Here is a 141,037-nt window from a genome sequence, read left to right on the forward strand (position 1 = left end):
GATCTATGCCTTTTAGAATGACGCGATTTCCTGCTGCCCATTGAATTTAAAATTTTAAGGAAAATCAGAGAACTGAATACAACATATTTGATGTTACAGCACACCTTTTCAAAGCATCTGAGGACTCATCGCTTGAATCGTTTGAACGGCCAGCAATCAAGTTATCCTTGTCAGAGTCCCTACTACCAACAGAAGAAGACCTGTGTGGTTTATGCTTGCTAGCGCCACTTCCATTTTTATACCAAGATCTTTCCCTTTTCTCCTCTCTTGTTTTATCGTGTCTTTTATCATCACTGCTTTCTTTAGAACTTTTCCTTTTGTCCCCTCTTGTGTCGGATTTTCCCTCCTTCCCCTCAGAAGGAGAAGGCCGTTTCCTTGCTTCAGGATCCTGTGCTCTTTCCCCGTTTCTACTTTTTTCCTTTCCTTTGTCTTTTGAACCATTATAATACTCCCTTTCCGTTCGTGCATGCCTCTCTTCATGCCTCCGGTGATTTTCATCTCCCTTCTTATCCACCGTTTCTTTGGCATATTCGGGCACCGTGCGGTCTTTTTCAACCAAGTTCCTTTTGTTTCCATGCATATCATTCTTTTCAGACCTATTACCAGATTTTTGGACTCTGGAACTGTCACTTGATTTTCTAGCATCTAAATTTCCATCTGGTCTTTCCACAGCCTTCTCGGTTATAGATTTGTTTGGCATGGAAATATCAGATCCATGATGCATCTCATCTTCACGAGATGCTTTCTTCGAGGACCGCAGGGTGTCACTAGAAGATAACTTCCTAACTGCCCTATCATCTTTCACACACATATCTGCAGCACTTACATTATCCATGGAAATCATTGGAGTCTCTCTGCCAGTGTTCTCCAATCCATGCTCTTCTATTTTTTTCCTGGAACGAGCATCTTCCAAAACCTCGTTCAGGGATGATTGCTGATTTGTGGAGCTTTCCTTTGAGTTCAGCTTGCCAGAAATCTGGATCTCATCATCATCCTCATCTGAGGCATAACTACCAAGACCTAGAACATCTCCAGCAGAGCCAGAGGAAGATTTTTCACTACCATCCTCAGAATTAATATTCATATTCTTGGCCGGAATTAGAACTTTTGCAAAGGCCGCGGATGTCGAAATAGTTGGTGTAGATGGTAACAAGCAATGATTTGACATATCTGAATTTTGTACAACTACAAAAAAAGGAGACAAAATAAGACAAGACTGTTGGCAACCCAAACACATACGAAAACAAAAGAAAAATACTGAGAACAAACAAAGGCAGTCACCTTCAACAGAGAGATCATCTTCATTAAGAACTTTGGTTGCGATTTCGTCAAAAAGTTCATCAGTGACCTGCCAGAGAATTATAGTCAAAACATCTAAACAAGTCTAGCAAGAAGTTTAGACATATTTGATCGGCTGCAACCTTCAAAAGAACTTCAGTTAAAACACGCTTTATTTCTTTGTTGATAGCTGCATTTCTGGCAGCTTCGACATCCTACAATGAGTGAACGCAGTCAGCACATAGTATGGAAAAATTGTCACCATGAGCCAGAAAAAGAAACAGAAAATAGAAAATACCAAAAGCAACTACAAAAGGAACAGGAAAAGATATAAATAATACACTAGACACAAGGCTCAGGGAAAAAAAATGAAAATCAAGAAATGTGGTTAAAATTGAATAACTGAACTCAACAAAACAAGAAAAGATATTTGACGACAAAATCGTACTCCGAAACCACAAAGTATACTCGAAGACAAACCCTTAAAATAGATTTAGGAGGAGAAAAAGAGTGAACTGAAAAAGCTAAATGAATGGTCTGGAATGTTAATTACTGAAAATGCTAAATGAATGGTCTGGAATGTTAAACTACAAAAAAAACGTCTCAAAATTTTCAGCTACAAGACGATAAAACATGTGATTCGGAAGAGATAATTATACAACTTTTAACGACTGCCGCATCAAAACAAGTGAACATTTCTCTTGACTATTAGTCCTTAAAAAATTACAAGAGCGAAAATGGATAATAACCTCATCCTCATCGTCATCTTCCGCTGACCGAGAAGAATCAATGCTTTTACTATCTGAATTGTCAATCTTCTGAGAAAACGTATCGCTCACATCTCCTTCAATGGATGGTAAATCCTCTTGAGGAAGCATTGGAACAGAACTTGTGATAACAGCTTTATTTTTTATTATTTCCTCCCTAAGCCAATTAGGTACAGAGGCCTGAAATTCAAAAAAATTTCATATGCATGCCTGGTAATGTCCAAATTCAAAGCCGTTAATAAGACAAAATTACCTTTTTAGGACGCTCAGAAATGCCAGGAACACCATAAGCATCTACCGAGAAAGATGTAGTAGGATGTGAGACAACACCAGAGCCAGCACCAAAAGATGCAGCAATCAATGAGGCGGGAGGCTGAAAACCATGCCCAGTAGGAAAAATTGGTGCAGAATGTCCAGAAGCTGGAGAAGGCATAGCTACTGGGTGATCAACCTAAAAACAATGAAGCGGGTCAAAGATGGAAACAAATGATATTGAACTACAAAAGATATGCACATATTGAATTCAAAACCTGTGCCCGTGGTGAGATTGTGGGAGGCATGGGAGGATGAACAATTCCAGATGATGACGAGGGAGTCCAAGCATAATTTGACGACATAGACACCATAGGATCCAGAACTCTGACTGGGCCGCCTGATGGATGAGTAGAATCGGGTTGCATATTTTGGTCCAAGTTGCGATTAAAATGATGTGAAAAGTTCAATGGCTGATCACTCATACCAATTACAGACTCATTTGGTTTGCTAGAAAGTAAGTGATGGTGCTCCTCTGCCCATCCAGTCCGACCGACTGCAGGTGGCAGTGGCTGAACATGATTATGTGGCACAGACGCAACATGCATAGATGAAGAGCTATTGAAATGTTCATATCTATCTCCAGCACCTTCGTTACCTGCAATAAAGAACATGGGTCATGAAAAGACTCACATGCCATAATATGCCGTAATTCTAACTTCATAATTTCTTGCATCAAAATTGTTGTCATGGTTTGACAACTTTACAGAAACAAAATTTGATTTAGTCTGAGAGAACTTCAGTTCCATTTGTAACACACACAAAACTTCAGCCTTATCAATTCTATGACCAAAATATAATCAATTTTGAAACCAAATTAGAGCGCTAATCTGCTTCACTAGATGCCCTCTTTGAAGCAAACTCTTCGACCAAACCAGATATTCAGGTGGGATGGGTTCCGCATAATCATGCAAAACGGAATATGTTGTTGAGTAAAAGATTCAAATTTAGTGTCAGTACACACAGAAAAGTTTTACCTGAGACAGAAGAATAACTAGAAGGTACCTCCTGCTGATAGGGCAATGAACTTAAAGATGAATTCTCTTGTGGATGGGTTGGTTCACATGAATTTCCCATCAGGTTTCCATCTCTTGCTGCATACGGGACATGCAAATCCACAGTATAAGATGATTGCCCTGAGGTGATATGCTGAGACTCCTGCAACTGACCCGGTCCTGTCCTATTTGAAGGTCCCACTCCAACTGGATATTGTTGATAGCTCGAGGCTTGCTCCATCGGCACATGTACACTTTGAAATTGAGGATTAATGGATTGTGGATATTGATCGTGGAAATAGTTCTGCTCTTCTGGTCTTCCAACAGGTACAGAATACTGATTGTCTGCTGCGGCTTTCGCAACTGCCCATGCTCTGGCTTTTTCTGCCCAGTCTTGTTCATTACTGTTCGCTGCAGGTCCAAAACCAATGCAAATCCAGAATAAATTCTTAAAAAAGAATATGAAGTGACAGCCTGACAGCTTCAAGCTAGTCATAATTAAACGCATTCAAGAGGAAAAGGAACTGTAAGTCTGTAACAATAACTTCTTTAAAAAATAAAATAAGTCAATCAAAACATTTTACGACCTCAAGATTAACAATGAGCTTCTGCAGCCAAGATACAAAACCACATACTCAGTTATAAGTGAGGTTGCAGAGATGCTTGAGAAAGGCGACTAAAGAACTTCTTTAGACGCCTTTGAAATAAGTCAAATTATGAGAAGAGTGAAAACCTATTCCACTAAATCAAATTCATCAAGCATCAAAGGAGGCTGTGAAGCAACAAATTATTTACCATAGTTGATATTAAACTCAATTAATATCCGAACAGATTTGCCTTATGTCCATATATTGCCAAATAATTTTTTTTTGAACTACATAGACAGAAAACCATGATGTATTATACAAAGAAATACTAATAAACTTAAAATAATAAAAAAAACAAGAATGACAATCTCCAAGAAAAAAGTAGAAATTTATACACTGATTCGAGTAGTCCCAACCCTGGTGATGACTCCAGCTGCCATTTCCCAAATCCTGCAGTAGTAAATTTATCAATCTTAAGTTACCAATCCAAAAATACTAACCCCAAGAGTCTCTACACAAGCTAAATTTAATTCATCAACAAAATTATTAACCATGACAGACTCCATAATAATTAAGATACAACAAATGCACATTATACATCAACCACAAGTCTGCATGAAAGACATAACCTTTACGATAGTTTCTATGTAAATGGCCTAAAAGGCCCCGAATAATGATTTGTATAACAAAAAATTTCAAATACAAACAACCAAAATAATTATAAGAAGTCAACTTTTCTCAAATATAAACAAAGTTGATGTCCAAAAGGTTAACTGAGGTTGATTCCAGGTTATAAAAAGTTCAGTTCAATAACAGGCTTCAAGCAATTACAGGTATACAAATCATGATAAAGATTTTTTAATGTTAAGCTAGTAATCAGCAAGTAGATCGATGGAAGCATTTTCTAAAACATTATTTAATGAAAAAAATCATGATCTTTTGCATTGAATGTGACACAAACTCGACTGCAGAAAATTAATCCACACATACCATCTTACTGTTTCCAGTTACATTATGCAATAGTCAGTCATATAGCGTTAATCTAATATTCTTTAGCTGCAGGGAACAATACCTTCAAAGCTTAAATGAAAAAATCAACTACACTAGCGAAACAATTTATTTGTAATTGACTCATTTCAAAAAAACTAGGTCAATTCACCATCCGTCCTCCTCCCTAGCAAGCTAAATCATTACAAAACCTAACAACACAATAATTTCAGGGTTTCCAGTGAACTGAAAACTCACGAATTACAAGAACAAATACCTGAGTGTAAGATTGGGGGGCATGAGGCGGTCTAGGCGGTAGAGGATGCGATTGAGGGTAATGAGAGTGCGAGGGATACGGGGGAGGCTGATGGCCAGAGTAAGGAGGTGGCGGAGGAGGAGGGTGAAGGTACTGCGCGTGATCGGAGGAGTGAGACTGCGGCGCCCCCCACTGTGTAGGTGGGGGAGAGGGGGAGTGCTGGACTTGGAATTGAAATTGAGGGGTGGAGTAGGGCCACGGGTGACCGTGCTGCGCCGGAGGGGGTGGAGGCGGCCTTTGATATGGATCCGCCGCGGACGGCGGCGTGTGATGTGGAGGCGGAGGCTGCATAATATAGCCGTGAGACTGCTGATGGTCCATGCCGATTTTGGTCGAAATCCGATTGGGTTTAGGGTTTATGGTCGGGCGAATCTCATGTTAATTCAGAGGACCTTCTCGAATGGAAATGGAAAATAAATAAATAAATTTTTTAAAATCTTAAGAATTAATATCACAAATAAATATTATGATGAAAAATAAATTTTATTTGAATTAATAAAATAAAATAATTTAGATATCATATTTTTAATTAATTTAACTCTGACGTAATAAATTTAATTTCTAAATTCTTTTTTTTATTTATGAAGGAGTTTAAATGTAGAGTAGGTTTATGAGACGGTCTCACTAATACGGGTCAATCATACCGATATTCATAACAAAAAGTAATACTCTTACCATAAAAAGTAATATTTTTTCATGGATGACCAAATAAGAGACTCGTCTCACAAAATACGACCCGTGAAACAGTCTCACACAAATTTTTGTCTTAAATATATCTTATTTAAGAGAGTTATTTAAAATTCAAGTTTAAAATTATTCCCAAGAATTAAAATTCATTCATCCAAATGCAGTGTCATATAAACTATATTCTGGATAAAATCTTTTCTGCACAATATTTTATATTTTATGCTTCGCCTAGGGAAATAAAAAATTAAAATAAAAAATAAAATAATAAGTGAATTAATAATTAATTGAGTAATTACACAAAATATCAATTTTTGACATATATGTATTGATTGTGACAATTTTAATCATGTATTTTTTTTATTGAATCAATTATAAATATATTCCGATGATCAACTTTAATTTTTCTCGTCGTATTTAGAAGACGAGTATCATGTTAAATTTTTATAATTTTGTGGTTAAAAAATCATTCTTAACCTGCAAATGTGTTTAACAACATAGTTATACGAATTTAACAATAAAATTACAATTTTCGTCATTAAAATGAGATATATTTTGTCGAATTTAATACTTTATCGCAAATCGGCATAACAAAATTGTGTAGCAGAAAATTCCATCGGCTTGGAACATTGTTTCAAATGTTTTGATTCAATTTATTAGAACCAAAATCAAATAATATTTTTTTTTTTTGTAATTTTTATTTATTTATTTGGCTATCATTTACAAACTGAATCGCGATTTCATGTAAATTTGTAAGAGATCGTGTTTCGATTCGGTTCATTAAGGACTTTGATTGAACTACTCTGCCAAAGATGTTGGGCTTTATTTATGGGCTATGATTGGTTAAACACCGCATTATCCAACTTCTCTAAAACTTGGCCCAATCCAAGCACAATGTTATGTTACAAAATGCTTGTACTACTTACTATAAGCAGCCCATTCCAACATAAGTATCAGAGCAAAGTCTTTGGGTAAAACTCAATCTGCTTGTTACTGATATTGATGATTTGTGAAGAGTTTTTTAAATAACTATCAATGAGAATAAACGATTGACACAATTAGTCGATTCTTGTAACAAGTCTTCTGCATCTATTAGAAAGATGAATGAAATGCAAATACTCAGTTTTGTCTGAATAAAGACAAGTCTAAAATGATACACGTTATTCGATCCAGCACAATACATGAACATGATCAACAAAAAGTCCAAACCAGTTAGATTGTATTTTATGAGAACAAGGTTACGCATATGAGTTAGCTATGTTAATGCATGAGAGTTCTAATTCTAGTCAGACATGGCTTAAGCACGGACAAGGCCTAGCTGATCATAGTTACCATACCAACTTGAGGTGGTCTTGCCGGACATTACTCCATGAAAAGGTAAACATATCTGATATTATACCTACAAAATTAGTTCAAAAGAGATATAGAATGAATAGTAAGGAAGAAATGCCTAAACAATATTTGATGAGACAGAAAATATAACACACAACTACACGTGATTTTGCACAATATCACATTCTTTTGGATACACACGGCTAGACCAATCAGGCATGAGTCTCGAAATGGTTAATCCTTTCAGTACTCAACTAGTTTTGGATATCAAATGTTTATTTCAATGACTACAAGTACAAAAGAAGAAATTAATTAAGAAATAATACTTAGTATCTAGATTTTCTTTTCGTTTTTTAGCAATGTCGCTTGCTCCGGAGCACACCCCTATTACTGGAAAACGTTCCAAGTTTGCCCCCTCCCTACCCCGCATTTCGTTCCAGAATCTCGCATTCCCACGTCATCAAAGCGTTCACCCAACCCACATTCTTCTTTAATTTGGCGTGCCTGACGTTAGTGAACCCAGGCTTAGACAAACAAGGTTTAACAGCTGTGAAGTTTATCTCATAGGACAACGCTCATTCCCTTAAATTTGAGTTGTTCTGAGTTTACTGATTTAACAGAAACTTCATTTGCTATAAACTTGTCCTCATTGCTATCATGTAGTTCAATAAATGTTATCACACGACTCTGGCAGACTGCCCCATTTTTTCGGAATTTGGATCTGATAAAATAATGCCCCAATCGTAGTTCCCAAGATTTACTTGTAGTTTGCCCCCATGTTTCACGCCATTTGCGTCATCCTAACATAATGCTATTTTTTTTCCCGTGTAGGTGGCTTCAAATTCAGAAGTATACTGGTTTTTAGTGACTGATGCACCCACTATATGTTTCAACGCATGGGACTGAAAGGACGGTTGATGATGAACCATGAGTTGCTTCAAATTCAAGAATGATGCAACAGGCTTCAGGTCAAATTTTAAAATGAGAACAAAGTCTTTGCATATTACAAAAGGTATGCTAATTATCATGTTGGTTTTGAAGTTAGAAAAAGACTTCATCGAAGAATAACAAAAGGGTTATTATGTATATTGTTCACATGTAGTCGAGAAGGTCGCAAATCTAGTAATAAAAGTACTACACTGAAGCCCCAAACAATTAGTCAAACGGGTTGTAAAGCTAGCTAGGCTGTCATCTTGTTCAAATGCTGCTAGAGTATGAAGAATAATTATCAGTGTCCATATCGAGTTCAATCACAAATCTAGTTCATCCAAATCCAGAGTATTTCTATGCTATCGTAAGTTGAATGCTCGTGTGAAGCGACAAATGGAGGCGAACGCTATTGCAGGTATATATTCTTCTTCATGAAAGCTATAGCTCAGTTTTGGTGGAATAAATGGATATGAGAAGATGACTTTAATTTATTGAAAAATAGTTTCATGAAATTATAATGACAAAGTCAGAAAATCAAGACTTGGACAGGGAGATGAGATGCAACTGCTATTCAAGCTTATCTATCCAAAATTCATTTACTTTGTCTTGGTTTTCCTTTAGCTTGGATTTGGATTATGCGTGCTGATTAAATAATGTATTTTGGGGATGTAATAAATTTTGATACAACATACTCGTACGACATCTCATTTTCTATTTTGTCTGTTTAAATCATCCTGTATACTCAACATGCACTACTTGGGTATGGTCTATTTGCTGACAAGGATTCAGAGACAATTTGTCTGGTTGTTTAGGATACGGATAGAGTGCAAAGATTTTCCGCAAAAATTTGTATGAGACGGTCTCACGGTCGTATTTGTGAGACGGATATCTTATTTGAGTCATCCATGGAAAAATATTACTTTTTATGCTAAGAGTATTACTTTTTATTGTGAATATCGATAGTGTTGACCGGTATCACGGATTAAGATCCGTGATATTGTCTCACGTGAGACTCACTCAAGAATTTCAGGAACCTCATGAGAGAGTTTTAAGCCAATTTTAAGCCATTCTCTCAGATTATCTCTATGAAGATGCAATTTCCAAGTGTTTATACAATTGTTATCACATACGCCATCTATTATATTCTATAATAATATATAGTAGAAAGATGAAATGATTGAAACACATAACTCTTGATTTTCAGTTTCCCTTGAAGGTATGAAAATAATATTTTTTGATTTTAAAATTTCCCAATATTTTAAGTAAAATTTCTTTCTATTTAAAAACGTTGAAAAGTCTCAATTTTGATTTATGACTATTTCGAAAAGAATCTTAGAGGAATATGATGATTCAATTATTAATTATCTGAATTTTGTAAGTTTATAATAATTTTTATAAATATATATGTTATGTAATTGTAATGGTTTGTAGGATCAATAAAACGAGAATAATCTGGGCTCTGGAAATGAGATTGAGATGATTCATGAACTTATCAAAAATTGATTTCAGTATCTACAATGACAATGAAAAACGTGAGATAAAAATCTTCTCAATTATGAGGTCAAACTAAACAAGAAGTAAAAGTTGTCCCAAAATTCTTGGTAAAATGATATAAAATTAGAAGACAAAGTAGACAATTCAATTATGTCAACTCTTGTTTATTGTACAAGTTCAGAACCCCATGGAAGACCTCAAAAGTGATGATGAAAATGAAATAAATGTTTGGGCATTTATGAACACTAAGAATAATATTTTATTTTTTGTTCTTTCCCTAATTTTGCATTTAAATAAATGTGTATTGTGATGTTTAGATATTCCTCATTATATAAACTAAACTTTTTTTTATTATATTTTTTCTCTTTATTCTCATTTTATTTCTTCACTTAAAAAATTTATCATGTTAATTACATATTCAAAGTTTTTCAGTTCCATCATGAGTAGCTAAAATTCTTAAAGTTGAGATAAAAATGTGAAGCTCTTGGTACGATAATAAAAAATATAACAATCTTTGCTTAATGTTATTTAATTTTTATTTGTTTATGTTATATTTATTTTTTGTTATTTAAGTGTAATTTTATCATATTTATATACGAGAGTTTTGATTTATTGTTGCTATATATGTTACGTCAAATTCTTGGTGATATTTAAATGTTAACCTGATATTACCAGCGGTTTAAATTGAAATTTGATTTATTATATATGAATTATATCATAATATTAAATTATCTATATCATTTAAATGTTTTACCGGCTCGCTTAAATGACAACATTGCTCTAGTGTTTATAATTATATAGTTCAATATATACGTGAGAATTTATAAGTTTTGATATATATATATATATATATATATATATATATATATATATATATATAACTAATAAAGAAATAATATATAACAAAACAAAAATAAATAAAGGTTAATTAATATTTTTGAATCATTTTATTAAGTAGATTCCAAATATATTCAATAATAATAGCTTTATCAAAATACCAAGAATAAATAACTGCTTATCCATCAATAATATATTCCTCGATTCTTGCTTCAAATTCTCTTGTGAACCCTGGAAAATTGGAAAAAAAAATATAACCCAAAGAAATAATATGCATATGATCGCTACTTGTAATCTATAAAGAAGGAGAACCCTTGAATTATGTGGTGTGTAACCACAAAAATTTGATCTTTTATTCAAATTTATTCTCAAAATCATCCTTATTTTTCTTTTCTTTTTTCCTCATCATCAACGTGACTCTGGACTGATTCCGAGAAAAGAAGAAGAAAGGGAGATTTTTACAAGAACTCGATTTCAAGATAATATATACATATAAAAAAAGAAAGAAAAATCAAGAAATATGTCTTCAAAGTTCAATTCTCTCTTTCTCTGCATGGCTTGTGTTCTTTTCCTGATCGCCGCCCAGAGTCCATCCACCGCCGCCCGCAGATTCATCGGCGTGAACCCCTGGTGCCGCACCGCCAGCCACAAGCGCCTCTGCACTCAGATGGCGAAGGGCGCCACCACTTGGCACGACGCCTCCGCCAACGCCATGAAAACAACTCTCGAGCTAGCCAAGCGAATCCAGTCCATGTCTCACCTCATCAAGCCGGCCATTTCCTTCCTGGAGCCGCAGAGTCGTGAGTCGATATTGGCTTCTTGCGCCGAGGATTTTGACATAACGATCTCGGACCTTGAGGAGAGCATAAAGGCCCTGGAAGTTAATGACATGGGGACGCTCAAGGTTCACCTCAGCGCTGCTTATAGCACCGACTGCTCCGACGCCCTGGCCGAGTTCGGAGTCGAGGACCCTCTCGCCAAAGTTTCAGGCCATTACTTGAAGATGGTGGACAATTGCTTGGCCGTTGTTCAGCAGATATGATTCATCGGCTCAAATGCTATATATAATACTAATATATATATTGAAAAATAATTATTTTTGAAAATAATATTTTACTAAGAACCCTATTTAATCATTTGTAAAATATTTAAAAATTTATAGAATAAACCTAATCTTTATTTTTTTTGCTTTTACCAATTCATAATTATATATGATATGGATACAATTAGTAATGCTTCTCCCCGAAAATTTGTATGGAAAATTTTCATTTATAGTCTTATTATTTATCACAATATATTCGTTTCCTAATTACCTTAACCTTTTGGAAAAATATATATTTTTGGTCTGATAATTTGGATATTTTTTTTAAAAAAATTTTGATTCTGTAATTTGCTTTTTTTTTTTCCTTCTAAATATTTGGTCATGATTAATTAGTCTTGTAACTTGCTTTTTTTTTAATAATTTTTCAACGAAGTGTTTTTATGATATTTGACATGTAAACAATGTCCAGTGTCATGTTAGTATTCGGATGAAAAATGACCAAAATCTGGAAAAAAAAAAAAAAGGAGAAGAAGAAGCGGGTTTCAAGACCGAAATCGTGAACTACTAGAGAATAAGATAAAAAAAAATGAAAAATGTGCAATTTATAAAAAAAATAATTTTCGCTAATATTGAATTGCTGAGGTATTGTTTGCGTTCTCTAAAAGAATGATTATGCCATTTTGTCAAGAAAAAATTCATAATAATTTTTTTAGAGAAAAAATGATACCCTTAAAACTTCATATTCTTATATTTTTCATTAATAAATATGATAGTATAAATAACATGAATTCTATAAATAAAAGAAAATTCACATTTCATACATATTCACTTGAATATTTCTTGCATCGCAGTTTTGGAAGCAAAAATATTTATTAAGTTTGCATAATCAATTTTCTCAACAACTTTTTTCATAATAGATAACATAACAAATCATTTAGTCTTTCTTGTAATATAGTTGATTGTAAATAAGTTTCGAGTAACTTCAACTTGAAAAACTCATTTCGACATATGAAACTTTGGATGGATCACAAAATTTTTGCAACCAAGTGTCGGAAAATCACATAAAAACGGATCAATAAACAGATAAATCGATCGATAACGAGCTTAATCATCCTGAAATAGTGGATGATTTGTTTTTTTTTTCTTTCAGAAAATCACGAGAGAGGTATTTCGCATGGATTTTTTTCTTGCTGAATGTTTATGAGTGAGATTAAAAGGTAACAGACAGTAAGACTTCAAATTTTGATCATGCGTCATTACCCATTAATCATTATTTATAAGTTAATGTTTGCCATTGAGAGAGATCTTAAACAAAAGATAATAAAAATCTAAGGACAACATCAGTGACCTCTCATCGTACTTTTGATTTTATTTTGTCGATTTTTTTGGGGCTAAATTAAAATTAAAATAGACCAAATTAATCTCAAGAAAATGAATTGGTCGACAAAGTTAAAAAGCAGAAGCCCATTAACTTGAAATTCCATTGGTCGTTATCAATCGAAAAGAGTCGAAAGACAAAAAACTCTACAACGACAACTTTGCAAATTTCAAATTCATCTTTCATATCGATCATTCTAGTAGCTTTTTCTTAGGTTCTGCAATAATTCCCTTTCATTTTCCAGCAAAATTATTTTAAATTTCAAATTTATTAGGATTTCTCTAGATTTTGAATGTACATAAATCAAGATAGGAATTTCTCAGAAATTTCCAGTGTCTCTTTCAACCTTTTCCTTCTTTTTTAGTTGAATATTTGCTTAGAAGATCATAACTTATAGTCATGTTTGATTCCCACTTCGTTTGAGTTCTTAGAAGTCGGATTTTTACTATTTTTCACTCAAGTTGCCACATTTGCATCCGACACAACTACACTCCACACATTTTTTTGCAAACAAAATTATTTACAAACTTTCCAATGTTATAATACTGTTAGTTGTCTCATATCGGTTGGATAAAATATTTGGATGTTGTATATATGATCTTGGACAATCATCTCCTCTTGAGCTAGCTTTTGGGGTTGAGTTAGGTCCAAGTTCCAATCTTAACAAATACCTTCTGTACTATTTTAATGGTTGAAAGATCTATTTACATCAACAACACAATGACATAGTCATCTGATCAAGCACTTCTCCAAAATTTCGAACGGTCGAATATATTGTTCGATCGAACTTAGCTTCTCATCGTTATCGATCTCGAAAGTTCTCATATACGCCTACACATCTAATAAAAATCAATTTTTATGTGCACATATCCTAACCATGATACACGCATTCCTGCTGATCACATGATATAAAACTATATATACATGGTCGATATCATTAAAATAAATTGAACGTGCATGCATGCCTGTGATGACAATGAAAAGTATGGCCATATATACTAAAATATAATATATGGTTAAGTTTTTCATGCTATTTAATGTCACAGAAATTAAATACAAATCGACCTACTTCCACTTCATCTGGAGAAAATTTTGTTCGTTGAAATTATAAAAATCCTATTTACATATTTTTTTTTTTCGTAAATTACTTTTTTGGTGATATGTTGGGTGCAATAATTGTCCATATTTGATAGAGAAATCGAACCGTGGTGATTGAGCTGTTGTGCGGTTTAAAAGATTTGAGTTGCACCATTACCAGTGGCTATAGTTTTTGGTAAAGCGGTAAGCGCTCGGTCCTACAATTGGTATAAGAGTCAATGTCACAGATTCGATTCGCATTGATTGCAAGGAGTGCAATTATTTGGAGGAAGATTGTTGGTGCAATAATTGTCCCTTCTTGGTAGAGCGATCGAACCGTGGTGCTTGAGTTGTTGTGCAGTTTAAAAGATTTGATTGCAACATTACCACTAGCTATAACTTTTGGTAAAACGGCAAGCGCTCAGTCTTACATGATAAATATAAATAGCATGACTTTTAATTTTTTGTTTTGTTTCGTTTTAAAGTAACTACCTAAATTTTTTGTTTGTTTTTAAATATGTCTAATTAGGTAGCCGTCACCGATATAGTATCCTTTCCGCCTACCTATGTATTTATACTATATATGATAAACAATAGGTATTTCGTAATACGGTTTCACAGATCTTTATTCATGAAACGGATCAATTATGTCTATATTTACAATAAAAATTAATATATTTGACATAAAAAATAATATTCTTTCTTGGATGACCCATATAAAATATCTGTTTTACAAGGTGTTTTTATGTATGGTAAAATAGTAATTATTAAATACAAATATATATTTTGTATCTCTGAATTTCGTGTGTGAGCACGTGAATCATAGAAATAATCTTATTTTTTTCAATATATAAATGAACAAGTTCACTTTTTTTTATTAATCTATTTTCCAATTTATTAAATTATTTGATTTTTCTTATTTTTTTAAAAAAAGTTGAACAACTTGATTGGATTAATATTTATTTTCGAGTTAGAAGAAAATAATATTATAATCGAATCTCAATTTTAAATCTGGATCTTCATCCAAATTTAAGATACGTCAAATGAGTTAGAAATAATCGACTTTATTAAATTAAAATATTAAACATCAAATTTTCTTTTAGGTCACACCTAAGTTGCATAGAAAGGCCCAACCTGTCCTAGGTAACGGCGCTTAACTATGTAGGTGATTTCTCCTTATTCTTAGCATCTATTTGGATTTACAATATTAAACTTTTTTTTTATTGTGCATTAATCAACTTTGAAACAATAATGATTTTAAATTTTAACCAGAATTTTTGTGAGACGATCTCATGAAGTTTTATCTGTGAAATGAGTCAATCCTACCAATATTCAAAATAAAAAGTAATACTTTTAACATAAAAAGTAATATTTTTTCATGGATGGCCCAAATAAGAGATATGTCTCACAAAATACGACTCGTGAAACCGTCTCAAAGGTCGTATTTGTGAGACAGATCTCTTATTTGGGTCATTCATGAAAAAATATTACTTTTTATGCTAAGAATATTACTTTTTATTGTGAATATCAGTAAGGTTGACCCGTCTCACAGATTAAGATCTGTGAGACGTTCTCACATGAGACTCACTTTACAAGTTTCAGTCTTAATTTTTTTATGAATCAATATTAATAATGTATTGAAAATTAAATACTAGACAATATCACAATTTTATATCCTAAAGTTCTGCTATATCTTATGAGATATATGTATTCATACCTTGTAAATTTGGAATCCTGATTTCGACGTGTTTCGGACAAAGAAACATCAAATTTCATCTAAACACTCAAGTGTCACAAATTTGTATAGTGCCAAAACTAAAGAAAATAGTAAGCTAAAGACGTGGAAACTGAGAAAAAAAATTTACTTTACTATGATTAAGAATCTTCGGACAAAGAGATTATTCTATACATAATTTATCGATATGGTATAATAATATTGGAATCTGACGAAAAATACTCTCGATATAACATAAATTAGCCGATATCGATATGATATAATAATATTGGAATCTGACAAAAAATACTCTCGATATAACATAAATTAATCGAATAAGAGGTGGGGGACTGTCGGGAGTTTATTTTGACCATCAATAATAGAATCTTCCAGCTTTGATACAGCGCATTTCTCTTCAAAGAGACGCCTAAAATCTTATCTATTTCATTAATACTCCTCGTTTTAGATTATTACACGATATATGCAAAACGAATCAATATAGTGTTCACCTCAAAAAAAAATTGTATTTTTTTTTGGATTCTTCACCGTAATACCAACGCATATCTCGTATTAGATCACGTGTCATGTTTCTTGGCGTATTTTTCTCCATTTTTTGGTCGGCACTGGGGACCCACGAAGCCTATACAGATGTAAAATATGTGGCAGCGTTTCCCCCTATGGACGAGTGGGAATCGATATAGCCAGCATTTTTCTTACTCTACAAAAGCCATGAATTTCACGGGGAGGATAATAATAATCAAATGAATTAGGCACTGTTACAATTTTATTTTTTTTTTGTTTTTTGTTGTGGTTGGTTCGGTGGATATGACTTTGTGCGTGAGTGAAAGAGGTGGGCAATGAGAAAATTGTGGCAAGATTCATTTTCAAAGTTTGAAAAGTTGATTTTTTTTTTTCAAGTCTTGCATGCCAAACATCATAAGGACCCTATTCATCATCATTTTACTCAATATTTGAGGAAAGGGTCCCCATTTTTCTTTTCCTTTTCCTTTTAGATTAATTACGCTTTAGTGCTTGAAGGAATTCTTGATTTCATGCTTGAAGGTTAGGTTTCGTTTCTTGTTTGATGATTAAGAGCCTTCTCTTGTTTTTCTTGAAGAAGGCTCGAGATCAACTTATTTCCTTCATCATTTGTGTACATATTATGTATATATAGAGGATACATATACATTCAGACAGACATCTGAACATTTTTTGGGGAGAAAAAAAAAAGAGAGGAAAATATGATCAGGTGGTGGATATCGACCCTTCAATGGACAGAGCTATTTGTGAGTTCTTTGGTGCATATGGTATATGGGTTTTACATATTTAGCACAGCCGTGGGTGGGGATCTCTCACAGGCATTGAGTGATTGGATTTTCAAGCCTAATGTGGCTAACGGATTGGGAGAGGAAGATTTAAAGAAGACAACTGGTGTAGATGATTTGCCTCCTATTGTGTTGGTTCATGGAATCTTTGGTTTTGGGAAAGGGGTGAGAGAATATACTTCTTTTAAATTGGTTATAATTTTGTGCTTCTTTTTTGTTCCATTTTACTTTTTAGGGGATTTGTTTACTTGCCAAACTCATTCAAGATCGTGTTTCTGTTGATGATTTACAGAGATTGGGAGGTTTATCCTATTTCGCTGGAGCTGAGTTGAAGGACGAAAGGGTCCTTGTGCCTGATTTAGGCTCATTAACAAGCATATATGACAGGTAGGTGTTCGCTTATGGGACACACAAATGACAAATATGCAACTCAGAAAGTATTTCAAGGGGGAAAAACTTGAACTCTGTTTAGAAAAAAATTATATGTATAATTTACCTTCATTATTTGGGGATAAGGGTGTGAGCGTGTGATTTAAGGTTTGTGTGCAACTTTTGGACGATTTGTATTGGTACAGGGCAAGAGAACTTTTTTATTACTTAAAAGGAGGGCAAGTGGATTATGGAGAAGAACATAGCAGGGCTTGTGGGCACACTCAGTTTGGTAGAAACTATGGAGAAGGTGAGGTATTTGATCTGTATTGGCATTGAATTTTCTTTGTTTGAAAAAATATAGCTTAGCTCTCTTTAACTAAAATACGCAGGGCATTATCCTGAATGGGATGAGGAACACCAGATTCATTTTGTGGGGCACTCAGCCGGAGCTCAAGTTGTCCGAGTCTTGCAGCAAATGCTTGCTGACAAGGCAAGTTTTGTGTGAATGAGTTATTCAGGCTATGTTACACTATGGAATGGTAAAAAAACAAGATTCTTGATTTTATTTCAGGCTTTCGAGGGGTACGATAATACATCACCGAATTGGGTGCTAAGTATCACTTCTTTGTCTGGTGCATTTAACGGCACAACAAGAACTTACTTAGATGGAATGCAGTAAGTTCTTGATCTCTGTTCTACAGTTTAATTCGTATCTGACTGATAACTTAATGCAATCTTTCAATGGTTTAGTTTTCGTCTCGACTAAGAAGTTCTAATTTTTGACAATAATATCACAGGCCAGAAGATGGGAAATCTTTGAAGCCCATTTCTCTGCTGCAGCTGTGCAGAGTTGGAGTGATTCTCTATGACTGGTTCGATGTTCTATGGCTAAAACGCTATTACAATTTTGGATTCGACCATTTCAATATGTCTAGAAGAAATATAGGCATTTGGGGACTTGTTAATTGCCTGATTGGGAGGAGTGGTCCATTTGCATCTGGAGATTGGATTCTTCCGGATCTTACCATCCAGGGTTCGATCAGATTGAACAGCCACGTGCATACGTTTCCAGAAACATACTACTTCAGCTACGCCACCAAGCGCACGAGGAATTTAATGGGATTCACTATTCCCTCTGGCATTTTCGGAATACACCCTTTGTTGTTTATTAGAGTCTTGCAGATGAGCCAATGGAGGCATCCTTCAGATGTCAACCCTCCTTATAAAAGTTACAGGTCCGTCCTGAATCATGCTTTGTTTGACATTAAAGTCTCTGGCAGTTTACCTAAAAAATATGTCTGAATATGCAAAACCAATGACAATCCAGTAATTTTAGAACTTCCATATTATAAAGTTATGAATGCATTTTTAGGGATGAAGATTGGTGGGATAATGATGGCGCCCTCAACACCATTTCGATGACACACCCTCGTTTTCCAGTCGAACACCCGAGCCGTTTTGTTGTGAAAGATTCAGAGTGCCAACCATTCCAGCCAGGAATCTGGTTTGTTCTAGTTTCATGCAATTCAAAAATTTCCATATTGCTACAATCTTGAATTTAAATAGCCATGAATTCTTGGTTTATTTTATAAACGAAAACGGAACGTTTGAGAGTCAATGTTATCAGATAAAAATTTGTATTGTTTTCATAGGAATTCTGCTTCTGATACAGGTACTATAAGATTGTGGAAGGTGATCACATTCTCTTCATTGTGAACAAAGAAAGAGCTGGGGTTCAGTTTGATTTGATATATGATGCCATTTTTGAGCGTTGTAGGAAACATGCATTCAGAAAGGCTCCTATATTGCCAAATGAATTGCACAATTAGTGCTCTCTTGATGTCTGTTTTCTTCACTTTTTTTCTATTTTTTGTTAGGTTTTTCTTAGAGAGAAATGTAGCATTGCCCTACATGTGAGAGACTTGAGGAAAATTGAATTTCTCCTCCTTTTATTCAGTAATTTAGGAGGTTGGAATTTTCCATTGTTCGTACCTGTTGCTTTTGTTCTCAAGGTGGATCAGTTTACAAAATAACTAAATATAACAGCAAAAGATTTCAAAATCGATGTATTCTTCACATATAATTGAATTTCAAATATCATATTTTATTTTATATTTTAAACTTATATTTTATATTTTAAACTTTGCTTTCATGATGAACTATAAGTTATCGACCAAAATCCATGGATTTAAAACTTGCATGTACAACTTAGCAAATTTGGTCAATGAACTGAATGTTCTTAGGAATCTTGATGATTCTTGATTCTATGGTTACAAACTTGAATCGAATTGAAATCAAACGCAGTAATCACTTAGCCTTTCACATTATAATGTTCCCAAGTAATGCCAACTGAGACGATTAATTTCTTGAAGCAAATACACCTTTATCAATAGGTATCGACATCTTCTCTACAAAATGAGTAAAAATTTGCAGTCCAATACTTGCATTAAATAAAAAGTAAGCAAACGCAGTAACTGTTACAAGCCCACATCCCGAAATTGCCAATGAATGGCTCCAGAGTTCACCACTTCAGACAAGGACACGTGATTTCCCACTAGTGAAAGATGAGCTTCACGAATTGTTTGAGATAACAAGCACGAAAATTTCAGGAAATCAACAATGTCAGAAACCGTGATCAAGTCATCAAATAAGTCTCAGCTCGTATTCACCAGCCATGGTAATGTATCTCACCCATGGAAGGGCCTGATAGCCGCTTTTCTCAATGATTTTCAAGTATCGAACCTACAAATCCATGTTCCAAATAAACACAAAGAAAAGCTAATAATGACCATGTAGCTGGAAAAAATACATGCATAAAGTTTAGTCTAGTCTACCAGAGCTTATCTTCAGTTTAAAATAAAACGAAAGAGAGAGAGATCAGACAAATCAATGCAAATCATTAACCTGTTACGAAAAACCCACGGTAAAAGTACCTATTCTCAACGTCCCAAGGATGCCACTACACCACGAATTTAGCCTCAAAATGAAGCAATAAAAGAGTTCCATGCATTCTATTTCTAGTCTATGTTATGGTCTTATGGATACATGGTATCGGCCTACTTATGCATTTTATTTCTTCTTTTGGGTTCCTCAACATCATTTACACTTGCAAAAATTTCATTAGTTCTCCAATAATATTTACTTCACGCTGATATAAAAATGTGAACATAAACACTAGTACGTTTGATAGTAATGCGAGTTTTGATAGCTCACTTGTTTGGACATCTGAATAAACTATAGACCCTCTAAACCCAAGCATTTCTGAAGGATGAGGTTGTTGCAATCTTGCACCTGTTCTCTTTCTTTTTCTAATAATAGTTTCATGGATTTTACCACTCCTTTATGACAGTCACAAACTTTACATTCTACCCATGGAATACCAAAAATATTTGAGTTTTTATGATATCAATTGGAATCCCAAAGAATCAGCGATTTTATCGTATCTAAGGCATAATATTGCAAATTGCAATGTACCAAAAATATAAGAACTTTTTTATTGGTGGCTCACCTGTATTCCTGAAACAGTAAAATAAGGTATTTCAAACTTCACTCTTATAGGAGCTTTTCTCTCGGGCACTGATTCCTCAGATGTTATGCTAGGAAGACTAAATTCTGCTCTTAACATGTATTCCTGAAAAATAAGCAAGTCAAGATAAGTATACCAACAGCTATAACTAAAGAGCAGGCCAACTCCTACCTTACCACCCGGGAAAGATTTAATTTTCCAAACTAGAGCATCATTTTCTGGTGCATAAGAAGCAGACCCCATTGATGTACGGACATTTGGATTAGTAGCATCAGGAGGCACAGGTAACTCAATTTCCACATTAGTTGCAGTGCTGAAATTCAAATCAGCTCAGAAATGAAAAGGACAATGCCAGCCAAATAAAGATAATATTATAAACCCTTCACAATGACAAAAAATGCCTTTATACCTACGCTCCTTGAACTGGCTTCTGGATTTTACCATAATTTCAATGCGACTTCTAGAATGTCTTTCAACCTGAGCTTCTACCCATATTAGAGGCTTTACCTGAAGATAACAATGACTACATGTTTTAAGACACTATCATTTTCCACACAGAGGAGCCCAATAGAGAAATCTAGAGAGCAACTGTTTTTCCCCTTACAAAAAACTGGTCAAATTTTCAATAATGGACGAACAATTTGAGACTTCATTATTCACAAGCTGTTTTTTGGTCCAAGCAACATTCTATGAAAATATAACCATCCCGTCTGTACGTTTGAATAAAAAACAAGATAAAATCTGATAGCATCAAGAAGAAAATGGGCCAAGTATGCAAGCACCAAACCTGAGTGCTGAGCCTGTAAGTCATGAGATCAAAAGATCCATCAGGAGGAATGAAAGATATTGTTCGATCATTTTCAAAACGGGCCAACCGCACGCACCTAAACCAATAAACAGAAGTTGAAACAAATAGCGTGAGTTAATCATCCAATCAGAAATATGTTTATATATACATAAAACTATAAAGAATTCTACACAAGCACAAACATCAGTATGCACTAAACTAATGCATGTCGCATACTTTATAAATATCAACAACAATCATGGATTGAAATTAATATGGCAAAAAATCACATACTGATGAAACTTGATATCATCCAGGTCAATGGCCTTTCCCTTAGTAGCTCGCCCTTGTGCCTCCAGCAAAACTCTATCATTTAGCCCAAGCTTACATTCAGGCATCCCACTGCAGTTGATAAAGTGTCATTAACCATCATTACAAACAATGGACGTGAAAAAGTGGAAAATTAGGTATCACAGATATAAAAATGCAGCCTAGCGATATTGCATGGTTAACTATCATACTTTTGTCAGCTAGCATTCGAGTTTACTGGCACTTTTTAATGGTAGAACAACATGAAAGGAACGCCCAATCACAGACAAAATCAAGGTTCCAATTTGAACAAAAACATTGATGTATTTCTGTGATGCATATCTATACCTTGACAAAATTAAAAATTCTAGGTCGAATAATGGCTTCCAGAGCTTTCCCTTGTTTCACAAGATATAGCTCAGGAAGTAGCAAAAGAAGTGTAGACAAACCTCAAGTATGTTCGCATCTTTAGCGCCCCAACAACGTCTGATCTAATTATTTGGCCATTACTATTGACTAGTATATTAACACTTTCAACAACATCAAGAAACACCTGAAAAAGCAGCACAAGCCCATAAAATCCAGTTACTAAGAAACACATCTAATGGTTGACCAAGAAAAGCTTACTTCATTCTTTTTGTAACGAATTCCTTCGCTGCGCCACGACACAGCATTTGTAACAGCCATTGGAGGCCTCTGAGATACTTCCATTCTGTAAGCATCAGTTTTTATGAACTCACTAAGAATCTTTGCTTCGGTGTATTGCGGGTAGCCAAAGTCCATAATTTCGTCAAGCAACTCATACTGAGAAAGTATTAGGCATCAGTTTACACACATAATTAGCAAAATGCATTCTACAAAATTTAAATAACAAATAGTCCAAAAAATTAGCCATACCACCACAACAAAATTATCTCTCAGTGATTCCTCTTCTAACACTTCAAAGTAATGTTTGAAGACCTGCCAGAAATTATTTTACGTGCAAAAAAATAAAGGAAATTTGCATTAATTACTAAGAGGAATATATCCTGATGTGCAATTCCTTGATTATCTATAGTGCTTACATCAACTACACGGTGTAGGAATAGAAGAAGGCTAGCAGCATTGCAGTTTTGCCGCGATGCAATCATGAGATAGACATTGTTGTGCTGTACAAACATGTATGTAACACCATTATCATGCACAACTGGATCTTGAGATTCTGGATCACCCTATATCATTTAAAACAAAATTTATAGAATGCACCAAGCTAAGATAGAAATTGAACACAATGAATAACCAGATCTTGTCAATTTCAGGCTACTCTGATTTTTATGTAGGATGTAATGCCCTATACAAAGTTTCTAGACAGATCTATTCTTTAGATCAGTATCATAAGAATGATAAAAGATCACACATATTTCCAATTATGAACTAGTGTAAAACAGGTCGAGGATCTAGAAAAAAGTAAGTAATTTTTCATAACAAGATCAATCCATACAAACCACAGATTGTTGGCGCTTTTATCCATATCTCGCATGTTCACATGCATCACATAAAAGCTACAAGATTTCAATATCTTATCTTCGAATTTACAATATTTTTATCCACACTGACAGTTTTTTTCTACTGAAGATTACAGATGCATGGACACAAAATATTACTTAAAATTCGCCTCAATCTATGCTTTCCCATAGTTATTAATAGCAAACGGGCACTAAAGGTTTAGTGTAACTAAGAGCCTATGCGACTTATCAAATGTGTTAAAGGCATGCCTGGAGCTCCAGGCTCTCAAGGTACAGGTCAGTGTGCCTCAGCTAAGGTGTAAGGCATGTTTTGTGTGGCATATTAATTTTTCAGTCTATTATATGTCATTTTTTTTGCAAATTATTTTGGTTCTAACAACTGAAATTTTGGTTTTGCGTGCAACAGTTCATCATTTACTTGTGAAAAGCATAATTTATCACTGATAATCTTAATTTGGTGGCTTCAGTACTAAATTCGGGATAGATAATTCATTGATTATGAGAATTTTTGAATCGATTGAATAGTCGATCATGGTTCAATTTTATTGAGAATTGTCTAATGTATTATCATTTTGCTTCTCAGTGTGCTCACCTTTGCCGCAAGCTCCTAGACTAGTGCTTTTGGTGCACCTTTCATCCTTAAACTACGACCTCAGTGAGACGATTGCGTACTAATATTTTAAAATTTACACGAATGAAGAAAATGGTATCATTACTCATTAATCATGTAAAATGAAATTTATAAGCTATTTTAACAACAAATATACACATATGATTTAGAGCATAAGTAAATATGGAAGACTATTACACTTGATTTAACTTAAAACATATGATACATTCATCTCAGGCACACATTTGATCTCCATTGCGTTTGCTTATTTACAAGGTGCGTGTCTGAGTAAAGAGCTGGATGTTGGCATGAAGTGCTCAACTAAACTTCTGAAATCACCGAAGCCACTTAATTTCCATTCCCAGCATAGAAGGTTGATCAATCAAAAGGATAAAGATCAGATCAAGCTAAAACTAATTTCACCCACCCAAATTTTCAAACTTTCTTAATAGGGAAAATAGAATGTTCAAGATTCTATGCATCTTCAACACACAAACTGCAGATCACCACTTCACTAAACAGTAATCCCCGAAAAAATCAAACCCAAAAACAGAAGAATCAATAAAACCGACAAACAGCGTGCACACAAATATAAAAAAAATGAAACCTCTTTCTCAATGAGTTTGGTGAAGAAACGCTCGGCTTGTACCGCGGTGACGTCTCCGCGATAGTCCCGCCATACCAGAACCCTACCCTTTATGTCCAATAGGAACAGCGCCGACGCTGCTCCCGCCATTCCTCCGCCTAATCGGACGATTTAATCTGATTTCAAGTGACTTGATTCAATTCGGGACAGCGATCACGGATCAAGAGTTCAAGGGGAAAATGGCGATGAGATCTAAGCGGAAAATGGGTGAAAAAACGAAAAATCTAACGTCAACTCTGCATCATTTTCAATGGGCAGCTACTGCACAACTTGCGTGTGAATCTTCCGATTATGTATGAAGGATTGACGAGGAATTGTAAGGAGAATAGCGCATTTTGATCGCTGGTTCTTCGTGGGGGTGTGAGGGGGAAACTGCGAGCTGGCACTTTTTGGGCTTTATTTTTTTGGGCACGTTTGTGTCTATTTATTGGGCTTCTATTTTTAGTTCAGTTTTCATGTGCTATTCATGTTTCTTTTATTTTATTTTATAGATCGAACCGGATAAAAAATCGAGTTTGTTTTTTAATGGAAAAATTATATTTTTGGTCATATAATTTACTTATTTTACATTGTTTATCTAATTAAAGGTGAATTTTCATTTTCAGTCTTGTAGATTATGTTTTTTTTTTTCATTTTTGTTCATGTTCACGGTGATTTGTATTTTTAGTTTGGTAACTTGCTTGTGTTTTTTTTTAAATTTATAATCTTGTTAATGATAATTTTGTATTTTTAGTTCCGTAACCTGTATTTTTTTATTTGGATTTTTTTGCTAAATTATCTCGTGTCAGTCATAAATTATTTATGTGGTGCACGTAGATACGGACATGAATTTTTGGAAAGTAACTTGTATATGTGTCATATTTTTTTTTAAAATATTATAAGGAAATGCAAGTTATAAAGAAAATACAAAAAGTGAAAGAAAAATTCAAATTAAAAGACTGAAATGTAAATTTGGAGTTAACTATTGGACCAAAAAATGAAAATTTATTTATAATATGATAAAAAAAATCAAAAATGTAATTTTTCTGTCTTTTAGTTAACAGCCTGTTAGGTGACTCATAAAAAACCCAAATAAATCGATAGAAATTTGTTGAAACCTATGATCCAATGGTTGAAGACATACTTATTATTGTTGTTGTTGTGGTGTGATAGCTCATTCTTTGCTTTGTGGAAAGAACAATTTTAACATATTCCTTTTAAGCGGGGTTTTTTTTTTCTTCCAATCGATTAATATTAGATGTGTGATGAGACACCACTCAAGTTTTAGTCGTCGTTGGATTGCTCATACTTTCTTGACTTGGATAATAATGTGTTTGTTGGACCGCCTCTTGTTCTTGTTGCTTGTCATAAAAAAATCAAGAACATAGTCATCAACATCGAATGAAAGAAAGTCGTGATCCTCAAACTTGGGCGTGATGCTATTTCCCCTGACCTTACCACTACGATTTGAACCAGTAATTTGTATAACAATAAAATTGAAATAATTTGAAAAATAAACGAATAAATGACAATGATCGACAATCGATATTTTGATAATAATGAAATAAAATTTGAATTGAAAATTAGAGATTGAGAATTAAGAGAGAATTGTATGAAAAAAGAAAGAGGTGGGTGGGAGCATTTATAGGGTTGGTGTCGGAAATATTTTTTTTTAAAAAATTCATAGTGAGCCCGTCGGCTTCGGTCGACCTGACAGGTCGATCATTGCTTAACGGTCACGTCATCATGGTCATACATTTTCAAAAATGATAATAATTAAATATTACCAACCCACTGGGCACGACCCGTCCGACCCAATGGGTCGACATGTTTTAGACCCCAAAATTGTGACTGGGCCACCTTTGGTCAGTTACAGTCACGGTTCTGAGTCAAACCCATGGACCTAGTTAACCGAATTTTTGACCACGAGACAAGACCTTGTCTGGTTCCAACTCGACATGTGGCTAGGTTTAAACCTCACTTTCTTGGGTTTGCTATGATTCTACCTCATTTTTCCTTTATGATATGTTATGGTTTGAATATTAATCAAAAGCTCTTGTTAGATCTTCGAAGTGTTGTATTTACTACCCCCAATAATGATATGCATGTTATAAACAAGAATGTAGCTGTTTGGACAAGTTCTGGACATTTTCTGATACTCCAACTGTCATATTCATGTTGTTTAACCACTTTTATAAACTCCAACAGGTTTGACTGTGCTGGTTGACATGCTTGGTTGATCGAGCTGTTTTGACTGACTGTTTTGATCCGGTTGTTCCAAGTCTGGTTGGTCGTCCAACTGGTCCAAGGCTAGCTGGTCGCCCAGCCGATCCAAATCGGGTTGGTCAACTTATTTAATTATAGCTCTTGATTTATTGATTTCTGAGTAATGTGATGAACATGAAAATTTTAGCCTGTTGTCTTTGATTTCCATAGAATCAATAATCACTTGATTTTGAGTTTGTATAAGAGAGGTATGCCAACAATACTGTCATATTACATGTTGGAACTTATTCTTCGTTTAGTACATAACCTGAAATTACATAATGGTTTTGCACCATTTTCACATCCGAACTAGTCTTCAGCTTTGGAATAAGATTTGTAGATTATTGCGTTAGGTTCGTAACACATATTGAATTGCTCAATTTTGATAATCTAGCTTGGATATATTACCAAAATTCAAGATCTGGTTATGTTAATCTGGTTGCAACTTCAATTACATCCAACTTTATCTTTCGTGGAGTTGGTTTGAAATATGACTTGAAGAATTTTGAGTTGACTGTTAAATCGCTTTAGTTTCTGATCGTTTGGATTATCGAGCTATAAGATATTATCGAAAACTTTGTCCTACAAGAAACTAAGTTGTGCTAGAATTATATTTTAGTAACTTATCATGTAGTATCCCGATGCCTAATTTGAGTTAATTATTGGATTAATTGTATTTCGGTGGGATCGGAAGGACCGAACCGGGTTCGGATCGTCCGAAGTTGGTTCGGATCGTCCGAAGTGGGTTCGGATCGTCCGTTCTGTTCGGAGTCAGGCGAGTCATGTCATGTCAGAGTTCGGATCGTCCGATCAGGGTTCGGATCGTCCGAAGACAGGTGGCTGGACACGTGGAAGACATGCAATGTTCGGATCGTCCGAAGTGGATCGGATCGTCCGAAGTATACCGGATCGGAGCGTCCGAAGTGGATCGGATCGTCCGATCGTTGTCTATAAATAGAAGCGCGAGGCTTCACTTTTCACTCGCCAATTCCGAGAGTTCCAGAGCGTTTTAGTCGTTTCTGATGGGTTTCTAGTCTTTTCCCGAGGTTCGGGCACTAGCGGGGAGCTACTGGTTTTGTAGCGGAGCTGTGCTCTAGTTGGGGGCTAGCGGCATCAGTGGGCTGACTACGGACGCAGGTATAGTTCTGGGTTCCCTTTGAGATTTGGGAGTATCTATTAGTCTAGTTAAGGCTTTTAGATGTGGTTTAGTGATATGGTATCACTTGGATTGTAGGCTTGATTCTAGGGCTGATTGCTATGATCTACTGGTTTGAGGTACGAAAGTACTATCCGAGATAGCAGGATTGAGTATGCTTTACTATGTGTTGCATGTTTATATGTTGCATTATTATCTGTCATATGATGCATGGTTTATTATGCGGCATTTGCATAATCATGTTGAGCCTGATTATCTTTGAGATAGCCTGTTGAGAGGGTGCTCAGCCCTCATTTGTTGTGGATGGTTGGACCCCGTTGGCCGACGGTGGTCAGGTCACCGGTATATCCACAGGTTCATTTGGTATGGGAGCCACCTCCTGGTGCGACGGCGCAGAGTGCTACATACCTTGACGTCATTTGTCTGAGCAGTATTTCGTTATACCCAGATCCTGGTATCCAGTACATTTTGCATACATGCATGTCATAGTCTTGTATACTCATGCTTTCGGTACTGAGCGTTTTATGCTCACGTCCTCGGTTTATCTCTGTTTTGGACACCCTATTCGATGGGGCAGGTCTCAGGTTAGACGGTCCAGGAGGGAGTGGACAGGGAGCTGGCAGAGGTTGACCTGTAGTTGTTGGTATTTGTTCTTAGAATTTAGTTCGATCTGGTTGTTTAAGTATTTTGTACTTAAAGATTCGATTGGGTTGTATTATTGTTTTTCCGCTGTTTACCTGATTCAGTTTTAAATGTTAAATTTGCATGCTTAAGTTCTGATTAGTAGGTGATTCTGGAACGGGTCACTACATATCACTTCCAAATTGACATTTAACTACACTCTTGAATAAATATGTTAGAAATATAATAACAATTTTTTTAAATCATCCAATCAAGATTGTTTGTGTTTTGAAACCCAACAGAATAAAAACACATCATGGTCGATCTAATTAAAACATGAATATATTCTTATAAAATAATAATTAGATTGCTTAGCTCTTCCAATGATCTTAAATTCACCAAGTGAAAAACTATCCCGGGTCATTCTCTATCATCAACTACTATACGACAAATTTTAAGAATTATACGTCTCAAGAATCCTTAAATAACCACAAATACAAAATATATGGTTTCTCCGCCCGAAATGCGAGTATTTTCGGCGGGCATCGATCTTTCTATGCTTTTAGTCTTGGTTTTCCTCAACTACTAGTTTAAGAAAATACCCACAATGGAAGTTCCATCTTAAAATCGACAAAACACTAATCGTGATTGCCTGTGAAGAAATAGATGCTAAAATTAGGAAAAAAAAAACTTTCAATTTGGAGAAATAAGGTGATGGCGGCAAGGACACTTGGAGAAGGTGAATTAGGATCTCCTTGAATAATCAAGGTGTTTGTTCGATCATACCCACATGGATAGTGCCTCAAACCATTGAGAAGTTGATACTTGTCAACTCCATACAATGAAGAGTTGACACTTGTCAATCAACTCCTCAATGGTTTTTAGGCACTACCCATGTGGATAGGGTCGAACAAAATTGGTTTTTTTACTGTTAAAATAATTAATAAGGGGTATTGCGAAATTATTTTATCTCGAATTCAATAGGCATACAAAAGTTTCACAAAAAACCTCTAATAGAAAATTTTCTGTTATTTTATGTTTCTTACATAACTACATTTATATTTCTTTCTAATCCAATAATTCTTACAAAACTTAGTTGATTATATTTATTTGATTCTTTAATGTTTGACTCAAATTCAACAAAATATTTATTGATTATCATTTCTAGCATAAGTCATTTATCATCATATTAGACGAACCGAATGATGTTTTATAATTCATTTTTCACTCTTATTTTGATCTATCTATTCCATTCATTTATACTAATCACTTGCAAATCCCACACTTGGAACAGTACTACAGGAATTGAAATCCTATGCAACTCCGATATAACTGTAGCTAATGTTATATTAGACATAAACAATTGTAAGTTACCAAGCAAATTAAATTACTCTTGCTTTTAGAACCTGTCGCATCTAAAACTAAACGGGGAATGAAAATATGATAAAAATAATTATATTTTCATGCATACAAAGAACGAGCAGGCAGTAGTAAAGAAATGGAGCTAAATTTTGTCATCTGCCAATGAAAACTCCACTGAAAATCTGACTGTTTCCTCCCAGTGATGCTTCCCATTCAATGGATGACATTCGGATCCGAGCTAGTGCGATGACAGCTTCGCGTATCTCCGGCCTGTCGAGTGGATCGTCGGCTAGACACCATTTTGCTACTTCTGCCATCTGCACAGTTTAGAAACTAGTCAGCAGCTTAGTGTCTAATAGAATTTCTTGAAACTAATTATACATGTCTGAGTCTACTACATAATGCAGATGGAATCGATGTAATTATCGACCTTGTATACGTCGTCGGGAGGGTAATTCCCTTTGAGATTTCCATCGATAATCAACTCCAGTGCGGATTCTGGATCTTTTTCTTGGAAGACCTTGTTTACCTGGCCAAATAATATCGAAGTGAGTTTGACATTTGATATTTTTTTCTCTGTTCATACATTTTCTGATCAGTGTTTTGATTAAAGGGATTTTTCGTCCATTTGCTTACGTCTGTGATGAGTGATTTCATTCTATTCGGCTCCTTGTTGTCACGTACTAGTGCACGTTGACCGGTTATTAGCTCGGAAAGAACTACTCCAAACGCAAAAACATCGGTCTTGGTAGTCACTTGTAGCTCTTTCAGAGCTCTGCAAATTTAGACCAGATGCATGTTAATCAATGATTTTTTTTTATTTTATTGAATGGGATAGTTTTGTGGTACTCGATAAAATTTTGTTCCAGGAGTTTAATGCTTACTCCGGAGGAAGATATCCCGGGGTTCCAACTAGTCTAGTTGCTATTAGCTCATCTTCATTTGTTCTACCAACAAGCTTTGCCAGGCCAAAATCTGCGACCTGTGGAAATGGGAACATGTCACATTTTCGTGGAATATTGTCATGTTTTGATGATGTTCACGACTCATCATCCTTGACTTAAACTATGAAATGCATGAGATTTGACAGTACCTTTGCTCTAAGGCCTTCATCAAGAAGAATATTCGCTGTTTTTATATCACGATGCACGTATTGTGCTTTTGTGTGGTCGTGGATGTATTCGATTCCCTTTGCAGCATCAAGTGCAACTTGCATTCTTGCAGTCCATGACAGGGGCTGGTGGCCTGTTTAATAAAAACTCTTATGCAAGAACTTTCTTCTGGTTTTTAGTTCAAATAAACCTTTTATGTTAATACCTTTCAGTAATGGATTGTGAAGATGATCGCTGAGAGAACCGTTCTGAATATACTCGTAAACCAAGTATAGGTGGTCATCTCCACTAGCATAACCCAACAGCTCCACCTATAACATGAATTCGAGCCATAAAAATCGATCCACTTCGACATTATAAAGGTAAAACTCGGTTCTTGTTAATGAAACATTGAGACCTCACCACATTAATATGATGTATCTTGCACAACACCTTGAGCTCAGCAAGAAATTCCTTGGACTTGTTAGATCTCATTTTCTTGATAGCAACTTCCTGATGTTACCACATGCTATAAGATTAATATCGTCGTCCATTGAATATCGACTAAGAAATTGATAAACAATGAAGGCTCTTCACCTTTTCCCCAATCACCCCATGATAGACATTTCCAAATCCTCCTCTCCCAATTATTCTACTTTCATCAAAGTCACTTGTAGCCTCTGCAATCTCCTCAATACTGTAACATGATGGCTTTTCCGACTCAAAAACTGTTATATCTGTGAAACCAACATGTTATTAAAAGGGGCTCTTCAAACATTTGACGACGATAATATATGAAGAAACACTACTGTTTTATGTTACCTTCCATTTTGTCTGTTTGCAGGTACTGTTTCTTCAATGATCCAGACTTGTGAGCACTTACAGTCTTGGAAAATGCCTCTGGATCTTCCTTGTTTTGTGCCTTGCTTTTCTTTCTCCGGAAAAGGATTATGGCCAACGTGCACATGGAAAGTAATGTCACAGCTGATAAAATGGCTATAATTATAGTCCCTCTGTGGAACTTTTCTGAAAAATGGAGAAAACAAAGTATAGGAAACTTAATACCTTGAACAAATTTAGTTGGGTAGTTTACAAATAAAGATATTTCAGAGGGGATCTTGCTAACCTTTCTTTGTAGCAGGAATTCCATACTTCTCCATAGGCACATATAAGATCCATCCAAGATCTATATATGATGGATTTGGCGCTAAATACGAGTTCAAGCTTTCCAATTGTCCATTTTGAGCAGAAAGTAGAACCGAAATAGAGTACACCGTATCCTGTTCCTGAACCGTATAAGTCACCACAACTTGAGAATCATCATCCACACAACCACAAAGAAGATGTATCGTTTCTTTCGTTCCACTCACGAAATCCCTATCTATTCCTCCATCCCACGCTTGCCCGCTAAATTTCTCATTCGAAACATTTAGAAGACTTGTATTGCTCTCTGGATTGTAAATTACATCATAGAAGTATGCATCTGTCCCCTCAACATTCTTGCAAGAACAGTTTACAGGAACCAAGTGGTCTTGTTTGTTACCATGTTTTATAGTCTTGATTTCCGCTAAATCGACAGAGTACAAGGAAGCAATCTCATCCTCCTGAAGTCCGTTTTTCTGGTACAGAAGAGCGTTACACGAATGTATCTTCGCAGAGCAAGCGAAAGGGAACTTATGTTGGTCAGAAGCCGAGATTTTCGTGATCCCAAACAATAGAACAAGAAGAAGGAAGAAAAAGAGACTTATTCTTTTGGAAGCCATAGAGATTCTCAGCATGTAACTAGCCTTGTGTAGGAGAGAAACAGGCAACAATAAAGGAATGAAGGACCTAAACATGGTGATATCCTTTTCCCTTTGTCATTACATGTTTGTTAGTTTATTCCCTATTAATCCTCCATTAGTTTATATGCTGGCAGTTAGGGGAAACTGTGAATAATTTATTCACAAAAGTTGATATTTTATTGGTGCTGACAAAGCCCTCCTTCCTATGGTTTAATACTCAAGATTTGACATATCAATCCCATGTCGATGTTCACAACACGCTGAGACGAGGCAGTTGTCTCTGTTGTGTATCAGCAATTTCCCTCGTTTTTGTGGCCGCCTCACCGGCCCCTACGTGGTATAACGACCCAAACATGGTGTTCGGGCTATTCTACGTTTCAAAAGATATAAAAATACATAGTTTTCGGTACTTAAACAGTTAATAATGCACTTCATGGGCTACACTCGGAGATGATCCAGACCGTCGCATGATGGATTCGGCACCCATCATAGGATAGGAGATGAATTCTATGCAGCTACTTGTGGAGATACTATAGACATCTAAAATTTTCTTGTTTCTTACATGGGAATAAATGAATCTACAAGCAAGTCTGTCGGCTGAACTGCAAACATTAGGAATATTTATGTTAACTACAAAACATCCAATCCTAGTTCTTACACTTGGAAGTTATTGAAAATACTTCGAAGACATGGCATCATCATTTGCTTGAGGTAAATATCCCCTGTTGCTTCTGTATAATATATTTGTATTTTTCAAATAAGTAGTTTCATTATGAAATTTTAGAAAATAAAAATTTCAAAATATTTTAGTTAAAAATGAGAAAAAAAAAAAGAAAAAAGAAAGTGATTTATCATGTATGTGGGAGTTAGTTGGAAAAAAAAGGAAAAAATTGGTTAGCGATGTTTGAATTTAGAACGAAATTTAACATGTCAGTACCAAAAATAGTTAACAGACTAATTCGTGAGCCCTGGGAATTAATGACATTGACAACTGAAGTCTAATACATCAACCGGCCGAGAAATATGGAATAATTGGAAACATTCAAGCGGCTCTATTTTTTTTTTTTTTTTTTTTTTTTTTTTTTTATCATAGCTCGCATCGCGATCACTTTTCCATTAATCCATCAATTAATCTTCCATTTTGTTTGTTTATTTAATTCTTGATGATGATTCGGGTGAGTGACGAAGTTTTTCTTTCGAAAAAAATTATATTTATGGTTTTTTAACTTCTAATTTTTTAATTTTTGATCTTGTTATAATCAAGTCCATTGACTTTTACTTTTTTCTTCTAATTTGTTATTTTCTTCCGGAGTGATAATGTGACATCGAATACGTTAGTGATGTTTGTCACCAGGTCAACAATTTTTTTATGAGACATCATCATTTCTCGGTGAAACACAATCATATTCGGGGGGAAAAAAAATAAGTGGACTAAAACTATAAATTGACCTATACCATAATGGAAAAAAATACATTCAAGTTATATGATTAAAAATTATAATTTTCCATTTTCCACTGGTGCTTGATTAAGTATAGATCATAAATGTTCAAGAAAAAATCATAGGAATATAAAATTCATCACTTAATTAGTTTATTACATGGAAAATTACAATTTTAATTATATATGTTTGTTACTTTATAATTTATAATTTTGGTCATCTATGTTATCAAATTTTAATTTTAGGCTCGTATCTTTTGATTTTTGGCGATTATAGTTTTTTTTTTAATCCGAAGTGCTTGTAGCACTATACACATCAGCGCAACATCATCAGTGTTATATTAAAAAAAAGACTAAAGTTTCCGAAAAATACAAAGAGAACATATCAAAAATGAAATTTGACAACATAAAATATAGATATTACAAAAATACAAATATAAAGGGAAAAAGGTTTATTATATATTAACCCATTAATTGTTTCATGTAGTGAGACAATCAACGTATATGATGAAGTAGCCCGCAAGAGCTTAGCTCAGTTGGTCAGCAGCAGTGAATCTTGGAGCAATGACCAGAGATCGAGTCTCGTAAGCGGCAGTGTGGGAGTTAAATTCCCTCCAATGAGAGGGGAGCTCCTAGTGCGCGGCGTAGCATAAGATCTAGCTGCTGCTGGTTGGTTGAGTCATCATGATTTATCTTCTCTCACAATCCTGTCGGGCCGAGGATGAGGAGCGTCTAAGGTGAGCGATTTCACCTTTTGGAGCATCGTATATGATGAAGTAACATCGTCGATGCTGCTATTGGAGATTTTCGGATCTTACAAATGGGCGGAGGCACCTTATGGCAGCTCGAATGGGTCTTTCTATTTTTAATTTTTTATATTGAGATTTTGATATTTATATTTAGGGTTGCACAAATAAAAAAAATAAAGACAGGAGGAAAAAAGTTAGTTTTTTTTGTATTTAACTAGGCAGTCCAAATAAAACAAAAAACAAAATATAGTAAAATTAAGATTTTAGCCCGAAAATTCTTTTGAAGTTAATTGCCATATGAGTAGTTCTCTTGTAAGACGGTCTCTCGAATCTTTATCTGTGAGACGGGTCAACCTTACGATATTAACAATAAAAAGTAATACTCTTAGCATAAAAAATAATATTTTTTCATGGATCACCCAAATAAGAGACTCGTCTCACAAAATATGAGGTCGTCTCACATAAGTTTTTGCCTTGACATATATTATTTTGTATTTTGTAATTAAAAATATTAGTCCGACTAGTATTGGATTTCTGGCTCTGTCACTGCAGTTACAGTACAAAATCATGAAAATTTTGCTAACTAATCAATCCATGAAAAATGATTGAAAGAAAAAAAATTAAAGAATTCAGATTTTTTTTTGTCTTTTTTTGGTCAAAAGTCAATATCTCATCGAATATTGTTTATTTGACACTGATTTTCTCTTACGTAACTCTTGTAAAGAGAATAAACCCAATATTACACGTATCAAAATAAATCTAAACAATAAAAGAAAAAATAAAGCAAAATAACACCCGATATTTCAAATGAGAGGAAAAAACTTATTGTTTCTCTTTAGTTTTGCTTATATAGAGTTTAATGTGTTTTTCTTTGGTTATTCTTGCTATATGAGTAATGTAGAAGACCATCGATTTCATACAAATAATATTCGATAGATTTAGTGATTTCATGCGACAAAAGCACCAAAACCAACAAAAAAAATCTAAGTTATTGGATGAAAACTAAACATTTACGGGTTATAAGACTAAAACTCAAAACATATCAATAGATTAAAATTTTAATTTTTCTAGTTTTAAAGATTTAGTCGATAATATAGGTTACTTTTATGAAGGAATCATTGTGAATTAAATTTATTTCATTTGTCATTATTTAGATTGAAGTTATTGTAAATTCTTTTTTTTCCTACTTTACTAATATATTAAAAATCAATAGATAACGTGTTCTTCCGTTCGGAACGGACCTTTGCCAAAATCAAGAAAATACTTCATATTGTAAATAGTTTTGTAGATTTGAAGGTAGCTTAAATTATATTTTTTTATATCATTTTCCTATTAGTTAATTAACTCTTGATGACTAGGAAGAGCATGAGGGTTTTTTTGGCTCGAGATCAAATATAGATAAAAAAAAAATTGTTTAAGAATAAAAGCTTTGGAATTTAAATAACATTTTAGCCACGGGTTGATTTGTATGATGAGATAAAGATATTGGCAATAGAATAATGTATGATATAACTAGGGGTGATATATCGTATCATACCGAATATAACTAGTATACCGATTATACTGAAATTATACGATATATCAAGATTTCGGTACGGTATCGGTATATACTATTTTATACTCATAAAAACTTTACATTTTTATATTTTATAAATTTATTGTTTTAAAATATTATATATTTTAAAAAATTATATATTTTTTGGTGTTTCAGTATTCCGGTATATACCGAAATTTTCAAATTTTATATCGTTATCGTATTGAAAAATTCGGTATCGTTATCATACCATACCGAAATCTTCGGTATAACGAATATTCGATAAATTAGGTATTTTATCGGTACGAAAATCGCGACATACCGAAAATTCGATACTTTTTCCCACTCCTATATAACCTCAATTATTATTATAAAATTTAAGTCAATTAGTGAATGAAACAACAATGCGAAAACAATATATTATCATGTGCACCGTTATACCGACTACATTTCCATCTTGCTTAGAAAATACGGTGATGTATTAACATTGACGTTAATTATTATTTAAACATATCATATATAATATATTTATACAAGAGAGTAGGTCTCTTGTTAGACGATCTCATATATTTTTATCTGTGAGACGAGTCAATCCTACCGATACTCACATTAAAAAGTAATATTCTTAGCATAAAAAGTAATAATTTTTCATGAATGACCCAAATAAGATATCTGTCTCACGAAATACGACCTCTGTGAGACCGTTTCACACAAATTTTTGCCTACACAAAAACATAATGGTTTCCATACCAAATTTTTTATTCTATAAATCTCACCTAATTTACATTTATGTTGCTACAGTTATATCCTTGGTCAACTATTTGAGGACTTCATTTTCTTAAATAAATATTGACCAATATTAAAAAAAAAACAGAATATCCCGTTTAGTTTCTAAATTCTACATAATAATTAATTTCCCGACTTAGCTTCTCACAAATCAATGAGGTGTGTGCCATTACAATTACAACTAATTTACAGAAGCCTTTTTGGAGATATTAGAAGACACGTCATTATTTTGGTGAGACGTCAACTCTCCGATAAAAAAAGGTACTAAAATCGAAAATCAAAGTGTAGATTAGTGTAATAAACTCGTAAATTGACCGATAATATGACAAAAAAACGAAAAACATATTAATTACGTTGTCAACACAGTACTACACTCCCCGAATCTGGTTCAGCAACATACCTATAGGCAACTATTTGAGATTTCGATCAGCCCACATGGGCTTAGCTCAGTTGGTCAGCAACAGTGAATCTTGGAGAAATGACCAGGGATCGAGTCTCGTAAGCGGCAGTGTGAGAGTTAAATTCTCTCCAATGAGAGGAAGCTCCTTGTGCGCGGCGTAGCATAAGGTCTAGCTGCTGTTGATTGGCTGAGTCACCATGATTTACCTTCTCTCACATTTCTGTCATATAAGGTGAGCGATTTCACCTTTTGGAGAAACTATTTGAGATTTCAAACATTTGTTTGCCACCCATTTTTGGTGCCTAAAATGGCTCCCAACCTCCCGACCCATTAGTTATATCATTATTTCATACAAAGACTACACGTTACACGATAAGGGAACACCGTCGATGGGATTAGAGATTTTTGGATCTGGCAACATGAAATCATTTGATCAAATTTGATAACCAATGGATCCACGAAAAATGGTCAGGTCTAAAATATATCAAAAAAAATTCATTCACTAATATTTCTTCCTATATAGAACCCCATCTCAAATGCCAAAAGACCATGCTAATGTCTCGTAATGCTGAATTGCATGGCGGCAGGAATGGCAGCAAGAGGAAGGATTATCGCCGCAGCATTCATTTCCTGCGCATTAATCCTCCCTCTGCTGGCCTCTGCATTCGAACCAAGCGAATCGGGACTACGTTTCCCGTTTCTTGATTTCATCAACTCTCCATCAAACAATATTGAACAAGGTATTCAAACGAACGATCCCCCGAAGGAAGAGGAACCCGAAAATCAGATGTCCTATAAAAGTCCTCCGAAAGACGAGAAGCCGAAAATCGAGCAGCTCAGGGAACAAAATGGGGTTGAAGACCAACCAGAAGCCGAGCCTGCTGAAAATGAAGATCATGGAGATGAAAGTGAAGCCAAGCCTGTGGAGGGTAATGGTGAAGCCGAGCCCGTTGAAAATGCGAAAGGGGGTTTGATCGAAGGGTTCTATGAGAAAGATTGCCCGCAAGCGGAGCAGATTGTGAATGAGGTGTTGATGAAGAATCTCCAGAAAGATGCTACTCTTGCTCCAGCCATTGTTCGCCTCTTCTCGCATGATTGTTTAGTCAAGGTAACTTGTTATACATCCTTAGAGATTAATATTGCATGCATTTTTGTTACCATGAAACCAGTCTGCATAACTCGATTTTGTTTTAGGTTTTAGTCGTGCAAACACTCAAAGTTTGGCTTTTGCCTAATATTTATTAATTTTCATCTATTTTTTGTTAGATTGCATACGTGGCGTTCGACAAGTCGCAATATTCAACGTCTCATCAACACTTTTTTAGTTGTAACATTATTAGAAACTTTTTGTGCTACATCAGATCACCTGATGGAAAATGACTAAAGACAAACTTATCATATTAAGATCAATCTTTCAATATTTGTAGGGACTAAAACAAAAACCAAACATACCAAATAATATCATATGTTTGCAATTTTTCCTAATATATTCATATTCTGATGCCTCTCCCTCTAGTATGAAGAAGATCAATGTGTGTGTGTCTGTATATAATGGAAAATGCACGTTTGGATGATATTTTTTTTATTCAATGGAATATGGTATGGATTATATCTCCATAGGATTTTCAAACTTAATTATTAATTTATCCTATCTAATATCATGTTAGAAATATTTATTAGAAATAATTTTATTTCAAAACTCGATGTAATATAAAGATTTCTATTATAATATTTTTAGGTTATGGATGAACATTCCATTTTCTTCATTGTGTATGCCAATTTCTTGGTGTCATTTTATGACCTGCTTGCAGGGGTGTGATGCTTCAATCCTTCTAGACGAAACACCCTCAGGCGAGGATGTGGAGAAGAAAGCAGGCCCAAATGGCCCGTTCGTCCGCGGCTTTGAAGTAATCGACGAAGCAAAAGAGCGACTCGAGGCTGAATGCCCCGGCGTCGTCTCCTGCGCCGACATAATCGCGTTCGCCAACCGGGACTCCCTCGTCAACACCGGCCTCCCCACCTACAAAGTAGCCGCAGGTCGCCGAGACGGCCTATCTTCCCTAGCAGAAAACGTCAAAAACAACTTGCCAGTCCCCGACACGCCCCTCCAAGAAATGATCGACATGTTCAAGAGAAAAGGGCTGACCCTGGAAGACCTGGTCGTGCTAGTCGGCGCACACTCCATCGGCACGGCGCACTGCGGCATCGTCAAATCCAGACTATTCGACAAGCGCAAAAGCATGGAAATGGACCAGAATTACGTCGAACAGATGCGATTCATGTGCACGAGGGATGACAACACGCTGCCGTTCGACGCAGTCACGCAGAACAAAATGGATTCGCAGATATACAATGAATTCTTGGCCAAGAGAGCGTTGCTCGAATCGGATCACGTTCTGGCGAAAGACCCGCATGGGAACGATATCATGAAGAAAATGGCGGGTGATCAGGCGGCCTGGTTCGCGAAATTCATCGGAGCTGTTGTTAAAATGGGAGGGATTGAAGTGCTGACAGGGAATCAGGGAGAAATCAGGAGACAGTGTAGGGCTGTTAATTGAAAAGGATCAATCCAGCTTTCATTTGGATAAGATTCTTGGCATTTTCGTGGATCGATGATATTCTTACATGATACACACAATTGTTTGATGGAAAATGAGTGGAATCAAGGATAAATTTATATGTTTACAAATTCTAGACAGTTTCCAATAAAAGAAGTCATTAATATTTGAGTAGGTCTTGTGAGACAGTCTCACGGATCTTTATCGGTGAGACATGTCAATCTTACCGATATTCATAATAAAAAGTAATAGTTTTTCATGAATGACCCAGATAAGAGATACGTCTCACAAAATACGATCCATGAGACCGTCTCACACAAGTTTTTGTTTTAATATTTTTGGAAATTAATAAAAATGTGTTATACTTAAATACTAAAAATAACTCTATTGTATATTCCAACTCTCAATAGAATTATTTTGGAAGACATGTGGTAAGTATATCACTGGTTGATTTGGCTTTGGAAATATATTCCGAGTATGTGTAGACTGTGATCACATCTGGATTTACCTCGTGGTCAAATTAATTCGCGAAACTTGAACACATCATCGGTTATGAAAAAAAATTGAGATATATATAAAAATAAAGTGTAGAATAAATTCCTAAAAAGTTAATAATAAATAAAATTAAAAACTTTTAATTAACATCTATGAGGCATGAATTTTACATCTATGTCAACATAGATTTTCAATATTTCTCCTTGGTTGAAGACCATGAAATATAAACTCTTCAAATTATAGTCGATTAAAAAGGTCCAACTAAATTATTAAAGGAAAGCAATAATAAGTTTGTCCATTTTTTTAGTTACTCTATTTTACCAAAATAATAATAATAATATAACTCATGATGTGTAATGCTGAGTTCACGATTCGTGCTTCTCTCTGGAATTCTCGGGGAAGAATTTCATTTTAGGTTGGGAAAATTCTAAATGGTGGTGTTATTAAATTGATAAACAAAATATATCTAGAGAAATCAATTTCGGTATATCATATATATTTTTAGCAATTAATAAAGTCAATGATTTGTTGCAAAATAAAATGTATAGATCTCCATCCGCAAGCCCAAACTACATTTCAAGTAATTCCTCAAGAATATATATTATTACAGGATGAATACAATATGTCATTAGTAGAATTTTTGGTTTTTACTTCACCACTGATTACTTCGTCGATTATTAAATATAAAATAGCATATATCAATCAATTTCGGTAATAATACCGACGAAGTAAAACATTATTTTTTTATCACATAATTTAAAAAACACGAGCTTCAGTTCTAATTTTTTGTAACATTTTACTTCGACAGAGTAGTTTTGATGAAGTAAAAAGTTTAAAAAAAATTGAAATTTATATTTAGTGAAGTAAAACAATGAAGCACAATTGTAATTTATTTCCCTTACATTATCTCTTAATTTAATGATGAGGTCATAAAATACAAAATAACTCGTCATATTAATTACTTCACTACAATATGAAAGAATGAAGTCTTTTAAATCTACTATTAAACTAAATGATGATGTAATAAAATACAAAATAACTCGTCATATTAAAATTGTGTCGAAGTTAAAAAAAAAAAGATTACTTGACCACAACTCAATAATTGTGAAGTCGTTCTCTATTAATTACTTCAATACAATACAAAAATTTGAAGTCTTTTAAATTTACTACTTCGTCATTAAATATAAATTGTGAAGTAACTCGTCATATTAATTACTTCACTACAATACAAAAAATGAAGTTTTTTAAATATAAATCTACTGTTAAATTAAATGATGAAATAATAAAATATAAAATAATTCGTCATATTAAAATTGTGTCGAAATTTAAAAATATTTTACTTCACCGCAACTCAATGATTGTGAAGTCTTTCTCTATTAATTACTTCACCATAATAAAAAAATAAAGTTTTTTAAATCTACTATTTCGTCATTAAAGGTAAATTGTAAAGTAACAAAAGATCTTTTTGACGATTTTAAAAAATATACACATTAAATATTTGCAACATTTTCACAAAAGCCTAATTTAAAAATTGAAATCATTGCCAATTTTAGCGATGAATATATACAACATCGCTGATTAACGAGATTTTTAAACAAACCGTCGCTAATTACCATAAACTATCGCGCGCTAAGTAGCAACGGTTAAATACAGTCGGTCGCTAAACTAAATCGGCGACAGTTTTTAAAACCATCGCTATTAGCGACGAATAATATAAATTGTCGCTAATACAAATCGGCGATTGTCGCTAATAGCGACAGTTATTTAAAACCGTCACAAATTGCCTATAAAATGTCACACTTATACACATTTTCACCACTTCACATCTTCTGTCCATTTTTCTCCTCTGCGCAATTTTAGTTTCGCTTTACGGTAAATTTTTTAGCTTTTATTTTTAATTTATAATCATGAATTTTAATTTTTTTTCGTTTATTTTATCACAAAGTTAAATAGTTTTATAGATTATTTATAAATTAAAAAATGTGATATTTAGATGAGTTGAGAAGATTATTTATAAATATTTACACATAATTACAAAACTAAATATTTTTTATTAAATTATAAAATAAATATTTTTTTGTAATTATTTGTAAAAAAATAATAAAACTAGCGACGGTTTTGGCTAAACCGTCGCTAATTAGCGATAGTTTTAATTAATATCATCGCTAATTACTTAGCGACTATTTATCACAAAACTGTCGTTAATTAGTGACATTATATCTTTCTAAGTCGCGACAGTTTTTCAGTCCGTCACTAATTTAGTTCCATAATGCCCATTTCACATCAATTACTTCACAAAAATACAAAACATGTGAAGTTATACAACACGTTTACTTCGTCATTCAATGTAAATTATGTAGTTATATATAAGCTATTACTTATGCACTTTACGAAATCGATGACGTAGAAGACGTTGTTTTACTTCGGCGTCGGTCTAATTCCGGACCGGTTTTCCCTCATTGAACTGGCCAACGACTTCGCTAATTTCTTGGATACGACTTTGGTGATAATTCGAAGTAAAATGGTATCCTATTACTTCACGTGAGTCTACTTCGGCAATTATCTACCGATAACTTCATTAAATATGCGAGATAAATCAAGGAAATTCTACTAGTGATGTACTCATAGCATTTGATATGCATTGAACGTGGCTTATGTGATTTTATTTGCCTATACAAATTAATTGTACAAAGATACCAAATAAAAGGAAAATAAAATATATTTTACACACATTTTTTTTTCGTATAATTGTATCAATATATATATATATATATATATATATATATATATATATATATATATATATATATATATATTTTAAGAATTTACGTTGTAAAGACAATCATATGATTGATTATAAGTAATAAACGATTGTTGGTTTATATTTTAATACAAAACTTGTACATATGTATATATATATATATATATACAATTTTGATATCCTGCACACCTACCGTGCACACCTTTGTGAGCACCAATGAGGTATCACTCACCCATTGGATGCATAATTTTTCTATATTTCATCACATCCAATGGGTGAGTGACACATCATTGATGCTCACAAAGATGTGCACGGTAGGTGTGCAGGATAACAAAACTGTATATATATATATATATATATATATAATATATATATATTGGTAGCATTTACAACAGAAAATCAAATAACTTAAACAATCATACCGTAAATGAACTTCTTAGCCAAAACTATTACTGTTCATCTTCCTCGATCTGATCTTCGAGCTTATATGGGGAAGGAGAGTAAGGGATAAGTGATAATGTAGTAACTCAGCAAGTATGGGCCGTTTGAACACATACATAACAAATACACATGATTTTTGAATAAAAACATATAATGAAGAACATAATTCATATCATCAGCATAGACATGAGCTAATCTTGGGCTAGGAACTGAGATTTCTCTACTTTATATGGTTTACTGATATCAATCTCTAATTTTTATTCTTCTAAAGGGGCGATGTCATATAACAGTTACAATCACGCCCTGTAAGGGCTATAAAATATCTCATATTGGGATTCTCACCCAAATCTAGTTGAATCTTCATAGTGCCAAAACGTAGAACGTACGATAATCGTATCAAAAAAGGTAGAAGAAGAATTGCGCTCGACCATAACATTCGAATAACAAAATAATGAATAACGAAAATTATACTTTCAAAACAATTCCACTTACATTAGATCTTGAACGAAAACGTTTCTTGGCTAGGATTTTCGGATCCTCCTTGGATCTGGACAGCAGTAGAACTTCGATATTCGGTAGAACTTGAGGGCACTTTGCGATCAAATTCTCGAAATTATGACTGAATTTTGGGTGTGAAATTTCAAATGGTATAGAGTTGTATTAATAGGCGATGAAGTGAAAATCTTATAATAATTCAGTTGATATTTCTTCCAAAATTTTGAGATTATTATTCCATAATTCCGAATGCTTCTTCCATACATAATAATATCATACCATATTTGGAAAAACATGCGCACCAAATATCCTTAATTTTTAAATTTGATGTTGGACTAGATGGTTTAATATAGACTGATTTTTTGTACATGATTCATAATGAACCTCGATCGTAATTACATACAGTTAAGTAAATAATTGACAATTAATCAATAATACATCATCAATTTTCATATTACTAAGCTCGATTACAATATAAGCAAAATAAATCGAGCATTTTTTAACTTTATTTGTTGAGTCTGAGAACAACATAACTATAATTTATATGCGTCAATACAAAATATTTATATGTATATGCATAATAAGGGACTTCGTCTTCACATGGGGTACTAAGGGAAATATAAAGAATTAGGGCTTTTTTATTCTCCTCTGCAAGACTATTACGATCTCCGGTGGTGGCGTCGATCGGGCTAATTTGGGTTTGAATTTCCTGCTTAAATTCGATTAATTTATGTTATTGAGCACTAAATTTTCCAAAAAAAATGTCTTATTTTTATATTTTTTGACAGCGGCGTAAAGATGGAGAAAGAGAAGAGGGAGGAACTGAAGATCCAATTTCACCGGTTGTTGAATGAAACCCAGGGATTTGTTCAGAAAGTTCCGTCAACTCAGTTGTACGCTGCAATTGGAGCAATCTTACTCACATCTCTGTTTCTAGTAATCGGTAAGCCCGCCCCGGTCTCAATGCGCTAACGAAAACCTAACTTTTTTGTCGTGAAAATTTCGAGTTTTTAGGAAATTTTCGGGTACATTTCTGAAGATGCTTTGCATTTGGGTGGGGAGGGTGGTTGCTTGTTGCTTTGTCGGATTTTCTGTTTACGCTCTTTAGCCATTAATTGCAGTGTTCTTTCTCATTTGGGCTTTGCAGAGAGTACTCTGTTGTTTCAATATTAGCATACAGCTTGTTCTTTTTTTTCGTATTTTTCTTCCTTTTTTACTTCAAAAAAATAATATTAAGAAATATTCTTTCTGGAACTGCATCCTTACTTGAGGCATTTTTTACATCCTTATTATGCTAATGAAAATGATGATGCCATTTTTCAGCTTCAGTTGCTCCACCGCATGAGGTTTAATTTGATTTGCTTAACTATATATTTTTGATTTCTAGTTCGTCTGTTCAAGCGAAGATCATCTAACTCTATTGTACTAACTGGGCTTAGCGGAAGTGGCAAAACTATTCTGTTTTATCAGGTAACAGCATGAACTTTTGTTTCAGATCCCTACTCTCAAGTAATTTGAGTGAAGTCCTTTTGTGAAATTTATTGATTGTTTGATGTGTAATTTATTGCTTCCAACAGCTCCAAGATGGATCCTCTCATCAAGGTACTGTGACTTCAATGGAACCAAATGAAGGAACTTTTGTTCTACACTCTGAGGTTACTAAGGTAATGCTTTTTAATATATGCGGATACGAGGATTTTGAATATATGGTTAACTTTTGAATCTTAATATGAAATAAGGTAATGCTAATGTTATGTGAACCGACTGTTTGGATCATTTAGTTTGAAGATAGATTTTTCATCATATTTTTTCCTGAAACAAGTAAATGAGAAATTCAACCCGTCTGAACCTTATTTTTGCTATTTGGCAGAAAGGAAAAATAAAGCCTGTTCACATTGTTGATGTTCCTGGCCATTCACGGCTTCGACCCAAATTAGATGAGTTCTTGCCTCAGGCAGCTGGTGTTGTATTTGTGGTGGATGCTGTCGATTTCTTGCCAAATATCCGTGCTGCTTCAGAGTATGCAATAGCTTGATTTTCTGTGTACACTTGCATAAAAAAATTGAATCTTAGCATCTAAAGTTGTTATCTGTTTTGCTATAGGTACCTGTATGAGATTTTGACCAAGACAACTGTTGTCAAGAAAAAGACCCCATTACTACTACTGTGCAACAAAGTTGATAAGGTTACTGCCCACACAAAGGATTTCATCAGGAAACAGCTGGAGAAGGAAATGTAAGATTATTTGTACACCACAAGGTTTTCAATCACTAAAGTTTTACATGTCACGTTTAATGGTGTATTTCTTGTATACAAGTGAGCTTATACATTTTATCAATAATGTTGGAGGAGAGAGGTGATGTGTCATATAAAGATACAAAATGATTGATGAAGCCGAACTAGATATTTGACTGTTAAAAGATTTGAAAAGTCCTTCCTGATTGGCAACTTTTTAGGATAATTGCAACTTTACATATCAGCATCATCAGCTACTAGCTAAATTTCTCTTTACCCTGCATAGTGGATCATCAATTTACTCTTGGTTTCTTTTGTAATTCAGTGACAAGCTTCGTGCATCAAGAACTGCACTATCTTCAGCAGATATTACTAGTGAACATTCCCTTGGAGTAACCGGAGAAACCTTCACATTTTCTCAGTGCGTCAACAAAGTCACAGTTTCAGAAGCATCTGGTTTAACGGGTGATGTCACTCAGCTAGAGCAGTTTATCAGGGAACATGTAAAGCCGTAAAGGAATGCCCAAATGGACATCAGAAGGTCTGATTTGCATTGTGACAACCTGCCTGTGCCTGTAAAAGTAGAGGAATGAAGTTTATTTCCCCCCCCTCCCCCTGATGTATGTTAAAATTTGGTTCTCTCATCACGGGTTCGGAATACTTGGTCTATTGCTCACCATTAGAAACTAGTTAAATTGTTTTTACCATCTTCATTTCTGCGGCATTAGTGTTGCATATTCTCCTGAGAACTAAGTACATGTGTTCAAGCCATTATCTTCTGTAAAAGATGTTCTTCCAGTCCAGTCTGATGAGCTCTGATGAGGGAGTCGACTCAATTTATCCCAAGCTCGAAATTCTCTTTTAGAAATATACATATGGAGTTCGGATTTTTTTTAATCCAAAGAAGGTTTGGTTTTACGTGTTCTTATGTATGTAAACGTGGATGCGTATAGCTTGAAAAAGAGTCTGGAAAGCTGCATATTTGAGAGGCATTGTTTGGCTTGGTCATTGGACTTCTTGAGTTTAATGTAATTTACAAAACGGAATTTGTCAATTACTCTGAAGATGTGAATGGATTTATGTAATTTTAATTTGTTCTTTCATGATTTATATAAAAAGAGAATTTCTTCATTAACGAACTTGGTATGGGAAATGTATCATTTGAAGGGAGTTGGAGAGTGATTTGAAATTGAAGCAAAATGGAATTTAAATTGTTCATTTCAAATTTGAGTCCAAACTGTGGCAATAAATTTGAGAACTGAAATCAGATCCACTAAAATCTTTCGATCCAAGTATAACCTTGATGATGACATTCATATGCATATGGAGTTGATATTTATAATCTATTTTTTTGTATTTATACTTATGTGTGTTTATATATATATATATATATATATATATATATATATATATATATATATATATGTACGAAAAGGTATGATTGCCACTTGGTACTTTTTTTTTTAATATCTTGAGTTGATCGATAAGCAACCAGTAATTATTAGTACTCAAACCAATTCTTGTTTGGGTGATGGAGCAGAGCTATATCCATTTTCATGTGACAATTGATGCTTCCGGATTGAAAAATTTTACTTGAAGTTTTTGTCAAAGAACTTCCAATTTTAGGTTGCTGTTGTCTGAGCGAACGCTCTACAAAATTAGGTAAATGGTAAAGAAATTTTCCTCTCAAGCTCGTGCTTCTACCTGTGTCCCTGATTGTTTTGGTCCGAGTAACAAGGAGTTTGGTTCTATTTGAGCAAAATATTTTTTTGTTTTAGCTTGTAGAGGGTTTTTTTTTATATTATTATTATGATTACTCTTAAAACTCGTTTTAAATTTGAGATTTTGGAACAATTTATATGGATTTCTTAATCACACTTAATCAAAGCTCGATTCATTAAAAGATCTTGATTATTAGATGTACGATAAAAGTAAAATAGTCTAATACAATGAGGAATTTTTTTTAAAAAAAAATGGTTTCTAAAAATGCAGCTTCTTCACACTCGTCAAATACAATTCATCATATATAGCTAATGACATTTATATTATTAATTAAACTTGAGTTATACTTAATAACCGATTTGGTCCGTCATTATGAAATCAAACTAAATTTACATTTATAACTATTTTAACAAACTAAATTAATGCAAATATTAGCAAAAAAGATTGAGAAAAAATAATTAATTAACAATCTTAACGAAGGGGACAACTTTCTTCTTCCACTAATCTAGCCGGAAATTAAAACCAAGGTACAAGTTTCAAAATCGTTTATCCAAAAGCCAATCAATAGTAATATATAATATAGCAGTTAGTTTCGATCTCTCTTTTTAAATTTTTTTTTAAACCCACAATTTCATTATATTTTTCTTATCAATACAGGTATCTGCATGCATGCACGTGGGATCATTAATACGTCCTGCGGCAAATTATTGACTACTATTATAAGTAAATACATTAGATGGTAAAATCAGCTACACCAAGTAAAAAATAAAAAATCACAGAAATAGCAAGAAAACAAAATATAAGATGCCCTTTTTTCCCAGTTCAAGCTATGATATTTAAGGACTCTCCACACTTTCACTTTCAAGAAAGAAAACGAAAGTCTGACTTACAGGTGAGCAAGTTTAAATATCAAGAAAACTACACATCTCTAATAATAGGTACAAGTTATTTATAACACTCCTTGAATCTTGTGCATATTATATCTAAATCTATATATATATATATATATATATATACATATATATGTGTTTGTTATTTTGACTAGAGTTGAAAAAACAAGTCAAATGATCAAAGATACTGAAATCTTACATTCAATTAAACTAATCTGTCGAAATCATGCATTGCCATTTTTTTGAAAATAATAATTTATATATATGTATGTGTGTATGTATATATGCATATATATATATATCAACCTCGTTTCATTCATCTTTTTCCTCCACACAATATGTCCACCATAGATATTAATCTGCTTAATTCCCAAGATCAAATTTGCTCTGTGCAATGTGGAGTTTGCACCACAATTTTACTAGTAATTCATAAAAATATCTTTAATTTCATCTGCATAAATGTTTATTCGATATTGCTTTTGGGGCCATTTGTTTATTTAATTCTGATTTTGAAAAAAAAAAATTTGCAGGTTAGTGTTCCATGCAACAGCTTATCCTTGGTGGCGACAGTGAGATGTGGCCATTGCTTCACAATACTCTCTGTTAACATGCTGAAAGCCTGTTTTCTCCCTCTCCATCTTTTTTCTTCACTTAATAAACTTCAAGAAATGGTAAAATCCTTAAATCTTTTTTTTTTGGGGTAAAATTCTCATGCAACAATTAATATGTTTGGTAGCAATGAATGAAGGTAGATTAAGGTTGTTATCGGAGTCTCGATTGGTCTCATCAAATGAAAATTATTTTACATCTTCGGAGACGTACGAAGTTCATATTTTTATGATAATAATTTTAGATAAAAATTCAAAACTCTTTCGTTTCCACGCTTGAAATTCGTGAAATACATCGTATTTTGATCTACCCCTTTTAACTGTAACGAATTAGGAACAGCAAAAACAGGAGGTTTTGTCCGGAGAAGCGGATGCTGATACAAAACAACGCGGCCTGAATTCGCTCTTTCACTCAGAAGAAGAAGAAGAAGAAGAAGAAGAAGACTGACGACTATGAATCTCTTGAAATTAAACAAATTATCCACAAACGTAAGTACGTAAGGATACTTTTTATTTTCACTTTTTCGCAGTTCAATTATTTTTCTTGATTGGTACTGATCATGACACCTTGCTGGTAGACCCTTTGGACGTCAGAGAGTTGGCTCGGAATCCGTTAATGTGTTATGATATTTTGAGCTATTTTAAAAGTATTTCTTCAATTTTTACAGCTCCAGAGAAGAAGCAACGACCTCCATCTGCCTATAATCACTTCATCAAGTACAATCAAATCTTGATATCACACACACAGATATATATATTCAAAGTTGAAATGGGAAAAATTATTGAAGCATTTGCATGCATGAACCTGCAGGGAAGAAATCAAGAGGCTAAAGAACAAGTATCCCAACATGAGTCACAAGCAAGCTTTTAGCACTGCTGCTAAAAATGTAAGTCTATATTTTTCCCAGCAAGAAATATTTATTATTATTTCAGTATAAAAACTACTTTTAATTAATTGAGAAATTTAGAGTTATTTTTTTTATTTTACTTAAAAAATATTAATATATGTATGTGTAGTGGGCCCATTGTCCTCAAAGTGTAGTTAATGAAGAAGAAGTGGTGGATGGCTTTGGTGCAAAAGACCGAAAGATGAATGTTTACTAAATATGAGGTAATTACGACAGCTTCATGGTTAATTTGCAATAATTATAAAAAAATTATTTAATAAAACGTGTACTTTTTGTGTGTATACAAATGTGAAATTTTTTTATTTTTATTTTGTATCAATATAATTATTGAAATAATTATTTTAGTTGATTTTATTTGAACTATTTTGTAAAGGTCAGACCTAAATATAAGCTTATAGGAAAAAAAACTACTTCATAGCTTATATAACTTTTTTTATTACAAAAATTTGTATACAATAACTTTGAAAGTATTCCTTAATTCATCATCTAAATTGAAGTTTGGATATTTTTGTAAATTTATATTTAGGGTCCAAAATCAGTTTCCAAGATATTGTTTCTCTTATAATAAAGTGCCTGGCATACATATACTGCCTGCTTGTTATTTTCATAGTATTTATTCCACTTTGAATTGCAATCATATAATTAATGATTAAATTTAATATTTCAATAAAAATTTCAGGTTCATGCTTTTGGAAGTGGATTTCCCCAAAACAAAGTTAATTGACACAATTAAGTTATGGTGTAATTAATTATCTTATTTATCCTCTTCAAGAATTGATCGGCTATGGGAAATGACTTCTGATGATTTTGGTAGCAGAAGAACAGTCGAAACTTATTGCAGTTGTTGAATAATTAAATGTTGGTTCCCTCTATAATTATTATTTATATAAGATTTTTGTACTATCAAAAATTCAATTTTATATATGTAAGAAAGAATATCTATGATATATATATATATATATATATATATATATATATATATATATATAGACACGCACACACACTGTGTGTGTACAATATTACTAGTCCCAATAACACGAAATAAGAAATTTGTTGCGAAACATAGTAATTTTCTGAAGCTATATATCAAACTTCATAGATTTATATAATAAGAAAGGAATACTTTACATGGAGGGTAGAAATAATATAGGAGATATATTTAAACAAAAACTACTACAAATATATTGTCTTGATGGCAAAATAGCTAGCTAGTATATCATCGCATATATATATATGAGACAAACAAAACAAACCCTAGCCAGGGATCATTAATATAATTATTACCAGCTATATAAATACTTGAAATGGAGACTTCAGATTTCTCATGATCAATTCTTCTGCTAGTCTATCTGCACTGGTAATTTGATCTTCTTGCAAATCTTGGTGCCCTTTGAACATACCCATCTATAAATTAAAGAAAAGCTTGTAAAAACCCGAATTTGTTGACGAACATAAGGAGCGAGCTAGACAAAGCTATGATGCGATTTCTATTTTTTTTTTAAAAAAAAACTTGAATTTTCGATAGATCGAACCCACGAAGCGCCGTGAGTCCATTAGAAATTAAACATGAATTCTAAGTATGTGTTTTTTGATGATCATATGTACACTTTGGCACACAAATAATAGTTTGAACGTGAAGATCACTTACTGGTATAATATGGCCTTGGAGATATAGATCGATAATACGATTGAAAGAAGTCCTTGTTCTCTTTCAGCAGCTCCTTCCATACTGCAGCAATAGATATAAATTAATCGTTGACCACTTGCCGATTGATTAATTCGGATTCTGAGTAGATTTATCAAGATTTCATGCAAGTTCCACTTCTGCAAAATTGTGTCGTCTCCAATTTTAATTAACCAAACCATATATTTCATGGCTTTAACTAGAGGTATCAACTATTCTTCGATGTCAAGGTAATAGCCATAAATAGTCATCGACAAAAGGTAGAAAAATAGGTCAATGGGACATAAAATTCATTATTAACTACACTTATTATGAACCTAATTAAAAGTACTAATTATAATTAGCTGTAACATCAAAGAAATGTTAAATATCTCCACGTTTGATAATATTATGATATTTCTAGCTAGAGCATAACCACATAAGATTCATCGGAGAAATCATGAAGATACTTACCGGTGATCGTTACGAGAGGTCGGATTTTAGCATGCTCGGCCAAGGCTTTCACACACTGGTCTCTGTCCATATGAAGCAGCAAGCACCTCTCTATAAGATTCTGAACCTGAAAATTGATCGACAAAAACTTGATAATTAGAACAAATTAGAAAGCAAGGACTATATTTGAGGATCTAAGAGATCAAATGAGTGAATATTAATTACCATTCTAATGTAGGTATGAGGGTGGCAATGCAAGCATGGGAAATGGTTCATTTTGTTATCATACATGTCTTTGAAGAATATGGACAAGATCAATTACAAAGAAGAAAATGGGGAATATTGCAAACAAATGAAAGAGGAAGTTGAATTATGTGGGAAAGAACAAGATATTTGAGAAACCACCCCCCCTCCCCCCCTCCTTATATATGTGGAAAAATTCTGTATCATGCATGTTGATCATGGTCTTGTACAGATGGCGGGTGGGGTGGGGTGCGGTGGGGTACGGTGGGGGGAGATTGTTATCCACAATATCTGAGTGAAGGGCCAAAAAGGATAGAGTAATCCAAACTGGAGATTCACCTCATCTCATAAAAGATAAGAATACTACACATGCATGCATATGATTTGTACTTGAGAATTAAGGGAGGGGCGCAAATTAAATCAGGTTGCCGATTCCTACTGGTAAGTAGAGCTGCCGTACTGGTAGCTGGCTCAGTTTAAATTAAAATTTATTTATTATTTAATTTTTTTTATTTTTTTTAAAAGTTAATAATCTTAAACTATATATTTGAGAATATACACACACACACATACATATATATATATATATATATATATATATATATATATAATTTTGTTATATTGTCCATCAACTGTGCACATATATATGCTTACCAATGAATTGATATTCACCTATTGAATATATAATTTTGATATCATCTCATTGATAGACACAAAATTATGCAAAATAACAAAATTATATATATATATTTGTGTGTGTGTGTGTCGACTAAATTTTTGGATTTGTACGTGTTTATGGTCTTCTTTTTTTGGCGGACTAAGCATAGTGGCCCCAAATAAATAGATCTTAATTTGAAGAAACCCTAGTTATGAATTCTAGCATTTTCTCGGTCCCATTTTCTTCAGTGACATGAATGCATGCATTATGCTGCCACTGACCCCTTTGGGTATGTTTTCGTCAAGTCGTTGTTGCGTGAATAACTCAACTATTTTTTAGTTATATGCCAATATTGTTTTTAAATTTGTTATATGTATTATATGATATAGATATATACATACATATAGTATGCATGGCAAAAATTGGAATCTACTATGCTTAATGTATTCATTAGGGCATAACACCCACCACCTCATCGAAAATCGTGAAGTCTACATGCAACATACACATTACATTAACACATCTATTCTCCCACATTCATTTTAACATTCACACTCATTATTTGTGGGTCCCGCTGTCCACTCATTCATCTTACTTTTATTTTACATTAAATAAATTCAATTTCAATTTTTTAAGAAATTAAATTATTATTATTTTATATTAATAATAATTTGTTTTTATATACTCAATACGTAAAATAATTTAACTTTATGAGTGTCATTTACTTAAAATTAAAAATTTATTATAAACCTAAAATAAAACGGTAAAACATATAATAATAAATAACACTTGCATAAAAATAAAAGAAAATAAATTAAATTTAACAGAAGATGCAAAATACTAATTCAAGGATTGTTATTGTATTTTGACCAAATATGTTCAACTAAGTCGGCACGAAGTTGGTGATGCACATGAGTGTCACGTATTTCAGAATTTGTTTGGAGATATTCACGAAATCCTCGGTTTGAGCCCTGGACGGGTTGTGCGGGTTCTTCACCTTCATCGTTGTACCAATTTTAAAAGACACTTGATGGCCAAATATGTTCAACTGGGCAATTTTTCCATTCCCAGTGCATGCAATCAAGACTGCCCAACATTCCAGGGAACCTGTGCCTTTCATCATGCATTTGAAGAAGACGTTGAACATCATCAGCATTTGGCCTTCTCAAATATCGATCACTAAATAGTTCGACCACATATCCGCAGAACTTGAAAAGACACTTGATGGCAGTTGATTCACCCATGCGTAGGTACTCGTCAAGATGGTCGGCCGGGACTCCATATGCCAATTGACGAATTGCAGCTGTGCATTTTTGTAGTGGTGACAAGCCTTTTCTTCTCGCAGCATCGTCCCTTTGCTGAAAATACGGTGAACGCTCCTCAAGTGCATTCACTATTCGAAAGAATAACTCTCTTCGCATGCGAAATCGTCTTCGAAATATTTGATCTGGATACACCGGGTTTGTGGAGAAATAATCATTGAAGAGCCTCGCATGCTCTTCTTCGCTGCATCACGTTATTACTTTGGACATGATTCAACTATTTGTCGACTTTGTTGAAGCATCAATGACATCAGCTCTTTCCCCGGATCATAATCTTCGTCATCAACTTCAACTTGGACTTCGTTTTCACTTATCGAGCTAGAGGTTGAACTACTGGAATATTGAGACATTTTGGAGGAAACAAATTCAAGTGTATCTGTTTGCCAAATGGTATGTTTGTAGAATGAAGAATTGTATAGTACAAGGTGTCTATTTATATTAAAATTTGCAACGGCTATATTCCAACGGCTATATTCACCAACGGATGATACTTTAAACTAAAAGTAACAACGTGTAGCGACGGTTTTTTCAAAACCGTCGCTAAAAGTCCAAATTTTTTGACTGTCCATTAAATATAAAATATAATTAAAATAATTGAAAACAAGTGGGGCCCGCGTTACAGTAAATCGACGACAGTTTCGATAAAGCCGTCGTTAAATTTGCAATTTTAAAAAAAAAAACTGACACACGGGCGTTCATACCAACCCTCTCTCTCCTGTGAGTGGGCGTTATAACGCCCACTCACATTGGAGAGTGGTTGTTAAAGGGTGTTATAACACTCCCTTTAACAACCAATGTAGATGCTCTTATAAATGCATTCGTATTGTTTAAGTTATGAATATTGTTAAAATATACACTATAAAATCTTTCTTGTCTAGCTTATATAATTAACACTTTCGCAATCTTGATTTTGATGTTAACAAAACTTGTTTATTTGTTTCTAATGAGTTTATCTAAGCGCGTAAAAACTGAAACGGAGTTTTGAACTAATCAATTACCAAGCTTAAACTGAAGCTATCAAGACGTCACTACAACAAAAAAAACTTTCTGCGGCGGAGCATTGAGTGCGCACATTAAAAGCATGCCGCCAATGGATGTATTGATGGCACGTCCATCAATGTGCACTATTGATGTTATTATAGCTCATACAAACAATGGCGTGCAAAGAATGCATGCCGTAAATAATTATTTCAACGGCGAGCTATTTGTATGTTGTTAAAGGTTAATATTTACAGCGTGAGCCACACGCTGTTAATAGTCTTACAATACATTTGTTATTTATAATAGAACTCATTATTTACCGCGCAAAATGCACGCAATAAATAGTTATTTCTATACTAATTTAAGGCAAAATGCATGCCTTAAATTTCTATTTTAAGAAAAAAAATATTTAATTTAATAACTGAATTTTAAAATTGGAGGTAGCCGAAAGTAAATTTTTGTAAATTTTTTTAAAAAAACTATAAATAAATGGAGATGGGAAGGATGCAAGAGAATAATAAAATATAGTTTTATATAATTGTATCACGTTTCTTGCAAAAATATCGTTTGCACATCATAATAATCTTCATAAATATTTGTAAATATAAATACTAATTTATGTTTTATATTTATTTTAGTTATCAAAATTTGGGTCTAAATGGATTAAATGATAATTTTGATGACTAATAATTAATAAATTATATAATGACTCTGATTGTTCTTTTTTAAATAATTATCAAGCATATATAAATAGTAAATTAATAATTCACCATATAAAATGTGAAAATGATTGATTTATCAAAATAAATTGAGAACCGATTGATATAATTTTGTTTGAATATCCTAAACTTAGGGTAACTCTTCTTTGATTAGCAAATTTTGTTGTAATATTATTCTTAATGTATATAATTGATACGTTTACACATTATCATTACATATATATATAGGCAAACACTTGTATGAGATGGTTTCACGGGTCGTATTTTGTGAGACGGATCTTTATTTGGATAATCCATGAAAAAATATTATTTTTTATGCTAAAAGTATTACTTTTTATTGGGAATATGGGTAGGGTTGACCCGTCTCACAGATTGTGATCCATGAGACGGTCTCACATGAGATCTACTCATATATATAGACACACGTTTTACCAAAAACTATAGCTGGTGGCAATAATGCAACTCAAATCTTTTAAACTGCACAGCAGCTCAAGCACCACGGTTCGATTGCTCTACCAAGCATGGACAATTATTGCATCCAACAATCTTCTTCCCAATAATTGCACTCTTTGCAATAAATGGGAATCGAACCCGTGACCTTGACTCTAATACCAATTGTAGGACCGAGTGCTTACCGTTTTACCAAAAGCAATAGCCGGTGGTAATGGTGCAACTCAAATCTTTTAAACCGTACAGTAGCTCAAACACCACGGTTCGATCGATCTACCAAGACAATTATTGCATCCAACAATATATATATATATATATATATATATATATGTATATATATTTATTAATATAAGTGTATATGAAGATTCAGCGCCAAATCCCTCCCGCTTTTTGCTTTTCGCTCTTTTCCCAAATTCAGAACCCTTCTTTTTTCTCTACATCTACATAATCCTTATTTCTTATTTTCTTTTTTATAGTCAGAATTGTGGAGATTCTCACGGCGCTTCTCATCTCCTGTAAGTTTCAAATCTGTCCACTTTCTCTCAAATTCGTGGTATTTGAATTGATTTTCTAGGAAATTTGGGTCACGATTTGTTATGAATTCAAGTTATTTATCGATTGAGCATTCGAACACGGTTCGTGGTATTTGATTTCATTGATTTTGTAGGAGATTTGGGTCACTAGAAAGCATGGTGGAGGTAGTTAGTGAACCCCATTTCCCTAAATTAGCTGTGTAATGAAATTTGTCGAGCAAAAATATAATCTGTTGCGATTTGGTTCTTTATTGTGTGTGTGGTTATTCTTCTGAGTTCTGAAACAATGAATTAGCTGAATATACTACTCGTTCACTAACCTTTTGTGAATGGATTTTGAACATTTTCTTGGTAATTCATGAAGGATTTTACCTGTGTGGGGGTGTTTTTTCCCCCACCACTTTTCTGTCGTTTTGGCTTCTCTACAATCGTTTTTCTATTTGTAGTGTTGCCCTGTCCAATTATTTAGAAGTTGGGATGTCGTGAAATTTTCAGTTTGGGCCTCAAATTGCACCAATTTAGTTCTAAGAATGTATCTGAAGTAAGCATCCAGATTGCAAAATACATAGGATCGATCACTATGAAACCTGGTGATCAGCCCGTGTTATTTAGATTAAACTAAAAAATGAAAATTGAAATAAATCAAGCTTGTAAAACCATGGATATCCGATGTTTCACTAGTCATGGGTTCATTGCATGATTAATCCAGGCTTTTGGGGTGTTTGATGGGTTAAATTTTCATAAATGACGAGTATACACGACCTTCAATTTATACCTGGCATTAGATGCATTTTCATTTAAAAGCCTGATCAGGAGGAAACTCTACCTGTGTTGGTCCAATATTTCGATTGCTCAAGATGCATGCCCTAATGATCCACCACAAATTTAAAGTGTTTCCATGTTAATTACCTAGGCTAATTCTGCAATCAGATGTTGGAATGAGAAAGTTTTATTAAATTCATATGGAAGGGGAAATAAATTTAAATGAAAGAGGAATCAAAGAAACACATATTTTATGACTCAAACTTTCTTGAATTTTTTCTTGATATAAAACGAGAAGCAACATCCCTATTTATGCCAGGGTTTTTCTAAACTATTAAATAGAGTTTTCTGGATAACTAATAACTATTATCTAGAGTTTTTAAAACTCTTCCCACAAAATATATCCTGATATTTTTACAAGATTCATATTTTAGATAATGTGCTTAATAATATTATCCAAATTCATTTTTCTTCTTACTTAACGATAATGATCCAAAATCAAGTTTACTTTTTTTTTTTTTTTTTGGAAACAGACATATATTATAATAGATAAAAGTCAATCAATTACAGATTTCGTGGATGAGCCTTCCACGAGTAACCACAACCGATGCTAATCACAAAAATCAACAAAAAATATAACACCAATCTCTAATTAAATCCAAAATAGAATAATTCTGGAACTTTGGTACGACAGTCGTCCATGTCGCCACTCTAAATCTGATCTTCTCCCATACTTCGTCGCTGGTCTGTTCTTTGTCATTGAATAATCTGTCATTTCGCTCCAACCAAATTGTCCAAAAAACACAATGGACTATTATGCACCAAAAATCTTTTAACCCCTTTGCCGTGAGAAATTCATTATTTGAAATCAACATATCTCCTGCCTTTGCTGGAAATGTCCACTCAAATCCCAAATGGCGCATGATTTTTGTCCAAATATTAGTCGTGAAAGCACAGTGAAGCAAAATATGATCCTGGGTCTCCTCGTCGTTCTTGCACAAATAACACCGTTGTGGGTTTAAGACAAGCTCTGGCCTTCGTCTCTGCAAGTTATCGGTAGTTTGTATTTTTCCCAAAGCCACTATCCATGAGAATACCTTCACTTTTTGTGGGATAGGTACTTTCCATATGTTGTGATAAAATGGGAATACAGGATAAGAATCAAGCGGAAAGAATGAAGTGTAAAAAGAGTTGACAGAGAAGACACCAGACGAATCCCCTAACCAAACCCTGACATCCCCTGTGCCTACAGACAGCGATACCGACTCTAATACCCCTAGAAGATCAGTATATTCTCCCAACTCGATATCATTCAAATCCCTTCTAAACCTCACGTCCCAAGAAATGACTGAATCACCATGACTGCTGGAAACCGAGAAGAATTGAGCTATGGGTTTGTTAGATTTCGATGCTAATAAATAAATGTGTGGAAAAGAATCTTGGAACGAGGAGAAACCCACCCACCTATCCTCCCAAAACCTAACTATATTCCCCCCCTTAAGGACCGTTGCAATCATGGTTTGACAAGTCGAATGGGATCGAGAAATAAACTTCCAAGGACTTTTGAAAGTCGCGTTCCTTGCTACCCTTACGTCCCAGCCATTCTCGTGAAATCCGTAAATACTACCCACAACCTTTTTCCAAAGAGAATTCCTTTCTGTAGCGCATCTCCACCACCATTTCCCTAATAGAGCCCTATTTCTCAGACGAATGTTCCCTAATCCTAGTCCTCCCCTGTCTCTCGGTTTACACACCTGGTTCCAATTGACAACATGATTATGCGTTTCCCCATCAGCTCCATCCCATAGAAAGTTCCTCATCAATGCTTCCAACTGTTTTTCAACTTTATTGGGTACCTTGAAAATGGACATATAATAAGTTGGCATTGCATTGAGAACGGATTTTATCAAAACCAAACGAGCACCTCTAGATAGAAAAGCCTTCTTCCAAGCACCCAATTTAGTTGACATCTTGGATATCACCGGTGTCCGAAACTCCAATTTCTTCGGATCTCCACCCAACGGTAGCCCGAGGTATTTGATTGGCCATTGATCTTTCTTACAGCCAATTGCAGCCGCTAAGGCATCAACTTCATCATCCAAACGATTTAGCCCTAACAGAGAGCTTTTTTCGAAATTAATTTTGAGGCCAGATTTCGTGCAGAAGAATTTGAGCAGCTCGACCACCACCAACAAATCTGTAGCAGACTGAATTAAGAACAGGGTATCGTCTGCAAATTGAATGTGTGTAACTTCCATTTTATCTCTCCCAACCACAAGTCCTCTCACCTCATTTGCTGCCCTTGCCATATCAATCAATCTCCCCATTCCATCAATCACTAGATTAAACAAGACCTTTTGAGTTGCAATAACTAATGAAAGAGCATGACAAACGTGCAATTTCAATTTATACCAGACATTGTTCTAGTTATATTTTTCTTATTTTTTTAATGGAAAGTGTGCCTATTGTATGTTTATATAGCAGGCAATTGAGGTTATTGCAAATTATTCTCTCGAACTCACTCGCAACATAAAATATTATCAAAGTTAGCTAGACTTTAATAACTCAAAGAAAACAATAATATAATCAAGAATGAAGCAAAAGTCGAGTATTTAATTAATTCAAACAACGGGTTAGGGAAGGATCCTTTAAATCCCAACAAAAAGAAAGTTATCTACTAGAATTCATGTTGAAATAAATAATACAACAATTAAATGAATGTTCTTAAACTAAAAACACTAGTGTAGTCGAAAAGCGGAAGACACGCTGCTCGACAGATTCCGAATACTTCCAGTTGCCTCGACTACGGTTCCTTTCTCCTTGCGTACAATTGCCCTTCTTCTGATAAAAACTCCTTCTCCCATATAAGAACCTCATATGAAGTCGGTGATATTGTATGCCACCCTTGATTTTTTTTAAATGTTAATATGACCCATTTATGCAATTGATTCCACAGTTAATTCTGGTTTTGTATGTCAACCGAGCTTATTAAAACCTGTTTGATGTACAGGCAGCAAATTGACCTCTACCCAGCCGTAACTATCTTTAGCACCTTCAGTTAGTTGTCAGATTGAAGAGGTAAATATCTTGTATGAGTGAGATTGTATTAGTTTGTTAATATTACAATATTCGTTTATTTTGAAGTCATGTATTTCTATGTTAGAGTTCGGGTTATTTACGAAATGGATTAGGAATGGATTCATCTGCCTTCAAGGCTTGTACCTGAGTATGAAGAAGGGGTTCAAAAATTTACCGTACAAGCTAGGAACTATGCCAAAAAACGTGAAATAATCTCATGTCCCTGCAAACATTGAAAAAATAAGAAGTTATGAAATTTGATCAAGTGTACGATCACTTAATTATTAATGGGTTTGATCCTTCCTACACGATTTGGGTCTTCCATGGTGAAATTTATACTCCACAATTTCAAGGTCAAAGTAGTTCAGGAGGATTTCAGGAAAGGGAAGATGAAAATAGAGAGGCATATAACTTATATAAAGATGTCTTTGTCTCGGATGAAGGGGTTGGACACACTATGTCTGAGGCAAGATGTTATGAGTTTGCTGATTTATTAGTAGATGCAGAAACTCCTCTCTTCCTTGGTTGTACAACTTACACAAAGTTGTCAGCAGTTGTTACATTATACAATTACAAATATACAAATGGTCATATTGACAATAGTTTCAATGAGCTCTTTAAGATCTTAGATGACCTGCTTCCAAGAAAAAATACTCTTCTAGAAAATGTTTACTCAATGAGAAAGTTTTTAAAACCATTTGATTTAGGATATGAAAAGATTCATGCATGCCCAAACGATTGTTGTCTATTTAGAAAGAAGCTTAAAGATTTGGACTCCTGTCCAAAGTGTGGTTCTTCAAGATGGAAGATGGACAAAGTCACCACAAAAGTATGTAAAGGAGTTCCTGAAAATGTGCTACAATATTTTCCCGTGATACCAAGAATGAAAAGGATGTTTAAATCAGAAGAAAAGGCTGAAGACTTGATTTGGCATTCCAACCATAAAAGTCAAAATAATGTGATGCGTCATCCAGTTGATTCAGTAGCTTGAGATACAATAAATCATAAGAGGCCAACTTTTGCATCAGATCCTAGAAATCTTCGGCTTGGTCTTGCCACAGATAGATTCAACCTTTTTGGTGATCTTAGTTCTAAATATAGTTGTTGGCCAGTTATTTTGGTCAATTACAACCTTCCTCCGTTGATGTGCATGGCGAAGAAAAATCTTAAGTTGACATTACTGATTCCAGGCCCGAAGCGACCAGGAAATGATATAGATGTATACTTGGAACCCCTAGTGGAGGATTTGAAAGAGTTATGGGACATATGTGTGGATAAAGTTTTGGTGGAGAAGGTAGACTTGATACGACCAAATGATGAAATGCTTTATCTCAACGATGCAATAGGAAGCACAGTCGCATGGCTATCTAAACTTATAGTCATGTGTGATTGATATAGATTCTAGTGGTTTGAAAGTTTTACATTTTTGTTGAATAAAAATCATGTTACTAAGTAAACTCTTGCTTTGTTTTAAAATTTTTCTTCTCTTATTAGATAATGAATAATTAACATTAACTATTTTGCTATAAGTGTGGTGTTGATTGTTGAATGTGTTATGATAATTGTTTGAGTTTAGATTTTTCGTTTACTTTTACTTCATGATATTAATTCTTTATTAACAAAAAAATATGCACGTCGTGAATAAACCTTAATGGAATGTATAGCACTCATCGTGAATAATCTTAATACAAACACCTGAACAGTGCGCATGTCGCGAAAAATCTTAATACAAACACCTCATCAGCAGCAAACAATGTTTGCCGTAAATAACACTTACTGTAGCACGCACTTTCATGCTGTGAATTATCTGAATATAAACACTTTATTAACAGCACACTTTTCACTCTGTGAACAATACTAAATACGGCGTGCAAGGCACGCCGTGCTAAATATGAATTGCAGCACATAGCACACATCGAGAACAATACTAACGGCAGCTTACAGTGAACGCCGCAAATACTATCAATTTTAGCGTATATTGCACGCCACAAAAAGTATTAACTGCAGCACACGGTGCACGCTGTGGGTATCTGCTGACTTTCAACATCTTGTGTTTGTACATGTTGCAATGTATGCTGCGGATAGCATATATGCATTCCGCGAAAACCCATATTTGTTGTAGTGATTATACTAAGGATTATTCATGTATAATAATCATTAATTTTCATTCACAATACTTGTTGGTATTCATTAAATAAAAAATGAATATTTAATTTGATTACATACGTGTTATTGAGTGATTTGTGTTGGTGACATACGTGAAGCCAAAATATTTTAACTAAATTGATACTTGAATACCTAATTCAAGTTAATAGATATTTTATTTGGTCTTTTAAATACTCTTATTCCATTATTTGAGGATTTGAAAAAAATATTGAGTGGCTTTTGTTGGTAGCATCGTGAAATCAAAAACAAATATCTAAATTGGTAATTAAAGTACCTAAATTGAGTTAGCGTGTACTCAATTTGGCCTCAAAAGTGCCTAATTCGTTCCAATAGATACTTGACTTGGCATCGTAAATACACTTTCATTATTTGGCAGTGTTCGAAATGTGGCCTACGTGGAGGTCAACCGCACCGATAAGGTGTCAGGCAGCCAGCCTGGACGCGCCCAGGCTGGCCTGATTTTTTTTTAAAAAAATTGGGCTTTTAAAATTTGAAGATCCGTTAACAAGCCCATTTAAAAAAAATAAAAGTTGGGCTCACTAGATTTGCTTGCTGGTTTTCTTTCCTTCTCGTTGTTTTCCAATCTCTCGTTCCAGAGACTTTCTTGGCCGCGATCTTTCTTCTCATATTTGCGATCTTTCCGGTCTGAATTTCACGTCATTCCTACAACGTTCAGGTCCATCTCTATTTTTAAGCTTTTAGGTTGAAGTTCAAGCGTTTTTCCTTCTCACGTCATTTCTTTGTCCGCTTTTTGTAGGGAAGGGTGCCATTTTTTAGGCTGAAGTTCTCAGCGTACAGGTCCATCTCTATTTTTTATTTTTTTACTCATGATACAGGTCCATCTCTATGATGGTTGTTCTTTGTATGAATCTAAAAAAACCGAGAAAGTAATTAGTATAATAAGGAATATGAACACACACTTTAAAAAATCAAATGAATGACGTGGCGTCATCTAACTCGCCCGCCAGCGTGAGCGAACAATATTCAATTGTCTATATTCGCCAAAACAATGTCATACGGTTAATTTTTAAAAGGCAGCGCCGTTTGTCTACAAAACATCTAGGGGTGTTTTGGACAATATAAAAATGAGGTAAGGAATAATATAAATGACCAGTGGCTACCGATTTTCATTCTCTTAGAGATAAGTTATCGTTCTGTTCGCGCTGTTCTGAGGGAGCTCCATTTAACTTTCTCCACGTTCTCTCTCCAGCACCTCGCCAAATCTGTACTTCGGGTGAGGTAAAAATCTGAATTGCGTACGATTTTTTTTATTTTGGTGGATTCGCAGTTTGATGTGGTTTTTTGTTTGTAATTTGTTGATTTAATTTTTGGATTTGTGGTGTATGGCATGCGGTGTGCGAGGTTATTTTTTGTGTGAATTTTGGTGTTTTTTGTTCTGATGCAGAGGGATTGGGGGAAAAATGAAGCATTGTTTCGTGCGAATCGGCTTAATGTTCTTGTGGATTTTGTGCATGTGCGGCCGACTGTCTTAGATTTTGGTTTTTGTTACGATCTTATCTGAGATCTGAAGTTTTTTCCTTGAGGATCTCGATTAATTGTTTTGAGAAGTTAAAATCTTTTTGTTTACGGATGAAAATTATGGATACACCAGTGTTTGGCTCGTAATTTCTGGTGAAAGTTTTGATTTTTGTGAGCTTTAGCACAGGAAGTTTCTTGCGTTTTATGATCTGTTTTCTTAGTTTTATCTGTATCAGAATATGATTATGTACCTGATGTAGGCCTTTAATTTATGTAGCCTGGAATCAAAATTATTGTGCTCCATACGCATTTCTAGTTTGGAATAATTTCATCAATACTTAATGATTTATGATGATGATATATGATTGATTCAATCGATGTAAGACTAAGTAGTTTTGATGATTGAAAGTTTACGTGAATTTGAATGCGTTGCCAATCGTTAAGAAGGTTGTGTCGGTCGTCGCGTGTGGATTTCCTTTAGTTATGGACAAAGGTGTCAGGCATACATATGTTTCATAGTGTCTAGATGTTTAATTGTGAAAAGGGGACAAGAATACAAAAAGAGCCACGTTGCTTTAAATAATTTATTCTCTCTGTAGACATCTCAACGCCATGAATGAATATTCTCTGTAGTGATTTTACTCTATTCGTGCCATGATGGTTGTTAGGGATCAAAGGAAAGAAAGAAAAATAGGGCTGACATTCACTAAGCTTTTAGTCGGCTTTTTGCCAAGAAAGAGATGCGAATTCTGATGGTTGGTCTTGATACGGGTTTTGCACCCGATGTCATCCAATTGCCCCAAGGACAAAAGATACTTCGTCAGTCTTTTCACATTTCATACCTCCTGTATGGTGCGAATGGTGTCATCAAACATTTTAATTTTGATTGTAACGACCCCAGCGATTTCATCCCATGAATACCGATCCTCCTGAGACTGGATCATAATGATCAAATCATTCTCTCCAAGACATTATGTGCCACGTCGCTCCTGAATCGATAATCCATAATCCATTTGTCACAAAATTTGTGTATGCCTTCTGCAACTGTTGTTCTTTCGCTGAATAATATTTAACCACCACCTGAAGTATTGGCCACATTTCCTTGAGAACTCTTGCCGATACTCGTACACTCTTTCTTCAAGTACCCTTTACCGCCACATTTAAAGCAGTAAATATTTTTTTTCTTATTTCTTGACTTTGATCTACCTCGTCTTTGGCTCCCACTGGAGTCGCGGTCCATAAATCTTCCTCTTATCATCGGTAAAGCTTCTGTCTGCTTCGATGTTACCAACCTATCTTCCTTATTCTTGCACCGACTTTCTTCTCCGAGAACCGCGGTTCAGACATCGTCGAATTTTAGAAAGCCCAAGAATATTTTTGGTAATGTTGATGATAAATCGATCATATGAATCTGGTAGACTTTGAAATAGAAGCTTAGCACGTTCATTTTCCCTTATTTTATGCCCAATGGAAGTGAGTTGGACAAATAGAGTATTTAGTGTGTTCATATGATCGGTCATCGATGAGTATTCCGCCATCTGAAGAGTATAAAGCCTTCTCTTTAAGAAAATCATGTTGTGTAGCGATTTGACCTCGTACATTTTTGTCAGAGTATCTCAGATAACTTTTGTTGTTTTTATCTTAGAGATACTTGACAATACTTCGTCTACTATAGCCAAGTGTAAATTGACAACAATATGATCATTCATCTAATTCCACTTTCCATCGTCCAATTTTCACCGGTCTATCTCCAATAGCCGCTACGCAATTCTCCTTTCTTAAAACTGCTTGTATCTTTATTTTCCACAGCATAAAATTGCTTCCGTTGAACTTTGTTATCTCGTACCTGCCCGTCATTATGCTTGCAACAATTTAGTAGACTGAACAAAATAATTCCGCCTTAATAAAAAAATCTCAAAAAATCTTTTTTAATGTGTAAGATCAGTCTAGGCTGCAACCACAGAGCATACTTAGAATTTTAAAAAATTTTAAACCTAGGCTCTGATACCACTTGTTGGTCTCATATGCGGAAACTTGAGATAATAAATATGAAAACAAAGAATAAATTTGACACCGAAATTTACGTGAAAAACCCCTAAAAATTATTAGGATAAAACCACTGGTAAGATGAAAAGAATTTCACTATAATATTTTATGGTGTACAATCCACTCACCGTGTTTCCAAAGAGAACGTGCACTCTGTTAATACAGGAGAACAAACACTTTACTAATATTATAGAACTAAACACTCAAATGCTATGGGATGAGAGAAAACTCGAAGAAGGGATGATTCCAGAATGAAAGGTGGAGCTCTATTTATAGAGCCTCTTGTCTGTGTCTGTCTGAATTATTAGTCAAATGTGTCAACCCACGTTTTATAAACGTTTTTGCCAGCAACCCTAATAAATATAGTCTGCCACATATTGCCGACAATATTAAGGTCCAAACGCTTGATAAGCGTTACAAGCTTCATGGATATCCTCCAAGCCATCCAAAATATAAGCAACATATTTTTGAATCATGATCATTGTAGACAACTCATTGCTTTCCTGAGTTCACAGCTTCAACTTGGTCATGGAACCGCAATGGCTTCACAATTGCTTGAACCTTCTGCCTCTTGCTTCCATGGTACATATTATCTGTCTTTTGGTTTCAATCCTCTGGATTCCAGTTGGGTGTTAGACACCGGAGCTACTCATCATATTTTTTGTTCGATGAGTGTTTTTTCCTTTGTACAAGCCTTTTCATCCAAATTTGTCTTGCTAAACAATTCTGTGGTCTGTGCTACACACATTGGTTTAGTTAAATTGTCTAATGATCCGTGTTTGGACGATGTGTTGTTTGTCCCTCTATATAGTTTTAATCCTTTTTCAATTTTTCTGATTCATTTTATATTCAAAAAATGACAACGAACAAGATGATTGGGATGGGTGGAAGGACTGATAATCTATATGTTCTCAACCATTAAAGCTTGTCTTCGACAATATGTATTGTTTCTTTTTCAAAGCCTGAATTATGGCATTATAGATTTGGCCACCCTTCTTTTCCTAGGTTATCTATGCTAGGGAAAGTCTTTGGCGTTGATTCTTTGAGTCATGATGCCAATATGCATTTTTCGATTTGTACCCTATCAAAGCAAAAGAAATTACCTTTTGTCTCAAGAAATACAATATGTGCTAGTGCCTTTCAGTTACTTCATATTGATGTTTGAGAGCCTTTTAGTTCTTTGAGTGTTGAGGGATACAAGTACTTTCTAACCATTGTTGGATGATCATACTTGATTTAGTTGGATTTATTTGCTGAAATCTAAAGTGTTTTCCCTAATTTTTGCAAAATGATTCACACTCAATTTGGGGCGAAAGTTAAATCTGTTAGATCTGACAATGCTTAAAAGCTCAACTTTTCTGAATTTTTTAAATATGATGGAATCTTTTCTTACCGCTCATGTGTTGAAAGGCCACAACAAAACATAAGTTGTTGAAAGGAAACATCAACACATCTTGGACATAGCTCGAGCATTGATGTTCCAGTCCAATCTTCCTCTGTCATAGTGGAGTGATTGTATTCTCAACTTTGTTTACCTTATAAATCGAATGCCTTCTCCTGTTCTTTCAAACCAAACTCCTTTTGAGTTGCTCTATCGTAAGAAGTCTTCCTATGATCATTTGAAAGTGTTTGGTTGCTGACACTGCTCATCCATTGTCTTTTGTTCTTGGAAGTGCTCATTTTTCCAAACCTTATCGTGTCTATGTTTATAGTGTCTCAACGATTCTTGAACCCCAGTCATTATCTCAAGCTGTTGTTCAGCTAAAGTTGTATGACTAAAAACCAATTAAAACAAAGTTACATGATTATGACATAACTTTGAGAAATTTAAAAAAAAAACATTACAAAAAACTAAATTGCTTGTTTTCCAAATTTATAAAAGATCAGTGATTTAGTCTGGCTATAATTTGAGCTTTAAAACCATTAAGCCCAACTTCAAACCCGACTTGAAAGCCCAAGAAACAAGCTCCACTCTCCAATAACAACCAAACTGCACCTTTGTTTCGAGGGAAATAGAGAGTTTGGGTTTTTTTATTATCCCCTGCAAGAATATTACGATCTCCGGTGGTGGCGTCGATCAAGCGGAGTTGGGTTTGAATTTCCCGTTTAACTTCGATTAATTTATGTTAATTGGCACTAATTTTTCCAAAAAAAGTGTCTCAGTTTGACATTTTTTGACAGGGGCATAAAGATGGACAAAGAGAAGATGGAGGAACTGAAGCTCCAATTTCAGCGGTTGTTGAATGAAACCCAGGGATTTGTTCAGAAAGTTCCGCCAACTCAGTTGTACGCTGCAATTGGAGCAATCTTAATCACATCTCTGTTTCTAGTAATCGGTAAGGCCACCCCGGTCTCAATGCGCTAACGGAAAACTAATTTTGTTGCAACGTTGTGAAAATATGGAGTTTTTAGGAAATTTTTCGGGTACATTGCTGAAGATGCTTTGCATATGGGGAGGGTGGTTGGTTGTTGCTTTGTTGTATTTTCCGTTTACGCTCTTTAGCCGTTAATTGCAGGGTTCTTTCTCATTTGGGCTTTGCAGAGAGTACTCTGTTGTTTCAATATTAGCATACAGTTGTTCTTTTTTCGTATTTTTCTTCCTTTTTTACTTCAAAAAAATCATATTTAGAAATATTCTCTCTGGAACTGCATCCCTTTACTTGAGGCATTTTTTACATCCTTATTATGCTAACGAAAATGATGATGCCATTTTCAGCTTCAGTTGCTCCACCGCATGAGGTTTAATGTGATTTGCTTAACTATATATTGTTGATTTCTAGTTCGTCTGTTCAAGCGAAGATCATCGAACTCTATTGTACTAACTGGGCTTAGCGGAAGTGGCAAAACTATTCTGTTTTATCAGGTAACAGCATGAACTTTTGTTTCGGATCGCTACTCTCAAATAATTTTAGTGAAGTCCTTTTGCGCAATTTATTGATTATTTGATGTGTAATTTATTGCTTCCAATAGCTCCAAGACGGATCCTCTCATCAGGGTACTGTGACTTCAATGGAACCAAATGAAGGAACTTTTGTTCTACACTCTGAGGTTACTAAGGTAATGCTTTTTGATATATGCGGATACGAGGATTTTGAATATATTGTTAATTTTTGAATCTTAATATGAAATAAGGTAATGCTAATGTTCTGTGAACAGACTGTTTGGATCATTTAGTTTGAAGATGGATTTTTCATCATATTTTTTCCTGAAACAAGTAACTGATAAATTTAATCTGTCTGAACCTTATTTTGGTTAATTGGCAGAAAGGAAAAATAAAGCCTGTTCACATCGTTGATGTTCCTGGCCATTCACGGCTTCGACCCAAATTAGACGAGTTCTTGCCTCAGGCAGCTGGTGTTGTATTTGTGGTGGATGCTGTCGATTTCTTGCCAAATATCCGTGCTGCTTCAGAGTATGCAATAGCTTGATTTTCTGTGTACACTTGCATACACAACATCGTGGGTCAACCACTTAAATATTGAATCTTAGCATCTAAAGTTGTTATCTGTTTTGCTACAGGTACCTGTATGAGATTTTGACCAAGACAACTGTTGTCAAGAAAAAGACCCCATTACTACTACTGTGCAACAAGGTTGATAAGGTTACCGCCCACACAAAGGATTTCATCAGGAAACAGCTGGAGAAGGAAATGTAAGATTATTTGTACACCACAAGGTTTTCAATCACTAAAATTTTACATGTCACGTTTAATGGTGTATTTCTTGTATACTAGTGAGCTTATACATTTTATCAATAATATTTGAGGAGAGAGGTGATGCGTCATATAGAGATACAAAATGATTGATGAAGCCGAACTAGGTACTTGGCTGTTAAAAGATTGGAAAAGTCCTTCCGGATTGGCAACTTTTTAGGATAATTACAACTTTACAAATCAGCATCATCAGTTACTACCTAATTTTCTCTATACCCTGCATAGTGGATCATCAATTTACTCTTGGTTTCTTTTTTAATTCAGTGACAAGCTTCGTGCATCAAGAACTGCACTATCTTCAGCAGATATTACTAGTGAACATTCCCTTGGAGTAACCGGAGAAACCTTCACATTTTCTCAGTGTGTCAACAAAGTCACAGTTTCAGAAGCATCTGGTTTAACGGGTGATGTCACTCAGCTAGAGCAGTTTATCAGGGAACATGTAAAGCCATAAAGGAATGCCCAAATGGACATCAGAAGGTCTGATTTGCATTGTGACAACCTGCCTGTGCCTGTAAAAATAGGGGAATGAAGTTTATTTCCCCCTGATGAATGTTAAAATTTGGTTCTCTCATCACGGGTTCGGAATACTTGGTCCATTGCTCCCATTAGAAACTAGTTAAATTGTTTTTACCATCTTCATTTTCTGCGGCATTAGTTTTTTATATTCTCCTGAGAACTAAGTACATGTGTTCAAGCCATTATCTTCAGTAAAAAATGTTCTTTCAGTCCAGTCTGATGAGCTCTGATGAGGGAGTCAACTCAATTTATCCCAAGCTCGAAATTCTCTTTTAGAAATATACATGTGGAGTTCGAATTTTTTTTAAATCAGAAGAAGGTTTGATTTTACGTGTTCTTATGTACGTAAACATTGATGCGTATAGCTTGAAAAATAGTCTGGGAAAGCTGCATCTTTGAGAGGCATTGTTTGGCTTGGTCATTGGACTTCTTGAGTTTAATGTAATTTACAAAACGGAATTTGTCATTTACTCTGAAGATGTGAATGGATTTATGTACTTCCAATTTTAGATTGATGTTGTATGTCCCTGCTTGTTTTGGTCCGAGTAAGGAGTTTGGTTCTGTTTGAGGGAAAAAAAAAAAGGTTTTTGCTTGTTTTTTTTATTTATTATCATGATCACTTTTAAAAGTCGTTTTAAATTTGAGATTTTGATAAGCGACCGACGTGTTTGAGCAAAATGTGGAATTCGGATCTTGTGGATGATAGAATATTAATAGATAGAAAGTTGGATTTCAAATTTATCCAATTTTCCGAAAATCTCGAATTCAGGAAAATTATACATGTTTATGTGGATTTCTTCATCGAACTTAATCAAAGCTCGATTCATTATAAAATATTGATTATTAGATGTACGATAAAAGTAAAATAGTCTAATACAATGAGGATTTTTTTTTTAAAAAAAAAATTTGGTTTCTAAAAATGCAGCTTCTTCACACTCGTCAATTACAATTCATCATATATAGCTGATGACATTTATATTATTAATTAAACTTGAGTTATACTTAATAACCGATTTGGTGAAATCAAACTAATTTACATTTATAACTCTTTTAACAAGCTAAATTAATGCAAATATTAACAAAAAAGATTGAGAAAAACAAATTAATTAACACAATCTTAATGAAGGGGAAAAGCGGACAATTCTATCCTACTCAGGGAGATTTACTCCCTGTCACTAAATAATATATACATGTATAGCATTTAAAAATAGCTACCATAATTTTATTAGCTTTTATAAATGGGTAGAACATAGAATTTCTTATAATAATTAAATTTTAAAATATTGATTTTTTACATTTTATATGATTCTACCACAAAAATAAGAATAATAGAAATGAAAATCCCAGACCTCAAACGTAAACGTTTTACTATAAAATAAAAATTTCACGTAATTTTTAAATATAAAATATTAAGTTTTAAAATTTAAGAATAATAATAATAATAATAATAATAATAATAATAATAATAATAATATATAATGATATAACACATGTTATATACATAAACGAAATTAGTTTAATGATTAATTTGATTGATTTTGGTTAAAGTAGTGTGAAATGTAATAGTAATAATTAAAAAAAACAAGTGTAAGAAAAAAAAAAGCAAAGAGGTGAGGTATAGAATTGGCCGGGAAGAACTTTCTTCCTCCACTAATCTAGCCGGAAAACCAATCAATAGTATTATATAATATAGCAGTTAGTTTCTCTCTTTCTAAAAAAAAATTAAAAACCCACAATTTCATTATATTTTTCTTATCAATACATGTATCAGTATCAGCATGCATTCACGCACGTGGGACAAATTATTGATACTATTATAAGTAAATAAATAAGATGGTAAAATCAGAAATAGCAAGAAAACAAAATATAAGATGCCCTTTTTTTCCCAGTTCAAGCAGTGATATTAAGGCCTCTCAACACTTTCACTTTCAAGAAAGAAAACGAAAGTCTGACTTACAGGTGAGCAAGTTTTAATATCAAGAAAACTACACATCCCTAAGAATAGGTACACGTTATTTATATGACTATTAACAGCGTGTGACGCACGTCGTAAATATTAACTTTTAACAACATACATATAGCTCGTCGTTGAAATAATTATTTACGGCGCACATTCTTTGCACGCCGTTGTTTGTATGAGCTATAATAACATTAACAATGCACATTGATGGGCACGCCATCAATACATCCATTGGCGACATGCTTTTAGTGTGCACCGTCAATGCTCCGCCGCAGAAAGTCTTTTTTGTTGTAGTGACGTCTCGATAGCTTCAGTTTAAGCTTGGTAACTGATCAATTCAAAGTCTGATCCGTTTCAGTTTTTGCGCACTTAGGTAAACTCATTAGAAACAAATAAACAAGTTTTGTTAACATGAAAATCAAGATTGCGAAATGTTCCAACAATGTTAGTGTTAATTATATAAGCTAGACAAGAAATATTTTATAGTGTATATTTTAACAATATTCATAACTTAAACAAAACCCATGCATTTATAATGAAATACATTAAGCATAGTAGATTCCAATTTTTGCCATGCATACTATATGTATGTATATATCTATATCATATAATACCATATAAAAAATTTAAAAACAATGGCATATAAACTAAAAAATAGTTGAATTATTCACGTGACAACGACTTAACGAAAACATACCCAAAATGGCCAATGCATGACCGAGAAAATGCTAGAATTCATAACTAGCTAGGGTTTCTTCAAATTAAGATCTATTTATTGGGGCCACAAAGCTTAGTCAGCCAAAAAAAAAAAAAGATAAACACGTACAGATCCAAATTTTATTCGACATATATATATCACAATGCTTAATCCGCAAAAAAAAAAGAAGATAAACACGTACATATCCAAAAATTTAGTCGATATATATATATATATATATATATAATTTTGCTATGTTGCCTACTTTGTGTCTATCACTAAGATGATATCAAAATTATATATCCAATAGGCATTGGCGGAGCCAGAAATATGGTTCTGTCCGGACTGAAATTTTAGACTCTATAATCTTTGAATATTTTAAATTGATCGACCCGGCCGGACTAATATCATATTATTTCAAAATTACACAAAATTTACATATAAATGTTTTTTTAAAAAAATTGGACCACTCGGGCTAAAGCTCGGGTGAAGGAGCATATGGTTCTGCCCCTGCCAATAGGTGAGTACCACCTCATTGTTGAGCAAAGATGTGTGCACGGTTGATGGACAATATAACAAATATATATATATATATATATATATACCCACGTATATATTTCAAGATTATTAAATTTTTAAAAAATAAAAAAATTAAATAATAAAATCTTAAATAAATAAATTTTAATTTAAACTGAGCCAGCTACCAGTACGGCAGCTCTACTTACCAGTAGGAATCGGCAACCTGATTTAATTTGCGCCCCTCCCTTAATTCTCAAGTACAAATCATATGCATGCATGTGTAGTATTCTTATCTTTTATGAGATGAGGTGAATCTCCAGTTTGGATTACTCTATCCTTTTTGGCCCTTCACTCAGATATTGTGGATAACAATCTCCCCCCACCGTACCCCACCGCACCCCACCCCACCCGCCATCTGTACAAGACCATGATCAACATGCATGATACAGAATTTTTCCACATATATAAGGAGGGGGGGAGGGGGGGTGGGTTTCTCAAATATCTTGTTCTTTCCCACATAATTCAACTTCCTCTTTCATTTGTTTGCAATATTCCCCATTTTCTTCTTTGTAATTGATCTTGTCCATATTCTTCAAAGACATGTATGATAACAAAATGAACCATTTCCCATGCTTGCATTGCCACCCTCACACCTACATTAGAATGGTAATTAATATTCACTCATTTGATCTCTTAGATCCTCAAATATAGTCCTGGTTTCTAATTTGTTCTAATTATCAAGTTTTTGTCGATCAATTTTCAGGTTCAGAATCTTATAGAGAGGTGCTTGCTGCTTCATATGGACAGAGACCAGTGTGTGAAAGCCTTGGCCGAGCATGCTAAAATCCGACCTCTCGTAACGATCACCGGCAAGTATCTTCATGATTTCTCGATGAATCTTATGTGGTTATGCTCTAGCTAGAAATATCATAATATTATCAAACGTGGAGATATTTAACATTTCTTTGATGTTACAGCTAATTATAATTAGTACTTTTAATTAGGTTCATAATAAGTGTAGTTAATAATGAATTTTATGTCCCATTGACCTATTTTTCTACCTTTTGTCGATGACTATTTATGGCTATTACCTTGACATCGAAGAATAGTAGATACCTCTAGTTAAAGCCATGAAATATATGGTTTGGTTAATTAAAATTGGAGACGACACAATTTTGCAGAAGTGGAACTTGTATGAAATCTTGATAAATCTACTCAGAATCCGAATTAATCAATCGGCAAGTGGTCAACGATTAATTTATATCTAATGCTGCAGTATGGAAGGAGCTGCTGAAAGAGAACAAGGACTTCTTTCAATCGTATTATCGATCTATATCTCCAAGGCCATATTATACCAGTAAGTGATCTTCACGTTCAAACTATTATTTGTGTGCCAAAGTGTACATATGATCATCAAAAAACACATACTTAGAATTCATGTTTAAATTTCTAATGGACTCACGGCGCTTCGTGGGTTCGATCTATCGAAAATTCAAGTTTTTTTTTTAAAAAAAAATAGAAATCGCATCATAGCTTTGTCTAGCTCGCTCCTTATGTTCGTCAACAAATTCGGGTTTTTACAAGCTTTTCTTTAATTTATAGATGGGTATGTTCAAAGGGCACCAAGATTTGCAAGAAGATCAAATTACCAGTGCAGATAGACTAGCAGAAGAATTGATCATGAGAAATCTGAAGTCTCCATTTCAAGTATTTATATAGCTGGTAATATTATATTAATGATCCCTGGCTAGGGTTTGTTTTGTTTGTCTCATATATATATATGCGATGATATACTAGCTAGCTATTTTGCCATCAAGACAATATATTTGTAGTAGTTTTTTTGTTTTAAATATATCTTCTATATTATTTCTACTATCCATGTAAAATATTCCATTCCTATTATATAAATCTATGAACTTTGATATATAGCTTTAGAAAATTATTATGTTTCGCTATATTTGTTATTTCGTGTTACGTATGAGGGCTAGTAATATTGTACTATTAAGAAATGAAATATCTATTCAAATGATATTTAACAGAACACTGAACGTACACACACACTATATATATTTATATTTATTAATTATTTGCTAAATTATTTCTTTATCTATAGATATATTTTTTATATATATATTAAAATTGGATTTTTTATCGTACAAGAATAATAATTATAGAGGGAACCAACATTTAATTATTCAACAACTGCAATAAGTTTCGACTGTTCTTCTGCTACCAAAATCATCAGAAGTCATTTCCCATAGCCGATCAATTCTTGAAGAGGATAAATAAGATAAATAATTACACCAATAAATTAATTGTGTCAATTCCCTTTGTTTTGGGAAAATCCACTGCCAAAAGCATGAACCTGAAATTTTTATTGAAATATTAAATTTAATCATTAATTATATGATTGCAATTCAAAGTGGAATAAATACTATGAAAATAACAAGCAGGCAGTATATGTATGCCAGGCACTTTATTATAAGAGAAACAATATCTTGGAAACTAATTTTGGACCCTAAATATAAATATACAAAAATATCCAAATTTCAATTTAGATGATGAATTAAGGAATAATTTCAAAATTATTGCTATGCAGATTTTTGGAATAAAAAAATTTATATAGAGATGATATTACCATATTTTAAATTAGTATGTGTGATATCAAGATTTGATTGTACTTGATGAAGTGATTATAGGCAGATGGAGGTCGTTGCTTCTTCTCTGGAGCTGTAAAAATTGAAGAAAGACTGTTAAAATAGCTGAAAATATCATAACACATTAATGGATAGCAAGGCCAACTCCCACGTCCAAAGGGTCTACCAGCAAGGTGTCATGATCAGTACCAATATCAAGAAAAATAATTGAACTGCGAAAAAGTGAAAATAAAAAGTATCCTTACGTATTTACGTTTGTGGATAATTTGTTTAATTTCAAGAGATTCACAGTCGTCATCATCTTCTTCTTCTTCTTCTGAGTGAAAGAGCGAATTCAGGCCGCGTTGTTTTGTATCAGCATCCGCTTCTCCGGACAAAACCTCCTGTTTTTGCTGTTCCTACTTCGTTACAGTTAAAAGGGATAGATCAAAATACGATGCATTTCACGAATTTCAGGCGTGAAAACGAAAGAGTTTTGAATTTTTATCTAATATTATTATCATAAAAATATGAACTTCGTACGTCTCCGAAGATGTAAAATAATTTTCATTTGATGAGACCAATCGAGACTCCGATAACAACCTTAATCTACCTTCATTCATTGCTACCAAACATATTAATTGTTGCATGAGAATTTTACCCCAAAAAAAAAGAAAAGATTTAAGGATTTCACCATTTCTTGAAATTGATTGTGAAGAAAAAAGATGGAGAGGGAGAAAACGTACAGGCTTTCAGCATGTTAACAGAGAGTATTGTGAAGCAATGGCCACATCTCACTGTCGCCACCAAGGATAAGCTGTTGCATGCATGGAACACTAACCTGCAATTTTTTTTTCAAAATATTTTCAAATTCTGGTTGCCAAACACACTGTAAGTATAACTATTCAGTGTAATCAAGGCTAAATTTTGATGACCGTATTCAATCAACGTAAATGGCCTATTTAAAATACAATCTCATCTCTATATTACTCATTAATTTAAAGCTAATTATCTTACTAATTATTGGGATTTATATTTTATTAAAAAAAATTAAAATAGTATGATTATAAACACGCAATACATATGTCATTTTGCTAGTTATTAATTATTAATAAGTACCAATCTATGAAAGTAATACTATATTTGGTCATTTTAAGTGAGTTCACAAAAATGTCAGACGAAAAAATTGCACGTTTTTTATTTTATCATTTTGTTAGTCAATTATCAGTCTTATTCCACTAATTTGTATATTTTTTCAATTTTAGTCATTTTTCATTGAAGTGTCAATGTCGAATAAAAAAATGATGACGTGTTGGGGAAGCTATAATTGCTTTTAGTTACCCATGACACTCAAATCATTGTACGATTAAAAGCATTTGAGTTATATCGTTAATTATGACAAGATATCTGTTGCTAATTCCGTATCAATTAATACATAATTCCGTATCAATTAATACACAAAGCTCATGTGCTGACGATCTCACGGGTCAATTTTGTGAAAAAGATATTTTATATGGATCATCCACGAAAAAGTATTACTTTTTATTTCAAATATATTAATTTGTATTGTAAATATGAACATAATTGATATGTCTCACGAATAAAGATCTGTGAGACCGTCTTATGAAATACCTACTCCAATTAATATAGCGTTTTTTTTTGTAGTGTACGTTATTTCTTAACAAAACACACTTTGATCATTACTAATTGTTATGTAATTTTTTTGAAAAATTCATACTATGTGTTCTAAATAATATTTTATTTATTATTTGATTGAAAAATTCATACTATGTGTCCTGCAGCCTCTGATTCTGGGTCAAGGTTCGTTGGGATAACGCTTGTGAAATTGTTTGAAGACAAGTCCAGGTACTGCAGCCTCTGATTCTGGGTCAACATTAGTCTTAACGTCAAGATAACGACAGGGACCAATTCGGGAAGATTTTGAAAACTTGAAGGATTAATTAAGCAGTCAAAAATGAAGAGGGACTGAAATGGGAAAAGCGGTAAACAATAAGGACGAAAAATATGTATTATCCCCATAAATTGATATTAAAAGAACTTAATTCGAGTTAATGGGTGCTTGATTTAGCCTCAGAGATACCAAAATCGAGTCAATAACTACTTGATTTACTCTCGAAAATACCTTTATTCTATTATATAAAAAAAATCTCAATTTTGTTATAATTATGACTCAAAATATTTTAACCATACCAAGTAACATATCATTGATACCAAATTAATGATGTCATCATTGCTAAAAAAATGTAATTATATTAACATCAGATCAATTATATAAAATAAAAGATTATTAATATCAAGTATCATATTAATGTTACCTAAATAGCACATTAATTATACTAACATTTAAATGTCAAAACAATTAAGTGATTGGCAAAAACTTGTGTGAGACGGTCTCACAGGTCATATTTGTGAGACGGATCACTTATTTGGGTCACCCATAAAAAGGTATTATTATGCTAAGAGTATTACTTTTTATTGTAAATATGAGTAGGGTTGACCCGTCTCACAGATTATGATTCGTGAGACGGTCTCACATGAGACTCATATATGATGCAGGTACCATTCAATCAACTGGATATATACATTTTCTAAATGTATTTTCCCAACAATTATCAAGATGAAAACAAAATTACCGAAAATCAGTCCCAAATTAGTAAAATCAAATGAATGACGTGTCGCCATCTAACTCGTCCGCCAGCGTGAGCGAGCAATATTCGACGGTCTATATTGGCCAAAACAATGTCATACGGTTAGTCTTAAAAGGCAACGCCGTTAGTCTACGAAATATCTAGGGGTGTTTTGGACAATATAAAAATGAGGTAGGAAATAGTATAAATGACCAGTGGCTACCCATTTGCATTCTCTCAGAGAGAAGTTATCGTTCTGTTCGCGCTGTTCTGAGGGAGCTCCATTTATCTTTCTCCACGTTCTCTCTCCAGCACCTCGCCAGATTTGTACTTCCGGTGAGGTAAAAATTTGAATTGTGTACGAGTTTTTTTTATTGATTTTGGTGGACTCGCGGTTTGATGTGGTTTTTTGTTTGTATTTTGTTGATTTAATTTTTGGATTTGTGGTGTATAGCGTGCGATCTGCGAGGTTTTTTTTTGTGGTGAATTTTGGTGTTTTTTGTTCTGATGCGGAAGGATTGGTGGAAAAATGAAGCATTGTTTCGTGTGAATCGGCTTAATGTTCTTGTGGATTTTGTGAATGTGCGGCCGGCTGTCTTAGATTTTGGTTTTGTTACGATCTTATCTGATATCTGAAGTTTTTACCTTGAGGATCTCGGTTAATTGTTTTGAGAACTTAAAATCCTTTTGTTTACGGATGAAAATTATGGATACGCCTGGTTTGGCTCGTAATTTCTGGTGGAAGTTTTGATTTTTGTGAGCTTTAGCACAGGAAGTTTCTTGCGTTTTACGATTTCTGTTTACTTAGTTTTATATGTGTGAGAAAATTATTATGTACCTGATGTAGGCCTTTAATTTATGTAGCCTGGAATCAAAATTATTGGTGCTCCATATGCATTTCTAGTTTGGAATAATTTCATCAATACTTAATGATTTATAATGATATATGATTGATTCAATGAAATCGATGTAAAACTAAGTAGTTTTGATGATTGAAAGTTTACGTGAATTTGAATGCATTGCCAATCGTAAGGAGGTTGTGTCGGTCATCGCGTGTGGATTTCCTTTAGTTATGGACAATGGTGTCAGACATACAAATGTTTCATAATGTCTAGATGTTTAATGAAAAGGGGAACAAGAACACAAAAAGAGTCACGTTGCTATAAATCATTTATTCTCTCTGCGGACATCTCAGCGCACCTTATCAGAATTGCACTTTTATTTTAACTGTCCTGATTCATGAAATAACATTTGCGTATCTATCTTTGTGTGTTATTATTATTTTTTTACTCTATTTGTGCCACTGATGGTTGTTAGGGATCAAAGGAAAGAAAGAAAAATGGGGCTGACATTCACTAAGCTTTTTAGTCGGCTTTTTGCCAAGAAGGAGATGCGAATTCTGATGGTTGGTCTTGATGCTGCTGGTAAGACAACCATTCTGTACAAGCTCAAGCTCGGGGAGATTGTGACTACTATTCCTACCATTGGTATGGCCCTTGATTCTGAAATTTGAATGATGCTGTATCTCTCTGTTTTCATGATCCTATTCAGTTTATCTCCATTTTATCTTTTGGTTTTAAGCTGGATTTTTTGTTTTTACCTTTCTGGGGCTCTCGTTCCATTTTCAGGTTTCAACGTGGAGACTGTCGAGTACAAGAACATCAGCTTCACTGTTTGGGATGTTGGAGGTCAGGACAAGGTGAGACTTGTTTTTAGTTTTTTGTCTACCTCTCTATTTGTAATACTTATTGTTTAAATCAAAACACTTGTTAACTTGCTCTCCTTTCACGGACCATTTTTATTTCACGTGATGATTGATTAAATCCTGTTCCATTATGAATCTATTGTGCTTGAAGTGGCAAAAGAGTTATTGTTTTTTTTAAACTTATTTGACAGATTCGTCCATTGTGGAGGCATTACTTCCAAAACACCCAGGGTCTCATTTTTGTGGTAGATAGCAATGACAGAGACCGTGTTGTGGAGGCAAGGGATGAACTGCATAGGATGTTGAATGAGGTGACAATCTTTTTCTCTTCCCTGTTTGTTTCAACTTCCAAAAAGTGGAACATCAAACAACTGTTGGTGACTCAGGCTCTGCATTCTTGCTTGTCAGCATTCTGTTAGGAAGTAGATCAACGTTTGGGGGAGATCTTTTCCTGTAGTTTGCTTGACCAGAAGTATGTTGTCAAATCGTATGGCTGTATTTCATGCTTCATGTTTATGGTGATTGGTTGGGGTAGAAATAAACGGGTGATTTTTTCAACATATCTACCTCTATTTGTCATCTATCTACTTATTAAATACTCTAGAGAACATAATAGAGATCCACAGTATTTGTTTGTTTACGCAATGTTATGTTTATGGATAAAACTTGAACTATCATTCAAATACATCACACTGCAAATTCCATTATGATGTTGGCTTAGAAAAAAACAATGCTGCGTAATGTGCATGATTAACTAGTTGAATAACTGTTTTACCAGGCAGCGCCACTCGTAAAACACTCTCAATCTAGTTGCGTTGATCATTTGTTATTGTCGATTCATGCAGCGTTTTCTTTAATATAATATCTCTGTGTACAATTGAACTTAATGTCTGTTAACTCCCTTCTGGTAGAGTTAAGTGAAAAATATGAATTCCATACATGAGTCATTGTGATGAACACATGTACTTTTGTTCCCTTGCAATGGTAATGTTTACCCTAAGGGGGTGGGTACAAAGAAGTCTTATCCTTTGGCCCTGCCCCTATAACTGCTATCTGCCTTTTGTGGGACTCTTTACATGAAGCAGTTTCATCTCAGCCAATAGAATTACTAAGATTTTATGACTCTGCCTTCAAATTATTGGTCAAAGCTCCTGCTGATCATTTTGCTCAAAATTTGGCCCCCATTTCTTCAGGACGAGCTGAGAGATTCAGTGTTACTTGTATTTGCTAACAAACAAGATCTTCCTAATGCAATGAATGCTGCTGAAATAACTGACAAGCTTGGCTTGCACTCGCTCAGGCAGCGCCACTGGTAAAACACTCTTAATCTAGTTGCGTCGATCATCTGTTATTGTACGATACACACAGCGTTTTCTTAATATAATATCTTTGTGTGCAGGTATATTCAGAGCACCTGTGCTACCTCTGGGGAGGGGCTTTACGAAGGACTCGAGTGGCTCTCTAACAACATTGCTAACAAGACATAAATCTTGATAGCGCTGTTTGTCCGGTTCTGGATTTCTATGTTTTAAATATCTGGTCTCGTGTGGCTTGTTATATTCTGCTTTTCAACTGTGTTGGATATTGTTTAGGAACTTTCAATTGGCTGTGTAACTAAATGGTTTTTCATTATACATTTGCCACATTTTGTTTAGTTTTGAATATGTTTTTATGTAATTGTTACAAGAAGATATATATTTAACGATAAATATTGCATATTGGTATTATTTTGAAATATTAAAAAAGCATGTGTTGCACGAGAAATCAGATTGGGTATGATTCAATTATGCACTGTAATGATTTTAATATGATGCTAATGTTTAAATAATAAATATTTGATAAAATAAATTCAAAGCACTGAAATAAAGCCAAAGTTTGTACGCGGAATGTGGCAGAAATATAGAATGATACTGAATTAGAATCTGCCAAGGAGATGGACAATTAGCATTAATTAATACCATATAATTGTAGAAAACTATAGATATTTGTAATTTGTGACTTTATTATTTTGAGAATTTGAAATTTTAAACATTTATTTTTAAATTTTGTATGTTGACGTATTATTTAATCTCACTTGATATAAATAATATTATAAATAAACTAAAAACGTTATTTTTCATTTAACTTCGTCTTAAATTTGTAAAACTTGAAATTTGACTCATCATATTCTTTGTTTCTCAGAATCTTCTTTTGTACAGTTGTTTATCTTGTGGTGATTATTTTTAGGAAATATGTTTTCGATTTAAATCAGTTAATATATAAATGATTGATCATTTATTTTAAATTTAGAGTAAGTAGCCTTTCACGAATATTTAAATATGAGACGGGTCAACCATATCGATATTCACAATAAAAAGTAATATTCTTAATATAAAAAGTTATACTTTTTTAATGGATGATCCAAATAAGATATCTCACAAAATACGACCTGTGAGACCATCTCACATAAATTTTGCCTTAAATTGTAGAGGTTATTGTACTTTTTTTTTTTATGTATGTCGATGAAATGTCTATAGAATTCCGATACGATGTATCTTTTTCATTTACTATCCTAAGTTTTGTGCTTATTTCTTCTCGTAGATGTATTTGCTCGACTACTATATACTAGCAAACATGTAAATAGCTGTTAATTTTGGTTTGCTTCTGTAACTAAAAAATTGGATTAAAATTTTAGCAGCTCGTTTGGAAGTGATTATATTAGTTTTGAAATATTATAGTATTTATAATGATTTATATATAGTTGATACATTTTTAAATATTTTTATTATTTATAATGATTTATGTATTATTGTTGATTTCAGAAAGATTTATATTATTTATACTGGTTTGTTAAGTTTTTTTTTTTAAATAAAAAATGGGACAAATTTTTTTTATATATATTTTGGCGGGATGGCCAGCCTAATCTACAACCCGTCGGTTGAGGGTTTCCAACCCGTCAAGTTGGTAGGCCAACTTGTCCCGCCCCATTTGATGGCCGATGTTGTGTTTTTTGGTTTAGTCTCTTATTTGTCTTGTTTCAAATTGGTCTTTCATATTACGATCTTGGACCGAATTTAGTATAGGTCGTTATTGATCTTTTTGTAACTCATTACTTTAATTATTCATCCTTGGTTCGAGTGTATTGGTGACCAATTTTACTTTTTTCCTATAAATTTTCCCTTCTCTTTGCTTAATTTCACATTCTTTCTCAATTTCATATGGATAAATATCCAACATGTGGACAAGAGTCATGAGGATCATTTTGACACAAAAGTTACTAAATGGAGAAACCACTAAACTATATATTTACTAAAATAAGTCATATGCTACAAAAGTTGACATCACATGGGACACATGGCATTTATTTATTAGAATAATGGAATTTTGAGTATTTCAAAAGTTATATTATGACACCAAATGCCTATGTTGTAATAGATAACTTAATACAAATAAAGAAATATATAATATAATACATGACGGTCTCATGGTCGTATTTTATGAGACAGATCTCTTATTTGGGTCATCCATAAAAAAATACTACTTTTATACTAAGATTATTATTTTTTATTGTGAATATCGGTAGGATTGACCTGTCTCACCAATAAAGATTCGTGAGACCGTAGAGACCTACTCATATATGTATATAAAATTTATAAATAATGGTTAGCGGGCATCTGTTGTTTGTGCGGAGGGCATGTGTTCTTTTAGATAGACGTACGTGACATGATTGTCATAGAGAATAAATAGTAAAGCTGCCATCATGTTGCACAAATGGCATCATGAATTTATCTTTTTTTAAGGAAAATAATTTATCCAATTTCATAAAAAAGTTGTAATTCAAGAAAAATCAATATTCGAGCATGGTTTGAAATAAAGATTGAAATTATTGGAAGTTTTGCTATTTGAAAAAGGCGGCTGATAAAATTATAAACAGCCAAAGTCCGAAGCATCATCAAAGGTGATAAGCAGCGCACTGACAAAAGAAAGATAAGGCTTCTGAATCTTGTTGCTCCACATTTTTAGATGGAAATGGTGGGTCTTTCTTAACTTTCTTGAAATTACGATCTTTTTGTTTTTTGGTGATGATGAGCATGGATTTATTGGCTTTCCGATGTTTGGGTTTGCAAAATTTCATGTTTTGAATTGTGTCGGCTGTTGGGTAAATCTTTGATTCTTGAATTGGTGATTCTTGTATTATGTTTTTGCTTGATCCCTGTTTTGATTTTTTTTTTTTTGTGTGTGGAAAAAGATCATTTTTTTTTCACGTTTCTGAGATCTTGAATATTCGATATAGCGAGAAATCGTTGGCTCTGATGATTTTGGAGTGTTGCTGAATAATGGGTCTATTTTGGGCTATGTTATCATGTGGAGTATTTATGTAGATTGAGTTGTGGTACTCTTGTTCGATAAGTCGCTTAAGCTTTGAATGAACAATGGGTACTTCATTTTGGTAATCCAGCTGAAATAGAATTGCGAAAATGGTTGTTTTGCTTTGTAAAAATCCAGTTAAATTGGATATTGCTCTGAAGACAATTCCCCTCTAGATGTTATTATTCTTGCAGCACATTATTGTAGATGACCATATACAACACTAAAGTGATTTTTTCTAGTTCCTGCTACCAATATCGATCTGTGTACTTTTCTTTAGAATATTCATGGCTGATGAACTCAGTTTTCAGGGCGTGCGTGCTGTCGCGAAGTCGTTTCCGCCTCCCGGAATCTCATTTTTGCAGCCTCCTCCAGGTGTTCCCGAAGTTTCACGGATCACAGGTGCCGTTGCAGTAGATGGTCCCTCCCATTGTTCTTCGAGTAGTCAACCGGAAGCATCAAAACATCTGAAGGACATCCATGTGGTAAGTTAAAAGCTGCATGATCATGCTTTTAAACTGAGAATCAAATCCAGGAATTCATAAATCATAGTTAACGAGTTAATGATTCTATGAACGCTTGATGTGTAAGCGTTTATCAGTCAGCACGTTTGATGGAGGATTTTCTTGACCTTGCAAGTGACAACACCAGCAAGAATCTTGAAACATGTGGAGTTCTTGGCGCCTTTCTTGTAAGTTATAAATTCCTTATTTTTGAACAAAAGTGTGGTTGCCAGATGTCAGTGAATTTAATATTGATGAGGTTTTTAAAGATTATATAAAAAATGCTATGGCCTATGGACGATGCAGGAATCCGGAACTTTTTATGTGACAAATCTAATAATTCCGAAACAAGAGTCTACCTCCAATTCTGTAAGAATTTGAGTTTTTCATGTGGTTCATTTTTTTTTCCCCATGTGGTTCCTCTTTAAGAGTGAAACTATTTCTTGGTTGCTTTGTTAAACACAGTGTGTTGCCTTTCCTAAATTTTTATTTAGTTTCTTGTTACTTTACAGTGCCAGACTGTGAACGAGGTGGAGATTTATTCTATACAAAATGAAGAATCCCTTCTCCCTATCGGATGGATCCATGTAAGTTTTGCTACTTTTCTTTCTCGAACTTGCCATTGTTTATCGGAAAAGGTTCGATTCAAAGTCAAACTGCTACTAGAGAGAGTAAAAAGTTGACGTGCCTACGGCAATTTACATTTCTCCAGATTAAAGGGTGTGAGTTTATAAATCTAGTTTTTTGCTCATTCAACTCTTTTAAGATTTTGTAGACACATCCTTCCCAGAGCTGCTTCATGTCTTCAGTTGATCTGCACACCCAGTACATCTACCAGGTGATCGCTCTCATTGCCATTTCTTGGAATTTTCGACTAACATTATCACATGTTGCATCTAGTTTTATCATGTTATCATTTTCATTGCTTTAGTAGCTCACTGATCAATATATCATAAACATGAAATAGCTTGATCACTACAGTTGACTGTAATTTCGATTATGTGCATGAGAATTATCAACATTTTCTAATCTTCATTTTATTTCGTGACCTGCAGTCCTGCACTATTTTCACCTAATTTTCTGTTGCTAAATCTTGGTTTCAAGGTGATGGTACCAGAAGCTGTAGGCATTGTCATGGCTCCAACTGATACGTCAAGGTCTCCAAATCTGGCAGCTTTTACATTTTACTACTATTTCTGTTACGGTGTTACCATTAAATCCCACCTAGAGTTTTCTCCTGGTTTGTATCTAAATCAATGTAATATATGCCAAACAGGAAATTTGGGGTATTCAGGTTGTCCGAGCCTGATGGAATGCGTGTTCTCAAGGAATGCCAGGAGAAGGGATTTCACAGCCACGCAGAACCAGCCAACGGTACCCCCATATATGAGGATTGTTCAAACATTGTTTTTAACCCAAATCTGAGGTTGGAAATATGTGACTTGAGATGATATTGTACGTACATGTCTGTTTTCCTCATCTTACTCGTGTTTTCTTGAGATGGTCGTACTTGTACAGTCAAGAAACTGAAAAATGTATATAGTATCAAATACTATTCACTATAAGCTTTCTCTCTACCGAATCAATCCTTTGATTCTTAACTGTCTAGCATGCGACGACCTGAAATAACCGCGTCTGAGGGTGTTGAAAATAGATATGAAATGATCCTCACAAATGTTCCAGTATCTAGATTCAACTAGCTATAGACTCCCAGAAGTGGACCAGAAACTCTTCCATCAAGTGCCACAAACATACATAATACATAAGCATTGGTTGCTTTGAGCCTTAGCTCAGCAGAGAAGTCGAGCTTAAGGTCGCGTTGGCAAATTGGGATTGAGTTCTGCCTTCTGTCTAAAAACTGTACAAGTCGTCTGTCTTCCCAGAAAATTATATTGAAGATAGCAAACTAGAAAGGATGGCCATTTGGTATAAGTAGCAGGTAGATATGTGTTTAATGTCTAGGCTATATGTCACCGTTTTCCCAAAGACATGGAGTCAAAATTTTGTTCGGTTTTTTAAAAGGTCCCCCAACTTATTATGGTAAGATCGTTTTTTAACATATTAAGAAACCAAGATATTCTAACTAATTTTATAGCATCACAACTATACCATCCCCATATTTTATCACCTTACAATTATTTTTTCATATTTGTTTTTGGCATGTATTTGTTGATTGGGGTAAATTGTTGATGTTTTTTCTCATTTGAAAATTCGTATAAAATATTGAAAATATGATATTTGAATATCATATGTTTAAGATCCGATGCTAATATATGATTTTTGAGTACTCAAACATGCATAACAAGTATTGTTATTAATTATTTATTTTTTCTAATGAAAATCGATACAAAACATTGAAAATTGTAGTACTAATATATGATATTTGAGTATCAAATATATTATATAATATATCATATTTGAGTACCTAAACGAGTATAGTAAATATTGATGTTAATAAAGTTGTTTCAAATTTTTTTTTATTCAAAATCTTATTTTTTGTACCATATGTATTCAAAAGTCATATATTATTATCGTAATTTCAATATTTCGCACCGATTTTCACCTCAAAAAGTATGTAGGCTGAGGGGGTGCTGAATTTTTGTGTGAATTATAGAGTGTATAGGACCGAGTGTTTACCGCGCTACTAAAAGCTGTAGCTAGTGGTAATAGTGTAACTCAAATCTTTTAAACCGCACAGCAGCTCAAACACTACGGTTCGATCACTCTACCCAGCAGAGACAATTATTGCACACAACAATCTCCCTCCCAATAATTGCACTTCTTGCCATCAATGAGAATCAAACATGTGACATTGACTCTGATACCAATTATATGAACGAGTGTTTACCGCTTTACCAAAAGCTATAACTGGTGGTAATGGTGCAACTTAAATCTTTTAAACCGCACAGCAGCTCAAGCATCACGATTCGATCACTCTACCAAGCAGAGATAATTATTACACCCAACAGAGTGCATAAATATTTTTCTCTGGTATGAAGTGAACAAAAACCTATATTTAAATTTAGAGATTTAAAAACAAGTTTTCCTTGTTGATATCGTATTTTCTCGTGTGCTTTTACGCAGACGGTATGTAATTTATTATTATGTTTTTATTCAGTGAATTACTTATTTAATATTTTTAAATCATAAAACTAATTTATGATAATATTTCAAATCTAATTTATATATGAATAAACATTTAAAATCAACCAATTGTGTATTTATTTTATCACGGTAGCATATCCTTTTTAGTAAGTACAATTATGATGATAAAGAGATTTTGTAATATCAAACTTCAAACACATCAACATCTTTAAATATCTAAAATATATTTATGGATACATTTTAATAACTTATTAAATTAATATTCTATAATTTATAAGTTCCTAGAAGAACTTGTAACAAGATATAGTTTGTAAGTTATTTATAATAAATTTACCAAAAACCTCAAGCATAAATCATTGTATATTAACGAACGGGACAAACACGATCATGTATAAAATAATAATTATCATGTGTATGAATCATAGTCGTTAATAGATCGAGTTGATTAATAAAATTTTGGTATAGTTTTTAATTATTATTGGATATAGATAATGTAACAATATTAAATATGTGATTTGGAGAGATGACATGTGATAATGTAGTTTAATAATTATATAAAAACATTATTTATATAAATAAAATAAAATATTTTCGTAAAAACTAACTAGTATCACAAAATCCGACCATCAAGAGAACATAATTGTTTATATATATATATATATATATATATATATATATATATATATTGGAGTGAGTTGTCCGAATTTTATATTTGTAGATGATACAACAAAGAACATTCTCACGAATTTCATTTGCTTTCCGTGTGAACCAATGAAAACCAACTCGTCAAAGACTTGAAGCTGTTCTCTTTGACCAACATTTCAGGGTAGAAGGATAATAAGAATTCCAACACACTCCAAAATACAAAATCCACCAATAAAATATTGCAACCTCTGACTACTGTCTAAACCCTACTCACATTTGTTCACACAATCAAAATAACCCCCACCCCCCAATTTTATATCAATTTCATCCTTAAAATACATTAAATTATCTCTTCTCACCCATCCCTAAATTTGTCCTTAAAATGCTAACGAATGTGATGAGTTTATTAAAAAAATGACCCTCAACATGTTAGGAGAGATTATGATTTATAAAAACTTACAATTCATATATATTATGAGTATTTAAATCAATGAGTGTTACATCAAATATAAAATTATAATGAGTATTTAAATCTGTTAATAAATGGTTGTAATGGACGTTTAATTAATCGTTTTTATAAAGCAAAAACACGAAGTAGTTGTTACATAAAATTATTATCAGGTAATATTTATGCCGGACATATAAACATTAGACATTATAAATATAATATGGTTTCTAACAGCGTCATTTTTTTTATCGATCATCGGAACAATAAATGTATCAATGTAAAATTATCACTAAAATCTTATATTTCACGCTCATATACAACTAAAAGTCAATAAAAAAAATTTAATACAAAAGGATTGAGCTTCTCGTGGCAGCAATTTATTAGCGTACCCTCGAACTTGTTAATAAGGATGCACATTTCTCGTTAATCCAACGTTAGCATTTGTGAAAAAGCCTATCAATTCCGGCCGGTACGGCAAATAAGACCGCCGTCTGTTCTCCTCATTGGCCTTGTTCTTCAGGTACACCGCGTGGGAGGACAACGGCGCCGTTTTACCCCTCCCGCTCTTCTTCGGCTTTCCTGTCTCCGCCTTAGGAGACGGAGGCCCGACCTCCCTACTCCTCCTCTTTACAATCGAGTGCGGTGGAGCTTGGTTCTTTTTCAAGAAGACGAATGCATCTTTCCCATCGCTATTGCTCCTCCCGGAGAAATCCTTTAACCGCCAGAACTTCGAAAACCCGGTTGAGTTACTCTTATTGCAGGTCGCCGACGTCGCCGCCACAGCCTTCCCCGACCACTCGCAGCAGGGTCCGGCGATCTCGTCACTTCCCGGTGTAGCTGACGTCACAAGATGTCCTTCGTCTGATCTTTCGTTTGTTTCCACGAAGACTTTCTTCACCGGGAGCTTCGTCTGTAAGTTCTCTTGGCGCAAATCCTTTAACCCTTCCCCGGAAAAGAATAAATCTCGGTTGAATAAGGGGAAAACCTGCTTCACATCCTCCGCCTCCATTGATGGTGTATTTGCTCCTTCAAACATGAAAGAAAACTCTTCTTCTTCATTATCATCATAGTCGTCATCTTCTTCTTCATCATCTTCGTCTAGATCTTCGTCTTCTGGATCATTATCTTCATCGTAATCTTCATGATTATTTACAGATTCTTCTTCTTCTTGAAGTGAATCATCACCGAGCTTCATGTTTGTCATAAAAGCTTGGATTATTTTTGTTTCTGAATATAAATCATGGCCTGTGTCGATTCTCTGCTCGCCTGTTGCCTCCATATTTGAAATTTGAACCTTCTTTCGACCCGTTTGAAGTCGTGGATTTGAAGTTTGATAAGTTCGAGATGAAAGCGGAGAAATTTATATATGAAAAGATCACATTGGGTGTTCTTATATACTGGTCGTTTGTTTCCGTCTCCACAAATTTCGTGTCTGCGGACAACTTCTTGACCTGGTGTTAGATAATTAAGAACCTTCTAATTATTTGTTAATACGAATATATATATATATATATATATATATATATATATATATATATTAATTGAAATTATCTGTAAAAGTTTAATTACATGTTTATTTTAAATTAAAATAAAAGCAGTACAACAATTATTGGAAGTTTACCAGATTGATTTATAAAATGTTGAAAATTATCAAATGGATACATACATTCATTACCTAAAGAGAATTGATTTATTTTTTTCAAATTAAATTAATATTTCTATGTTCTGTATCTGGAAAAAAAAATTATTATTTTATATATTTTAAAATTTAAATCCATCTTGCACAATATTTAATTAAAATATATTTCATATTTAAACTTATCCGCCTGTAAATTTTTAATTACCTTTTTATTAAGATTTATGCTAATGTTTTAAATTCTGGAATGTGTTATTTAATGTAAAATATTGTCATATCTAAAAACAAATAACATAAATATATAGTTTCATAGAAAAAAATTTTGTTTGTTTAAAGAAAAATTTACACCTATCCTATTTCAGCAAAGTTTTTATTTTAAGTAAATATAACACACACAAAGATTTTTGTGAGATCGTCTCACAGTCAATTTTATGAGATATATTTTCAATCTGATCCAATGAATGAAAAATATTAACTTTTATAAAAAAAATATTATTCATATCATAGATATAGACTCGTGACAAAAAATTTGTTCATAATAATATCTCTAAAGAAACTTTAGTCAACAATTCAACACTTTCATTACATACCAAATTATAATCACTAAAAAATGTTTATTGTGCTATCATTAATATGTAGATAACGAATTAATATGAAATATTCCAGAAGTTGACATTTGACTTTGGCTGCGCATATATATATATATATATATTTGATCAAAATTTTTAATTTTCAATTTAACAAGTCCTCACTTCTAGAAAACTATTTTTTATTATTTTAATCTGTGGGAAGAATGGCTGCTGTCTGTCTGCATGTGAAATCGCTCAACTCTGCTTGAGGGAGAAGTAAAAATAAGTGGAAAGGCGTGGATAAACTAAAACACGGTTTCTCAGAAACTTTTGACACTTCTAGTCTTGGATTCCGATTTTTCAAAAATGGACTCTTGGAATCGCGGCACGTGTGTGAAGATTATATTGAATCTAATTTAATTTTACAAGATGATTTTCGAATTTTGTTTAAAATAAATGATTTTGGAGTTTTGAGGTCCTGGGTCGAGGTTACAAAACAATATTAATTTATACGTAAGTCTTTTGTGAGATGGTCTCACGAATCTTTATCCGTGAGATGGGTCAACATTACCGATATTCACAATAAAAAGTAATACTCTTAGCATAAAAAATAATATTTTTTCGTGGATTATCCAAATAAGAGTTTCGTCTCACAAAATACGACTCGTGATTTTTGCCTTAATTTATTTATGATTAAAAACATGTTATGTTTGATTGTTTTGAACGAACTCTAGTCATCTTCTAATTATAAACTTGAGTATTATGATGAATAACCTCTCGAGAAACTATGATATATCAATTTTGAACGGATAAATTTGTACTTGTTGGGGACTAACCCGACGGAAAGAAAAGACATGGGCAGAGCTTCCGCTGCCCACACTGGTAGCGGCGGAGCTTCCCTTGGCATGATATTAATAAACAATTAATATTAATGATAGTAATAACAGGAAATTAATATTTAATAATAAAATAATAAAGTGTAATAATGTTATAACAAATAAAATATTTATAATTAATAACGATGATAGTAATAGGAAATGATAAAATAATTATTATTGTTTAAATATTTTACATATAATATGATTTGGTTTTGGAAAATAATTTTATTTTATTCTTTTCTATTTTTCTGACACCAGTTTTAAGAATAAAATATATATACAATTCAATTCTCATTTTGTGTGAAGGTTAGTGTTCAGAAACAAAGTTTGCCCAAAATTATTTTACTAACTGTGCCTTACTTATTGGCCATATAATTTGTTTGCCAAATTCGGATTTTTATTCTTAAATGTATTATTAATTAACATTTATAAAAAAAAACAAAGAAAAACGTTGTCTCTAAGAAAATTTCGTGTTACTTTAAAGCACTATTACAAAGGTATATCTAATATGAATATTTATCTATATATGTGAGATCAACAGAAAAATTAATAGAAATAATATATTATTAAATATTCATCCTCAAATTCACCCTCGGAGTAATATCGTAAAGATAACGTCTCATTATTTCATCTTCTGGATCATATACTTTTTTTACTTCATATGGTGCAAAGACTATTTCGTAAATAAATTTGTGTTAACCAAATTAAATATTCATTCTCAACTATATGAATCCGAATTACTAATGAACTTAATTATCAATTTTCATTGGTAAATTTTTTTTAAAAAATAAACTTGGTTATAATTAAATCGAATACTGAGAAATTAAATGAATCGAATGCTGAGAAATTAAATCGAGTTTGATTTTATAACCAAACAGAAAAAACTCAAAATACCCTCTCTAAAAATCGATTAAATATTTTGTTAAAAATTTAAAAGATATGCAAGTTGGAATAAAAAAACGATTTGGTTGAAAAAATTTATGAAATACTTTGTATGCAATATTTTTATATTTGAAAGACACAAAAAATGATTCAACAATGCATCCAAAAACAGTAGAAATAGTAACTAAACGCGATAAATAAATATACACGAATATTGTTTATGGAATGTTCGGAGATCAACAACTCCTATGTTACTCATTCTTCCCTTTTGTAAGTATCAATAGACGACTTTTATTTATACAACCAGTTATACAAACTCATTTCAACTTAGAACTTATCCATTGTCTAATTAAAACTCTTAGCAAATTTTCGATTGTAGACCACAATCTCATAATCCTTATAATGTTTAATGTCTCTTATGCCAAGACTCCGAATACAATCTTTAATGTTTTTGTGTAAAGATTATCACTCAAATATACTTTGAAGTTCAACTATCTTTTGTGTAAGTGATTGTGTGTGTGGTGATTTAATTATGTATAGTGTATTAATATCTCAAACATATCTTCACACACAACAAGGATACCTCTCACTAAGCTAATCTTATCTATTTAGATTCTCTTTCTTGGGCTTGCTCTTATTCTAATGTGTTTTTCTTCAATTAAGTTGCACATGCTTTGAATCTCCATCAAAGCTTAGTGTTTGATCTTCAAAGTGTTGTATTTATAACTTCTAATAATGATATAGATATTAGATACATGAATATAACCGTTTGAAAATAATTTTTTAATATTTCTGACATTAGTCATATTTGACTTTCTGACCATTTTATAATTTCAGGTTGGCGAGTGGACCTCTGGAGCAGTTCGATCGGAGTCTGGAAGCTGGACTTCAGGAGCGGTCCTGTCGGATTTTTGGTGCAGCTGGAGTTTGAGTGATCCGGATGGAGTTGGAGCGGCTGGAGTTTGGTCAACGAATGGAGTTGGGCAGCTGGAGTTTGGCCCAAATCTAGCTAGTCTATTCTCTTGATTATAGCTCTAGATTCATCAATTTCTGAGAAAAATGTTGAACATACAAGTTATAGTTCTTTATTTTATATTTTCAAAGAATCAAGAATCACTCGATTTTAAATTTGTATGAGAGTAATATGCTTGAAAAACCAGACCATACACAATCTAGAACTTGTTCTTAATTCAGTTCAGAACCAGTATATAACCAACAAATTAATCGTAGTGTGTCAACTACTTATGATCTGATTCACACTTTGACTTTGGATGATAATTTGTAGATAAGTGTCTTGACTTTCAAACGCACATTGAATCATTCTATTACCGTAATTAAGCTGAGAGATATGACCAAAACACCAGAATCGCTCAAGTCAAACCGTTTGCTGTATCTGTGACCTCAAGCTCGATTTTGCAATATCATGTTAGCATGAATAACATCTGAGATAATATCACCGGCCTGAATTATGACTTTTAGAGAATGGAGTTGGCTTTCCAACCTTTTTGACGGATTGTCATTTGAATATTGGTTAGTGAGATATGATCAAATCACTGTAGCTCAATAGATTTCTATCTTGGCTTCATTTGAATTTAAGTTTCTCAAACTTCCAAATTGACATCTAGTAATTTTGCTATCATCAAAATTAGGATCGCTAACATTTCCGTAATTCAACAAAACTAACCTTTTTGCACTTGAGAATGTTATATATATATATATATATATATATATATATATATATATATATATATATATATATTTATTAAAAAGTTTGACCAAATTTTTTTTACTATTTATCACCAATTTTCATCGAATACACATTGTACTATTTTTTTCACCGAAACATTGTTGTATTTGGATTTATATGCGGCTGGTAATAAAATTAATAATTTGATAAATTAAATAATAACCATAAAATTTATTTTGTATTAGTTTTTAAATTGTAATGTGATGAAGTAATTAGAATTATATCGTTTCTTATTAAAAAAAATGGAAGTATACACTTGAGTTTATAATTTAAATGTGGTAAAAAATTTATTTCAAATTTAAGCTACAAACCAAAATCAATTTTGATGGAAAATCAACAAAATATATTTTGACCCAATCATTAGTCTTCATGGCAGACACAAAATAAATGTATTTAACATGATGAAAATGAATATAATATTTAATTCTGAAAGTTGTAAAGTCTTTTTCCAATGTTGTACAATAGATGTTTTTGGTTGACACAAGGTAGATTAATATTCGATCCATCAGGTAGGTAGTCATTATGAAATGATACAATAAATCATATATATAATCGGACTTCGAATTATCAATATTCAAATTCTATAATTAATTTGTGGTTTTTGTGATCCGAATCAAGATTTGAATATAGTGGGACTGACAAAATTGAAAGAAAAAAATATTTATTTCAAATATTTTAAAACATACAACATAAAAAAAATATAATGTTACGATCAAATGATTATCATTCTGACAAAAGATATAATTGTTAGTCACATCGCAGAGTATACCTATTTGATTGCTAATTGACCAAGTTGTTAGCCACATCAGTATGATGAGATGTATGTTTATCTGTTGATCTTATCTCATATTTCTTATAGATCAGTATTCATTATTATTAGAAAATAATTATAGTGGGCCATTAAAATAGTATTAGAGCTTGGGGTTTTACTCAGACATACTAAATTATTATTATTTAGTAATTAGTTTTGACGAGGAGGAGATTTTTTCTAAAAATATGGATCCGAATATATGTTCGAGATTTATTATTTACATGATTTATTCTAATATCTTGAAATATTTGAAAAAGAAGATCTAATCAGTGTTAGACATCAAAAACAATAAGAACATATCAAAATCCTAAGATAAATTCATGATTCAAGGTAATAGGCTCCCAGAAATAGTCTTATATTTATCTAAAGTTTTTGGAGACTTTAGATAAATCCAAAATAGATTACAGAACTCTGACAATCAACTATACTATATACCACATAAAGTTGAAAAAATAATTGAAAAACAAAAGGAAATTCTCGGGACATTAAAGAATATTCAAACAAGCATCCGAAATTTAAAATAACAACCAAGTTCTAATAATAAAATTAAGGGATGAAGGTACCAACATCTTTTGGCACTGAATGAATAAATAATATGTTTGCCGATGAACAGTGATATAATTGAATAGTATAAATCCCTTAAATCGAGCTTGGTAATATTAATTTACATTTCATTAGTTATTCATCTTGATTAGCTATTTCTTTCTGCATGTAAAATTAATTTAGTATTTTATTAAATTAATATCAAACAAATCCCTCCTTTATTAACATTTTGCTCGAAAGAAATAAATCTCTCGTTCCTTGTGGATTCAACCATACTCATCATAACACTAATTTTATTTAGAGAGTAGGAGTTTAATTTTGGTGGGTCAACGACATCACACCAAGAATATTCAATTTGTTTCATGATTCAAAGGGTTTTTTTTAAAAATAATGTAATTTAAAAAAAAAATCAAAAATAATGTAAAAAAAACATTTTCAAAACTACGGCAATCCGTGCTTACGAAGCGCGGGCGCTGCTCAATCCGCACTTACGGAGCGCGGACACTGCTCACGTGGAGCAGCGTCCGTGCTTCGTAATCACGGACGCTGGTCCACGTGAGCGACGAAATATTTTAGCGATGGAATATATATCAAAACCGTCGCTAAAATTAACTTAGCGCGGTTATTGAAACCGTCGCAACAATTGAATCAGCGACGGTTTAACAACCGTCACTCATTTTAGCGACGGTTTACAAACCGTCGCTGTATTTGAATCAGCGACGGTTTTGCCAAAATACTGCGCATAATTCTATCAACAGCGTGCACATGTACGCCGCGGATAATCTTGAACTTTCAACGGCTTGCAACTTTGTAGCGTGTAATGTACGCTGCGCAAATAGAATTTGCACGCTGTGAAAAGTCATTTTTGTTGTAGTGAAGATAGAGAAAAAACAGGGATGGCTGACATATTCCGTCGTTTACGTGGACCAGTATCCGTGTTTACGAAGCGGTTTTGATATTTATTACGTCGCTAAAATATTCCGTCGCTTACGTGGACCAGCGTCCGTGCTTACGAAGCGCGGACTGATTCAGGGATGGCTGACTTTTGAAAAATTATGCGCAGTATTTTGGTATTTAGCGAGGGTTTTTTAATCGTCGCTAAAATCAGCGACGGTTTTGACCGTCGCTGATTCAATTTAGCGACAGGTTTTCAAAACTGTCGCTAATTAAATTTTAGCGACGATTTTGATATATATTCCGTCGATTACGTGAACCAGTTGCTCCACGTGAGCAGCGTCCGTGCTCCGTAAGCTCGGATTGCCGTAGTTTTGAAAATGTTTTTTTTTTTAACTTACCCATATATTATATATCACTTGTTTATCCTATCATGTGTATCAAACTATACCTTAATATAAAAATAATAGTAATGGAGAAATGTGGACGGATATATGACAGCATTGAACTAAATTTGGCGCAAATATTTTATTTTAATTATTGATATTGGCTCTTTAGCTCTATCCACCATCGTAATGGAACGACATATTTGTTTATGTCTTGTATCGATTGAAATAAATAGATATGATTAATATATATTTCAGTGAATAAAGATTCCAAAGTCAATATTGTCCATAACCTCTTTTGATTTTTTAAAAAACTCAGCCATAGAAGTTGCTCTCAATGGATTTTAGGGGAATTGTAACCTGTTAAAACCGCACTATGTCCAATGGATTGCGTCGTACTCGTCCCCTTACATAAAATAGGTGGATTGATCAATATCTCGATCCAACTCACATGATGATGAGTTGCAAGTCGGCTCGTCACGCCCCGTCTAATCTGATTGTTAGGTAGAGATCCTCTTATATTCGCATCTATTTATTTTTAATTTTATTTTGAAGGTATGTCTTTTTATTTTAAAATTATAAATTATGTTTAGAATTTAAATGTTTATTTTTTAATTTTAATTATGATTAAACATGTCTGATAATGATTTAACAAATATTTAACATTTTTAAATATGATTTAGTTACAAAAACAAATAAAGATTGTAATTTTGAGATTTCTATTCTTTTATAAATATAAGAATTAATGAATCAGACTTAAATTTATCATATTTATATATTATTTTATCTAATTATTGGTTTGAGATAATTATAATTACACTAAAAATAAAAATAAAAACACTTTTTCACGCTTAAGCCTGTGCTATTCTCGCTTAAGCTTGAAAAGATTGGAGCTCAACATCCGCGTTTCGGAGTGCTTAACGCTTTTTAGAATCTTGCTTGCAAGTCATGTCCATTGTTCAAAAAAGCGCAATTAAGCACGAGACGTGAAAAAAAATGTTTCAATTCGAGTAAAAGCGTGAAAAAAACGAAATTTGGTCATATCAAACATAGTTTTTAGATAATATTTTTAAGTAACTTTTTTTCAAAATTAATGTTAACTTTTTTTAAAAAAATAAATAAATATTTGATAATATAAAAATTTTAAACATAAAACCACTAAAGACGCCAACATATTCATTTTAAGATTTACACATTTATTCTTAATTTTGTATATTAATTAATTTTTAAAAAAATTTATATGTAAATTTCATTTCATAATTTATTATGTCCGTCTCTTTAATTTAAAATTGTTTGAATTAATGATTAAAATGTTCTTTATATCAAAAATTTCCAGCAAACTGGCTAAATAATAATTAATTGATCAGACAAGTTGTTTGTTTTATTTGTGTTCTTTTTCGTAGTTGGTTGACTTATATGTGCAACATCAGCACTCAAATGAAAACGATCCGACAAAAACTTATCTGAAACGGTATCACAGATCGTATTTTGTGAGACGAATCTTTTATTTGGGCCATCCATGAAAAAATATTACTTTTTATGCTAAAGTATTATTTTTTATTGTGAATATCGGTATGGTTGACCCGTCTCAAAGATAAAGATTCGTGAGACTGTCTCACAAGAGACTCACGAACTGTCTCACAAGAAACCTACTCCACAAACAAAAAATTGGAAATTTTTCTTCATACATATTGTTAAGATTCATTATAGATACATTTTGCATTTTGAAACTGCCTATACTTAGGCGCACAACAATGGAACTAAAAGTAGCACAATTCATTCATTAGACATGCACTTGTCCGATCAAATTCGAACCAAAATCAAACTTAAAACGGTCCTCACAGCATAATGCTGACCGATATATATAGTACTCCACAAATTCAGACAATGTAGAAAAATTCCCACAAATCCCATTAAATTTTCACCTCGAATAATGGCAACTATGGATCAAATCCTACTCCTTTACATCTTATTATCCCTACATTTCCTAGCAAATGCTGCACCTGTAGGAGTCTGTTACGGCCGAGTGGCGAACAACCTACCACCACCTTCCGAGGTGGTCAGCCTCCTCAAATCCAACGGAATTTCGAGAATACGGCTCTTCAACCCTGAGCCCGAAGCCTTGGCACCGTTCTCGGGGAGCAGAATCGAGCTCATGATAGGCGTCCCTAATGAAATCCTCCCCACACTAGCCAATGGCACAATGTTGACTGCACTCCAATGGGTCCAATCCAGTATTTTCGCCCACGTCGCGCCTAGTCAAGTTCGATACTTAGCCGTAGGGAACGAGGTTTACCTAAAGGACCCGTTCTACACTCCATATGTAGTACCCGCTATCCTCAACTTATACCAAGCGCTACAAACACTAGGCTTTGGTGACACGATCAAGATTTCGTCGTCTCTTGCCTCGACGATATTGTCGAACTCATACCCTCCTTCATCCGGTTCATTCGATCCTAACCTTAGACAAGTCTTAACCCCACTCTTACGATTCTTGCGGGACACCGGATCCCCGTTAATGGTCAACGTGTACCCGTTTTTTAGCTACATAAACAGTGAACAATATGTATCACTAGACTATGCTTTGTTTAAGTCGTCATCCACGGTTGAGATAGACCAAAACCTTGGTTACACAAACATGTTTGATGCAACAGTTGACGCATTCGTATACGCTATGGAGAGGGAAGGGTTCATGGGGATCCTCGTGGTGGTGACGGAAACAGGGTGGCCGACCGGGGGTGGTGAGGCCGCGAGTGCCGAAAACGCAAGGGCTTATGGTGAAAATGTTGTGAGTAGGGCGTTGAACAATGTGGGAACACCTAAAAGGCCTGGTGTTGGGGTAGAGGTTTTCTTGTTTGATCTATTTGATGAGAATGGGAAGAGTGGGGAAGAGTACGAGAGGCATTTTGGCATTTTTGGGGTCAATGGAATTAAAGCTTATGATATTAGTTTCAATTAAATTCACATTATATTAATTTTATATTATGCACAATTGGTTGGTTGAATTAGTTATTGTATAGTTTGGATGATATTTTAAAAATTGAGAAGATCATATATTAAAATCAATTCAAAACTCATAAACTTCCCGGCTTTCGAGTAAAATTAAGATTAATCTTCAAGTCGATTTAAAATGCAACTTGATTTTGCATATTAAATTAACTGATTTTTTATCTCATAAATAAATTGAATTTTAATAAATAAGATATGTAGGATTACAATGCTATTGAAAATGTTCTTTCTTCCCTGACATTAAAAAATATCCGACAAAAACTTGTGTGAGACGGTTTCACAGGTCGTATTTTGTGAGACGGATCTCTTATTTAGGCCATCCATGAAAAAGTATTACTTTTTATGCTAAGAGTATTTACTTTTTATTGTGAACATCGATAGAGTTGACACGTCTCACAGATAAATATTCGTAAGACCGTCTGACAAAAAACATACTCAAAATATCCAAGTTCAATTATCTTTCCTATATAATAATATTGACAAAAACTTGTGTGAGACGGTCTCACGGGTCGTATTTGTGAGACAGATATCTTATTTGGGTCACCCATGAAAAAATATTACTTTTTATGCTAATAGTATTACTTTTTATTGTGAATATGGGTAGGGTTGAATCGTCTTACAGATTATGATCCGTGAGACGGTCTCACGTGAGACTCACTCAATAATATTTGACCATCACATACCAACTAATTTGGTGTATCAAAATGACACTAATGTTTATAGGTTCTCATTTTTACCTAATTTCTCTTTACGCAATCTCTATCTCAGAGATCAAATGTTTTCTCTCTTTTATAGTTTATTTTTTAAAAAAATATTTCTTTTTCAAATAACTAAATTCGCGAGTACATGAAAACCACGTGTGACAGTTACTAATATCATATAAAATCTTACATAATTTGATATACACAATGAAAATCAGTTTTCCATAAAATGAATATGAACATACACATGCACTTTCATGTTACAATTACAAGTTATAAAAATTTTGTCCATAACATTTTTAAAAATATATAAAAATAAAATCAACCTTAAATAATATTTTTTTTTCATTTTAAGAAGGCCTCTTTCGTTTACACCAAGATTGATCAAAACGTGTTTACATTCACATCTCCTATATTTAATGAATTAGAAAATTGTACTCTTGGTTATGTAACTCACATATTTTAATTTTTTTGTTATGTTATAAAATAATTCACAATTTTGGTCCGGTAACTTGTACTTATTTTTTCATTTTAATATTTTTCATCAGAGTTTTGATGTGACATTTGACACATCATAAATATCAAGTGTTATGTTAATATTTTTCGATATTATGCGAGTATTTTTCGCGTTAGATCAATATTCTCGTGAAAAAAAAAACTAAAATTTTTAAAAAATGCAAGTTACAATGTTTTCAAAATACACGAAAATAAAAGCATCCCTGGACGAATATTCTTTACCAACTTTCAAGTTCGTTAAATAAATTTGAAAAAAAAATGATTTGACAAGATATTTCAAAATTGGCCAAGTTCTTCCAGCTGCACCTAATTGCCCTTAATCTGATCACGAATCTTTATCTGTGAGACCGGTCAATCATACCGATATTCACAATAAAAAGTAATACTTTAGCATAAAAAATAATACTTTTTCTGTATGACCCAAATAAAAAATTCAGCTCATAAAATACGATCCATAAGACTGTCTCACATAAATTTTTACCTGACATGTCAACTTATGCAAAACCGACAGAGTCGGTCAGGACAATCCTTCATGTCACTTAAAATAGGCGGTTGGGTTCTTAATTTCAAATCCGTCCGATTTTCAACCTGTTTTGACATGTTTAGATTTACTAGAGGAAAAAAATTTAAACTTTTCATTTAAAAAAAATGGAAAACAGAAGGCATCTTGACCATCGATCAGAACCATATGATTCCATGTACGGCCCAGATTGATAAAAAAACTTCATATTTCTCCCTTCTTTTTTTTCACTTTTTTTTAAATTAAAAAAAAGAGCACTTTACTTTACCACTGAAACACAGGAGTAAGCAAAGCATCATCCGAGGATAAATGCAAAGCATCAGCATCGTGGTGGCGCCGACTCCTCTCCGAGTCATCTCAATTTCTGGCGATAATTCTCAATACGCGTGAAGTCTCTCAAAAGACTCCTACCACAAAAATATCTGAATCAATTCTTAAATATATATCCCTGTTTCAGTCACAGGTTCTTCCACGAGACTTGAGCGATCGATTTTCGTCCAAGATTTCATATATTTGTTTTCTTGAATTGAAATTCGGAAAAACAATGGAGGGCCAACAAAAGGGTTCCTTGGATGTTGATATTGGGGATGCTAAACATGATCTCAAAGCTATTTTATGCTCTGAAAACAGGGATTTCCTTGTTCGGAACAATGGTGATCAGGTCTTCCATTCCATCTTTATTTTCTTACTTTTGAGCTTAATTTTGTTTGTTCTGTTCGAAATTTTTACAAGGGACTGATTTGTAGGCTGCTAGTTATCTGTTACCAATGTTTTCTTTTTCTTTATTGGTTGGGATTTCAACTTTGGGATTTCGACTTTGGCTTCTGGGAGTGTACTATTTTGCAGGAAGATCCAATTTTTTTTATCTAAATCATAATTTTTTGGTGATTTTATTATTTAACTTGTACTGCTTTTTTGGGTTAAAATGAAGAATCTTTAACATATATTCTTTGTTACTTTGTATATGTTTGAGAAATTGGAAGATTATGATGATGGTCATGGTGAATATATGAATGGCTTGTTCATTGATTTATTCTTTGTGTCTCTGTTTAATCTCTTGAATAGCTCTCATTCATGGGTTTTAGCATGCTTTGTGTATAATTGATCTAATATAAGGAAAAGTAAAGAGACATAGGATATGATTGGATTGTATCATTTGGAATTTTTGTTTCGAATGTATTTTAGATGCGTGAATAGTTTTCATATAGTTAGATTTTAAATTAATCCCTTTTAAATTTAAGCTTTTGCTCGAATAGTTTCAAGGTTTAAATATCATTGACTCAAATCAAATTTCTCCAACGAAATCAAATCTTTCAGCCCCACACCTGGTGCAATTCAATCGGTGAATTTGTCGGCATATGTTATGTAGTGTTGGGATGCAATATTTGCCCACACGGCCACACTTAGTACAATTCAATTGGTGAATTTGTCGGCATATGTTGTGTTGGGATGCAATATTTGCTTTAGTTAGGAAAAAGATCGAAAGACTATTGTACGGTCTAAAAGATTTGTGTTACATTGTTATCATGACATTAACCATAGCTTTTGGTCGATTCTACATATAGGATTTGTACTGGCATTCATTCTTCGGCTATAGTTGAATCTGTATATTATATTTGGCAATAGCATTGTGCTTTGATTTTTTATTTGGGTTGTATGTGGGTGAATCAGTTGGAACTCGTATTCCAAATGACACTAATATTATATACATTTAAAATCCATTGTAAGCATTCATGCTAGAGGTTAACTTTAAAGATGATGAGTTTGAAATTTCCCCATGTCAAAAGTATCCAAACAGTTGAAATGAATTTAAAATCTTTGATTTCAAATAACTCAATCTAAATTCAATCTAAAAGTTTATAGATGTATTAGCTATTTATTTTACAGATGGAAGGTTACTTAACACTTCATAATATTGACCAGGTTACAGTGGATAGTCTGAAAGGAAAGGTGGTTGGATTATATTTTTCTGCATCATGGTGTGGTCCGTGTCAACGATTCACTCCAAAGCTGGTCGAGGTGTATAATCAACTCCTTCCAGATGGCAAATTCGAGATTGTGTTCGTGTCTGGTGATGAAGATAACGAGTCATTTAGTTCATATTTCTCGAAAATGCCCTGGCTTGCTGTTCCATTTTCTGAATCCGAGACTCGTGAGAAGTTGGATGATTTGTTCTCTGTCAGAGGAATACCTCATTTGGCAATTTTGAACGAAAAAGGAGAAGTATTGACTACTGAAGGAGTGGCAATCGTGCAAGAATATGGAGCAGAAGGTTACCCTTTTGACCCTGAAACAATTGGAAGACTCAAGGAACAAGAAGAAGAAGCTAAGAGGAATCAGTCACTGCAATCTTTGCTTGTCTCCCGGTCTCGGGATTATTTGATAACTGCTGATGGGAAAAGGGTATGTACTTTACGTGTACCTCCCACAGTAATGTACAACTTAGTTTTACTTCTCGTTATAAAAAAGTTTCTTGTCATTCGGATTGCAAGGTGCGTGTTGCTGAGCTCGAGGGTAAAACTGTTGGCTTATATTTCTCTTTGGCCACTTTCAAAGATTGCCTTGCTTTCACTTCGAAGCTCATTGAAGTATATGGGAGTTTGAAAGAAGAGAAAAATGACTTTGAGATTGTTTTGATACCCCTTGACGATGATGAACCATCTTTTAAAGAAGAGTTTGGACGAATGCCGTGGCTTTCACTCCCTGTACAGGACCAACTTTGTGAGAAGCTAGTCCGTTATTTTGAGCTCAATACCCTCCCCACTGTAGTTGTAATTGGGCCAGACGGGAAAACTCTGCATTCCAATGTCACTGAAGCCATTGAGGAGCACGGCACGAAGGCATATCCTTTCACACCCCAGAAATTCATCGAACTTCAAGAGATAGAGAAGGCGAAATTGGAAGCCCAGACTCTTGAATCAATTTTGGTGTCAAAAGATTGTGATTTTGTGATCGGAAAAGACGGTGTCAAGGTACATTATTGTATGTTCATCGTATTTACCTCATTTCTCGTGTTTTTTTTTTCTATTTAACCATTTTTTTTCCTCGTGTAGCATCCGGTGCATGATCTTGTTGGAAAAACAGTACTTATTTACTTCTCGGCTCATTGGTGTCCCCCATGCCGCGCCTTCCTACCCAAGCTCGTAGAATCTTATCAAAAGATGAAAGAACAAGGCAATGCACTTGAAGTGGTCTTCATCTCGAGTGACAGAGACCAGACTGCCTTCGACGAATTCTTCTCATCGATGCCATGGCTCGCTATCCCATTTGATGATAAAAGGAAGGAGTCATTGAACCGCTCATTTAAGGTTCGTGGCATCCCCATGCTCGTGGCAATCGGGCCAACAGGCAAGACTATCACAACCAATGCCAGAGAACTTATCATGTGTCACGGCGCAGAAGCGTATCCCTTCACCGACGAACGCATCAAAGAGATTGAAGAAGGGTATGAGAAAATGGCCGAGGGATGGCCGAAAAAGTTGAAATCTGTGCTACACGAGGACGAGCTCGATCTCACGAAACGTCAGTTCTTTAATTGCGACGGCTGCGGTGAAGAGGGACAAATATGGTCATATTACTGTGAAGATTGTGACTTTGATTTGCATCCAAGATGTGGTTTTGATACTGATGAGAAGGGGAAAATAGTTGAAGTTGAGGGAGAAAATCCAGAAGTCGAAGAAAAGAAGGGTGGAGAGGGTTGGATTTGTGACGGAGGCCAATGTTACAAGAAATAAATTTGCAGCGTTTATACAATTAAAGGTATTTTAAGGTTTGATTTGCGTTGTAATAATCAGACAATTACTGAAAATGGTTGTTGTCAAGTGCTTCATATTTCAGTTTGAGATTGTGCTGGATTGTCTATTTTATTTATTTTTTATTTTTATTATTTTACGCACACAACGTGTTCAATGTGTTCGATTTGATCATATACGCGAGTTCGATTTTGAATATATAAGATCTATGATTCTTATCGTTCTGCACCCTTTCATGGATTATAGTTAATATTGATCACGTGTTTATGTAATATGTAGTATTTCTACGTCAAATGTGTGACATATAGTTGTTAAGATGTATTTCAATAAAGAGTGAGTCTCATGTGAGACCGTCTCACGGGTCAAATGTGTGACATATGGTTGTTAAGATGTTATATATAAATTCTTGGTAATTATTAAATTAGTAAAATGATGATGATGATGATAATAATAATAATAATGATGGAAATATTATACATTAGAAGGTAACGAAGTTATTTTATTGAGATTGAGATCCTCTGTTGTGGGGAAACCACGGCAGCGGAACTGTGCATTAATAAAAAAATATTATTTCTTTTAAAATTTGATATTTTTATATTTTAATTATTTTAAATCAAAATTATATTTTTTATATTAAAATATGTGATTAATAATCCAATTTAAAGTTATAATTTTATTTTTGGTTACAAATATATATTGTTGGGGTAAAATGACGCGTCTCTTATTACTTTTTCTTTTATAATTTTTTCAATTTTTTTTAAAAAATAATAATAAAAAATTTAATTTATTTTTTACAAATATATGATTCCAAACAAACAAGAAAAAACGACGGTACATTCAAATTTTTTTAATATTATAGATCTTTTAAAAAAAACTATGTTGTCTTTTTTTTATCTTGTTAATTTTTTATTTAGAAGTTAAAATTTTATTAATCACATATTTATAATAAAAATAATAATCGTATTGGTTTTTTTTATATTTTAATTATTTTGCAAAAAACTATTTTCTCTTTTTTTGCATTGTCAATTTTTCTCCTTCCTTTTAAAGTTTTAAATACAAAAAATATTTTTTCCTTTTTTAGAGATTTAAGAAATAATCCAATTTTTAAAAATAATATAAAAAAAATTTAAAAAAAACTAAGCGTTTGAACAAGAAAAATTATACAATATAATTTTCTTTTTATATCGTGTCAATTTTGTGGTATTATTTTTAATTGTTCGATATGTTCAACATTTTTAAATTTTTTGAATTTTTTTTACTTGGATTATTTCTTATATCCGTAAAAAATATATATATTTCATGTATTTAGACGTTAATTTTATTTTTGTTACAAATATATGATTAATAAAATTTTAAGTTCTAAATAAAAAATTAACAAGTTAAAAAAGAACTATAATATTTAAAAAAAACTCAATGTACCGTCGTTTTTTCTCGTTCGTTCGGAATCACATATTTGTAAAAAAAAATTAAAATTTTATTAATTTTAAAAAAAACGAGTTGAAAAAATTATAAAAGAAAAAGTAATAAGAGACACGTCATTTCACCCCCACAACATATATTTGTAACCAAAAATTGAATTTATAACTTTAAATTGGATTATTAATGACATATTTTAATATAAAAAATATAATTTTGATTTTAAAATAATTAAAATATTAAAAAATAAATTTTTAAAAAAAATTAATATTTTTATTAATACACAGTATCCGCTGCTGTGGGGAACCCACAGCAGAGGATCTCAATCCATTTTATTGCTATGGAGCGACGAGAGGGTGAATTAAGAAAAAAACAAAATTACAATTTGGATTTTATATTCTTTATTTGTGATTTTGATCATCTCTTTTTGGTGAATTTCAGTTTTTTTTTAATATTTTTATTTGCATTTAAAAAAAAATGGGTTCCTCTAGGGAGAGAGCTAGGTTTTTTTTTTGAGTGGGGGGTGATTTTTTCTTAGAATATGCATATAGTTTATCACATCTATTCACAAAATAATTACAATGATAATATTTATTATATGAGTGGGTCTCTTGTGAGACGATCTCACAAATCTGTAACTGTGAGACGGGTCAATCCTAACGATATTCACAATAAAAAAGTAATATTCTTAGCATAAAAAGTAATATTTTTCATGGATGACCCAAATAAGAGATCAATCTCACAAAATAAAACTTGTGAGACCGTCTCACACAAGTTTTTACCTTATTATATTTGAAATATTTTTTAGAAAAATCTTTACTTAGTACAATGAAAATTTTAAAAATTATAAACTATTTATCCAAATAACCAACACTCTCTTCGAAACGTTATTTCTTGTAATAAGAATAAATTTCCAATGTTACTCATAATTAGATACAAATATTTTATGAGTTTAAACTGCATAAAATTTCTTTAAAATGATAATATGATAGGAACTTACCGGTAAACATTTAATAAAAAATTTAAAAATAACAAAAATAACATATTTTCATTCATAAAAAGTATATATTGTTCAAGTTTTTTTAAGTATATCTAAACTTGATTCACCTTCAATAATTTAAATACAAAAAAAAAAAAAAAAAACTTGAGTTGACTCGATTTGGTTACGTCCTCAAACAAATGATTAAACATTTTTTAAAACGTTGAAAAGAATGTCAGTTGGCAGTTGCAATAATAAATATAGTGTAGCTGAAACATTTTTATACAACATTCTGGTATTTTACAGAAAGGAAAAATTTGCGTGAGACGGTCTCACGGTCGTATTTTGTGAGACGGATATCTTATTTGGATCATCCATGAAAAATATTACTTTTTATGTTAAGAGTATTACTTTTTTTTATTTTGAATATCGGTATGGTTGATCTATCTCACAGGTAAAGATTCGTGAGACCGTCTCACAAAAGACCTACTCTTTATAGAATACAAAATGTTTTCAACTGTTTGGTGACATTTTTCTTCGGTTCTGAAATTCGGTGCACAATAAGCAGCAAGTCGAGGCAAAGAATCTCCTTTATCCGCAAGACGAAATTGCACGTATCAAAGTGCTATACGTTGCAAGCAATCGTCATAATTAGATACAACAACTTCACTTCGAGATTTTACAGCACTACAAGACTCGAATACAGCGAACAAAATATGTGCAGAAGCTTTCAAATGCCAAACGAAAAGATGCAACAATATGGTATGATTATGAGCAAAAATTGCAAGAACAAGTGTAGTGAATTTTCTAGCAATCATTTATAAATGATCAACGGTTGCATAGAAAAGACATGACTTTCCAGACCGGATGCGAAGAAGAGTCACAACTCTAGACAAATAACACATTGTTTGGTGCAAAAGTGACCAAGAACAGATGCCAAGATAGCCAAGGGACGCACATGTTTTCAGAAACAGCGCGCGTGTGCAGCCGCGTGACAACACGTGCCGCCACGCGTAAGGTTCTGTCTTTGTGAGCTGCGCGCACAGCAAGGCACGCGCGCATTGTTCTGTTTCGCGCACGAGATACAGCAACAGGCGCACCCGCGCGCCTTTCTCTATCCAAAGCATCATCTTGTGCGCATTGTAGTGCGTTTCCGTGTGCTTCACCCAGACACAGCCTAGTAGCATCTTCCCCCGTCTAAAAACTTCTGGTACCTCTTGGGGCCCAAACCCTTGTCTCAACTTGGAGCTTATTAGGGAAACTTCATTTGGTTATATTCTCTCAATGTGGGACAAGCCACATTGAGACATCCCACTTCCCTTTACAACTCCTCAATCTTCCTCTTCTTCTCATTTCATTTATCCAACATCAACAATGTCTATCAAAATAATAACAAAAAGCAAATACGATAAAGTAAGGAGATATGAATTTTTTATGCAAATTAGAATGTCAATTCCTTCTACATCTCTCATTTCAATTTCAAAAGAATTTTATTAGAAGACTTTGATATATACAAATCATTTGTATGAACTCGATCTAACCAATGTTATATTCTCGATTGGAACTCTTAGCACATTCTATGTTCTTGACAATAAGTCAACAATCAAATACACATTCTTTAATGTTTTTATGAAAAGACTTTCACTCAAATATTCTATAAAAACACATCTCTTTTGTGTGAGTAAGGTTTCTTTAAATGGTTTATTCTTCAATACTTAAATATGGAAGAGGGTTCAACAAACTTTCTTTAAGCAGAGTGGATTTATATTTGAAAGCTCATATCTCTTTTAATTCCCCACCCTCAGTTTCTTGTGATTGTTTTTATTCTGAATCATTTTTCTTTTATAATTTGGTCATACTTTTAATCTCCATCAAAAGCTCTTTTTTAATTTTCAAAGTGTTGTATTTATGGTCTTCAATAATGATATTAACATTACAAACAAGAATACGACTATTATGAAATATTTTCTACTATTCTGACATTTAAACGGTCATATTTATGTTAATATTGACCACTTTTTTAGATCGCGTTGCTTTTTCTGTTGACCGAGCTAGATTGACTCGAGCTGGTTTTACTTTACCTGATTTGATATGCTGGTTGAAGTCTGGTAGGTCACCCAATTGGTCCAAGTCGAGCTGGTGGCCTTACTAAATTATATCTCTTGATTCACTAATTTTTGGAAAAATTAATAACACATAAAGTGTAGCCTTTTGCATTACCTTTCCACATAATCAAGAACTACTCGATTTCGAGTTTGTCTCAAAGAGATATGTTCGAAATACTAGATTTATGTAAGGTGGAACATGTTATTCATTCAGTGAAGAACTTACAATTTCATCGTGATTTTTCACCTTCTTAATATACAATATGAGCTTTAACTTTGGAATAATATTTTTAGATCATTGTCTTAGCTTCACAACTCATGCTGAATCGTTCCATTTCAATTATCGAAATGAGAGATATAGCCAAAATATTATAAGTAGAAAACATTGTGATTTTGCTAAATGAGGCCATTTGTTTGAATAAATTTCAGAGACAATAATTAATATGTTCTTATATCACTTGTTAGGATCATAGATTGATATAGAGAATGGGTGAATAAATAATCTCAACAAATTTTACAAAAATTTCGATTGGGTTAGCAACACTGAAATTGAATTCTTGTAAGTTGGGTTCTCAGTAAGTTATCAGTGGAAACTGCACGGAAATATAGCAACTGAAAGGATTTGAACACGAAATGGCTTTAAATAAAAAATCAGTTGGGCTATCAACTGGAAAGTAAAAATAGACTGACTGGAATGTAAATGACACGAGTTTGTTTCTAGATGTTCGAAGATTTCAATACTCCTACATCACCGCTACTTCCTTGCACAAAGATTGCACTAAAAGACTTTGGTAATCAAACTAATTTGAAGTCATCTACTTTAGCAGGACTTACAGTACCTAACCGAAACTCTTAGTATACTTCACTCTTTAAACAAATAAGCAGTAAGACTTCTTACTCTCAATTACAAGTATTTCACAAAATATTTTAAGCATGAATTGATCCTTAAATGATCATATTATAAACTATCAACGTATGCTTGGTTCGATCAGTTTAGCTCTTCAAAAAGAATGCTGAACTCAGAAAGCTTTGATTGCGTAAAAGCATTTTTCCAAAGAGATTCAGATCTGTTTTAAAGTATTCCTGACTGATTTATTTCAAGTTTTGCTTGCAACGATCATCTTTTTGAATCTTGTATTTGTTTCCAAATACAGACGTCGTTGTTGTCGCGTCATCGTTCTTTCTGACAGATCGTATATTTATGAGTATTATGCATGAACTATGACATTCTGTTGAGAATCAGTGGCAGTTAGTACAAAAAAATTTATCCGATAATTCAGTTGGGCTTTGATTCTTAATTACCAAGTAAACTGATAAACTTCAGATAATGTTCGTACATTTGGGTTGACTGATCGACTGAGATAAACTGCTATCAGCTAGACTTCATCAGTTATCTTTTGATCAGATGGCTCTCAGTAACCTATTTTCCTTTGAATAATGCAATATCATTTTGGCTAGCAGCTGGCCTGGCTTTGATTAACTTTGAAAATATTTGTTCATAAATATTCCATTTTTTTCTTGAATTCAGTTTAGTTAGATTCCGTAATTATACATTATATCAACGTCGTTATTAAATCACCGAAACGTAAATGATGTAACAATAGTGATAGTATCGAAAAGTGAAAATGTAACAAAATATTTTTGGTAAAAATATTACAAATAAGGTGGTAATATTTATTTTTTTATTTTGAAAAATAAAAAAAATAGGTTCTAAAAAATAAACCAAACTAAAACAGATTCTTGGATAAGTTTAGATATTGTTAATTGAAAATGAGAGAGACAAATAATAAACATGTATTTTTCGATATCCATTTCAGTAAGTTGATGGAATAGAAAGCTACAGTATGCAAACATTTAGGCCTACGTCTCATTCCATGAATCGAATGATCTGTGCTTAATTTGGAATTATGAATATTCCAAAAAAGTACCTGTGTACTAAAAAAACAATCATATTATTAAAAAAACTATGTTAAGTTAAAACAGTGAAATTTTAAAACCAATTCATAAATTGGTTGAGGGCATGATGCATAGCCACATAAATATTCAGATAGAGCTGTAAATTCGGATTCAGTTTGTCAAGTTAGCCTAACCCATCAATAAATTTAAGCAGAGTAAGTTTCTTGTGAGACGATCTCACGAATCTTTATCTGTGAGACGAGTCAACTCTACCGATATTCACAACAAAAAATAATACTCTTAGCATAAAAAGTAATACTCTTTCATGGATGACTCAAATAAGATATCTGTATCACAAAATTACGACCCGTAAGACTATCTCACACAAATTTGTGTCATTTACACAAGTTAAATATTTCGACATATTTAAAGCCATGCCAACTCACACGTTGGATTAACCCGCATATTTAGATTTTTTAAATATATATTTGGACAAAAACTTGTGTGAGACGGTCTCACGAGTCGTATTTGTGAGACGGATCTCTTATCTGGGTCATCAATGAAAAATATTATTCGTTATGCTAAGAGTATTACTTTTTATTGTAAATATGGGTAGGGTTGACACGTCTCACAGATTAAGATCCGTAAGACGTTCTCATATGAGACTCACTCTATATATTTGTGAGGAAAGTTTTGAATTTTTTTACTAACGACTTTAAAAATGTGAAATCAATAATTAATAATTTTATGAATAATTTTCTATAAATTTTTATTAATTAAATAATCAAATTCAGTCAAATATTTTTTAAATGAGTTGGTCTATGAGAGCATCTCCAACCCAACTCCAAAATAGAGTATTCCTTCATTATAGAGCATCAATTCTCCTCCAACACATCTTTATTCCTCTACTCTATTTTAGAGGAAGGAATAGTCATCCTCTAAAAATGGAGGATAACTGTTCAAATAGAGATGCAAATGGAGAATGGGTTAATTACAAAATTGCCATCACGAAAATTGCAATATAACCCTTGTAGTTTTATCAAATTTTTTGGCCAATTTTTTAATTATTTTCGAATTTTTTTATTTATTTTTAATGTTAAATATTTTTTTGGCATTTTTTTTAATTTCGAATTTTTTAAATGTTTTTAATTTTAAATAATTTTTTTATCCATTTTATATTTTATATTTCGAATTATTTAATTCTGAAAAATTTATTTTAATTGTTTTATTTTTTTGCATGAATTATTTATAATTTACCATTTATAATAGTCACGAAATAGAATTAATGAACAATGTAACCTCGAGAGTTTCTTGCACGACATCATAAAATAAAAGATAAATCGGCTCACTATGCACTCCGAGATGCTCTTATTGACCATTTGTGGGAAGAGTACAGTAATTCGGAATATTAGTATTTTTAATGGTCAATTTGTGTGTTGTTCTTTAAATCATGTGTCGTTTATGTTTGTCTTGATTTATATTTTATGTCTGTTTGATGAATGTTGTCTTTTGTTTGCAATTTGATGACAAAATAAATGTATTATTTTAAATAAACGAGTCGAATACATATGTAATTGTGTTATGTTTAGCGAATTAATTAAATTTAGTTAAATAATAAACGAGTCGAATGAAATATTTGGTAAGATTTAAAAGATATGGGTTGAAAATGAAATAAATTAAAAAAAAAATAGAGTATTTCTTAATATTTAAATTAAATGGGTTGAAAATGAAATAAATTAAAGAAATAGAGTATTTGGTAATATTTAGAGGATATGGGTTGGAGAATGTTTTTAAAAATAGAGATTGTGAATCTCTATTTTAGAGGATAGAGGATGAAAAATAGAGGATATGAATTGGAGATGGTCTGAGTTTGCTTGCTTACCCACATCCAATTTGGGTTGAGTTGAAGATTTCTCGACCAATCAAGATACGGGGCGGCCCGCCGATTGGCCTGACAGATGGTGGGTTTTGGCGGACCAACCCGACCTGACTTGAATTGACCCGTTTGACAATTCTAAATCCCGAAATCAACATGACACTCAAATTATAATAAATAATTAAAAGTTAAGGAAATTTTTGAAATAAAGTTTGAATTATTCTCATAAAAAATTATGAATATATTTTAAAATGATTATCTGTTTAATCGGGTTGATAAGATTGTATAGAGAAATAATATTTTGATTATTAACATATTTGATTAGAATATATAATAATATTGAGTAAATAATAATATGTTTGATTTGATTTATTAATAAATTTACAATAATATAAAATAAAGAAAAATATAAATGATAATATTGTAATGTTAATCCTATTATTTGATGAGATAACTAAGCAATACAGAAAATTATAACTAAATATTTCATTCGATTAAATTATTGATCTTACGGATCGGGAATGTCTGCTAGAGAGGTGATATAGAGTCCAGCCAGCTTTGGCATGTGCAAATAATTCAACCGCGATTCTTGAAAATGTATAATGGGAAGAGAGAACATGCAATGAAATTATATAGGTATCCATCTTTTTTCATGTGATTTTACAATTAACTTTCAATTTTATCCTTGTTTAACAGTCTTTAAATACATAATTGGTGTCGATGAATTGTAGCTCATCTAACATCAATCTCTTGATCTTAAATTCAACGATCAATTATAACATTAATGTAGTGACCCGTTCCAGAATCACCTACTAATCAAAAACTAAGCATGCAATTAACCTAATTAAAAACAATCAGAGATAACAGCGGAAAATACCAACAAATGATAGTTATACAACCCAATCGAAATAGAATAGTACTGAAAACTAAACCAACCAGATACTCACTGTCCTCCTCCTCCTCCTCCTGAGCTGTCCAACCTGAGGCCTGCCCCGTGGAAATGGGGTGTCCAAGATAAACAAAACCGAGGACGTGAGCGATAAGAACGCCCAGTACAAAAGTATGAGTATACAAACCTATATGAAATGCACATGCTATGATATGATACCAGTGTAGTCAAGAAACAGGAATCACAAAGGATCTCAAAATGCTCAGTCTAGAGGCGCCAAGTGGATAGTGCCGCGCGGTCCAACCTCTGGGTCACTGCATCCACTACAAGACAGACGTGGACCTAAAATGTCCCGGACCACCGAAGCCCTCCCGACCCGTCGGCCACTGTGTACTCTCGGTGTCCATGCGTCCACAAGACAGGGCTGAGCGGCCCCAAGATATAGCTTATCTCGAAAGAGATACAGCTCAACAGTAAAGGCTATCTCGAAGGAGATACGGCTCAACATGATATGCAATATGCATCATAACTCGTGACATAATAGCATGCATCATATGACATATAACAATGCAGCAAATACTCATGCAACACATATATGAATGTATACTCAACCAGGATATCTCGGATAGTACTTTCGTACCTCTATCACAGCAAGCCTAGCCTTACGCAACACCGCTAATCAGGTCTAGCACAAGCCTACGCCCGTCGACAGCCCTTTGATGTCGATTGCCTTGAAACTCAGGCGCCGCTACGCTACTACTCCTGGCAGCTCTTGGCTATCGCTCGACCAACAACTAACCCTAGAAACCTTCCAAATCCTCTCAACTATGAGGCAAAATCATGAATTGGCAAGTCACAAATGAGAAATCCGAGCACTATTTATAGGCCATGTTCGGATCCTCCGAACAACACTTCGGAACGTCCGAACGCTACGTGTCCATTGGCTCTTGACAGCTCATGATCGGATCCTCCGATCATACACTTCGGACCGTCCGAACTCCCACGTGTCCATCGGCTCTTGACACCTCATGATCGGATCCACCGAACCTACACTTCGGAACGTCCGAACTCCCACGTGTCGATCAACTCTTGACACCTAATGATCGGATCCACCGAACCCACTTCGGATCGTCCGAACCCTTCGGTGCTACCGAACCATCTTCGGTCCGTCCGATTATGACCACGGTCAAAATTACACATTAAACCTTCTTAATCACCATTAATCCGTTAATTACCCAATTTGGAATTCGGGCTACTACAATTAATCTCCACCAAATTAAAAAAAAAATAGTTATTGACAATACCTCAAATTAAATATGAGTAAATTAGGAAAATTGTGGAAGTGGAATGACTAAATATGATGTATATCTATATATTTGAGACAAATAAAAAAAAATTAGGATGTATATATAATTGGGTCGAGGAGTAATATTGTAACGCTTCATATTCGAAGCATGTTCTCACTGTATCAAGATGAATCTTTTCAACGTGCTTATGTCCTCACTCACACGTACATGGGAAACTTCACAGGGGGTCACCTGTCCCAAAATTGTCCCAAGTCAAGCACGTTTAACTTTGGAGTTCTTATGTGATGAGCTACCAAAAAGAAGATACACATTCTTGGAATGATTAGTACCTATCAAATCTTTTAAGTCCTCTTCAACTGCACAGTCTCATACCTGAACAGTTTCCAAATCCATCTCCTTCCGGTATAAGATCGGCTCATCCATGTTCTCTCCGCCTAGAAGCCTGTCAGAAGCCGTTCATTGTCTGTGCAACCTCATGACACCGACGATCATCCCTCACCCTCTTCGACCCCGAGCCTCACAAATATTCCTCTTATAATATATAGGTAAAATGAAATATAAATAAACATTGGTTTGGGCAAAAAAATTGTGCGAAACGTGTGGTCAAGATTTATCGCAATGGGAAATTGAATGTCACTTTTTAACTCGAAAGTGAATGCCATTAATATGGTTGTTCTGGTAATAAATGAGTGAGAGTAATTTCTTTAGTCAGATCGCTGCGGCAACTGACCAGTTTTTTTTTTTTTATATATATATATATAAAATAATAATATTTTTTTTTTCTCAAATAGATATAACTTATTGTTGGAAAAATGAATTGTTTCAAATACCAAAAAACAATAATATTCAATCGGTCTGTGAATTCATTAAATGGTTGAAATATTCAGAAGGTGAATCTTTGAGGTTTGAATTTGAAAATAATTTGATTTATATTGGACAAATTAATGCATACTGTATTGAAATATGCGGATATATATGACAATATAATACGTAGATGTACGTTATAAAATCAATATTTCAAGTCGGTTTATATGATCAAATGTTTATTATTTTAATGTAACATATAGTAAAAATACAAACTCAAAACTTTTAAACGTACATCGTGTGTCTGTTGTCCATGTTTCAATCGCTCTCCTAACAATATGGTTAGCGATCTCCATCAGGTTCAAATGAATGTTTAAACACTTGATTAGAGATTTTAATATATTTCTATATTAACTTGATGTATTCATGTAACTATTTTCATGTAAAGAGAACGAGCTCAAATTGGTTATTAGAAGAGCATATTTTGTAGTCGCACTTGCATGGATCTTGGTTCTAGCTGTGACATAAAATATCATATAATTTGCGTAGGGCCTAATGATTGAAGTTTTACTAAAAGTAATAGTTGGTGATAACGAAACAACTTAAATCTTTTAAACCGTACAATAGCTCAAGCACTATGTTTCGATTATTCTACCCACCATGAACAATCATTGTACCCAACAATCTTCTTCCCAATGATTGTACTATTACAATCAATATGAGTCGAACTCGTGACATTGACTCTGGTGATGATTGTAGGAGATAATGTTTTTTATTTACCTAAAGCTATAACTGGTCGTAATTGTACAACTTAGACATTTTAAATTATACAACAATTAAAACACTGTATTTCAATATCTTTTCCTAGTAAAAAGAATTATTATACTCAACAATTTGATACTCTAAAAATTTTACACATGGTATGAATCTTAGTTCCATCGTGGAATCGGATGTGGATTCACCATTTAGGACACAAGACAGCTCACTCAGATAGTACTGCCAAGCCTGAAAAACACTTGATAACTTAAGGACAGCGATAAAAACTGGAAAAAAGTATGTATACTTAAACAATTGGTGTACCAAAATCATTTAGAAAATTCAATATATTGCTTGGAAAATTGATGCAATTAAGGGACTGAAAACAAAAACTGAAAGAGTGGTCAAACTTCAAGGACAAACACACACACACACAGAGATATGTTCATATAAATATATATATATATATATATATATATATATGTAAATATATATATATATATGTATGTATATATGAACATTCTGATTCACGTCCAATAACAAAACCACAAATTAGGGACCTAATCACGCGTTATATTATGAACATCTGATTCGCGTCCATTAACAAAACCACAAAAGTAAACAAAGTTTAAAAAAGTGCAAAAGAAAAAAAGGAAAAAGAACCAAATTATTACAAACCACATGTCCTACCAGTGGAATCTCTAGTCCTTTTAGCCATCAGTTGACGAGACCATTTTTAACTGAATAAAATACGTATGAAAACTAAAAAGCATGAATATTACTTAGTGTATATATATATATATATATATATATATATATATATATATATATATATATATATATATATATATATATATATATAGGGAATTGATACCCTGGGCGCCCTTTGATGAGCGCTCAGTGGGCGACAGCTGAGCTGTCGCCCACATGTGCAGTTTATTTTTTTTTAAAGATTTGACGTTTCGCGACGGTTTTACAAATACGTCGCACATGGCGACGGATTTTAACAAACCGTCGCGAAGCCCACATGTGCAGTTTATTTTTTTAAAAAATTTGACGTTTTGCGACGGTTTTAAAAATCCGTCGCAAATGGCGACGGATTCTAACAAACCGTCGCGAAACGTCAAATTTTTTTTATAAAAAGAAAAGAGGGGACAGAGGGGCGTTCCCAAATTTCGTGTCCCACCTTCGCCCAACAGCCCTTCTCCCACCTACGCTCAAATCTTTACGTTAAGAAGATTGAGCGAACTTCTGGAGCTCTCGTGCGGGGAAATATTCCGACGACATCAGAAGGTAAATCGATGTAGTTCTAAATTTCATATTCCGAAGAAATTTCCAATTTATGATTTTGAAGGTTTCCGGTGTATTGGCATACATGTTCTTTAATGTTTGTGAAGTGTAAGTCTGCATATTTAATTAATTGTACTAGGAAATGGTGTTGATGATCTAGCTATTTATGTATCTGGAGTATTTATAAATTTATTCATTTCTAGTATGTTTTGTTAAAATATATTTTATACTTGATGTTGTTTCTCATATGATTATATTGTTACCGTCGCTAATCGTGCTCGGTTAATCCCCAGACAATCCTCGCCAGCACCTTACCGCCCGCAAAGATTTTCGAGCACCACCCCACGTCTGCCTAGCGCCACTGTAGATGAAATGGATCAATATAGTGGAGATGAACAATCGTACATCCCCCAAGTCGGTGATGATCAGAAACCCCAGATTGGTATGAGATTTGATTCGTTAGAGGATGCATTCTCATTCTACAACCAATATGCCCGAGAATCCGGTTTTAGCGCGAGAATGAGTAATAGCAAGAAAAGTAAGAAAACAAACGAAATTGTATGGAAGAAATTTGTATGCTTTAAAGAAGGGCATACAGATGATATTCGATGGAGCAAACAGACAAAAAAAGATCAACCAAGAAAAGAAAGAGCCCGTGGTGAGACTAGAACCGGATGTTTGTCCAAGATTTCAGTTGTCAAGGAACAAACAGGTCCGGGTTGGGTTGTCAGTACTTTCGTTGAAAGTCATAATCATTCATTATCGACTCCGTCGAAGGTGCATTTGTTACGCTCGCATCGCGGTATTTCTGCATCAAAAAAAATGTTGAGTCAACAATTTGCAGAAGCCAATGTGCCAACTTGTCAACAAATGAGATTATTTGAGATAGAGTCTGGTGGGCCTGAACATGTAGGTTTCATAGAAAGAGATATCAGAAACTACGAGCAAAGTGTTAGGGATGAGCATAAGGGTATTGATGCAGAAACATTGGTCGATTTCTTCGAATCTGAGAAAGAGAAGAATTCATTGTTCTTTTTTGATTATGAGACTGACTCGGACAACAGATTTACCAGGTGTTTTTGGACTGATCATGTGTCAAGAAGGGCATACACTGCTTTTGGTGACGTGGTTGTGTTTGATACTACATACAACACCAACAAATATGGGATGATTTTCGCACCATTTGTAGGAGTTAATCATCATCATCAGACCATTCTTTTTGGTTGTGGATTGTTGAGTGACGAAAAAACAGATTCTTTTGTTTGGTTGCTTAATAAATTCCTAGAAGCCATGTGTCAAGGTGCCCCAAACTTGATTATCACTGACCAAGATCCGGCTCTGACGAAAGCCATATCACAAGTTTTTCCTCGAACAACACATCGATATTGTTTGTGGCATATACTGAACAAATTCTCTGAGAAATTAAACCCAATGACTTTCCGTGATCACTACGAAAGCATAAGGAATGCCATTCTACATTCCTCCACAGATGAGGAATTTGAGAGTTCCTGGGAAGCTGCTATGTCTAATGCTAACTTGGAACAACATGATTGGCTGTCGTTGATGTTTGATTTGCGACATAAATGGGTGCCAGCATATTTTAATCATGTATTTTCTGCGGATATGTCAAGTAGTCAGCGGTCCGAAAGTTCACATGCTTTTTTCAAGAGATATATATCTAGCAAGAACTCATTGATGGATTTTATCATTCGTTTCAATAAGGCACTCCGGCACCAAAGACACAATGAGTTAGTTGCAGATCATGTCGATATGAATGAGCCTCCCAAGCTACAGTCCAAATGGCCAATGGAATCTCAGATGGTGACGGTTTACACGAAAAAGAAATGGTTGGAGTTTCTAGAAGAAATGAGTCAGAGTCATGGTTATTACGTGCAAACAGAATCTGTGGGAAATGAGTTTGGGATTTACAAGGTAATGAATTTTCAAGCTTCTTCTTCTTCGAAACCAAGAGTGCTTACACATGTCATACAAGGGGATGATATATTGTGCAGTTGTATGAAATTTCAGTTTGAGGGCATTCCATGCAGGCATATGTTAGCATTTTTTCGTATAAACCAAGTCTTTCATTTGCCTGATAAATATATACTGAAACGTTGGACGCAAGCAGCAAAGAATGTAGAATTTTTTCCTACAGATGAGCCAAATGTGGTTGAAGCTCCAGAAAGATGTTTGATGTCAAGACATTTGAGGTTATCCTATAAAGCTTCTGCATTAGTTGATATTGCATCATTGACTGTTGAGGGAACAAATTTCTTGAATGCACAGTTTGATTATATTGGCAACAAAATGAAAGATTTGAATATGACTACAACAGTAAGCGGTGGAAGTCAATGTAGAAGAGCCACAGATAGGGCTGTTGATATCGTTGATCCTCAAAAAATTAGAACAAAGGGATGTGGGAAGAGATTAAAGTCATCAAAGGAGAAGGCAACCACACAGGGAAGAAAATGTCGTGGGTGTGGACGCCGAGGTGTGCAGCATGACAAGCGTAACTGTCCAAATTTGCAAGACGGGTATGTGTTTATCAACAATGTAAATTTTTAGTATTTTTGTATATATTTGGTTAATCATCAAAATTAATATATGGTGGCATACTCAACGTTCTTCAGGTCAACTATTAATAATAAAAACGAAGAAGAAAGCTCAGATGACGAAGATTTTGGATCGATAGATGGTAATTTAAATCTCTAAATATATGTTGTTAATCATCAATATTTTTTTTATTCATAACTGTTTTGAATTTTACAGGTTCTAACAACTGGATTTGATAAAGGTTATTATTTTATCAAGTTGAATATGTGCGATGGGGTAACCATTTTATAGTGCTTTATCAAACCTCTGTCGTGGATGAAACATCGAGCTTTGAGGTTTCTGTCACCATGAGAAGGATCCTCTGCTTAATTCAAGAATTAGCATTGTAGAATTTTCAAATTCAATATGATAACTATTTTCTGTCAAGAAATCTTGGTGTTTTAATTTTCCTGCTGCCATATTGTTGTATCGTTCTCTTTCATATGACTTATGGAACATGTATAAAAACCCGCTGTGGTCGACGTAAAACATCATGTTTGTGTCGCGTAGTAAATTATTTCTAATTTCCACCTGTCTAATGCATTTGTGGGCTGTTGGGCGAAGGTGGGACACGAAATTTGGGAACGCCCCTCTGTCCCCTCTTTTCTTTTTATAAAAAAAATTTGACGTTTCGCGACGGTTTGTTAAAATCCGTCGCCATTTGCGACGGATTTTTAAAACCGTCGCAAAACGTCAAATTTTTAAAAAAAATAAACTGCACATGTGGGCTTCGCGACGGTTTGTTAAAATCCGTCGCCATTTGCGACGTATTTGTAAAACCGTCGCGAAACGTCAAATCTTTAAAAAAAAATAAACTGCACATTGAGCTGTCGCCCACTGGGCGCTCACCAAAGGGCGCCCAGGGTATCAATTCCCTATATATATATATATATATATATATATATATATATATATATATATATATATGATACCGTAATTTTTTCTAGGTGCGATCTGATCAACATGGTCTTCGAACTTACAATGTTTGAGCCGGAATTGATGAAACAATATTAATCTGCAAAGACGAGCAATAGTTAGGGGGTGTCGGGAATTTTTCCGACATGACATCTCTGACGCTCAAATGAGATCTTGGCTCAAGGAGAAAGAGAGAAACGAAAAAATATGATGTACAGAATGGTGCTACCAGTTAATGAATCAAACAATGAACTATACCTAGGCATTTATAGCAAGGTTTTAAAAAGCGTGAATCGTCTCGAAGCGCGGATGTCGAGCTCCAATTTTTTCAAGCTTAAGCGAGATTAACACATGCCTAAGCGTGAAAAAGCGTTTTTTTATCTTTAGTGTAATTGTAATTATCAAACCAATAAAATAATACATAAATATGATAAATTTAAGTCTGATTAATTAATTCTCATATTTAATAAAGACAAAAACTTGTGTGAGACGGTCTCACGGGTCGTATTTGTGAGACGAATCTTTTATTTGGGTCATCCATCAAAAAATATTACTTTTTATGCTAATAGTATTATTTTTTACTGTGAATATGTGTATGGTTGACCCGTCTTACAGATTATGATCCGTGAGACGGTCTCACAAGAGACCCACTCATTTATAAAAACATAAAAAATATCAAAATTACAATCTTTATTTGTTTTTGCAACTAGATCACATTAAAAAATATTAAATATTTGTCAAATCATTATCAAACATGCTTAAGCATAATTAAAATTAAAAAATAAATATCTAAATTATAAACTAATTTATTATTTTAAAATAAAAGACATACCTTTAAAATAAAAATTTAAAAATAAATAGATGCTATTAATTGTGGTTAAGAACACTTAATTAAACGTCTTAATTACGCTTAATTCAATCAAACTATTGTTTAATCTTTTTTTTTTCTGTTTTTCTCCGAAGCGGGGCGTTTTTGTCGAGTTTCAAGCTTAAGCTCGCTTAAGCGGGCTTTTTAGAACATTGATTTATAAGAGTTGAGAAGACTAGTCACCATATTGAAAAAAATTTATCTTAGATAAGTTCCCCATAAGAGTAAACTCTTCTCCAATCTCTGGAAATCCAGTGCAATCTCTAGTCCTTTAAGTCACTAGTTGAGGAGACCATTTTTTACTTAAAAAAACATGTTTGAAAACTAAAAAGCATGAATATTATTTTACATACATACATATATAAATCACATTTCAGAATCAGTTACCTTAACTAAATATTACTTAAACCGTTTGATATGGTTATTTTTCAAGTATATTTTGAAATACTAATCAACGTTATTGGAGTATGAGATTGCATCTTGTGAATTTGAGATCGATATGATACCGGATGCTTCGATTTTCTTTCCGAATAATGATATCGAGCATTAAAATTCTAATTCCTAGTACATTACGATGATTATGACATATAAGATATCAGAATAACACAAACTCTTTAACTCAACTGTTTCATCAAAAGTTCAAAAGTCGGGGAGGGGAGGTTCGGACCACAATACTTCCTCACCGAGTGTTTCGGCGCTCGAGTCTTTTCCGACACGAGCACCTGAGTATCACCATCACGGTATACCAATCACTCCGTCCATCTTTTTTGAAAATATATATATATATATATATATATATACATAATAAACTAAATGTTATAAATAGATAGAGACAATCCCCGAAAGAAGCAGAGACTATTTAACAGAGGGTCACGGGGAATGCGTAGCTTGGCATGACGCAGAGGGATTTGTGTACTAAAAAAAGAGAGTATGCAATAAATAAGACACAAAGCTTCGCGGGCATAAGACAAAGGGCCGCATTGGTTGGGAAAAAGGTTAAAAACCCAAACCGCGTTCGAATCCCATTTGTAGGCCCCACGATGTTTAGCCAATTATTGCCCTTCACGTGTCGTTCTACGCGTTTCCAGCACTCACCGGTCCGCGAATCCTTGACTCTCACACCAGGTCCTGCCCTCTTCCCATGGGTAAAACACATACCATATATGTCGTTCAGAAAAAAAACAATAGAATTTGTTCTATTTCTTTTCAGTTTCTTTTTATTGTTTTTTTTTTTTTGAAATTTTAGTATTTTTTTTTGGTTCAAGTTTTCCTTCAAAACTAGAAACACTGTTTTTAGTGTATCTGAACTGTCATAAATATTGGTCTTCTTATGGTCAATAATATCTAAACTAATCCCCCTTTGCAGGTGTTAAATATTATATAGTTAATAAATTTATTTAAATATAATATTTTTTAGACTATATTTTTTTATTGAGAGTGATATTCTATCTAAATATTTAAAGTATCATTTTTATTATTAATGTTATGGATAAATATTATGTAAGATATGCTAATTAGATTGAAAAATGTTATTTTTTATGTCAAAAATATATTTGATGTTTTATGTTGATTCGAGTGAAAATGTTATTTTTTATGTCAAAAATATAGTTGATGTTGTATGTTGATTTGAGTGAAAATTTATAATTTTGTATATCAAAAGTATTAATTTTCATCGCATGTATGGACCAAGTCGATTCGTCTCGTACATATAGATCCAGAGATGTTCTTTTAGTTATAATATGAGATAATAAATTGAAGAGTATGTGATATCACATATTTATATTCGTGAAACGGACATATCAGGTCCTATATAGAACGAAAAAATATTTTTGAAATTAAAAATAATATTTTTTTTATGGTCGGGTCAGATAGAATATCTGTCTCACAAAATTGATATGTAAGATGATCTTATAGAAGTTTCTATGTCAATAGAAAGATAGAGATAACATGATTAATTTTTTATTGTATCTTGATGCAATAACAAAAATAACTATATAATCAGAAATCTTCAAAATTATTATAAAATATCATAATTTAGAAAATAGTAAAATTATCCTCCTTGTATAAATATTCTACTTATAATTTTTTTTAAATTTTTCACATAATCTCTAAATTTTCTACATAAAAACTTTACTATAAAACATAGAGTGAGTCTCATGTGACGTCTCACGGGTCATAATCCGTGAGACGGGTCAACTCTACCCATATTCAAAATAAAAAGTAATACTCTTGGCATAAAAAATAATACTATTTCATGGGTGACCCAAATAAAAGATCCATCTCACAAATACGACCCGTGAGACCGTCTCACACAAGTTTTTGCCTAAAAGATAAAAAAATTAATTTTTGTACCAACATGAAAAACCAAATTTATATTAACTGGTGCCTAAGGCCCTCTTTCTTCTTGGCCCCATTAGCATGATCAGGAAGTTTTTTTATCTTTTTACATATAAATACATTTTTATCCAAAATCACTAATTTATTAAATTTCTAATATTTTAAAATTTAAACTTTTTAATTTCGCCCACCTTCTTCCATTACTCTTCTTCCCAGTTCCCACCACAGTTCAACAAGAGCCAACCCACGCCATTTTCACTCCCTCTTTCTCTCACTACCAAAATGCACTCCAGATTCTTGCTCTTCTTCTCTGCAACGATTTTCTACGTGAGTTCTCAATAAATCTGTAATCTTTTGTGATAAAGTTTGTTATCTTGGATGATTTTTGTTCATGCGTGATTGTGAATTTGAATTTGTTCTGTAATTGATTGTATGTGTGTGTTATAATGTTGATGATGTTAATGCAGGTGGTATTCTCCGGCTCCGGAGATGATTCCGGCGAGAACCCGTTTACGCCGAAGGGGTATTTGATCCGTTACTGGAAGAAGGAGATATCCACCGATTTGCCGATGCCGGCGTTCTTGCTCGACAAAGCTTCGCCGTTAGCCACGGTGGATTTTGCAGGTTTCTCGAGGCTCGCCGATCAGCGGGCGTTATCTTTTCAACTTCCCGATTTCTGCAGCAAAGCTAACCTCCTCTGTTTCTCCGATTTGTCGCCGAGTCTCGAGAAGCACGACAGCAACGCGAATTTCGCTGTGTACCTGAACAAGAACTTCACCAACTATGGGGACGGCCGGCTCGGCGGGGTGGATTCTTTCAAGAACTATTCCGACGGGGACAATCTCCCGGTGGACTCGTTCCGCCGCTACAGCCGCGACTCCACCGGCCATGGAGATAAATTCTCCAGCTACGCCACGGATGCCAATGTGGTTGACCAGAGCTTCAACACCTACGGCACCGCCGCAACCGGAGGAGCAGGGGATTTCAGTAACTACAACAATCAGGTGAACGTGCCAAATCTCCGTTTCACTTCGTATTCAGACGACAGCAATGGCCGGAAGCAATCCTTCACCGCATACACCGATGAAGCCAATTCTGGCGACCAGAAATTCACCAGCTACGGCAAAAACGGCAACGGCGCCGCCAATGATTTCGCCAGCTACGGCAAGGATTCCAATGTAATGGGCTCGACTTTCACCAACTATGGCGAGAATGGGAATGCCGCAAATGACACATTCACTTCCTATGGGACAAACACCAATGTACCTGAAAATACTTTCAAGAATTACGGCACTCAAGGGAATGCAGCAACTGAAAGTTTCAAGAATTACAGAGACCAATCCAACGTGGGAGACGACAATTTCCAATCATACGGCAAGAATTCCAATGCCGCGAAGGTGGATTTTGAGAACTACGGGAAATCCTTCAATGAGGGGACAGATAAATTCAGCGGCTATGGCAATGCTGCTGTAGGCCAAGCAGTCGACTTCAAGATTTATGGACCGAACAACACTTTCAAAGATTACGCGAAAAAGGGTGTCACCTTTACGGGGCTGTCCAACGAAAGCTCGGCTATGGGGGCCTCTTTGGTAGCCACGGGCGAAAAGGTTAACAAATGGGTGGTGGAGCCAGGCAAATTCTTCCGGGAGAAGATGTTGAAAAGTGGCAATGTGATGCCTATGCCTGATATCCGTGACAAAATGCCTAAGAGGTCGTTTTTACCGAGAGTGATCGTGTCGAAATTACCCTTCTCGACGTCCAAAGTCGACGAATTGAAAAAGATTTTCCACGCCGAAGATGACAACTCTACCATGTCAAAAATGTTGACAGATTCATTAAGCGAGTGCGAGAGACCACCTAGCCCGGGGGAGACAAAGCGTTGTGTGACCTCGATCGAAGATATGATCGACTTCGCAACATCCATGCTGGGGCGTAACATCATGGTTCGGACCACGGAGAACACTAAAGGGTCGAAAGGCGACATCATGATCGGTAAGGTCAGCGGAATCAACTCAGGGAAAGTCACTAAATCGGTGTCTTGCCACCAGAGCTTGTTTCCCTACTCGCTCTACTATTGTCACTCGGTCCCGAAAGTTCGAGTCTACGAAGCCGACATTCTCGACCCCAAGTTGAAGGCAACCATAAATCACGGTGTCGCCATATGCCATATCGATACGTCTTCTTGGAGCCCTGGCCATGGAGCCTTCATTTCTTTAGGTTCAGGTCCAGGAAAGATCGAGGTTTGCCACTGGATCTTTGAGAACGACTTGACTTGGGCAGTCGCAGATTGAGATTATTTTTTCCTTAGTTTTGGTTCATCCAGTTGTGTTACACAAAGGGTAAACCACTGGTTTGACCTTTCAGTTTAACTCTATTTATTCATATTATCATTACCTTCCAAGTTTACTTTTATCACATTCAACTGTTTATACTTGGAAAGTCAAATTCTTCTGTCACTAAACTTTAACGTGTGTACATTTCCCGTGTCAATTTTAACTCTACGGAGGTTTTCCACCTTAGCATATGCAAGAAAGGTCTTTTTGTAAATCATCCGATTCATCTACTACGGAATACAAGGATTCCGGTAACACTTGGTATGAACTCTTAGTAAAATATGACATATACCCACATGATCCAACGACTCTCACTTTTCAGCTGGTGGGCGAACACTAAATTTCAAGATTGGCACGACGCCATTGGTATGAATCTATCACTCACTCACGAGCAACCCAAAATGATGCAAAATGACAGTTGAGAATACTGTTCTACTGATAAAGATCATAAATGCAAAAGTGAGAAACGGAGGATGAGAGGAGCCAACAAAAGGGTGAAATGGAATGAATCATCAGACCATAAAAACGATGAATGCTCACATGTAATGGTAATAGTTTGGTGGTCCTCATTATCCAAATATTATATAGTCTCTGTGTTTGCTTTAATGTGGGTGGGAAGACGACGCCATTTTCCAGCTGTTCTTGGACCAATCCCTCCTCTTTCCTTTAGTTATTTACTCTCTAAAACACTTTCGGAACAAACCACCGAAAGCCCGTGGCGGGGCGATGCACGTTTTAATCCGACACATTTTTTATAACGTTAGTGTAACAAGAACGAATGTGTCTACTTGATTTATGTTGTTACGGGCTAAAACACTCGTACGATGCCTTCATTCATCGTGGGAAATGGAAGTTGAAAAATCTTTCGTTCAATTGATTATATCTTCATTGTTATATAATTGTTTCTATCAGATCTTAATGTTATATGAACTATAACTTATCGTTATATTTTTAATCTAACTGTCGAATTAATTCGACTGTTTCGATTTGATCTTTTAATATAAAAACACATTATGTCTTGACCATGATATCCCTTTCATGCATTAAGCATGAATATTATAATTATTACCTAACAGACAATGTTGTGTTTTAGTTTTTGTGCTGTCTGTTTGGAGATTAGAGATAATTAAGAAAGCACATAATGCATGCTCTATAATTTTGAAAGTATCAGATTTTAACATATAATTAAAACATAATTGGCCAATTAAATTAACCATTAAATTAACCCAAATAATTGGTTAAAATCAAGATCCACTGTATTTATTCATATCTCTAGTCTTTTCCTTCTCTACTCTGCGACCAAACCCTAGACCACACAGACATGGATCTCCTGCTATCTTCGTACGCCGGGGAAGACTCCCCGCCCCACGGGAGCTCCGACCCGGATTCCTCCCCGACCCGAATCCCCCTTCCCTCGAAATCCGCAGCCCCGAATGTCGACGACACCATGCTCTCTCTCACCGTCTCCGGCCAAGCCCACTCGCAGGTCCACAAACCCCTCGACCCGACCCAGCACGTTGTCTCCTTCAACCCCACCTACGACCAGCTCTGGACCCCCATCGTCGGCCCCGCGCACCCCTATGCCAAAGACGGCCTCGCCCAAGGTCTCCGCAACCACAAGCTGGGATTTGTGGAGAACGCGTCTATTGAGCCGTTTGTGTTCGATGAGCAGTACAACACTTACTATAAATTCGGGTACGCTGCTGATCCCTCTGAGAATAGGTACGTTGGTGATGTTGTGGGTTTTGAGAAGAACGATGGGATTACTGTTTATAATATTCCGCAACACGAGCAGAAGAAGCGGAAGCTTGAGAAGAAGAAAGAGATGATGGAGGAGAATGACCAAGTGGTTGATGCGGTGGAGGTGGACAATCCCGCGAGTGAGACTTGGTTGATGAATAATAGGAAGAGCCCGTGGGCGGGGAAGAAGGAGGTGGTGCAAGGTGAGTTGACGGAGGAGCAGAAGAAGTACGCGGAGGAGCATGCAAAGAAGAAAGCTGAGAAGGAAGGGGTTGAGAGGGAGAAAGGGGAGTCTCACCTTGATAAGAGTACGTTTCATGGAAAAGAGGAGAAAGATTATCAGGGGAGGTCTTGGATTGCGCCGCCTAAGGACGCGAAGGCCAGTAATGATCATTGTTATATACCCAAGAAATTGGTTCACACTTGGAGTGGTCATACTAAGGGGGTTTCGGCCATCAGATTTTTCCCCAGGCATGGTCATTTGATACTGTCCGCTGGAATGGATACAAAGGTGAAGATATGGGACGTGTTTAATTCGGGGAAATGCTTGAGAACCTACATGGGGCACAACAAGGCCGTGAGGGATATTTACTTTACTAATGATGGGACAAAGTTTCTGTCTGCTGGTTATGATAAGAATATAAAGTATTGGGATACAGAGACTGGACAAGTGATATCCACTTTTTCGACTGGGAAGATTCCCTACGTTGTGAGGCTTAACCCGGATGATGATAAGCAGAACATACTTCTGGCAGGGATGAGTGATAAGAAGATTGTACAGTGGGATATGAATTCAGGGCAGATCACACAGGAGTATGATCAACATTTAGGGGCGGTAAATACAATAACTTTTGTGGATGATAATAGAAGGTTTGTGACTTCAAGTGATGACAAATCGCTGCGGGTATGGGAGTTTGGGATTCCGGTGGTTATCAAGTATATTAGTGAGCCGCACATGCACTCGATGCCTGCTATTTCTCTGCATCCAAATAAAAACTGGCTTGCTTGTCAGAGTTTGGATAATCAGATACTTATATACAGTACCAGGGAGAGGTTCCAGCTGAATAAAAAGAAGAGGTTTGCGGGCCACATAGTTGCTGGCTATGCTTGTCAGGTCAACTTTTCACCGGATGGGAGATTTGTAATGTCAGGAGATGGCGAAGGGCGGTGCTGGTTTTGGGATTGGAAGAGTTGTAAAGTATTTAGAACTCTCAAGTGCCATGATGGAGTTTGTATTGGTTCTGAGTGGCATCCCCTGGAGCAAAGTAAAGTGGCAACCTGTGGCTGGGATGGCTTGATCAAATACTGGTAAAAATTCTGATCTTGGTTGAGTATGAACCATCTTTTTAATTAATGCTATATATATGTTAAACATTCAAATATTTTTTTGGAAACTAGTCGAGGATCTCGTTACGGCCTCATGGCAGTAGTTCTAGACCATTTTAGCAAATGTGAGTGATTGGGAGTTGGTGTGACAGATGTTGGCATTTTGGATAGTTTTTAATGACATAGTTCTTTTGGGATACTGAACGATACAATTTCATATCAGACTGGTGTTTAGTTTAAGGCCTTTGCTAAATTTCAATTTAAGTATTCTGTGCTCTCTTCAAAATAAGTGGTCAAATTTGGGGACATAACTAGGAGTAAATTTACCATCTGCTTATGGGAAAAAACCAGGCAACGTTTGGTTTTGATTTTTATATTTTGGAAAATATGTTAGAGAAATGATTTTGGAAATTAAAAGATGGGTTTGGTTTTATTTTCCGATGAGATAATTTTTATTGTTTGTATCAAATCACGTAGGAGTATTTAGGTAGATATTATTAAATACTATTTGAATTGATGTTTTCGTGGATGGACTAGAGTGAAGTATTTTAAAATATGATATAGTCATTAAAAATGTTTTTGTATTAACTTGTTTTGGGAATTGAGAAAATTTTAGTTAAATGTAAGGACTTTGTGGAAAGTAGATTTTTGGTAAAAGGATTAAGAATGAATGATATTTTCAGGAACGAAAGATAGGTTTTAGAAATTAAACCTGGCATTAGGCAGCTTTCCTGGATTTTGGTGCTGTAGCCGAATAGATAGCGAGATAGCTCCATTTTGGAGATTCTTTTGCAGTTGTTTATTTCACATGAGACTGGATGCCTATATCAAACAATGAGACTAGATACACAAAAGTTACAGCCCTATATTTGTCCTTGTTACGAGAATATACTTTTGTTTTCCTCATAGATATACTTGGACTTCTTATGGTGCTTAACATCCATGTAGCTATAAACACGTAAAAATTGGAAAGATTAAGCTTATTATGTCTGTCCGAATTCCAGATGTTTGTCTAGAGAGATTTATCTCCTCTGTTAACCTCGATTTGATATTTTGGTTTCTTTCAACTTGTTTTTCATGAGTTATTCATAGATTTTGATTGATGGTTTCTCATGTGTAATTGACCACGGATGCATGCTTTCTACTAGTTCCTGCGGTCATCCTTGGCTTTTCAGAAAGTTCAAATATTGTTGTAGAAAGATTTTTTTTAGATTCTTAATCGGTCAAGAACAGTCGTACAAAACCAAGATTGCTCTGAATACTTGTCTTTTAAGCTTCCGAACTGTTAAAATGCATTTTGTCCTGCATCTTCAGGATCTCGTCCTTGAGTTCTAGAATTGACACTTTGATGTCAGACCTATCTTATGACCTCTTAGTATTGTCGCTTCGCTATAAGAAAATGCTTTACTTTAGTGTTTTGTTTAAATTAAAAAGTATCCCGTTGAAGTAAACACACATCTGCTCATGGTTCATCTCCTTGTTGAGCAACTTAGTGACAGGGGTAGACTCCAAATTCATGCACCGCAAGGATCCATGCTTTTTTAAAATGCAGAAATCAAATCTGAACTTTGTTCTCTGTTTCCAGGGACTAACTGAGAGGACGAAATCATTGGCCCCTTACTAACGGATGAGCTCATTCCAAGCGCTCACTTGGCTGGAGGGCTCGGCTGAAAAAATCTGGAGTCAGGCTCTTGCAGTTCAGATGAAACTGAGGACAATTCAATTCTAAATCTCCGTGTTCGATCTTCCACCCTTCCGGTTAAAGTTGCTGGTTCGTTACTATGAGTGTTAAAATTTTGTAGCATATAAGAGAAATATTATCCGTGTAACTTTTGTGGCCCGTTGAAGGGCCACCATTAAAAGGACATGTAGGCTATGTTTCCTGCTTTTATTAGTTTTCTTGATTTACTGTGTGACGATAGAGGAGATAGCAAGCTTTTTTTATTTGTTTGGTACGTGGGTTTCCTTTTTCTATAATCACCCCCTCGGATGAGGCTAAATATGGTCATGTGGTTATATTTTGGACATTTTTAAAAAAAATTGTCTTATTCTTTTATGTTGTTTTGTTTTGTTATGGTTTTTTAACAGATTGGAATATACAATGGGATGTTGGATTGGGATGCTAGAATCTATCGCTGCTTCTACCATCAAACCAAAAGGGGGCTAATTGCACTAGGAGGTATCATGTGAGAGTCTAAAATGCATAAAACTCCTGTAAATTATTATTTGATAATATGTTATTTAGACTCAATCAATATTTGAAAAAATACCCATCAGAGATAGTATTTTTCAAAAGGAAATATTGATCAAAACTAAATAACTAAATACCTCAGAAATAATTATAGATTAATAAATTTTTCTTTTTTTAAAAAAATAAAACAAGCATGTTTAATCTGTTTTGAAAAAACTAAATCACGTTCACATAATTTGCAAGTTGTTTTATGCAAAGGATTTTCCTTTTTTGTAAAAAAAAAAATTTAACCAGAGATATCGATGCAATTTGCTCACTTAAAAGACTTCTTAATCTTAAAATTTTATAAAAAATTAGGAGCTTATAGAAATCGCAATGTTAAAGAAATTTTTTTTTAAAAAAAATTTCTCGTTAATTTTACAATTACGATACGACTTCTGTTTATATTTGAATATAAAGTTGTATTATGACCATGTGCACTCCCATTATGTTAGTATGAAACTGGGAGCGATTAATATTAACAGCAATGCTGGAGTCGAACCCTACTGCTTGGAAGCCATTTGTCCGAAGAGTTGGACAACAAACGCTTGTGCTTGTAGCTATGTAATAAAAAATAAATTTAAATAAATTACAAGAAAAAAAAATAGTTACCAAATATTTAATAAAAGACGAAATTAAAAAATTATATGCATGAAATTAAAAACTCCAGGTTTGGATTCTACTCCTCTTAGGTGCGCATTGTCTCTCGGAACCGTCTCAAACTATATATTTTGATCGCAGCATGTTCTTTCTCGAAAAATATAACTTGTATGTTATATATGTTATTGTTTGTACTAAAATTAAAATTTTGGCTCGATATGACTTATTCATGAAATGTTGAATTAAACGGGCTAAATTTAGTTTGACTCAAATTAATTAGGAGTAGGTCTCATGTGAGACCGTCTCACGGATCACAATCTGTGAGACGGGTCAATCCTATCCATATTCACAATAAAAAGTAATACTCTTAGCATAAAAAGTAATACTTTTTCATGGATTATCCAAATAAAGATCCGTCTCACATAATACGACCCGTGAAATCGTCTCACACAAGTTTTTGCCATTAATTAGACGCAGACAAAGAGATTTGAATTAAGATATTGAAAAAGAGTAGGTCTCTTGTGAAACGATCTCATAAATTTTTATCTGTGAGATGGGTCAATCCTACCGATATTCACAATTAAAAGTAATACTCTTATCATAAAAAGTAATATTTTTTATGGATGATCCAAATAAAATATCCGTCTCACAAAATATAACTTGTGATATCGTCTCACATGAGTTTTTGATATTGAAGAAAGTCGTCATCGTTCAAAACAGTTTGAATATCTATTATCTATTACTTCTATTAAGAATCTTTCTAATAGAGATAAAATTGTTGGTCTGTTTTTTGATCTTCCAACTTTGCCCTTGGTCTGTTTTTTGTTTTCCTAAGTTTGCCCCCATTTGGCCTCAAAATTACATTTTTGTTTTTATTTTTTTTAAAAAAATTACAACTATTCAAATAGCATTTTAGTCCCTCAATAATTTGTCGAATTTTACTTTAATGCATAGATAATTATAAAAAAAATTCTATTAAGAATCTGTCTAATAGAGACAAAATTGTTGGTCTGTTTTTTGATCTTCCAACTTTGCCCTTGGTCTGTTTTTTGATCTCCCAATTTTGCCCCCATTTGACCTCAAAATTACATTTTTGTTTTCATTTTTTTTATTTCAAAAAACAGTTTTGTTTTTATTTCTTTTAAAAAAAATTACAACTACTCAAATAGTGAAGAACCTAAAGGGGGGGAATAGGTTCTTTAAGGTCCTTTAGCGTTTTTAAAAACGAGTTTGCAAAAATTGCAAGCGGAAGACTTGAGGGACAATCACAAATAAAAATGAATGCGTAAAGTAAGTGCGTAAAATAAATGCGTAGTAAAGTAAATGCGTAAAGTAAAGAGGGATAGAGATGTTTATGGAAGTTCGACGAAGAATCGTCTACGTCTCCCCTTCTCGATGAGGATCGAGGTATCACTATGACGACTTGGCTTTAGGAGCTCCAAGCTAGCTTTTACAACCACGCCTCGATGCGTCTACTTGGCCTTGAGGGCTCCAAGGATAGCCACGAACTTTACAACCCACTCGAGAGTATTACTTTCACTCTTTTTCTACAACTCTTTTGATATTACAACTCTTTTAATCAACGCACACAAGAGATAGTAGAAAGCTTTGTAAGAGACAAGAGAGAATGGAGTGGGATGATTGAGAATGCATCCTCAAAGGCCTATTTATACTAGTCTTGGACGCCAAGGTTCGGATCTTCCGTTTGTGCTTCGGAACTTCCGATGTGATTGAAATCAATTTGCGTAATTCTGGCATGACTTCGGATCTTCCGTTCCTGACTTCGTAGGGTCCGAACATATGTTTCGGAGGGATCGATCAAACTTCGTTTCTTCTGAACAGTTCTTTTAGACAGTGTATGAACAACTTCGGAAGGTCCGAACTCCAGTTCGTACCGTCCGAACATTCCCGCGTTTCCGGAGATTTGAAATCTCCGGATTGAAGTGATTTGATTGCTTGTGTTCAGAACGTCCGATCCAATCTTCGGAACGTCCGAACTTGCTCCTCGCAGCTTCCGAACAGCTTCTATTTTGCTTCTGATTGGCACAATTTCGGAACGTCCGAACCAAATTTCGGATCTTCCGACCGTAACCTTGTTCTTAATTTCCTGCATGCCTCAATATAAAACATTAGTACATTTTTAATCCAAGTTTTGGTATCATCAAAACAAAAACTTTGGGATATGTTACAGCATTAAAAACATTAATCTCATCCTCGAGATTTGTATGCGTTTAAGGCGTAACAATCTCCCCCTTTTTGATGATCACAAAACTTGGTTAAAAATTGAGAAACAATAATCAACATAATCTAATGGTTATTAAATAACTCCCCCTTAATCAAATAACAAGTCTAAGAGGTTGAATTAATAGCAATTTTAACCAAATAAATTCTCCCCCTTTTTGCGATAATCAAAAAGACATAAGCATAAAGAGAGACAAATAAACAGGTAAAATATCCACTAATAAATGCAAGTCTTTTATACAATGATGCATAAAGATAAAATAAACAAAAATAACAAAAACATAATCTAAGAATCCGCATCCCGCGACTCTCTATGGCTCCTCATCTCAGCCTCGATGGAATCAAGACGCGAGGAAGTCTCAGTATGATGGCGCTCTAAGGTAGACTCCAAAAGAGAGAAACGAGTGTCGAAACGAGTCTCCAATCGCTCGAGATACTCGAAAATCCGATCGTAGGGTCCAGAGGGAGCAGGCGGAGTGAAGCCATGAGGAAGGTCATCCATGGTCATCAAAGGAGTGCTAATAGGGTCGGGACCACGCTGCTGGGATGTAGAGGGAATATCAGACGAAGGGGTAGGAGTGGTACCCGTAGTAGGAGGACCAGCGAGAAATCCTCTCGTCTGAACGTGAGGAGGAAGAAGACCGAAGAGAACATGAAAGTGTTCGGTCGGACGATAGGACGCAAAGATGCGATCCTTGTCGACGACCCAAGAGGATAAGACGGGATTCCAAGAGAGTCCCATCTTAACAACGGTATCATGGTCGATAGTCTCGCGGGGAGAAATAGACACGGATTCTTCATCTGCAAAATCAATGTCCAAATGGGCTAGAATCCGGTTAATGAACCGGCCAAACGGAAAAGAGACGCGAGTAGAAGTAGCCGCGTACTGCATGGCGTACATAAGAAAACGGGGAAGGTTAAAAGAGCGCTGGGAGACTAAGTAATAGAGAATGTACAGATCGAGATACTTGCAAGTGGAGAGGTCTCCACTGCGAGGAACAATGGAAGAAGTGATAAGCTTTAGAACAAGCTGAAGCTGAGGAGGAAGGTCCTTCGCATGAGGACGGTCATCGGCAGGAGTAGGCGGACGACCGAAGATGGTGGTCAAGGCAGTGACTCGATCAAAAGTGGGGTCATTCTCAGTCCAAGACTGAGAAAAGAACTCACTCGGTCCGTCTCGAGGAAGATCGAACCAAGTAGAGAGGTCGGCGGTAGAAAAAGAAATGAACCGACCCTGAACAATGGTAACAACACGAGTGTCATCACCACCAAGAACTAAGGAAAAGTTCGCATAGAACTGATGCATGAGAGAGGGGTAGATGACATCGGGTACGGAAGGTAGGAAAAAATTCCCCCAACGTTGAGACTCAATAAAAGTAATCAACGTAAAGGAATTCGCACGGAGGTATTCGGTGTGAAGGGTACGACCAGGCAGAATGTTACGGGTTTCGAATTCAGGTGGGATAGGACGAGGGTTGGGTGGTTGGGTAAGATCATGGTGAAAGGCACCGTGACGAGGGCGAACATTTCGGCCAGCTGTGTTACGGCGCGGAGGCATAGTGAGTAGCGGGTGTTTTGTGGGGAAAGAAAGAAGGATGTGAATTAGCAAATGAATCAGAGGATCCGAACGCCTATTTATAGGCCATGTTCGGACGGTCCGAACATGAGTTCGGACGGTCCGGAATGCGAACAGATTGGTTATCTGGCAAGACGTTCGGACGATCCGATTACCAATCGGACATTCCGATCCTAGAACGGAGGCTACGAGGAGTAAACGGAGGGTCCGAAGTTCGACAGTCAGGCATTGGGAAGGCGCGAACATTAAATGACATCGGAAGGAGGTTCGGACGATCCGATGTATGTTCGGATGGTCCGAAGAGTGAATCGGAGGTTCTGGAACCTATGGTCAGGTTCGGACGATCCGAACACATTCGGTGGATCCGAAGTGAAACGAAGCATCCGAATAAGGAACGGTGATTCCGAAGTAGCCAAGATGAGGAACACCTAAAATTTAAAATATTTAGCACATAAAAGAATGTTGAGCCATAATTATGGATAAATACAATTAATTTGTATTATCCGACATTATAATGCTCACATTAATAATACTCCCCCTCAATTTAACAAATATGTACGAGAGTATTTGACTAATGTTTACAACTCAATCATGCCAAGTTCACCACGCAAACGAGTAAAAGTAGATTCATCTAGTGGTTTTGTAAAAATATCAGCAATTTGATTCTTGGTGTCAACATAGTGAAGTTCAACATCATTTTGCTCAATGTGATCACGAATAAAATGATGTCGAATGTCAATATGTTTTGTACGAGAATGTTGAACTGGATTCTTTGTTAGACATATGGTGCTTGTATTATCACAAAAGATTGGAATTTTTGAAAAAGTAACACCATAGTCGAGTAATTGATACTTCATCCAAAGAATTTGTGCACAACAACTACCGGCAGCCATATACTCGGCCTCAGTCGTTGAAAGTGCAACACAGTTTTGCTTTTTAGAAAACCATGACACCAAGCAATTTCCCAAAAAGAAACAAGTACCACTAGTGCTCTTTCTATCCACCTTATATCCTCCAAAGTCGGCATCACAG

At 34.1% G+C, this 141,037-nt stretch overlaps 20 protein-coding genes across 43 annotated transcripts in view; 15 read left to right on the forward strand and 5 right to left on the reverse strand.

Annotated features, from left to right (window-relative positions):
• Window positions 1-5,658, reverse strand: part of LOC140837125 (uncharacterized) — a 6,711-nt gene extending 1,053 nt beyond the window's left edge. For 9 of the 14 annotated variants that reach the window (XR_012119223.1, XR_012119222.1, XR_012119221.1 and 6 more), the window contains exons 1-10: window positions 5,204-5,658; window positions 4,335-4,389; window positions 3,335-3,763; window positions 2,576-2,955; window positions 2,299-2,496; window positions 2,028-2,225; window positions 1,422-1,493; window positions 1,282-1,348; window positions 105-1,185; window positions 1-33 (exon numbers count right to left, since the gene is read on the reverse strand). The exon at window positions 1-33 is cut by the window's left edge and continues 27 nt beyond it. Coding sequence is in view for 11 of the 14 variants with exons in the window: in XM_073203158.1 (XP_073059259.1) it covers window positions 1-33; window positions 105-1,185; window positions 1,282-1,348; window positions 1,422-1,493; window positions 2,028-2,225; window positions 2,299-2,496; window positions 2,576-2,955; window positions 3,335-3,763; window positions 4,335-4,389; window positions 5,204-5,563 (2,873 nt within the window). In the remaining 3 variants the exon portion in view is untranslated. The remainder of the gene's footprint in view (window positions 34-104; window positions 1,186-1,281; window positions 1,349-1,421; window positions 1,494-2,027; window positions 2,226-2,298; window positions 2,497-2,575; window positions 2,956-3,334; window positions 3,764-4,334; window positions 4,390-5,203) is intronic. The other 5 variants (XM_073203160.1, XM_073203155.1, XM_073203150.1 and 2 more) reach the window with 3 other exon arrangements.
• Window positions 5,659-10,874: 5,216 nt separating this feature from the next.
• On the forward strand, window positions 10,875-11,732 carry LOC140836101 (uncharacterized). Its single transcript, XM_073201509.1, has one exon. It carries the CDS (start codon window positions 11,040-11,042, stop codon window positions 11,559-11,561), a length of 522 nt encoding a protein of 173 aa, XP_073057610.1. The 5' UTR covers window positions 10,875-11,039; the 3' UTR covers window positions 11,562-11,732.
• Window positions 11,733-16,439: 4,707 nt separating this feature from the next.
• On the forward strand, window positions 16,440-19,490 carry LOC140837126 (uncharacterized). The gene is made up of 8 exons (XM_073203161.1): window positions 16,440-17,220; window positions 17,348-17,442; window positions 17,631-17,734; window positions 17,817-17,917; window positions 17,999-18,102; window positions 18,225-18,662; window positions 18,800-18,931; window positions 19,100-19,490. Exons 1-8 carry the CDS (start codon window positions 16,972-16,974, stop codon window positions 19,254-19,256), a joined length of 1,380 nt encoding a protein of 459 aa, XP_073059262.1. The 5' UTR covers window positions 16,440-16,971; the 3' UTR covers window positions 19,257-19,490.
• A 267-nt stretch (window positions 19,491-19,757) lies between these two features.
• Window positions 19,758-25,220, reverse strand: LOC140837127 (AP-1 complex subunit mu-2-like). Its single transcript, XM_073203162.1, has 11 exons — window positions 24,772-25,220; window positions 23,114-23,260; window positions 22,947-23,009; window positions 22,677-22,853; window positions 22,499-22,602; window positions 22,035-22,142; window positions 21,741-21,837; window positions 21,363-21,460; window positions 21,125-21,266; window positions 20,936-21,058; window positions 19,758-20,169 (listed from the first exon to the last, which is right to left on the reverse strand). The coding sequence occupies exons 1-11, from the start codon at window positions 24,898-24,900 to the stop codon at window positions 20,071-20,073; spliced, it is 1,287 nt and encodes a 428-aa protein (XP_073059263.1). The 5' UTR covers window positions 24,901-25,220; the 3' UTR covers window positions 19,758-20,070.
• A 5,005-nt stretch (window positions 25,221-30,225) lies between these two features.
• LOC140836102 (lysM domain receptor-like kinase 3) lies at window positions 30,226-33,097 on the reverse strand. The gene is made up of 10 exons (XM_073201510.1): window positions 32,411-33,097; window positions 32,107-32,310; window positions 31,882-32,021; window positions 31,708-31,797; window positions 31,511-31,616; window positions 31,287-31,438; window positions 31,078-31,175; window positions 30,830-30,968; window positions 30,624-30,722; window positions 30,226-30,510 (listed from the first exon to the last, which is right to left on the reverse strand). The coding sequence occupies exons 1-10, from the start codon at window positions 33,060-33,062 to the stop codon at window positions 30,346-30,348; spliced, it is 1,845 nt and encodes a 614-aa protein (XP_073057611.1). The 5' UTR covers window positions 33,063-33,097; the 3' UTR covers window positions 30,226-30,345.
• A 5,354-nt stretch (window positions 33,098-38,451) lies between these two features.
• Window positions 38,452-40,699, forward strand: LOC140836103 (peroxidase 44-like). The gene is made up of 2 exons (XM_073201512.1): window positions 38,452-39,083; window positions 39,787-40,699. Exons 1-2 carry the CDS (start codon window positions 38,541-38,543, stop codon window positions 40,531-40,533), a joined length of 1,290 nt encoding a protein of 429 aa, XP_073057613.1. The 5' UTR covers window positions 38,452-38,540; the 3' UTR covers window positions 40,534-40,699.
• Window positions 40,700-45,309: 4,610 nt separating this feature from the next.
• On the forward strand, window positions 45,310-47,673 carry LOC140837129 (uncharacterized). The gene is made up of 7 exons (XM_073203163.1): window positions 45,310-45,423; window positions 45,514-45,668; window positions 46,113-46,195; window positions 46,303-46,389; window positions 46,596-46,744; window positions 46,829-46,960; window positions 47,286-47,673. The coding sequence occupies exons 2-7, from the start codon at window positions 45,524-45,526 to the stop codon at window positions 47,473-47,475; spliced, it is 786 nt and encodes a 261-aa protein (XP_073059264.1). The 5' UTR covers window positions 45,310-45,423; window positions 45,514-45,523; the 3' UTR covers window positions 47,476-47,673.
• Window positions 45,324-72,202, forward strand: LOC140837130 (uncharacterized). Of its 5 annotated transcripts, XM_073203166.1 has the most exons (8): window positions 57,941-58,092; window positions 61,883-61,950; window positions 69,823-69,977; window positions 70,422-70,504; window positions 70,612-70,698; window positions 70,905-71,053; window positions 71,161-71,292; window positions 71,618-72,202. In XM_073203166.1, the coding sequence occupies exons 3-8, from the start codon at window positions 69,833-69,835 to the stop codon at window positions 71,805-71,807; spliced, it is 786 nt and encodes a 261-aa protein (XP_073059267.1). In that variant the 5' UTR covers window positions 57,941-58,092; window positions 61,883-61,950; window positions 69,823-69,832; the 3' UTR covers window positions 71,808-72,202. The 5 variants fall into 5 exon arrangements, with proteins under 5 accessions (XP_073059268.1, XP_073059266.1, XP_073059267.1 ...); XM_073203167.1 differs by lacking the exons at window positions 57,941-58,092; window positions 61,883-61,950 and adding an exon at window positions 45,324-45,423; XM_073203165.1 differs by lacking the exon at window positions 61,883-61,950 and having other exon boundaries at window positions 57,939-58,092.
• Window positions 49,312-51,349, forward strand: LOC140836104 (axial regulator YABBY 4). Its single transcript, XM_073201513.1, is given in 7 exon segments — window positions 49,312-49,994; window positions 50,103-50,243; window positions 50,515-50,625; window positions 50,627-50,669; window positions 50,849-50,897; window positions 50,992-51,067; window positions 51,198-51,349. Coding segments are annotated over 7 exon segments (591 nt in total). The 5' UTR covers window positions 49,312-49,910; the 3' UTR covers window positions 51,285-51,349.
• Window positions 52,155-53,634, reverse strand: LOC140836105 (uncharacterized). The gene is made up of 4 exons (XM_073201514.1): window positions 53,430-53,634; window positions 53,226-53,331; window positions 52,737-52,817; window positions 52,155-52,492 (listed from the first exon to the last, which is right to left on the reverse strand). The coding sequence occupies exons 1-4, from the start codon at window positions 53,493-53,495 to the stop codon at window positions 52,434-52,436; spliced, it is 312 nt and encodes a 103-aa protein (XP_073057615.1). The 5' UTR covers window positions 53,496-53,634; the 3' UTR covers window positions 52,155-52,433.
• A 3,315-nt stretch (window positions 72,203-75,517) lies between the features above and the next one.
• Window positions 75,518-77,961, forward strand: LOC140836106 (uncharacterized). Of its 2 annotated transcripts, XR_012118979.1 has the most exons (5): window positions 75,518-75,714; window positions 75,812-75,917; window positions 76,325-76,405; window positions 76,651-76,770; window positions 77,748-77,961. XR_012118979.1 is itself a non-coding variant. In XM_073201515.1 (4 exons), exons 1-4 carry the CDS (start codon window positions 75,649-75,651, stop codon window positions 76,707-76,709), a joined length of 312 nt encoding a protein of 103 aa, XP_073057616.1. In that variant the 5' UTR covers window positions 75,518-75,648; the 3' UTR covers window positions 76,710-76,974. The 2 variants fall into 2 exon arrangements, 1 of the variants encoding a protein (XP_073057616.1); XM_073201515.1 differs by lacking the exon at window positions 77,748-77,961 and having other exon boundaries at window positions 76,651-76,974.
• Window positions 77,962-80,541: 2,580 nt separating this feature from the next.
• On the forward strand, window positions 80,542-83,726 carry LOC140837133 (ADP-ribosylation factor-like). Of its 2 annotated transcripts, none has more exons than XM_073203174.1 (6): window positions 80,542-80,673; window positions 81,650-81,819; window positions 81,961-82,031; window positions 82,229-82,348; window positions 83,231-83,349; window positions 83,437-83,726. In XM_073203174.1, exons 2-6 carry the CDS (start codon window positions 81,672-81,674, stop codon window positions 83,522-83,524), a joined length of 546 nt encoding a protein of 181 aa, XP_073059275.1. In that variant the 5' UTR covers window positions 80,542-80,673; window positions 81,650-81,671; the 3' UTR covers window positions 83,525-83,726. The 2 variants fall into 2 exon arrangements, with proteins under 2 accessions (XP_073059275.1, XP_073059276.1); XM_073203175.1 differs by having other exon boundaries at window positions 80,558-80,668.
• Window positions 83,727-85,693: 1,967 nt separating this feature from the next.
• Window positions 85,694-88,464, forward strand: LOC140837131 (AMSH-like ubiquitin thioesterase 2). 4 transcript variants are annotated; one of them, XM_073203171.1, is made up of 8 exons: window positions 85,694-86,048; window positions 86,665-86,869; window positions 86,986-87,075; window positions 87,194-87,256; window positions 87,400-87,474; window positions 87,663-87,725; window positions 87,992-88,044; window positions 88,164-88,464. In XM_073203171.1, the coding sequence occupies exons 2-8, from the start codon at window positions 86,672-86,674 to the stop codon at window positions 88,336-88,338; spliced, it is 717 nt and encodes a 238-aa protein (XP_073059272.1). In that variant the 5' UTR covers window positions 85,694-86,048; window positions 86,665-86,671; the 3' UTR covers window positions 88,339-88,464. The 4 variants fall into 4 exon arrangements, with proteins under 4 accessions (XP_073059272.1, XP_073059273.1, XP_073059270.1 ...); XM_073203172.1 differs by having other exon boundaries at window positions 85,695-86,048; window positions 86,696-86,869; XM_073203169.1 differs by lacking the exon at window positions 85,694-86,048 and adding an exon at window positions 86,050-86,175 and having other exon boundaries at window positions 86,696-86,869.
• A 2,844-nt stretch (window positions 88,465-91,308) lies between these two features.
• Window positions 91,309-92,457, reverse strand: LOC140837132 (uncharacterized). The gene has a single exon (XM_073203173.1). The coding sequence runs from the start codon at window positions 92,362-92,364 to the stop codon at window positions 91,486-91,488; it is 879 nt and encodes a 292-aa protein (XP_073059274.1). The 5' UTR covers window positions 92,365-92,457; the 3' UTR covers window positions 91,309-91,485.
• Window positions 92,458-101,364: 8,907 nt separating this feature from the next.
• On the forward strand, window positions 101,365-102,390 carry LOC140835664 (glucan endo-1,3-beta-glucosidase-like). The gene has a single exon (XM_073201064.1). It carries the CDS (start codon window positions 101,365-101,367, stop codon window positions 102,388-102,390), a length of 1,026 nt encoding a protein of 341 aa, XP_073057165.1.
• A 2,061-nt stretch (window positions 102,391-104,451) lies between these two features.
• On the forward strand, window positions 104,452-108,148 carry LOC140837135 (probable nucleoredoxin 1). Its single transcript, XM_073203176.1, has 4 exons — window positions 104,452-104,838; window positions 106,101-106,580; window positions 106,670-107,149; window positions 107,231-108,148. The coding sequence occupies exons 1-4, from the start codon at window positions 104,722-104,724 to the stop codon at window positions 107,909-107,911; spliced, it is 1,758 nt and encodes a 585-aa protein (XP_073059277.1). The 5' UTR covers window positions 104,452-104,721; the 3' UTR covers window positions 107,912-108,148.
• Window positions 108,149-121,619: 13,471 nt separating this feature from the next.
• On the forward strand, window positions 121,620-122,995 carry LOC140835665 (protein FAR1-RELATED SEQUENCE 5-like). Its single transcript, XM_073201065.1, has 2 exons — window positions 121,620-122,877; window positions 122,970-122,995. The coding sequence occupies exons 1-2, from the start codon at window positions 121,620-121,622 to the stop codon at window positions 122,993-122,995; spliced, it is 1,284 nt and encodes a 427-aa protein (XP_073057166.1).
• A 42-nt stretch (window positions 122,996-123,037) lies between these two features.
• Window positions 123,038-124,201, forward strand: LOC140836107 (protein FAR1-RELATED SEQUENCE 3-like). The gene is made up of 3 exons (XM_073201516.1): window positions 123,038-123,781; window positions 123,878-123,942; window positions 124,017-124,201. The coding sequence occupies exons 1-3, from the start codon at window positions 123,054-123,056 to the stop codon at window positions 124,034-124,036; spliced, it is 813 nt and encodes a 270-aa protein (XP_073057617.1). The 5' UTR covers window positions 123,038-123,053; the 3' UTR covers window positions 124,037-124,201.
• A 3,949-nt stretch (window positions 124,202-128,150) lies between these two features.
• LOC140837136 (polygalacturonase-1 non-catalytic subunit beta-like) lies at window positions 128,151-130,522 on the forward strand. The gene is made up of 2 exons (XM_073203177.1): window positions 128,151-128,286; window positions 128,427-130,522. The coding sequence occupies exons 1-2, from the start codon at window positions 128,242-128,244 to the stop codon at window positions 130,248-130,250; spliced, it is 1,869 nt and encodes a 622-aa protein (XP_073059278.1). The 5' UTR covers window positions 128,151-128,241; the 3' UTR covers window positions 130,251-130,522.
• A 1,017-nt stretch (window positions 130,523-131,539) lies between these two features.
• On the forward strand, window positions 131,540-135,638 carry LOC140837137 (uncharacterized). Of its 2 annotated transcripts, XR_012119224.1 has the most exons (3): window positions 131,542-133,340; window positions 134,944-135,129; window positions 135,447-135,638. XR_012119224.1 is itself a non-coding variant. In XM_073203179.1 (1 exon), the coding sequence occupies exon 1, from the start codon at window positions 131,614-131,616 to the stop codon at window positions 133,342-133,344; it is 1,731 nt and encodes a 576-aa protein (XP_073059280.1). In that variant the 5' UTR covers window positions 131,540-131,613. The 2 variants fall into 2 exon arrangements, 1 of the variants encoding a protein (XP_073059280.1); XM_073203179.1 differs by lacking the exons at window positions 134,944-135,129; window positions 135,447-135,638 and having other exon boundaries at window positions 131,540-133,344.
• The last annotated feature ends 5,399 nt before the right edge of the window (window positions 135,639-141,037 follow it).

Source organism: Primulina eburnea, chromosome 7 (genome assembly GCF_022965805.1).
Source record: "Primulina eburnea isolate SZY01 chromosome 7, ASM2296580v1, whole genome shotgun sequence".
Classification (NCBI taxonomy): Eukaryota; Viridiplantae; Streptophyta; class Magnoliopsida; order Lamiales; family Gesneriaceae; genus Primulina; species Primulina eburnea.

Coding starts and splice junctions, on each gene's coding strand:
- LOC140836101 (XM_073201509.1), top strand. CDS start 11,040: ATGTCTTCAAAGTTCAATTCTCTCTTTCTCTGCATGGCTTGTGTTCTT.
- LOC140837126 (XM_073203161.1), top strand. CDS start 16,972: ATGATCAGGTGGTGGATATCGACCCTTCAATGGACAGAGCTATTTGTG. Junction 18,103..18,224: donor ACTTACTTAGATGGAATGCA/GTAAGTTCTTGA, acceptor ATAATATCACAG/GCCAGAAGATGGGAAATCTT. Junction 18,663..18,799: donor CCTCCTTATAAAAGTTACAG/GTCCGTCCTGAA, acceptor ATGCATTTTTAG/GGATGAAGATTGGTGGGATA.
- LOC140837127 (XM_073203162.1), bottom strand. CDS start 24,900: ATGGCGGGAGCAGCGTCGGCGCTGTTCCTATTGGACATAAAGGGTAGG. Junction 23,010..23,113: donor TCCTACACCGTGTAGTTGAT/GTAAGCACTATA, acceptor AATTTCTGGCAG/GTCTTCAAACATTACTTTGA. Junction 22,143..22,498: donor AAGATGCGAACATACTTGAG/GTTTGTCTACAC, acceptor TATCAACTGCAG/TGGGATGCCTGAATGTAAGC.
- LOC140836102 (XM_073201510.1), bottom strand. CDS start 33,062: ATGCTGAGAATCTCTATGGCTTCCAAAAGAATAAGTCTCTTTTTCTTC. Junction 31,176..31,286: donor ATGAAGGCCTTAGAGCAAAG/GTACTGTCAAAT, acceptor CCATTTCCACAG/GTCGCAGATTTTGGCCTGGC. Junction 30,969..31,077: donor CCGGGATATCTTCCTCCGGA/GTAAGCATTAAA, acceptor CTAAATTTGCAG/AGCTCTGAAAGAGCTACAAG.
- LOC140836103 (XM_073201512.1), top strand. CDS start 38,541: ATGCTGAATTGCATGGCGGCAGGAATGGCAGCAAGAGGAAGGATTATC. Junction 39,084..39,786: donor CGCATGATTGTTTAGTCAAG/GTAACTTGTTAT, acceptor ACCTGCTTGCAG/GGGTGTGATGCTTCAATCCT.
- LOC140837129 (XM_073203163.1), top strand. CDS start 45,524: ATGGAGAAAGAGAAGAGGGAGGAACTGAAGATCCAATTTCACCGGTTG. Junction 46,390..46,595: donor TACACTCTGAGGTTACTAAG/GTAATGCTTTTT, acceptor GCTATTTGGCAG/AAAGGAAAAATAAAGCCTGT. Junction 46,745..46,828: donor AATATCCGTGCTGCTTCAGA/GTATGCAATAGC, acceptor GTTTTGCTATAG/GTACCTGTATGAGATTTTGA.
- LOC140836105 (XM_073201514.1), bottom strand. CDS start 53,495: ATGTATGATAACAAAATGAACCATTTCCCATGCTTGCATTGCCACCCT. Junction 52,818..53,225: donor ACCTCTCGTAACGATCACCG/GTAAGTATCTTC, acceptor CTATTGCTGCAG/TATGGAAGGAGCTGCTGAAA. Junction 52,493..52,736: donor TCCAAGGCCATATTATACCA/GTAAGTGATCTT, acceptor TTTAATTTATAG/ATGGGTATGTTCAAAGGGCA.
- LOC140837130 (XM_073203167.1), top strand. CDS start 69,833: ATGGACAAAGAGAAGATGGAGGAACTGAAGCTCCAATTTCAGCGGTTG. Junction 70,699..70,904: donor TACACTCTGAGGTTACTAAG/GTAATGCTTTTT, acceptor GTTAATTGGCAG/AAAGGAAAAATAAAGCCTGT. Junction 71,293..71,617: donor AAACAGCTGGAGAAGGAAAT/GTAAGATTATTT, acceptor TTTTTAATTCAG/TGACAAGCTTCGTGCATCAA.
- LOC140836106 (XM_073201515.1), top strand. CDS start 75,649: ATGTATGATAACAAAATGAACCATTTCCCATGCTTGCATTGCCACCCT. Junction 75,715..75,811: donor CTCACACCTACATTAGAATG/GTAATTAATATT, acceptor ATCAATTTTCAG/GTTCAGAATCTTATAGAGAG. Junction 75,918..76,324: donor ACCTCTCGTAACGATCACCG/GCAAGTATCTTC, acceptor CTAATGCTGCAG/TATGGAAGGAGCTGCTGAAA.
- LOC140837133 (XM_073203174.1), top strand. CDS start 81,672: ATGGGGCTGACATTCACTAAGCTTTTTAGTCGGCTTTTTGCCAAGAAG. Junction 82,032..82,228: donor ATGTTGGAGGTCAGGACAAG/GTGAGACTTGTT, acceptor CTTATTTGACAG/ATTCGTCCATTGTGGAGGCA. Junction 83,350..83,436: donor TCGCTCAGGCAGCGCCACTG/GTAAAACACTCT, acceptor CTTTGTGTGCAG/GTATATTCAGAGCACCTGTG.
- LOC140837131 (XM_073203169.1), top strand. CDS start 86,128: ATGTTTGGGTTTGCAAAATTTCATGTTTTGAATTGTGTCGGCTGTTGG. Junction 86,870..86,985: donor ATCTGAAGGACATCCATGTG/GTAAGTTAAAAG, acceptor AGCGTTTATCAG/TCAGCACGTTTGATGGAGGA. Junction 87,475..87,662: donor TCCCTATCGGATGGATCCAT/GTAAGTTTTGCT, acceptor AAGATTTTGTAG/ACACATCCTTCCCAGAGCTG.
- LOC140837132 (XM_073203173.1), bottom strand. CDS start 92,364: ATGGAGGCAACAGGCGAGCAGAGAATCGACACAGGCCATGATTTATAT.
- LOC140835664 (XM_073201064.1), top strand. CDS start 101,365: ATGGCAACTATGGATCAAATCCTACTCCTTTACATCTTATTATCCCTA.
- LOC140837135 (XM_073203176.1), top strand. CDS start 104,722: ATGGAGGGCCAACAAAAGGGTTCCTTGGATGTTGATATTGGGGATGCT. Junction 104,839..106,100: donor TTCGGAACAATGGTGATCAG/GTCTTCCATTCC, acceptor AATATTGACCAG/GTTACAGTGGATAGTCTGAA. Junction 107,150..107,230: donor TCGGAAAAGACGGTGTCAAG/GTACATTATTGT, acceptor TTCCTCGTGTAG/CATCCGGTGCATGATCTTGT.
- LOC140835665 (XM_073201065.1), top strand. CDS start 121,620: ATGGATCAATATAGTGGAGATGAACAATCGTACATCCCCCAAGTCGGT. Junction 122,878..122,969: donor ATTTTCTGCGGATATGTCAA/GTAGTCAGCGGT, acceptor CGTTTCAATAAG/GCACTCCGGCACCAAAGACA.
- LOC140836107 (XM_073201516.1), top strand. CDS start 123,054: ATGGAATCTCAGATGGTGACGGTTTACACGAAAAAGAAATGGTTGGAG. Junction 123,782..123,877: donor TGTCCAAATTTGCAAGACGG/GTATGTGTTTAT, acceptor AACGTTCTTCAG/GTCAACTATTAATAATAAAA. Junction 123,943..124,016: donor AGATTTTGGATCGATAGATG/GTAATTTAAATC, acceptor TGAATTTTACAG/GTTCTAACAACTGGATTTGA.
- LOC140837136 (XM_073203177.1), top strand. CDS start 128,242: ATGCACTCCAGATTCTTGCTCTTCTTCTCTGCAACGATTTTCTAC. Junction 128,287..128,426: donor TCTCTGCAACGATTTTCTAC/GTGAGTTCTCAA, acceptor ATGTTAATGCAG/GTGGTATTCTCCGGCTCCGG.
- LOC140837137 (XM_073203179.1), top strand. CDS start 131,614: ATGGATCTCCTGCTATCTTCGTACGCCGGGGAAGACTCCCCGCCCCAC.